The sequence below is a fragment of the Pongo pygmaeus genome, chromosome 10, assembly GCF_028885625.2.
Source record: "Pongo pygmaeus isolate AG05252 chromosome 10, NHGRI_mPonPyg2-v2.0_pri, whole genome shotgun sequence".
Classification (NCBI taxonomy): domain Eukaryota; kingdom Metazoa; phylum Chordata; class Mammalia; order Primates; family Hominidae; genus Pongo; species Pongo pygmaeus.
In genome coordinates this window covers 108,407,161-108,519,392 of record NC_072383.2, presented here as the reverse complement: position 1 = coordinate 108,519,392, position 112,232 = coordinate 108,407,161, and the positions used below count along the sequence as shown (strand labels likewise).

General features: G+C 50.4%; 2 protein-coding genes and 1 long non-coding RNA gene across 5 annotated transcripts; all 3 read left to right on the top strand.

Moving 5' to 3' along the window:
• The first annotated feature begins 3,433 nt into the window (after positions 1-3,433).
• GLTP (glycolipid transfer protein) lies at positions 3,434-33,035 on the top strand. The gene is made up of 5 exons (XM_054443385.2): positions 3,434-3,697; positions 25,269-25,327; positions 26,350-26,483; positions 28,235-28,385; positions 31,244-33,035. Exons 1-5 carry the CDS (start codon positions 3,595-3,597, stop codon positions 31,424-31,426), a joined length of 630 nt encoding a protein of 209 aa, XP_054299360.1. The 5' UTR covers positions 3,434-3,594; the 3' UTR covers positions 31,427-33,035.
• A 17,483-nt stretch (positions 33,036-50,518) lies between these two features.
• Positions 50,519-101,551, top strand: TRPV4 (transient receptor potential cation channel subfamily V member 4). 3 transcript variants are annotated; one of them, XM_054444942.2, is made up of 16 exons: positions 50,519-50,643; positions 69,604-70,020; positions 75,595-75,767; positions 80,958-81,110; positions 83,336-83,476; positions 85,205-85,503; positions 87,309-87,488; positions 89,562-89,720; positions 90,028-90,120; positions 91,018-91,091; positions 91,796-91,961; positions 92,182-92,248; positions 95,900-96,216; positions 97,770-97,897; positions 100,193-100,314; positions 100,852-101,551. In XM_054444942.2, the coding sequence occupies exons 2-16, from the start codon at positions 69,635-69,637 to the stop codon at positions 101,007-101,009; spliced, it is 2,616 nt and encodes an 871-aa protein (XP_054300917.1). In that variant the 5' UTR covers positions 50,519-50,643; positions 69,604-69,634; the 3' UTR covers positions 101,010-101,551. The 3 variants fall into 3 exon arrangements, with proteins under 3 accessions (XP_054300917.1, XP_054300918.1, XP_063502787.1); XM_063646717.1 differs by lacking the exon at positions 50,519-50,643 and adding an exon at positions 51,374-51,653; XM_054444943.2 differs by lacking the exon at positions 83,336-83,476.
• A 3,536-nt stretch (positions 101,552-105,087) lies between these two features.
• LOC134737621 (uncharacterized) lies at positions 105,088-108,700 on the top strand. The gene is made up of 2 exons (XR_010122701.1): positions 105,088-105,408; positions 107,174-108,700. It is a non-coding gene; the product is annotated as an uncharacterized LOC134737621 (long non-coding RNA).
• Positions 108,701-112,232: the final 3,532 nt, after the last annotated feature.

The following is a 112,232-nucleotide window of genomic DNA, read 5'->3' as shown; positions in this document are numbered from 1 at the left end:
CTCAGCCCACAGCACCCAGTTATGCTACCAGCCTGGCCCCTGTCACAAGCTATGGGAAAGCAAATATCCATCCTAGGCCAGGCACTGATCATATTTGTTGGATTGATGAAGGGGTAGATGAATGGATGGATGAACTTTCAAGATGCTCCATTATCTCAGAGCAATGATCTATCTCAGTGTATCAAGCCTGTGTTCTATGGCAAGGTGCTTCTTGAATCAGCTATAGTGTCTGAATGGTTTGTCTGGAATAGAAAGTGTTGAGAAATCAGGGTGTTGTCTGATGCCAGAGGTCCCCATGTAGGGTGCGATCTCTGTGTGGAATTGATGGAGGCGTCTGACAGGTGGGTGTGGTTCTGGCCCTAGGACAGGGTGCGAGGCGGGCCAGTGAGGCTTCAAGGAGATGGTATCATAGGATGCTCGAGGTAGTGAGGTTGGGTGGGGTGGGAACAAGCCTAGTTGATGGCTGGGGATCCTATCAGTGGAAGATCTGACTTGATGGGGCATGTCAGGGTCTGGGTATGAGCAAGAGTTGATGTTAGCTTTGTCTCCCCCAGCCCCTCTCACTTCCTGATTCTACCTGGGTCATGGTTTGAAAGAACCTCTTCTCTCACCTGCCCCCTGAAAGATTAAAACATTCAGCCTGGGCACAGTGGTTCACACCTATAATCCTATCACTTTGGGAAGCCAAGGTGGGAGGATCGCTTGAGCCCAGGGGTTCAAAACCAGGCTGGGAAACATAGCAAGACTCCATCTTTACAAAAAAAAAAAAAAAAAAAAAAAAAAGCCTAGCATGTTGGCATGTTCCTGTAGTCCCAGCTACTTGAGAGACTGAGGCGGGAGAATCACTTGAGCCCAGAAGGTTGAGGCTGCAGGGAGCTGTGATCACACCACTCTGGCCTTGGCTATAGAGTGAGATCCTGTCTCTCAAAAAAAAAAAGAAAAAAAAAAAGAAAAAAGAAAACATTCAATAAGATTCAGCAGAAATACACTAGTGATTTCTTATTGCCTTTAACATAAAATCCAAACTCTTGGCCGGGCGCGGTGGCTCCCGCCTGTAATCCCAGCACTTTGGGAGGCTGAGGCGGGCGGATCACAAGGTCAGGAGTTTGAGACCAGCCTGGCCATCATGGTGAAACCCCATCTCTACTAAAAATACAAAAAAATTAGTCAGGTGTGGTGGTGAATGCCTGTAATCCCAGCTCCTTGGGAGGCTGAGGCAGAGAATTGCCTGAACCCGGGAGGCGGAGGTTGCAGTGAGCCGAGATTGTACCACTGCACTCCAGCCTGGGCGACAGGCAGAGACTCCATCTCAAAAAAAAAAAAAAAAAAATCCAAACTCTTCACCACTCCCTTCCTGCCCCAACATACTCTGGCCTCTGCTCACCTCCCTGACCTCAACTCCTATCACCCTACTCACTCTTGCCTTCACTTACCCATTCCCATTTCCTCCCCTGGCCCCCCGATTCCTTGCACCACACTAAGCCCTTTGTTACCTTAAGGCTTTTGCTCATGTGCCTCACACCCCAAGTCTTTTTTTTTTTTTTTTAGATGGAGTCTCGCTCACTCTGGCAGGAGTGCAATGGCACGATCTTGGCTCACTGCAAACTCCACCTCCCTGGTTCAAGCAATTCTTCCTGCCTCCGCCTCCTGAGTAGCTGGGATTACAGGCGCCTGCCACCACACCCAGCTAACTTTTGTATTTGCTAATAGAGACGGGGTTTCACCATGTTGGCCAGACTCACACCCCAAGTCTTTGACCTGGCTCTATCCTACTTCTCCTCTAGGTCTCAGCTCAAATATCACCTCTTCAGAGGTACTGCTCCCAAACCCCCACATCTGATCTCAGCCAACAGGCTTCAGTCATCCTCCGTCACTAAACTGTTTTATTTTCTTCACATACTCATCAGTGTCTGAAGTTGTCTTACCAATTTGTGTATTGCATTGTGTTGTGTTCCCAACCAGATTGTCAGCTCCACAAGGGTAGGGATTTTGCTGTATCATTCACTTTATCCTCAGTGCCCAGTGCAGTGCATGACACATAGTGGCGGAGGGTGGCGGGTGTGTGGGAAGGACGGCAAATGTTTATTCTGGAATGAATAAGAGGCTCTCGACAATGGTGTGTTAGACTTTTGCATAAGCTGGGCATTGGGTTTAGGACATAAGCATCTAGGTGGGTTGTGGCTGAGATGACTTGTGATTCAAGGTGTGAGAAGCTGGACCCTGGGCTGTTGGAGAGACGTTAGGTTTTGGAAACAAGTGTCCAGGTTGTGGTTGAATTGGTATAAACTGGCTGGCTCCAACTGTCACCAGCAGAAGGTGCCCAGGTACTTGGCGTCTTGGACAAAACACACAAACGAAGCAAGGAAAGCAAAAGCAAGGATTTATTGAGAACGAAAAGTCCACCCCACAGTGTGGGAGCAGGCCTGAGCGTAGAGGCTCAAGAGCCCCGCTTATAGAATTTTCTGGGGTCTCAAAACTCTAGAGGTTTCCCATTGGTTACTTGGTGAATATTCTATGTAAATGAAGAGAATGAAGTCACAGAGTCATTTACTCAGAATGTGCCCTATTGCAAATAGAGAGGATGTTACTTGGTGTGTGATCTATGTAAAGGGAGAGGATGAATGTGAAGTTACAAAGTATAAATGGAGAGGATGTTTCTTGGAGTGTGTGGTCTGTGTAAATGGAGAGGATGAATGTGAAGTTACAAAGCGTAAAGGGCGTGAATGGAGAAGATGAAGTGAAGTTGCAAAGCCGTTTACATTCCTGTCATTGCTGAGGTGCTTTCATTTGATTTAGGTCTACGAAGTCAGCCTTATGCTCCCTGCCTCCAGGCCCTTTTCTTCTGCCTCACAACAGGTAACATCAGACCGTTGAGGGCAGACTGGACCCCAGATTTCGGGAAGCAGGAGTCGTCCAGAAGGGCAGCGGCTGAGTTAGATTGACTTCAGCAGTGTTCAACAGGTATAAGGTCATTGAAGACGAAGAATCAAGCAATCGAGCGTCCCCGTCGGTTGCAGCGAAAGAGAACCGTGACCAACAGGAGAGCAGTGTCCACCCAGGTCACTTGGGGTTATTGGGGGACAATTTTGGAGGAAACGGAGGTCCTGGGGAGCGTTGGCTGGGTGGGGCTGTAACCCGAGCTGGTGGGCGGGTTGTGAGTTGTGACCTGGCCCGAGCCGGTCCGCCCGGATTGGGGGGCCAAACCGGGGGCGGCGGGAGGCACACCTGGGGAAGACTCACCTGTGAGCGGCTCACTTGGGCCCTCCGGGACCCACGAACCGGCGCGCCTCCTCTGCGTCCCGCCCCCGGCCGGCCCCCCGGCCAATGGGGGCGCGGAGACCTCAGCGGCGGGCGCGGATTGGGAGCCGGCGAGCGGGGGCGGGGCGGCGCGCCCGGCAGCTTAGGCGCTCGGCCGGCGGGCGGCGCTGAGCGCTCGACTACGAGGGCGCCGTGCGGGCGGAAGTGGCGACGCTGGCGTCCCCGGAGCCTGCGGCGGGCGGCTGTGACTGCCCCGGCGCTGACGGCGGCGGCCGGGGGGGCAGTGTCGACGCCCGCGGCGCCGGCTGGGGCATCACCGCGGGCCTCGACCCCGAAATGGCGCTGCTGGCCGAACACCTGCTGAAGCCGCTGCCCGCGGACAAGCAGATCGAGACCGGGCCCTTCCTCGAGGCGGTGTCCCACCTGCCGCCCTTCTTCGGTGAGCCGGAATGGAGGGGGGAGGCGGCCCGCAGCCCCACACTCACCCGAATCCTCCTTCCCCCGAGCATCCCCTAACCATCTCTGCCCTAGACACCCCCAAGTACTGTTTCCCCAGGCACCCAAGATCCTCTTTCCCTCCACTCACCCTAAATTCTCCCTTTCCCGGACCACTCCCAAGTCTTCTCCGCTCTAAACATGTCACATCCTGCCTGTCCTCCCCAAATCCTCCCTCACAATCCTCCATATCCCCCAAATGCCCCCTGATCATCCGTGCCCCCAACACGCCTTACCCTTCCATCTCCCTTAGGCATTCTGTAATCCACCATCTCCCCCAAAGCCTCCTGCCCCTTCTTCCCCAAAGTCCTTCATCCCTGGCGCTTTCTGATGGCTCTCAACTCGCTCCCCTTACAATGAATCCCCCCATTTTATAAGCCTTCTCTTTAAGCTTCCAGCCTCTCCCTCATGGGACCTACGAACCCTTCCTTCTTCCCTCGGAATTCCCCCATTCCAGATCAAAGAATCCCGTCTCCCCCTCCAAGGGTAGGAAGCCTGGTGAGGCGGGGACAGGGAGAGGGTTTTGAAGACGGAGTTGCAAAACTCCAGGGCCTCTTTCTAGGGGAAACCACCTAAAGTTTTTCCTCCTTTTAGGACAGGGGTGAGGGTTGTCGGGGGAGCTGTTTTGTGAGGTGACATCAGACATGCAGAGCTTGGCACCAATTCGTCCCTCAGTTTGGGCTCTACGAGAGGAAGCCCCTCCCCTGTATGTCGTGCGGAAGTTCCTGGGCGCATTGGGAAGGCGGTCCTCTTTCAGACCCCCACTCCCTCAGCCTAGCCCAGTCCAGCCAAGGCCCCGGATGCAAAATGGGAACTAGAAGCCAGCACCACTGCCCTGCCCTTTGCCTTTTGGGTCCCGGGTAAAGGGTGCAACCTGAGCCTCTATTCTCCTCCTCCATGTGAGCTCTGTCCTGCCCTGCTGGTTCACTTGGTGGCCTTGCAGGAAGATACCAGCCCCCAGGGCAGAGTCCAGCTGAAACCCAAAGACAGGAGACCTTAAGACAGTCCGACTTAGTAGGCAATGAAGGCTTGTTAGGGATAGTAGTTCCCACAGTGTCCTGAGCTCTGGGATGGTTGTGGTTACCTGGAGTCTATAGCTCCCCTCCTTCACCTCTTGAGCCTCAGTGTCCCCAGCTGTGAAATGGGGATGCTGATCTCCTAGGCCAGCTATGAGGAGTAGATGAGGTGGAGTGTGTAAAGTACCGAGGCCATAAGTGCCAAATAGGTCTTCGCTGTAGGGGGTGTGGCTATAAGTTCCTGAATCCAGTTTTGGTTCCTGCTAGAGTGATTAATCGGTGTTGGAGGGAGTGCAATTGTCTGGTGTGTGTGATTCCCAGACCTCGGTAAGCAATCTGAGAGCAACGGCTTGGTTTTTTACATCCACTCTGTGTCCCCAGTGCCCCGAACAGTGCCTGGCACATAGCAGATGCTCAGTCAATACTGCTGAATGCACAAAACTTTCTTATTATCAGTGTCACAGTCTTGAGATAGTACTGACTCTCCAGGCAGGGGCTTGGGAGCGAACCAGCCCTAGCATTGAAAAGTTGTTTAATTTTGTGACGTTGTTGGTTGTTGTTGTTGTTGTTGTTTTTTTTGCTTGCTTGTTTTCTCTTTGGTTCCAGGAATAGTTCCAAGTCAGAGCCAGCTTGCCCTGGACAGGGATTCAGAATCCATTTAAACAAGTGGTTCTCAACTGAGGGCAGTTTTGCCCCTTAGGGGACATCTGACAATGCCTGGAGGCATTTTTGTGGCAACTGAGTTGGGGGATGGGGCACGGGTGTCTTGTGGGTAGAGGCCAGAGAGCTGCTCAACATCCTACAGTGCACAGAACAGTCCTGCCACAACAAAGAATGATCCAGCCCCAAACATGAGCAGTGTCAAAGGTGGAGAAATCCCAGGTTAAACGCTGTGGCTTTTTCTTTCCTTATTTTCAGCGAGGTTGCACATCCGTTCTGTATTTGGGGGTATCATCGTTTGATGCAATTATCTGGCTGGTTTTGGAGGAAAGAGGGAGGTGGCAAGCCAGAGCCAGCAGTCATCTGGTGCCAGGGCTAAAGAGCATCTCCTCCTCCCTTTCCTTGGTCTCAAAGGACCCTTGTCTTTGTTGCAATCCCTGTGCTGTGGGGTGTCACATCTGTTGACAGAAGTACCATTTATACAGAAGCCTCAGTGGGGTTGGTCCACAATGGGTTAACCACCACAGGGCCCTCTGCCCACCAGAGCTGTTTACTGTTCACCAAAGAGGCTAATTCTTAGGACTCTAAAGAAAAAAAGTGATAATTCATTTGAACCATTATTCTCTTCTGTGGGGGGAGAAGAATTGCTCCTGAAGGTTGAAGACTTAAGCTTTAGGAGGATTCTTCCATGAGTGGCTTTTCTCTGGGACGTCTGATCAAGATCATTTGTCGGCTGTGATGCAGGGGCTTTTTCTAGATCTTGGAGTGTCTGGTCACTGGGATGATCCGGGTGGTGTGTGTGTCTCTTGAATGGAGCTGCTCTGGGGTGAGGGACACCAGGAGTGTGAAACGCCTTGCAGCGACAGTTTCCTCCAAGTCGGATTTTCCACCATGGCACTTGCCAACATTTGGGAACGGATCGTTCTTTGTGGTGATGGGGCTGTTCTGTGCATTGTAAGATGTTTAGCAGCATCCCTGGCCTCTACCTACCAGATGCCAGTAGCATCCCCCTCCCCAAATTGTGACAACCTAAACTATCTCCAGGGAGGCAAAATCACCTCTGAGAACCATAGCTCTAAATATAAATATGACTAAGAGCCAAAAGCTGTGTTTTTAAAAAGTATTTAATTCTGCAAGGAAGATCTGTCGATTGGAGGAAAACTGAGCAAATACAAACGATATATAAAAATCTCCCTGTCACTGAGCCCTTACTATGTGCTAAGTACTCTAGGTAGATTAGTTCACTTAATTGTCTGACAACATTTGAGGTAGAGTTTTAAAGAAAGAATCTCTGCTGGGATTTCAGAATATTTTTCTTCCAAACTCATTTACATCTATCTTTTTGGGGAAAAAAAAGTATGGGCTGGTGCGGTGGCTCACGCCTGTAATCCCAGTACTTTGGGAGGCCAAGGTGGGTGGATCTCTTGAGGTCAGGAGTTTGAGACCAGCCTGGGCAACATGGCGAAACCCTGTCTCTACCAAAAGTACAGAAAATTAGCTGGGTGTTGAGGTGCACACCTGTAGTTCCAGCTACGCAGGAGGCTGAGGTGGGAAGATCACTTGAGCTTGGGACGCCTAAGTTGCAGTGAGCTGAGATTGTGCCACTGTACTCCAGCTTGGGTGACAGAGCAAGACCCTGTCTCAAAAAAAAAAAAAAAAAAAAAAGAAAGAAAATCTACATAAAGCCTAATTCTCGCTCATTACTGATTGACAGAGTGAGACCCTGTCTCAAATAAATAAATAAACAAATAAGTATAACCTGCTTTTTTCTACCCAACAATATAGTGTAACCATCTTTTCATGTCAGTCCTCTTCTGTCTTTTCTTTTCTTTTCTTTCTTCCTTTTCCTTCCTTCCTTCCTTCTTCCTTCCTTCCTTCCTCTTTCTTTCCTTCCTTTCCTTCTCTTTTCTCCCTTCCTTTCTTTCTTCCCTCCCTCCCCCTTCCTTCCTCCCTTCTTCCCTTCCTCTCTTCCTCCCTTCCTTCCTCTTTCTCTTTCCTTCCTTCCTTTCCTTTCTTTTCTTCCTTCCTTTCTTTCTTCCCTCCCTCCCTCTTTCTTTCTTTTCTGTTTTTCTTTCTTTCTGTCTTGCTATGTCACCCAGGCTGGAGTGGTGCAGTGATGTGAACTCCTGAGCTCAAGCAATCTTCCCACTTCAGCTTCCTGAGCAGCTAGAACTACAGGCATGTGCCACCATGCTTAGCTAATTTTTTAATTTTAATTTTTGTAGAGATGGGGATCTTGTTATATTGCCCAGGCTGGAGTGCAGTGGCATGATCTTGGCTCACAGCAACCTCCACCTCCTGGGTTCAAGTGATCCTCGTGCCTCGGCCTCCCAAGTAGCTGGGATTACAGGTGCATGACTCTATGCCCAGCTAACTTCTGTATTTTTAGTAGAGATGGGGTTTTACCATTTTGGCCAGGCTGTTCTTGAACTCCTGACCTCAAGTGATCTGTCCGCCTCAGCCTCCCAAAGTGCTGGGATTACAGGTGTGAGCCACCACACCTGGCCGATTGTATCACTTCAATGTGGTATAATTTATTAAACCAATCCCCTACTGTTGGACATACACATCGCTTCTTATGTTGGGCTCTGGTAGACAGTGCTGCAGTGAACATCCTTGTATTCAATTCTTTGTGCACTCCTTTGGTTATTTCTCGTTTTTAGAAGTGAAACTGCTGAGTTGAAGAGTGCTTTAACCTGTTAGAGCAGCCACATTTCTTAAACCTTTGTTAGGTGTGGTTTGTGACAGCATTAGTTGGGCTTGCTTCAGTGGGTGCTGGCTGCGGGCCAGCCTCCTGCCTGCCTGATTTAGAGCATCCATATCTTGGGCCTGCCCTTCCTCCTTATCTCCAATTGGAATCTCCCAGTTGTACAGGTTTTACTACATCCACTTAGAGGCCAGCCCTTTGTTTATCTTCTCTCTCTACCTTGACCCGGTAATCAGATCTTTCCTGACCCATCAGTTTGCAAGACTGACTTCTGGGAGGTCTCCTTTCTCATGTTGAAGGTCAATTTTGTGGCTGTTCTAAAGCATTAACAATGGGAGGGCAGGGGCATGGAGACTTAAGTATCATCTAGTTCTTGACACTCCCTGTCTAGAAGCCTCTGTGGTTCCCTTTCATCCCAGCTTGAAACCTGTACTTTAGCCTTTGTGAATGGTTTGTAGCCCCACACATGGCAGTATCGTCATACTCTTGCCTCCAGAGCTTCCCCACATCAGCCCCTCTGCCTGGTGGACTACTCTACTCTTCAGCCCACCTCCCTCCTTTTGCCTGTCTGGGTTCTACTTATCCTTAAGGAGTTACCTTATCCAGAACGTCTCTCCTAACTCTCTTAGACTCCCATGGACCCTATCATATTCTGTGACTCTGAGTTATTTCAGTGTGTAGCACTCGGTACTAGTACTGTTTGCTGAATGACTGCTTTTCATTCCATTCTCATTCTTCAGGGTTCTTGTTGAAGATGCTGGGCCCTTCTCTCTCTTTCCAAATTAAAATACATGAATAGGCCAGGCATGGTGGCTCACGCCTGTAATCCCAGCACTTTGGGAGGCTGAGGCGGGCAGATCACCTGAGGTCAGGAGTTGGAATCCAGCCTGACCAACATGGAGAAACTCCATTTCTACTAAAAATACAAAAAAAAAAAAAAAAAAAAATTGGCCGGGCATGTTAGCATACTCCTGTAATCCTAACTACTCGGGAGGCTGAGGCAGAAGAATCCCTTGAACCTGGGAGGTGGAGGTTGCAGTGAGCTGAGATTGCACCACTGTACTTCAGCCTGGGCAGCAGAGTGAGACTCTGTCTCAAAATAAATAAACTAAACTAAACTAAAATAAGATACATGACTAAATTAAAATATATAACCCCCTCATAGCCTGTACTTGTGGCAGACATCATTAATCAATCATGATGCTGTTTTCCCCTTTGAGCCTAAACACAGCCTTGGCATCTTTATTAACACTGCCACTCCAGGTCAGTTAGAGTGCTGCATGAGATGATACCTATTTGCTCTCACTGTTTAGGGAGAGACTAGAGATGGAAGAGCTGAAGGTAATGATTCTTCATTACCTCTCGGTTCTTGAGATCCAAATTCTGGGGTTGATTTTTCTTCATACCTCTTACCTTAATTAAACGGATGTCTGTGGAATCTGGCCTTCTAGGTATCTGGCACTCATTAAATAGTCCTAGAGTGAACCCAGAAAGAGTGGTTTTCCATCACTTTTGGTTCAGCGCTTGTTCCACTTTGGGGGAGGGTGGCAGTGGCAGCCTAGAATCAGAGATTTATCTTGTTCTATAGCCAAAGAAACCTAGGCCAGAGAGGTTAGGTGACTTGCTCAGGGTCACACAGCCAGTGAGTGACCAGTAAAGCCAGACTAGAACTTGGGCCTCCGGACTCCTTATGTGCCAGACTAGAACTCAGTCCTCTGGACTCCTTATGTAGTGTTCTTGCTGTCATGCCTGCTGTCCTGGCTTTCTCTCTGGTAAAGGAGAAGACCCCCAGTGGAGCCAGCGTGGTTGGGTACTTGAGGAAATCCAGTGGTTCTGCTGGCACCATGGTGACTTGTCCACATGACAAGTGGCATGGGTGCCACAGACCAGACATGCAGGTTTGCTCTGAGGTGTGTAACTCATAAACAGCCCGCCAAGCTGATCCATAACTCCTGTTTATTTGAATATAAATTAGAAAATGACTGGGGTGTTGAAATCGTCTGGTGGGAAAAGCCCCAACAAGTTGGCTGGTTGTGTGTGTGTGTGTGTGTGTGTGTGTGTGTGTTTTGTTTAAGAGACAAGGTCTTGCTCTATTGCCCAGACTGGCATGCAGTGGGGTGATCACAGCTCACTGCAGCCTCCAGCTCCTGGGCTCAAGTGATCCTCCTGCCTCAGCCTCGTGAGTAGTTGGGATTATAGGCGTGTGCCACGGTGCTCAACTCTTGCTTTTTTTTTTTTTTTTTTTTTTTGAGACAGAGTCTTGCTCTATTGCCCAGGCTGGAGTGCAGTGGCACGATCTCGGCTCACTGCAACCTCTGCCTCCTGGGTTCAAGTGATTCTCCCGGCTCAGCCTCCCCAGTAGCTGGGATTACAGACTTGCACCGCCATGCCCGGCTAATTTTTTGTATTTTCACTAGAGACGGGGTTTCACCATGCTGGCCAGGCTGGTCTTGAACTCCTGACCTCATGATCCACCCACGTCAGCCTCCCAAAGTGCTGGGATTAGAGGCGTGAGCTACTGCGCCCAGCCTCAGCTCTGGCTTTTCCTTCATCTGGGACATCAGGCTAACTGGGAACCAGCCCCACCTGTACCCTTTGATCTGTGAGTTAGAAGCTCCCCCACTGCAACAAGCATCCTCTGAGATTTGGGACCACCTACCACAGCCTTGCAATATTTTCTGCTTTTTTAAAAAAAATTTAAAGTTAATGCTAATACCTGTTTATTTTTGGTTTTGTATAGAACAGGGGTGTACAATTTTTTGGATTCCCAGGGCCACACTGGAAGAATTGTCTTGGGCCACACATAAAATACACTAACGCTAACGATAGCTGATGAGCTAAAAAACAAAACAAAACAAAACTCAAATCTCATAATGTTTTAAGAAAGTTTATGAATTTGTATTGGGCCACATTCAAAGCGGTTCTGGGCCACATGAGGCCTGTGGTCTGCGGGTTGGACAAGCTTGGTGAAGAATATCCCAAGAAAGACAAGAAACTGTATTAACCCTCCTAATATAGCAGGTGAGTTATCATTTTGATTGACTGTTGAGAGCTGGATTCTAGAGGAATGGGATTTAGATTGTGTGCCTGGGAGGAACCCTGAGAAGATGAAACAAATAATGTCTTGTTGGAGGAAGAAGCCAGAGAGACACTTTCTGCAATGGCTGTACAATTTTGAAACTGCTGGCAGACTTCGGAGATGCATTGCAAGTAGTAAGTGAGGCTTTCTTAGCCTTCAGGAGCACCTGCTGTGTGCTGGTGCCGTGCTGGTAGGTCCCACTCTTGATCCCACCTGGCCAGAGAACAATCTGCAAGGAAGGCTGTGGAGGGCCCTGTTGTGTTTTTCTGTCCATGTGTGTAACAGCCCATGAGTCAGCTGTTTTTGAGGCTCAGAGGGGAGAAGTCACTTTGAGTCTGATTCTCTTCCTCTGACATCTGTGCCCTGAACACTGTGGACAGATGAGTGGAAGAAACATGGAGATTGGCATCCAGCTGAGCCAGCCTGAGCTTGAGAGGCCCCAAGGTGGCTTTTTTTTGGCAGCTCCGTTTCCCAACAGCTGTGTGGCAAAAGGCCCAGTTCCTAAAGGTCTAGGGCCGTCCGTCCTACCTGTGTGGAAAGATGTGGTGACTGCGGGCAGGAGCACCAAAATCAATGCCTGACTTGGTGAATGACTGCCAGGGCACAGAGCCAGCTGCATGGCTGCTTAAGTCTGACAATTGCTCCAGCAGCCTCCTTTATAATGTCCAAAGGCCAGAGTACATACAGACCAGTGGCACCCGCCCACCCTGTCCTGGGATGGTGGTGATTAGATCTTTGTGTTCAGAAAAATCTGGCCCTTGAGGTCAGAGACTGAGGTCTGGCCTCTCTGCTGCCAGAAGGAAGAGGATTGAGTAGGAGGGGAGAGACTACAGTTGCTTGCGAACTCATCTTGCCCCTCGTCTGCTGCACAGGGGTGCTTGGAGGGACAGCCCTCCACTGTGAATCCCTTGGGGCAGAAGTCAGGCCCTCCCAGGACCCACCAATGGGCTTCTGCAGCATGGGCGCCCAGCCTATATCCACGTGAAAAGGAATGGGAGGAATTCATGACAAAGGGCTTTATAAAATATAACGTATGACCGTGATCATAACTAGCGTCATCTCTATTTTGAGTGGCTTCCAGGATATGCCATTGAATTAGGCAGTAGCTCATTTCTAATCCTCATGATGAACTTAGGAGGAATTTGGCACCATTTTCCAGAAGAGGAAACCAATGTGCAGGGAGGTGAAGCGATTTGATCAGGTCATAAAGCTAGGAAGTGGTCCACAGGACTTTGCAGCAGGTCTAGCCCTGTAACGGGAGACCAACACCACATCAAGAGACAGGAAGATGTTGGAAGTCGTCTCTAGGGCAGAAATGTCCCTTGTAGGGGAGGAGGGGAAATGAGAGGAAGTTCCCGGCTGGCATGACAATGTGATTATTTCAATGAGCTTCTTAGAATGGAAATATTGGGGCTGGGGGCAGTGGCTCATGCCTGTAATCCCAACACTTTGGGAGGCCGAGGCGGGCAGATCACGAGGTCAGGAGTTTGAGACCAGCCTGGCCAACATGGTAAAACCCTGTCTCTACTAAAAATACAAAAAAAAATTAGCCGGGTGTGGTGGCGCAATCCTGTAATCCCAGCTACTCCGAAGGCTGAGGCAGGAGAATCGCTTGACCCAGGAGGCGGAGGTTACTGTGAGCTGAGATCACGCCACTGTACTCCAGCCTGGGACAGAGCGAGACTCCGTCTCAGAAAAAAAGAAAAAAAAAAAAAGAATGGAAATGTTGGGTCCTAGTCTTAGGTTTCATTGTTTCAGTAAAAACCTGCCAGAGTGAATGTTAACTCCTTTTATTACATACTTACAGTGGTACTTGTATGGAGGCCTTTTTTGTGGTTCTTGCTAGAGTGTTAACTGTATCTGAGCTTTTCAAAGTCATTGCAGTGGATCAGCCCTCTCCAGGGTCTTCTAGAAGCCTCTGCTTTCCACCCTGGCAGTTAGGCAGTCGACTCACACTTCCCTGTGTTCAGAAATGATTCATTTTCTGCCTTGCTGTTCCTCCAAGTTCCTTACTTCACTCCCTTCTGAGATCTCTGTCTTAATGGTCTGGAATACATTTGAAGTCATTATTTTATGATGGAGAGATTTCTGCTAATTTTACCCCTAACAATCAATCAATTAGTCAATAATTCTTTTTCTCCCTCCTCCCTTCCTTCCTCTCCTTCTGCTTTGATTTCTTAATCATTGGAATAATTGTTTTCTGGATTTCCTCTCTAAAGAAAAGCTTTGTCTGTTGGGAAAGGTGATGATGATATAATTTATAATAATAAGCATAAATGATAATACCTTCTTTTTCTTTTCTTTTCTTTTTTTTTTTTTTTTTTGAGACGGAGTCTTGCTCTGTCACCAAGGCTGGAGTGCAGTGGCGTGATCTCAGCTCACTGCAACCTCCACCCTCCCACCGGGTTCAAGCAATTATCTTACCTCAGTCTCCCAAGTAGCTGGAATTAATTATAGGCGCACACCACCACACCCAGTTAATTTTTGTATTTTTAGTAGAGATGGGGTTTCACCATGTTGGTCAGGCTGGTCTTGAACTCTGACCTCAGGTGATTTGTCCGCCACAGCCTCCCAAAGTGCTGGGATTACAGGCGTGAGCCACGGTGCCCAGCCTAATACCTTCTTTTTCACTGAGCACTTACTAGGTACCAGAAACTGTGCTTAGGCCTTTATTTATACAACTTTATTTAAGCCTCACAGCAAACCTTTGAAGAGGGGTCCATTATGAGCCTCATTTTAAAAATGAGGAAACTTGCCGAGTGCGGTGGCTCATGCCTGTAACCCCAGCACTTTGGGAGGCCCAGGCAGGCAGATCTCTTGAGGTCAGGAGTTCGAGATCAACCTGGCCAACATGGCGAAACCTTGTCTCTTTTAAAAATACAAAAATTAGCCAGGCATGGTGGCACGCGCTACTCGGGAGGCTGAGGCAGGAGAATGGCGTGAACCTGGGAGGTGGAGGTTGCAGTGAGCCAAGATCGCGCCACTGCACTCCAGCCTGGGCAACAGAGCGAGAGTCTCAAAATAATAATAATAATAATAATTTTCCCAGTTGAGTGCGGTGGCTCACACCTGTAATCCCAGTACTTTGGGAGGCTGAGGCAGGCGGATCACGAGGTCAGGAGATCGAGACCATCCTGGCCAACATGGTGAAATCCCGTCTCTACTGAAATACAAAAAAAAAAAAAAAATTAGCTGGGCGTGGTGGTGCTTGCCTATAGTCTCAGATACTCAGGAGGCTGAGTCCTGGGAATCGCTTGAACCCGGAAGGCAGAGACTGCAGTGAGCCGAGATCAGGCCACTGCACTCCAGCCTGGCGACAGAGCGATACTCCATCTCAAAAAGAAAAAAAAAAAAAAAAAAGAATTTTCCCAACTGCATCATTCTTAGTTCAAGACTGGTTTTTCCTGAACAGGGAGCAATTATAGGACAAATAGTTGGCATGTCATGAGGGTGAAGTTTTTCTTTTTTCTTTTTCTTTCTTTCTTTTTTTTTTTTTTTTTTTTTGAGGTAGAGTCTTGCTCTGTCGCCCAGGCTGGAGTGTAGTGGCACAATCAATCTTGGCTCACTGCAACCTCCGCCTCCTGGGTTCAAGTGATTCTCCTGCCTCAGCCTCCTGAGAAGCTTGGATTACAGACGCGCACCACCATGCCCGACTCATTTTTGTATTTTTAGTAGAAATGGGTTCACACTATGTTGGCCGGGCTAATTTTGAACTCCTGGCCTCAAGTGATCCACCTGCCTTGGCCTACCAAAGTGCTGGGATTACAGGCGTAAGCCACTGCGCCTGGCCTGGGGGTGAAGTTTTTAAAGAAGTATTTTGAATTGTTTTGTAAACATTCTTTCCTCTTTAGATAGTAGACTCAGAGCAGGAACCTGTTTTAGAAATGTAGGTAATCTCAAGGCTTGTATCCTTAAAATTAGGCCTTATTGTAAACTGAGCCATGACAACCCGCACCCCCAGATTAATAAATGATTCATCTCCATCAGCTGTAATTTGAGTGTCTTCCATTATGATCCTTGTAACCCAAGACCTATAAAGTTAATCTGCCTCATGTGTTTAACAACTGAACTTTATTATCCAGCTATGAAAAAAACCATTGAATTTGCAATAGAACCTCCCCACACCAGGCTTGTAGCATCACGACACGGGCATCCTGTTCTTCCTTTCTGGAAATGACTGTTTATGAATTGGGTTAGGTATGTTCTGTCCTGAATCACACAGGCTGAAAGTGAAGCAACCTGTGCATCTTAAAGAGTGCTTTTTGGTTCCTGAACATTGTTCTTGAGATGAAACGAGAGGGTGGGCCAGGGCAGGGCAATTTGGTCACCTTGTTACTCAATGTCAGGAACATCCCATGTTGTAAGAGATGGCTGTTTGAAGAGTCAGGCATGGAGAGGCAGCTTGGATGGCAACTTCCAGGTATATGCTGTGGTCTTGCTAAGAGCATAACGACCAGTACTGTCCAACTCTCTTGAGGCCAGAAAAAGAGGAAATGAGGTCGGGTGCAGTGGCTCCCGCCTGTAATTCCAGTGCTTTGGGAGGCCAAGGCGGGAGGATCACTTGTGGCCAGGAGTTCAAGACCACCCTGGGCAACAAAGTAAGACCCCATCTCTACAAAAAATTAAAAACAAAAAATTAGCTGGTCATAGTGACATGTGTCTGTAGTCTCAGCTACTCCAGAGACTGAGGCTGGAGGATCACTTGAGCCTGGGAGGTCAAAGCTGCAGTGAGGCCAGGCGTGGTGGCTCACGCCTGTAATCTCAGCACTTTGGGAGGCCAAAGCGGGTGGATCACGAGGAGGTTAGGAGATCGAGACCATCCTGGCTAACACGGTGAAACCCTGTCTCTACTAAAAATACAAAAAATTAGCCAGGCGTGGTGGCGGGCACCTGTAGTCCCAGCTACTCGGGAGGCTGAGGCAGAGGAATGGCGTGAACCCAGAAGGCGGAGCTTGCAGTGAGCTGAGATCGCGTCACTGCACTCCAGCCTGGGCTACAGAGCGAGACTCCGTCTCAAAAAAAAAAAAAGAAAAAGAAAAAGAAAAAGCTGCAGTGAGCTGTGATTGTGCCACTGTACTCCAGCCTGGGTGATACAATGAGACCCCATCTCTAAACAAAAAAAAGAAATTAGTGTGATTCTGTGTAGCATATGGTCACTGCTGGCTTACAGGGAATTCTGCTTTCTGGGCAGTGTCACCCATCTGAACTGTGGCAGAGATCCAGGCAGGAGGCCCTAGATAGCCCTTGTCTAGTCAGAATTGTCCCAGAGGCCATGCACGAAACCCCTCATTGGTGCATACCTTCTCTTTGCAGGAGATTCTGATTCTGGTGGCTATTTGGTATTTAAGTATCTATAAGAATTTGGCTGGGCACGGTGGCTCACGCCTGTAATTCCAGCACTTTGGGAAGCTGAGGTGGGTGGATTGCTTGAGCTCAGGAGTTTGAGACCACCCTGGGCAACATGGTGAAACCCTGTCTCTACTAAAATACAAAAAATTAGCCTGGCATGGTGGCGTGCGCCTGTAGTGCCAGCTACTCGGGAGGCTGAGGCATGAGAATTGCTTACGCTCGGGAGGCAGAGGTTGCAGTGAGCCGAGATTGCTCCACTGCACTCCAGCTTGGGCTATAGAGTGAGACTCTGTCTCAAAAAAAAAGAATAATAAATAATTAAAGCACTGCAGGAAGAAGTAGCTGTCAACCATTAACAGGAGTTTTAAAAAAATACACAAAGTTGGCCAGGTACAGTGGCTCATGCCTGTAATCCTAGCACTTTGGGAGGCCGAGGCTAGAGGATTGCTTGAGCCTAGGAGTTCAAGACCAGCTTGGGCAATGGTATAGCGAGTCCCAGTCTCTACAAAAAGTAAAAAAAAAAAAATTAGCCCAGCATGGTGGTGCATACCTGTAGTCCCAACTACTCTGGAGGCTGAGGTGGGAGGATTGCTTGAGACCAGGAGTTCCAGGCTACAATGAGCCATGATTGTGCCACTGCATTCCAGCCTGGGCAACACAGTGATACCCTGTCTCAAAAAAAAAAAAAAAAAAAAAGATACACAAAGCTGTCCAGTTGTCCTAAAAGCCTGAAGGCACACCATCTAGAGTCATTTAGTGACGGTTTGAGGGGACTAGTGACATTTCTGGGCTACATCTTTATCATAACTCGTATTTTTGATGATGGCCCTGTTTAGAAAGCTACGAATGGCTTCCACTATGAAAGCAGTGACATATGTGTTACATTTTGTTGAGTTCCATTCAAGATGGCTGAACTAGAATGCTGATGGTATATTCGTATTTGAGAGCCAGGCACAGTGGTGCACACCTGTTGTCCCAGGTACTCAGGAAGCTGAGGCAGGAAGATCACTTGAGCCCAGGAGTTCTTGGCTGTAGTGTGCTACACTGATTGGGTGTCTGCACTAAGTTTGGCATCAATATGGTGACCTCCTGGCAAAGAGGACCACCAGGTTGCTTAAAGAGGTATGAACTGGCCCAGGTCAGAAACAGCAGGTCAAAATTCCCATGCTGATCAGTAGAGGGATTGCACCTGTGAATGGCCACTGCACTCCAGCCTGGGCAATATAGCAAGACTCTTTTTTAAAAAAATGGTAGATGGAAAATATTTCACTGTTTTTATTTTTTTATTATTGAGATTAAGCATCTTTTCATTTCTATTGTGAATTGCCCATTGTTCTATAGGGCTGTTGTTTTATTCTTACTGATTTGTAAGAGCTCTTTACATATTAGGGATAGTAGCCTTTTTTCTGTTATGCTTGTTACACAGACTCTCTACTCTCTGCTCCCCAAGTTGTTTGGCTTTGGTTGGTGGTGGGATTTCTCCTCTCCCCCATATAGGAGGTTTCTGTTTTTTATAATTAGATTTATTGGTTTCCTTCCTTGTGCCTTCTGAGTTGAGTAGCATGCATTGGAAAAAGCCTTCTCCATTAAACAGAAGGGGTCGTTTGCCAGCTGTTCCGGATCTTTACTGTATTTGGAATCTGCTCATTCTAGTTGGGTCTGTGAAAGAAGATGGTGGGACCACATCTGATTTTTCTTTTTTTAAAGACAGCTTCAGGCCAGGCATGGCGGCTCATGCCTGTAATCCCAGCACTTTGAGGAGGCCAAGGCGGGCAGATCACTTCAGCCCAGGAGTTTGAGACTGGCCTGGGCAAAATGGTAAGACCCCGTCTCTATTTTTTTTTTTTTTCAGACAGAGTCTCACGTGCAATCTCAACTCACTGCAACCTCCGCCTCCCAGATTCAAGTGATTCTCTTGCCTCACCCTCCCAAGTAGCTGGGATTACAGATGTGCACCACTACGCCCAGCTAATTTTTGTATTTTTAGTACAGATGGGGTTTCACCATGTTGGTCAGGCTGGTCTTGAACTCCGGATCTCAGGTGATCCTCCCGCCTCGGCATCCTAAAGTGTTGGTATTACAGGCATGAGCCACCATGCTTGGCCTGACCCTGTCTCTATTGAAAAATAATAATAAGAAGAATAAATAAAAAATGTTTAAAAAGACAGCTTTCTTTCTCCCTGGAGGTCATGAACTAGAGAACCCTCCAAGTCCCCTCCCTCCCTCCAGGCAGACAGGTTGTGGGTGGCATTTCAAAGAGGCTGTTTGCTGACAACAATAAAAAAAAACAAGTTTGGGGTAACTGCAAAACTGGTCAAACAAGAAGGGTAATTTGGGGTTAAGGCTGCATTCTGTAGGAAAGGGAAGGCTTGAGAGCCTGGTAGAAACATGTCATGCTGTATTCAGAGCAGGTGCAGGCTTGAATTTAAACTCTTAGAGGCTGGGTGTGGTGGCACACGCCTGTAATCCCAGCTTCTGGGGAGCTGAGGCAGGAGAATCACTTGAACCCGGGAGGCGGAGGTTGCAGTGAGCCTAGATTGCGCCACAGCACTCCAGCCTGGGCAACGGAGTGAGAGACTCTGCCTCAAAAAAATAAATAAATAAATAAAATAAACTGTTAGAAAAGCCACCACATGCTTGGGAATTAAAATCGTCTTCTGGTTTCCTATTTTCTCTGAGTTCACAGGACCTCAAAGAAACATTCTTTGAGTTCAAAGAATGGTAACATTCTAGACAGAAAGGTTAAGGGTGTAGTGGAAGCAGCTTTGGCTCTGGAATTGTGTCTGAGTTCCTGGCACTCCCTGGAGTGTAACTTGGGCAAGTCATTTGGCTTTTCTGTGACTTGATGTCCTTGGACTGCACCAAAGGCAAACATAAGCCCAGAGCCTTGGGTGGGTGATGTTGAAACAGGCTTCAGCCCAACCATATACAGAGCACTTCCTGTTTGCACAACACCTCTGGGCTGTAGAAACCGAAGGGCCTGAACCTGGAGTGGTTAAGTCACTTGGCCAAACTCACACCAGAGCTGCGATTCAAACCCAGGACTGTGGATGCCACTGCTTCAGTGCCACTGCCCATGTTGACGCCACTGCTAATTGCAGGCAGCCCACCTCCAGATGCTTCCAAACCCACTTCAGCGTGCTTGTTTACATAACACAGAGATGCATGCAGAGCTGCCTTTCCTGCCGGTGGCTCCCTGTGGGTAGAGCATGGAAGTGAAGTCTGGGGTCTTGTTCCCAGCCCCTGCCTCGCCTCCCCTCTCTTCTGCTAGGCTCCCAGCCCCAGAAATGCATTTGAGGCACCACATTCCTCCCCTACTGTTGAGCGGGAGCTCTGGCCCTGTGCGGTGGCCCCACACACAATAACAGCTGCTGTTGGGGCCCAGCTTCTGCTGACCATGGCGGCCTCGTGACCCTCGTAGCGCATGGTCAGGAGAACACAAAACAAAAAGCCTTTCTCCCTGCCACCAGGGAAGGGCCGCTCGGAACTGCACAAGGATGCTGCATAACATCTTTCTGCGTCTCTGAAATGCATGTTGAATGACCCGAGTCATTGAGAAAAGCTAATAAGCCACCCATGGTCGATGGTGATCTGTCATCAAGCCCTGCCGTCATCTCTTCTTCACTGGAAGGCTTTGGTTGAAAACCAGCCAGTGGCAGTAAAAACAATCGTGGTCAGTGCTTTGAGCCCTCACTTTGCATGTGTGACACCTCTCTCTCACAGCAGCCCTGCAGAGGAACATCCTAGAAGGATTTCCGTTTTATAAACAGGGGAACTGAGGCCCAAGTCCCTTCACATATCCTCTGTCATCTGGGTTGGACAGGTGTTTAAAACCAGTGTGTTGGGTCAGTCTGAACCATAGGAGGGTGCAGAGATGGAGAGCCTGGAAGGGAAATACACTGACGGATTCCATGTTTCCCACAGTCCATTCATTCACTCATTCATTCATTCCACAGATGTCATACAAGTACCAACTAGGGTCAGGCATCTGCTGGGTGCTGGGGGCATAGCAGGGAACCTGGTCCCTGCCCTCTTCAGAGCTCAAGTCTGGTGGCAAGATTGTTGGTTTAAAAAACAAAGGTGTAACACATGTGACTATGATCACTATAACAGTGAAACAGATTTGGAAGAAAAAGTAGAAAAAGAAATAGAATTTTATGAGCAGAAAAAAAAACCTGACATTACTTTTTTCAGTATTTTCTATGAGAAAATTCAAACATGTGGCAAAGTTGAAAGAATTTTACAGCAAATAGTACTCGTACACCTATCACCTAGATGTTACCATTAATATTTTACTGTGCCTATCTATCCATATCTCTGTCCATCCATCCATCAGTCTAATGTAAGCCTTTGGACATTATGCATTTTTATATTTTATTTATTTATTTTTTTGAGATGGAATTTCACTCTTGTTGCCCAGGCTGGAGTGCAGTGGCTGTCTCGGCTCACTGCAACCTCTGCCTCCTGGGTTCAAGTGATTCTCCTGGCTCAGCCTCCCCAGTAGCTGGGATTACAGACGTGCACCACCACACCTGGCTAATTTTTGTATTTTTATTAGAGATGGGGTTTCACCAAGTTGGTCAGGCTGGTCTTGAACTCCTGACCTCAGGTGATCCACCCACCTCGGCCTTCCAAAGTGCTGGGATTATAGGCATGAGCCACTGCGCCTGGCCCACATTTTAATTTTTTTTAGAGATGGAGTCTCACTCTGTTGTGCAGGCTGGAGTGCAGTGACACAATCATAGCTCACTGCAGCCTTGAACTCCTGGGCTTGAGCGATCCTCCCACCTCTGGCTCCCGAGTAGCTGGGACTACAGGTGCATGCCACCACGTCCGGCTCATTATACATTTTGGGAAGATGAGGATGTAAAGCCGTCAGCTGGAGCTGAGGAACAGCCATACGTCCAGATGGGTTTTGCCAGTCCCCATGTAGCCCATCCATGGCACCTGCCTGGCCCCCTGTGAGGGTCGGAATTTGCACCCTCTGGCAGCACTGTAGTCACTGGCAGAGGAAAGAGGATCTTGGCTCTGGCGTTATTATGTAAGTTCAGAATGCATGGTCCTTTCAGAGAGGCAGCGGTAGCGGTGCTGGAAGAGAACACCTTCCAGGGCTAACAAGTGGCACGACCTCTCCAGGCTGGCCTCTACACACAGCGGAGGTCAGTGATCTGTCAGGTGAGGTTAAAGGGTGGCATGGAGTTGTCACCCCATTGATGCTTGGCAGGCCTGTCTGGGAGACCAGAGCACCCTGGATTCATTGCCTACACCCCTGGCGCAGCACCTCTGAGCAGCCTCTGACGTGACCACCCTAGGGAAGGCTCCAGCATGGCCCCTTGCTGGGAGATTTGCCTCTGCAGACAATGGAAAGAGGCTCAGTTGCTGAGAGGAGACTGCTCGTGGCACAGCGTGAGGACAGCATGCCCGGAGCTTGCAGCAGGTCAAGGTGGCAGCCCTGGCCCTAGTGGGGCCTCACAGGGGAGCACAGAGAAAGCAGCAGGGGCACAGGTCAAGGATGAGTCCCACTCGATGGAGGTTCTGGGGAATCCTCTGTCTTCCACGATGATGTCATTTGCTGGGTCACAGCACATGACCCTAATAATGATATGAGGTCATAAAAATGATTGAAGTTCAGGTACTGAGTGTTCACCACTCACCGGGCACTCTGCTACATGTGTTTGGTGCCTTATTTTATTTTTTTTGAGGTGGAGTCTTACTCTGTCGCCAGGCTGGAGTGCAGTGGCACAATCTCGGCTCACTGCAACCTCTGCCTCCCAGGTTCAGGCGATTTTCCTGTCTCAGCCTCCTGGGTAGCTGGGACTACAGGCGCCTGCTACCACGCCCGGCTAATTTTTGTATTTTTAGTAGAGATAAGGTTTCACCATGTTGGCCAGGCTGGTCTCAAACTCCTGACCTTGTGATCCGCCTGCCTTGGCCTTCCAAAGTGCTGGGATTACAGGCGTGAGCTACTGCGCCTGGCCTCGGTGCCTTATTTTTAATTTCTTAAAGAAGCATATGAAATAAGTACTATTATTGCCCCATTTGACACAAGAGGAAACTGAGGCACACAGCGGCGAGGAGACTTGCTTGGCTGGGGAGTGGTCGTGCAGGATTCTCACCCTGTCTGGCTGAATCCCTAGCCCACCTTCTTTCCATTGGGCTATGGGCTGTTTCCTTAAATGTTTAATGCTGTTTCTCTCATGCACCTCTTTTCATAGCTGCAATTAGAATGTTCCAGATGGCTGGCCAGGTGTGCAGGGTCACCCTGGGTGGAATTTGGCTTAAGGAAGTTCCACCCCTAGCCCTCTGCCCTCATGCGGTCACTTGGCGCCCACACTGAGGTCCCTGTCTGGGCTCCTGGGTATCGGCCTTTCACTCCCGTGGGATTGGCACCCACCTCTAGCCTGCTCTGGGGTCTTTGTCCCCTGGGCTCTGTAGCAGGCTTAGCAAGCTCACTTTTCTGGACCGCAACAAGGACAATGAAAAGGTGTCACAGAAGCCTGGTAATCTGTCTTCAGGCTCGAAGGTAAAGTCCACATCGAGCCTGCTCAGTAAAGAACCTGCATACTTCCTGCATGTAAGGAGCAAGATGTCCTGTGACAGCCTGCCATGGGGGTGACAAAAGAGGGAGAGGAGGAGAGGCAGGCAGCAGGCTGCTCACATTTCAGCAGATCCCAGCAGTTCTAGGCACTGCCAGGCAGTTTCCAGGTCTACATTTTATCAACTCCAAGGTGTTACCTATTATATGATCCGATATATTATAACCCACCAAGAAAGGAAAACGCCTCCATTTAAGAACATTCTACTGGGTGTGATGGTGTATCCCTCTAATCCCAGCACTTTGGGAGGCTGAGGCGGGAGGATCGCTTGAGTCCAGGAGTTGAAGCCTGCAGTGAGCTGTGATCTTGCCACTGTACTCCAGCCTGAGTGCCAGAACAAGACCCTGTCTTTATTTTATGCATTTATTTATTTTTATTTATCTTTCTTCAGTTGCCAAAGGACCCTGTCTTTAAAAACACACATAGGTGCATGCTACTATTGAAGACAATGGCGAGAACAAATTAAGAGGGCAGAAGTCCAGGAGTGTATTTCACATAGCCAGCCGAAAACACTTTAAGGCTACCAACAAAGAAAAACCAGTTACCACTAATCTTAAGAAGATAAACGAGGCTGGGCACAGTGGCTCACGCCTGTAATCCCAACACTTTGGGAGGCTGAAGCGGGTGGATCACCTGAGGTTGGGAGTTCGAGACCAGGCTGACCAACATGGTGAAACCCCATCTCTACTAAAAATACAAAATTAGCTGGGCATGGTGGCGTGTGCCTGTAATCTCAGCTACTTGGGAGGCTGAGGCAGGAGAATCGCTTGAACCCGGGAGGCGGAGGTTGCGGTGAGCTGAGATTGCACCACTGCACTCCAGCTTGGGCAACGGGAGCAAAACTCCGTCTCAGGGGGAAAAAAAAGTTAAACGTTATGAACGATGAAAAAGTCAACAGAGTAGATAAAGCTTTTGTATTCAAAAACTGCAATTACTTTTGCACCAATCTAATAAATATATGAGATTTGCACACTTCTTAAAAGGACTTTCTCTTGAACCTCTGTAGAAAGAACTGATTCCTCAGCAGCATCATGAAAATAAAGTAGTTAATATCGATGAAGCTACAAAATTAATGGCTCAGTTCTAATATAGTGGTGATGCATCAAATTCCCCCAAAGACCAATAAATTAAATGTTTTATACAATTAAAAAAAACACATTGTACAGCTCTAGAAAAAAATTATTTATATCCTTATTCTATGAGCTTTTTTCTATTATAAAAGTTAAGTACTTTTTTTAAAAAAATCTTTTTTGTTAAAAACAGACACATTAGCTTAGGTCTACACAAGATCCTGATCATCAAGATCTGTGCAAAAAAAAAAAATTTTTTTTGAGACAGAGTCTCGCTCTGTTGCCCAGGCTGGAGTGTAGTGGCGTGATCTCCCCTCACTACAGCGTCCACCTCCCGGGTTCAAGCAATTTTCCTGCCTCAGCCTCCTGAGTAGCTGGGATTACAGGCGCAAGCCACTACGCCCAGCTAATTTTTGTATATTAGTAGAGACAAGGTTTCACCATGTTGACCAGGCTGGTCTTGAACTCCTGACTTCAAGTGATCCACCCGCCTCAGCCCCTCAAAGTGCTGGGATTACAGGCGTGAGCCACTGCACCAGGCCAAAAATTTTTTTTAATTAGCCGGGTATGGTGGTGCGTGCCTGTATTCCCAGCTACTCCAGAGGCTGAGGTGGGAGGATGGCTTGAACCCAGGAGGTCGAGGCTGTGGTCAGCTATTATCACACCACTGCACTTCAGCCTGAGTGACAGAGCGAGACCCTGTCTCAAGATAAACCTCAGAGAACAAACAAATACCATTCTGATTCTAGAGATGAATCAAATGTGTGTCTTAGGATTGGATTGTTTATTTCAAGCCATCTTCATCATGCCTCTGTGGTTGGTGCTGTAGCCTCATTTGCCAGATAGGAAACAGGAAGCTCAGAGAACAGAGCTGGGGGCTGCACCCAAGCCCATGCTGCTGTAGTAACATCCAGAACAACTCAGCTCTCCCCAGGACACACCATGTAATCCACCCCCCCAATGTCCCCACGGCCTGCGGTGGCCCTGAAAAATCACTCTTGCTGCGAATCTCAATCTGTCTTCTCATTTTGTCCCCAGATTGCCTTGGGTCCCCAGTGTTTACTCCCATCAAGGCAGACATAAGCGGCAACATCATGGTATGTACCTGGCCGGGCAGCCACAGCCCAAGACTTGCATCAGGAATCTAAGCCCACCTGGGTTACCAGCATCATGGTCCCAGCTGCAAGCTTCCCACCCCAAGGAAGGGAATGGAGACACGGAAGATGGGCCCCAAGCTTGTCCAATCAGGGCTCAATGTTCTCTGCCCTCCTCCACAGTCTTGCCATCTGGTCACCAGTCTAGGCTGACTGGAACCAAAGTCTAATTAAAGGGTTGACCCTAAGAAGGAACCTGCTGGTTCTTTCATCTATCCCCACCAAGTAAGTAAGCTCCAAAGTCTACAGTCAGCACTGGTCTGGCCCTCCCCTTCTCCAATCCTGGTAGTTCCTGATGCTGCCTCCCCAGCCATAGACTGCCCGTGAGAATCCACGTAGGGCCCAGCCAAGGGCTTGGGACACACTGCATGATCTCATTTCTTCATCCCAGCAGCCCTTTGAGGCTGGTCCTGTGTTATCCCCTTTTTACAGATGAGGAAGCTGAGACTCAGAGGGGTTGAAGGACTCACTTAAGGTCACAAGCAAGTAAGTGGACAGCTGGGATTCAGACCCAGGCCTACCTGGCTCCATCTCAGAGGCCTTCATTCCTGGACTTCTTGGAATCCTCGGAACCTATTTCCACTTGTCCACCAAAGCGAAACTTCAGATACTTGGTGTCTGAGGCAGTGTCAGTAGTGGCTGGAGAACATGAACTCTGTACCAACTGTGTGACCTTGGGCAAGTCCGTGCTCCTCTGTGAGCCTCAGTGTCTCTGCCTGTAAAATGGGATAATGACAGCAACATCAGGGTTGCCACCAGGATCATATAAGGCAGTGCCTGTAAAGCATTTTGCAAATCCTGGCTCATGTGAACAGTCATAGTTATTGTTACAAGTCTTATCCCAGCTGTTCCTGCAGGGCAGGAAGGAGCGGGAGATGCCGGTAGGGTGCTCTTCACCCAGCGTGCGGGCCAGATGTCTATGGGGGCAGCTTACCCAAGGGGAAATCCTGTGTGCTCCATTTCAGAAAATCAAAACTGTGTACGATACCAACCCAGCCAAGTTCCGGACCCTGCAGAACATCCTGGAGGTGGAGAAAGAAATGTATGGAGCAGAGTGGCCCAAAGTAGGGGCCACACTGGCGCTGATGTGGCTGAAAAGGTGACGGGCTCAGGTGGCAGGGCCTGGGCTCTGTGCTGCAGAGGAGGGAAAGCAAACCTGTCACTGTTTAGCAGTGTCAGCTTAGGCTGGGAAGGTCACTTCCAAGCCCTTCCAGTGTGATGCTAGTTAATGGCTGGGAAAAGGCCTCCCAATGGCCGGGGCTTGCCTGACAGTGATGCTTCCTGGTTCCAGTCCCATCAGTATATGAGCATACCCTGATCTGGGCATTGTGCTAAGCTCTTTATATGCCTGATTGGGTTTCATATTCTGTGAGTTAAGTGTGGTAGCTATTCGCATCTCACAGAGGAGGCAGCTGGCGCTTCTGGAGGCCAAATCACGTGCCCATGTCATCCAGCACAGTTGTGCAGGTTGTGTACTGCGCAAAGGTGTCCTGTTTAGGGCTGGTCACGTGTACAAAGTGGATTTGTATGTTATGACAGTTTCTTGGTAGAAGTACACCATCTTGAGGAGAAGGGATTCTTTTATTTATTTATTTTTTTAGAATCCCGTTCTGTTACCCAGGCTGGAGTGCAGTGGCGCAATCTCGGCTCACTGCAGCCTCCTCCTCCTAGGTTCAAGCAATTCTCCTGCCTCAGCCTCCTGAATAGCTGGGATTACAGGTGTGCACCACCATGCCTGGCTAATTTTTGTATTTTTAGTAGAGACAAGCCCGCCATGTTAGCCAGGCTGGTCTCGAACTCCTGGCCTCAAGTGATCCGTGTGAGGCACAGTGCCCGGCCATGAGGAGGAGTTCTAATTTGCACAAATACATCCTATGGGCTGGTTTGAACTCATGCTGTTCTCTACCAGCTACAGACTCTTCAGCCCTTAAACTCAGTGCTCCTGCCCCTTAGAGCAGCCCACCCTGACTTGATCCCCACCCCACTGCAGGGAGGGAGGAGAGCAGCTCATCGGGGGACCCCAGTGGGACAGTGAGGGCCAGCAAAGGAAAGAGCCTGCTGGGGGGACAGTGAGGCAGGCAGGGTTCACATCCTGGCCTGTGACTAATCCTTTCTAGGGGACCCTCAGTGCTTTCCTCTGTGAAATGGGCTGATTGTGCCAAGCTCAGCCTCACAGGCCCCAGGGAAGCAAGAGATGAGATGATGTGTGCTAAGGGGCTGGCCCTGGTGAGATTTTCGATGTGGACTCCTTGTTGTACCCCATCCGCTTCTCCTGGCTCTCAAAACATCACCCTGCCCCTTGAGGAAAAGCTCGAGTGGCCATTGGAGGATGCTCAGGGAGGTCTCAGGCAGAGGAGCACCATAGCAGACTTAGAAAGATACTGAGGGCTGGGGAGTGGAGGCGGGAAGCCTGGTACACGCGGGGCCAGTCTCGCCAGTGTGCCTGGTATATCCACAGTCCGTGGTCCGCGAACCCTTTGAGGGCCAGCGCTGTGGCTTCATTCCTCAAGCCTGATGGTTGCCTACCATGTTCCAGCCTGTGGGGGTCATGTGGACACAGAAATGGACAAGGCAGGCCCAGACCCACCCCTCGTGGATCTTACAGCCAGTGTGACTGTTGTCATGGGCCAGCACCAGGCCTGGAGGAGAGAAGGTGCTCGGGAGATAGTGAATGGAGCCAAGTGGTCACGTTACTTGTAAGCAGAAGGGAAAGATGATTAGGGAATAACCACTCCCTCTGGGGTGTGCATGTTCCTGGCTCACAGTAGGTGGCAAATTCAGAGTCCATCAGGGTCTTTCACGACAGGGCTGTGCAGGGTCCTAACGAACCTTCTCCTCCCTGGGCCACAGAGGCCTCCGCTTCATCCAGGTCTTCCTCCAGAGCATCTGCGACGGGGAGCGGGACGAGAACCACCCCAACCTCATTCGTGTCAACGCCACCAAGGCCTACGAGATGGCCCTCAAGAAGTACCATGGCTGGATCGTGCAGAAGATCTTCCAGGTGAGCCACCCCCACGGGCCCCAAAGGACCACCAGCTTGCAGATTCTGCTCCCCACTCTGCCCCTGCTTGGCCAAGGCTTCCTGGCCTGTGAGGCTGTGTTTACCCCCTCGGGCTCAGGAAGGGCTCCCTCATCTATTTGGGTGAGGCTAGTGTACTGAGAGGTCCCCCTCCCGTGCCCTTGGCCAGCCCCATTCACAGCCGCAGCGGGTGTCACTGTAGCTACTCCACGGTGTTTCTCTTCAGGGGCCTTGGCCTGCGAGGCCTGATGGCGGGGCGACGAGAAACCACAGGGAAAGCCCTGGAGGACACCAGGTCAAAGGTGGCCCAGCCTGATGGCCCCTCAAATTCACCCCTCAAATTTGGCCCCTCAAATTCAGCTCCCATCCCCCTGGGAGCATTTGCTGAAAGGATACCGGCCCTCTGGGTTCTTGGTGGCTTGTGTTGGGGTGACATTGCCCAGGGCTCCTGGAGGTGGGGCTTCAGCACCTGCCTGGTTAGGTGAGGGCCCTACAGTTGATCACCAAGCTGAGAGCCTGCTCAGGAGACGTGTGAAGGTCCTCTGGCTGCCCTGCGCCATGCCCTTCACCTGCTGCTTGCTGCCCTCATCTCACCCATGTGTTCCTGCCCAGCCTGTTCTGGCCACCCTTTCTGCTGCAGCTCCCTCTGCCTGCGCACCCTGGCGATCATGAGAACGAGGGGCTGATGGGCCCTGTTCAGTGTTCCTGTGGGGTGCAGTCTGCAAGCAGGCTGGGGCAGAAGCCAGTATGGTTACGGACAGGAAGAGCTGGTCATAGGGTGAGATGCGTGGCAGCCCCTGGGCCATCCACCCTGGAAGAGCTGCAGACAGGGCCCATTCCCATGGGCCCCTCGAGAGCTCCACAGTGCATTGCCCCTACAAATCCTCAAACCACCACGTCATTAGTAATAGTGTGTCCTGTGTACCTGGCCCAGGGCAGCTGCCCATGAATTGTAATCTTCACAAATGCACCACAAAGTGGGCACTGTTCTCACCTCCATTTCCCAGATGAGGACAGTGACGCTCAGACAAGGTCACACAACACAAAAATGGGGGGCTGTGATCCTACCTCCCTGAGCCTCAATATCATCTTTCAAATGGGTATAGAATAGGCACTACTCAAAGAGTCACTGTGACAATTAAATGAATTAATCAGTACATGGTTCACGTGGTTTACACTCAGTACATCAAAGCTATTACTTTTTTTTTTTTTTTTTTGAGACAGGGTCTCACTCTGTTGCTGTTGCCCAGGCTGGAGTGCAGTGGCACAGTCTTAGCTTACCGCAACCTCCACTTCCCAGGCTTAAGTGATTCTCCAGCTTCAGTGTCTTGAGTAGCTGGGACTACAGGTGCGAGCCACCAACACCTAGCTAATTTTTGTATTTTTTGTAGAGACGAGGTTTCACCATGTTGCCCAGGCTGGTCTCGAACTCCTGAGCTCAAAGCAATCCTCCCACCTCGGCCTCCCAAAGTGCTGGGATTACAGGCGTAAGCCACCACCCTAGCTATTACTGCTTTGATTATGAAGGAATAATATTTGGCCAGGTGCAGTGGCTCATGCCTGTAATCCCAGCACTTTGGGAGGCCAAGGCAGGTGGATCACCTGAGGTCAGGTTGGAGATCAGCCTGGCCAACATAGTAAAACACCATCTCTACTAAAAATACAAAAAATTAGCTGGGCATGGTGGCGGGCACCTGTAGTCCCAGCTACTCGGGAGGTTGAGGCAGGAGAATCACTTGAACCCAGTAAGCGGAGGTTGCAGTGAACCAAGATCACGCCACTGACTCCAGCCTGGAGGACAGAGTGAGACTACGTCTAAAAAAATTTTTTAAATAATATTTATACTTTCCTCATCCTATCAAACTCATGGCCTAAACTTTTTTTTTTTTTTGAAACGGAGTCTCACTCTGTCACCCAGGCTGTAGTGCAGTGGTGTGATCTCAGCTCACTGCAACCTCCGCCTCCCGGGTTCAAGCAATTCTCCTGCCTCAGCCTCTCGAGTAGCTGGGACTACAGATGCCGGCCACCACACCTGGCTAATTTTTGTATTTTTAGTAGAGATGGAGTTTTATCATACTGGCCAGGCTGGTCTCGAACTCCTGATCTTGTGATCTGCCCACCTCGGCCTCCCAAAGTGCTGGGATTACAGGCATGAGCCACAGCACTTGGCTAGCCTAAGCTTTTTATCTAGTTGTACCTTTTTTCTTCTGGCTCTGAAATTCTGTGAATTTTGAATTCTCTGTACTTTTCAAGTATGAGAGCAGCTCTGAAATTTAGGGATGTATCGCCCCCCTAAGGACAAAAGAGACCACAGCATATTTAGCAGTCGTCTTCCCAACTCAGAAAGTGAGTTTTCCGAAGGAGCAGTTCACCTTTTCTGGAGCACGGAACCCAGAGGGAAGAGACTCACCCATGCTGAACACCTACTGTGTGCCTGGTGTTGTGCTGAGTGCCTACTGTATGCCTGGTGCTGTGCTGAGCACTTTGTACAAGCCCCCTAATCCTTATAAAAGCAACCCGATTAGGTGACAGCCATTATCCCCATTTTGCAGGTGAGGAAACTGAAGCTCAGAGAGGCTAACTGACTTGTTCAAGGCTCACAGCTAATTGATGGCCCAGACTGGCATTTGCATCTAGGCTTGTCTGTCCCGAAAGCTGATGTCCTTCCTGCTGTCGCTCAAAGTACACCTCCCTTTTCCTTTCCCTTCCAACACCTCAAATAGCACAGCCCCCTGTCCAGCACAGACCCAGGGAAGACCCCTCCCAGAACCCTGGCCTGCTGGCCTGGCTCCTCAGCCCCCGCTAACGCTGTGCCTACCTCCCTTCTTGCCTGTCTCAAGGCAGCACTGTACGCAGCACCCTATAAGTCCGACTTCCTGAAAGCGCTCTCCAAGGGGCAGAATGTGACAGAGGAGGAGTGCCTGGAGAAGATCCGCCTCTTCCTAGTCAACTACACGGCGACCATCGATGTCATCTACGAGATGTACACCCAGATGAACGCTGAGCTTAATTACAAGGTGTAGGCATGCCCACTGCTGGACACGCCCCCGACTCGTGGCCACATGGAGAAACAGGCAAACCAGAATCACTGTGAATCAAGTCGGTGAGCTGCCCCTGGCCTGCGTCCCCCAGAGCGGCCCAGGGTCCTGCCAGAGTCTGCAGGGGACAGCCCTCGTTTTTTAAGTCTTTTTTTTTTTTTTTTTTGGTCTATTCTAAAGGACCAATAAATAATGATCTTACTTCCAAATCTCCTTGGAATTTCACGACAGCACAGACTGACTTTATACCTTCATTTCAGCGTGGTAAAAATCGATTAACACTTCTAATGAGTCAAGTCCTAGGGTTTTTTGGTTTTGTTTTGTTGCCAACGAGGAACACAGCTCTGGGGGAATGGTGTCATCCACCTCACTTTAAAAATAAGCACATGATGGCTGGGATCCGTGGCTCACGCCTGTAATCCCAGCACTTTGGGAGGCCGAGGTGGGTGGATCACCTGAGGTCGGGAGTTTGAGACCAGCCTGGCCAACATGGTGAAACCCCATCGCTACTAAAAATATAAAAAATTAGCTGGGCATGGTGGTGCACGCCTGTAGTTCCAGCTACTCAGGAGGCTGAGGCAGGAGAATCGCTTGAACCCGGGAGGTGGAGGTTGCAGTGAGCTGAGATTGCACCATTGCACTCCAGCCTGGGCAACAAGAGCGAAACTCTGTCTCAAAAAATAAAAGAGGCGGGTGGATCACTTGAGATCAGGGTTTGAGATCAGCCTGACCAACATGGTGAAACCCTATCTCTACTAAAAATATAAAATTAGCCAGGCATGGTAGCGCATGCCTGTAATCCCATCTTCTTGGGAGGCTGAGGCAGGAGAATCGCTAGAACCCGGGAGGTGGAGGTTACAGTAGCCGAGATCGCGCCACTGCATTCCAGCCTGGGCAACAAAAGCGAAACTCTGTCTCAAAAAAAAAAAAAAAAAAAAAAAAAAAAAAAAAGCACGTGACCTTATGAGGCTCTCGCTGTATTATTATTTTAAGGACTATAAAGAGTTTGATTTAAAATTATGCAGGGCCCCATGTGGGATTTTTTAAAAAGCAAACTGGTGTGTATTCTCATGTGGTTTGCACAGCCCAGCCTCACAGCACTATTATAAACTCTGCTCTTTCTGTCTCGCTAGACAGGTTTTTTTGTTTGTTTTCTTTTTTCTGGTTTTTTTTTGTTGTTGTTGTTTTACAGCTGAAACCAACCAGCAAGCCCTTGATGACCAAGAGGCGTTTCTTTCAAAGCTATAGGGCACAAACAACTGACCATAGATGACTCTGTTTGCATTCTTCTGCAGAATTATTTCCTTCAGGGACAGATTTTCCAACCTAAGAAACTACCTACTGTGTGTATTCTCTTGACGGGGAGAGATGAACCCTTCAGCTGCTAAGATCCAAGAAAACGCCTCACTGCCTTAACCTTAACTGTTCTTCCTGGCGCTAAAAAGAGCTGTATTTTTTAAAGTGCTGGGGCAAACAAAGCAACCCCAAAAGACTTGATGTGTGTTTTAAAAGAAAAAACCCAATGAGGAACAATTGGAGATTTTTATGCAGAAACTAAATAATCCTTAATAAATAAATATCTATTTTGGAATCACATCTGTGTACTGTATTGGTTCTTGATTTTTTTTTTTTCTTTCCTGCATCAGAAATTACAACTGGGGACCCTTACAAATCCTACCAAGAATGTATTTTCTGGCCTTCATGGTTTTAAAATTTTATTTATTTATTATTTTTAAATGTTTTTGTAGAGATTGGGGTCTTGCTATGTTGCCCAGGCTGGTCCAATCTCCTGGCCTCAAGCAATCCTCTTGCCTCATCCTCCCAAAGGGTTGGGATTACAGGCATGAGCCACTGCACCAGGCCTGGCCTCCATGGTCTTAAAAAACAGAACTGGTTGCTGCATGGAGAAATGGGAGTTTCACATAAGAATCTTGGGTTTTGGCAGGGTGCAGTGGCTCACTTCTGTAATCCCAGCATTTTGGGAGGCCGAGGCGGGTGGATCACTTGATGTCAGGAGTTCGAGACCAGCCTGGCCAACATGGTAAAACCCCATCTCTACTAAAAATACAAAAATTAGCCAGGCGTGGTGGCGGGCGCCTGTAATCCCAGCTACTTCAGAGGCTGAGGCAGGAGAATTGCTTGAACCCGGGAGGCAGAGGTTGCAGTGAGCCGAGATCGCACCATTGCACTCCAGCCTGGCTGATAAGAGCGAGACTCCATCTCAAAAAAAAAAAAAAAAAAAAAAAAATCTTGGGTTTCTGTAGCCATAAAAAAGAATGAGTTCATGTCCTTTGCGGGACATGGATAAAGCTGGAAGCCATCATTCTCAGCAAACTAACACAGGAACAGAAAACCAAACACTGCATGTTGTCACTCATAAGTGGGAGTTGAACAATGAGAACACATGGACACAGGGAGGGGAACAACACACACTGGGGCCTGTCAGGGGTGGTGGGTAAGGGGAAGGAGAGCATTAGGACAAATACCTAATGCATACAGGGCTTAAAACCTAGATGACGGGTTGATAGGTGCAGCAAACCACCATGGCACCTATGTAACTTATAATTAAAAAAAGAAAAGAACTTTGGGTTTCTAGCTTCTTTTGAAAAACCAGGCTGCCTGGTAGGAGCTGAGAGATGACTGCCCCCTTGGCTGGGCAGGGCAAGGGAAAGGGGAATCAGTTCTCCACTTTGCCTTAGTCTCCACCCATCCCTGTTGCTTCCCCACCCCGGACCAGTTTGCACTTTTTCATGGGCTGTTTTTTCTTATTCTAGGGTTAAATGTAGAGGGAAATATTTAATTTATTTTGTTCCTGCTCCTATCGAGCTTATAATCTAGTGGGCAAGATGGACCGGTAAATCAATAATGATGAAATAGAGTGGTCAGTTCCCAGAGGGTACCTGGAGCCTCAGAGGAGAGGCAGCGTCCTGGGATGTATCTTAGGGAACTGGGGCATGCACCGAGCCTCTGTGGAAGTTCGGGGGTGGGGGAAGCCTAGTAGAAGAGGAGGGGCAGGGGACACTTCAAGGCACAGGCAAAGACCTGGTGGCTTGACCCAGAGCAGGCTGTGTATGTGTGTGTCACATCGCAACATTAAGAGATTTGAACTTGACCCTGAAAATTATGGACACCTTCAAGACTCTTGTGTGCAATTGCATATACCCAGGTATATGCAGATACCCAGTTTGGAAAGCTCCCTCTAACGTGGTCAAGAGATGGAAGCCTGAAATAAGTTTCTTCCTGTCTGTGATTTTATTATATTTTCTCTTTCTCTTCCTTCCTGCCTGACTTCCTTCCTTTCTTTTTTTTTTTTTTTTTGAAGGAGTCTCGCTCTGTTGCCCAGGCTAGAGTGCAGTGGCGCCATCTCGGCTCACTGCAACCTCCACTTCCCGGGTTCAAGCAATTCTTTGCCTCAGCCTCCCAAGTAGCTGGGATTACAGGTGCCCACTACCATGCCCAGCTAATTTTCGTATTTTTAGTAAAGACAGGGTTTCACCATGTTGGCCAGGCTGGTCTTGAACTCCTAACTTTGTGATCCACCCACCTCGGCCTCCCAAAGTGCTGGGATTACAGGTGTGAGCCACCGTGCCCGGCCAATTTTATTATATATTTTAATAATCCTCAGATTAGGGATGCTACTGTTCATTCTAAGCTCTAAATGCTTTTTAGGGTTTTTTCCCTTTGGATTTCTTAGAAATACAGAATTCTGTCTGTCCTTTTTAAAGTTATTTTTTATTTTTTATTTTTTTTTTTGAGACAGAGTCTAGCTCTGTCACCCAGGCTGGAGTGCATTGGCGCAGTCTCGGCTCACTGCAGCCTCCACCTCCTGTGTTCAAGCAATTCTCCTGCCTCAGCTTCCTGAGTAGCTGGGATTACAGGCGCCTGCCACCACATCTGGCTAATTTTTTAAATTTTTAAAAAAATGGTTGTTGTTTTTGGAGACGGAATCTCGCTCTGTCTCCCAGGCTGGAGTGCAGTGGCACAATCTTGGCTCACTGCAACCTCTGCCTCCCGAGTTCCAGTGATTCTCCTACCTCAGCAGGAGAGTAGCTGGGATTACAGGTGCGCACCACCACCCCAGCTAGTATTTTTGTATTTTTAGTAGAGACGGGGTTTCACCATGTTAGCCAGGCTGGTCTCAAACTCCTGACCTCAAGTGATCCATCCGCCTCGGCCTCCCCAAGTGCGAGGATTACAGGCATGAGCCGCTGTGTTCGGCCTTAAAATGATGTTTTCTTGGCCAGGCGCAGTGGCTCACGCCTGTAATCCCAGCACTTTGGGAGGCCGAGGCGGGCGGATCACGAGGTCAGGAGATCGAGATCATCCTGGCTAACACGGTGAAACCCCGTCTCTACTAAAAATACAAAAAATTAGCCAGATGTGGTGGCAGGCGCCTGTAGTCCCAGCTACTCAGGAGGCTGAGGCAGGAGAATGGCATTAACCCGGGAGGCGGAGCTGGCAGTCAGCCGAGATAGCGCCACTGCACTCTAGCCTGGGTGACAGAGCAAGACTCTGTCTCAAAAAGATCTTTTCTTTATGCCTCTAACATAATATGATGAGACCGGGAGGGCAATTTTTTTGTGGAAGGCAGGGATTTTCCCAGCCCAGCCCCCGTTCCTAGTACCTGCGGGGACCCTGGGAACATTTTGGGTTTTCTACCGCAGAGACAAAAGCCAGAAAGGCATCTATCCCCTTCCCATTTCATCCTTGTCAAAGTGGGACTGAGTTCCATCTAGGGCAGGGAGGAAACAACACACATTGATCACTATATAACAGGCCCTGCAAAAGTGCTCTACAGAAATCATTTCACAACCACCTGAGACATGGACCTCAGTAGCCCCGTTTATCAGAGAAGGAAATTGAACCCCAACGGTGTGGCAAAGAGACTTGCCCAGGGTAACCCGGCCAGATATGGGGCCACAGAAGTTTCATGTCCAACTCCAAATCTCCCCTCAGCTGTGTTCACTTGTGTGCCAGCTGACAGTGAGCCTATTTTCAGCACACCTCCTGCCAGAGCGTTCCCACTGATGGGGTGCTGCCTTATCTGACCCAGGTTAACTGTACAGAAACCCAAATTAGCTCAAATGTTTGACAAGGGTTGACATTGACTTGTTGATTCATTCAATTAAAACTCACTGAGCCCATTACAATGCAACATGTCAAACCCATTGTAATACATCACTGTTATAGACAAGGAACTGAAATTCACTTTGTAACAATTAAACAGCAGAAGAACTTTTGTCTTTTTAAAGACAGGGTCTTGCTTTGTCACCTAGGCTGGAACGCAGTGGTGCAATCATAGCTCACTGCAGCTTCAAACTCCTGGGCTCAAGGGATCTTTCTGCCTCAGCCTCCCGAGCAGCTGGTACTACAGGCATGCACCACCAAGCCTGGCTAATTTTTTTTTTGAAAAGGAGTCTTGCTCTGTTGCCCAGGCTAGAGTGCAGTGGTGTGATCTCGGCTCACTGCAGCCTCCACCTCCTGGGTTCAAGGAATTCTACTACCTCAACCTCCCGAGTAGCTGGGATTACAGGTGCCTGCCACCACACCCAGCTACTTTTTGTATTTTTAGTAAAGACAGGGTTTCACCATGTTGCAGGCTGGTCTTGAACTCCTGACCTCAGGTGATCCACCCGCTTCGGCCTCCCAAAGTGTTAGGATTACAGGTGTGAGCCACAGCATCCGGCCCCAGCTAATCTTTAAAAAAATTTTTTTGTGTTGACTATGTTGTCCAGACTGGTCCATTTTTGTTTAAAGGCCTTTATCCATTCCTGTATGAAGGCTAGGATAATTTTAGAGCAACTGAGATAAAATGCAGAAATAGCAATCACATAGTTTTCAAAACTAACTTTGGGATTAAAGAGGAAGTATGCAGACAACTATACTTTGTTAAAGATTTATAGGAACAAGGAGATTTGGCTATTGTCACATGAGAGACCATTACCCAAGGACAAAGAAGTTTCACAAACTTCCCCCTGACCCTTGCTGGCACCCAGATGTCTGCCTCTTTCTTTCCCCCCTTACCTAACATATAAGACAAAGCCAAGCCCATATATACATATATTTTTTTGAGACGGAGTCTCACTCTGTTGCCCAGGCCGGAGTGCAGTGGCGCTGTCTCGGCTCACTGCAACCTCTGCCTCCCAGGTTCACGCGATTCTCCTGCCTCAGCCTCCTGAGTAGCTGGTACTACAGGCGTGCACCACCACGCCCAGCTAATTTTTGTATTTTTAGTAGAGACGGGGTTTCACCACGTTGGCCAGGATGGTCTCGATCTCTTGACCTTGTGATCCGCCCGCCTCGGCCTCCCAAAGTGCTGGGATTACAGGCATAAGCCACCACGCCTGGCCCAAGACCATATAGTTCTAAGAGGGCTCTTGAGAACATTTAGGCCATCTAGGTTTGCTGGCTCTCCAAAATAAAGTCGCTTTCCTTGCTCCAACTCCTGGCCTCTCGACTGAGTGGCTGTCATGCAGGGAGCAGGAGTTTGGACTCGGTTACAACTTCACCTTTCAGAGGTTCAGTTTCCTTATCTGTAACACACAGGTCTTGTTGTGAGGCTTCAATTAAATGTTACCATTTGTAAGGTAATTAGAACAATGTTTGGAGCATAATAAGCTGCCTTAGTAGGTGTTCAGGTGTTCAATAAAACTGCAAGGATATATTTACGTGATGTGGGGCGTACGCTGATGAGATCAAATACTGGAGTCCTGTGTCGGCTGTCTACTAGGGAAGTAGATTTGGACAGCTCACTTCACCCCTCTGAGCCTCAGTTTCCTCATCCATACAATGGGAATACCAACAGTTTCTAGCTCACCGAGTCAATGAAGCTGCCCGGGCAGGGGCTTATCTGCATAATCTTTCAATGTTGACCCAATTACCGTCGTTTGCAGGAGGTTATATGGGGACACCACCCTTCAGTTTTGCTGGTTGGTGGATGGGTTCCCGGGTTCACGCCGGTCCCACAGCCCTGCGCCTGCGCATTGAGCGCTCGCGCCTGAGCCCCTGCTGTTCCCACGGGCCCGGTAGGTGGCGCTGTCCCCACTATGCCGCAGAGGCAGAGCTGGGAGGCCCCGCCAGGCCCTGCGCCTGCCCACATCCCACCAGGCTCCCTCCCGCTCCCAAAGTGGGTGGAACGGAGGGAGGGCAGGAGGGGCAGGAGAACTTGTCTTCCTACCGTGCTTGGGCTGTTTCCTAAGGGCTAAATGAGAAGGCTCACTTGCACACTGTTAGGAAAGTTTGCAGCTCCTCCAGCAGGTGCCTCGGGGCCCTGAGTTCACACCTGCCTCAGTATGGAGGGTCATTAGGTGTGTCCTGTTATTTTCACTGCTACTACTGCCACCAGCACCACCACCACCTAACAGTTCTTGGGTTCACGTCCAGATTCTGTAGTAGCTTCTTTGTAGTTGTGTGCCCAGGACAAGTCAGTTCCCCTCTCTGAGCCTCAGTTTCTGCATCTGTGAAATGGGACAGAAACATCTCAAAGGATTACATGAAATAAGGCGTGTAAAATACCTGACACATAGAAGATATTCAATAACTGGATTGTGTTAATATTTTTATTAATTATGATGCTACAGCCTGCCAAACGCTCCTGAAAGGACAACTGGTTCTTAATGCAGTTAGTTAAACCGGATCATTTTCACCTACTCCCTGTTCTTGTTTGTTTGTTTTGAGATGGAGTCTTGCTCTCTCCCCCAGGCTGGAGTGCAGTGGCATGATCTCGGCTCACTGCACCCTCTGCCTCCTGGGTTCAAGTGATTCTCCTGTCTCAGCCTCCAGAGTAGCCAGGACTACAGGCATATGCCACCACGCCCAGCTAATTTTTGTATTTTTGTATTATTATTATTATTTTTAGTAGAGACAGGGTTTTACCATGTTGGCCAGGCTGGTCTTGAACTCCTGACTTCACGTGATCCGCCCACCTCAGCCTCCCAAAGTGTTGGGATTACAGGCTTGAGCTACCACTCCTGGCCTACTCTTTGTACTTGAAGATACAGTAGGGCCCTTCTCAACACATCAACAAGGAACACTCCAGAAAATGTTGTGCATTCTCAACTCTCACTCTGCCCTGATCTGCTGTGTGACTCTGGGCAAGCCTCTTCTGTCCTCTGGGTCTCAGTTTCATCTTTAAAATTGGGATTAGCAACCTAAATGTCCACTGATGGACAGTGGAGAAAGAAAATGTGGTATATACACACAATGGAATACTATTTGGCCTTATGAAAGAATGAAATCATGTCATTAGTAGCCAACATGGCTGAGAGTGGAGGTCATAATGTTAAGTGAAATAAGGCAGGCACGGAAAGACAAATATTGCATGTTCTCACTCGTTTGTGGGGGCTTAAAAAAAAAGATCTCATGGAGATAGAGAATAGAATGATAGGCCAGGCGTGGTGGCTCACGTGTGTAATCCCAGCACTTTGGGAGGCCGAGGTAGGCGGATTACTTGAGGTCAGGAGTTCGAGACCAGCCTGGCTAACATGGTGAAACCCTGTCTCTACTAAAAATATAAAAATTAGCTGGGCATGGTGGTGCACGCCTGCAATCCCAGCTACTTGAGAGGCTGAGGCAGGAGAATCACATGAACCCAAGAGGTGGAGGTTTCAGTGAGCTGAGATCACGCCACTGAACTCCAGCCTGGGGGACAGAGCTAGACTCCGTCTAAAAAAAACAAAAGTTTTTTTCGAGACTCGAATGGTAGATACCAGAGGCTGGGAAGGATGTGATAGAGGGAGGGCGGGATAAAGAGGTTGGTTAATGGGTACAAACATATAGTTAGGTGGGAGAAATAAGCCCCAATATTCCATAGCAGAGTAGAGTGACTACTATAGTTAGTAACAATGTATTGTATATTTCTTTCTCTTTCTTTTTTTTTTTTGAAACAATGTCTGTCTCCATCGCCCAGGTTGGAGTGCAGTGGCCCAATCTTAGCTCACTGCAACCTTCACCTCCCAGGCTCAAGCCATTCTCCTGCCTCAGTCTCCCAAGTAGCTGGGATTACAGGCATGCACCACCATGTCCAGCTAATTTTTGTTGTTGTTGTTGTAGTTGTTGGAGATGGAGTCTCGCTCTGTCTCCCAGGCTGGAGTGCAGTGGCACGATCTTGGCTCATTACAACCTCCGCCTCCTGAGTTCCAGTGATTCTCCTGCCTCAGCCTCCTGAGTAGCTGGGACTACAGGCATGCGCCACCACGCCCAGCTAATATTTTTGTATTTTTAGTAGAGACAGAGTTTCCCCATGTTAGCCAGGCTGGTCTCGAACTCCTGACCTCAAGTGATCTGTCCTCCTTGGCCTCCCAAAGTGCTGGGATTACAGGCGTAAGCCACTGTGCCCGTACCTAATTTTTGTATTTTTTGTAGAGATGGAGGTTTCATCAGGTTGGCCAGGCTGGTCTCGAACTCCTGATCTCAAATGATCTGCCTACCCTAGCCCCAGAAAGTGCTGGGGTTATAGGTAGGAGCCACAGCGCCCAGCTTGTGTATTTCAAAGTAGCTGGCAGGGAGGACTTGAAATGTTACCTACTCATAGAAATGATAAATACGAGTGAAGGATACCCCAAATACCCTGACCTGATCATAACACATTCTGGACACGTAACACTCACTTGTACCTCATAAATATGTAAAATATTTTCTGTCAATAAAAAAATAAGTAAAAACAATATACACTACTCTGGTAACAGGAACACGAAAATCTCAGACTTCACTGCCATGCAATTCATCCATGTAGCCAAAAACCACTTGTTCCCCAAAAGCTATTGAAAAAAATACATATACATAAATTTAAACTTAAATAAAAATAAAGTAAAATTGGGATTAGATAGTTCAAAGTTCCTGCCCAGCTCTGACAATCTACAATGGATACCTTTTTTTTTTTTGAGATGGAGTTTCTCCCTTGTTGCCCAGGCTGGAGTAGTGCAATGGCGTGATCTCGGCTCACTGCAACCTCTGCCTCCCAGGTTCAAGCGATTCTCCTGCCTCAGCCTCCCGAGTAGCTGGGATTACAGGAGTGCGCCACCACGCCCAGCTAATTTTGTATTTTTAGTAGAGACAGGGTTTCTCCATGTTGGTCAGGCTGGTCTGCACCTCCCGACCTCAGGTGATCCACCTGCCTTGGCCTCCCAAAGTGCTGAGATTATAGGCATGAGCCACTGCGCCTGGCCAATGGATACCTTTTACCACTGTATCCAGCTCCTGGTTTGTATTTATAAGTTCAGTAAAATCTACACTCTGCTTCTGACAAGGAATAGGGCCACACGTGCAAATACACTTAGCACAGCGCCTCCTGCCAGGGGGTGCTGGATAAAGGGCAGCTGTGAAGATGATGAACCCTTAATCAGTCCTTGATCTGACCCAGAGAAGATTGTTTGGAAGGGATAGTCATTCAACCTGTTTGCTGAGCACTTACTATGTTCAAGGCTCTGAACTCGGCTCAGGGGATCTTGCAAGAAGACAGATAAGGTCTCTCTTTCTCTGTCTTTTTTTTTTTTTTTTTTTTTTCAGACAGAGTCTCGCTCTGTTGCCCAGGCAGGAGTGCAGTGGCATGATCTCGGCTCACCGTAACTTCCGTCTCCCAGGTTAAAGCAAATCTCCTATCTCAGCCTCCTGAGTAGCTGGGATTACAGGCGCGCGCCAGCATGCCCGGCTAATTTTTGTATTTTTAGTAGAGACGGGGTTTCACCATGTTGGTCAGGCTGGTCTTGAACTCCTGACCTCGTGTGATCCACCTGCCTCGTCTTCCCAAGGTGCTGGGATTACAGGCGTGAGCCACCACGCCCGGCCGACAGATAAGGTCTCTATTCCCCAGGGATACAACAAGGTCCAGTGCGCAATGAATCCAGAGAGGGAAATGAGCAGTGGAGGACAGCGAAAGGGGTCATGTGATGGAAATGACTACAGACCCCTGATTTAGATTGGAGTCCAGGTAGGCAGAGCTCTCTGAGGAGGTGACGCTTGAGCTGGGATCTGAAGGGGCATAGCTAGTACAAAGGCCCCGGGGCAGGAGAGAAAGCAACATGCACCAAGGACAGAGAGAGGCCAAGGTGGCCAGAGCCTGGAGAACAAGAGAGGGTGGCAGTGGGGGATGAAACCTACAGGTGCTGAGGCCAGCGTGAGTGTGTTTTCTGGTCTAAGAACAGGAGAAGTCATCGCTCCTGTGAGTAGGGGGCGACAGAGCCAGTTTACAGGTTGCAAGCTGTTAGCCAGGATCTATTTCTAGGGGTCCCTTTGGGGGACTCGGAAGAGAGGCTGTCCCCTCCCCTGCCCCAATCCAACCTTTGCTCTTTCCTGGCTGGGTAAAGTGAGACTTCCTCACACAAAGTGTGCTTTACTTTATTGGCGGCATGGAGTAGGTAGGGTGTCCCACGCCTCTGAAAGTCATGATCCTCTCTCTAGAAGGTGCTCCCCTCTCTAGAAGGTGCTCCCTCACCCCCTCACAATTTCACTCCCTGTTCTAGGACCTCCATGGACTCCCAGTTGCCTACCCAGGGGCCCTAGATGGGAAGTCCTGAATCAGCCTGCCTTCCCTGGGACCAAGGCCTAGACACTCCCATCCCTGCCTGTGCCATCGCCTTCAGATGGAGGCTATCTTTGAAGTGCCCATGGCCAGCTGTGACTGGCCCTACCCACAGGCCGCCACACCTGGCTGCCCAGAGGAATGGAATCACAGCCAGTGGCTGGGCAGCTGAGAGTAGCTGTGCCCATGGCAACGGTCATCTGAGATGAGCTTCCTCCCCACCTGGCCTCAGGTTTCTGGCCCAGAGAGAATTCCAGAAGAGCCTCATTGAAGGTCCCTGGCAGGGTGGGGCCCCGGTGTCTGGGACAAAAGCTTGCTATTCTCGGGACCAGGGTGGACAGAGCCACTGATTGTCTGCAGCCTCTTTGTGTCCAGTCTCTGTGGCTTCTTGGTAAATGGGGGGAGATGTGATTTCATGGGGAATCTGGGAGACCATCAGACCCTGCCTCCTCCCTGCTGTGTGACTGTGGGGAGGTTCCTTCACCTCTCTGGGCGTGCTTCCTCTCGTGCAGCTGGATGGAGCTCATGAGGGCAGAGCCCTACACAGTGCCTCTGGCACACAGCAAGCAGTGCATAAATGCCTACATGTTAGCCCTGGTGCTTCCCCTGCCCTTTCCTCCCTAGTTTCCTGTGTTTTTCCTTCTTTTCGTCATGATTTGAGCCCATGTGTGGCATTCACTGGGGAAACAGCAAAGGCGGCAGACCAGAATGTCTCTCCGTATCTCCCACCCCACCCCTACTCCCTGATCTCATCCTAGGGGGTGTGAACAGGGACCCCCCCCTTGGTGGTGAGGGTCCTGAGGCATACAGGACAGTGGAAAGCGGTTGCTTAGTGGCTGAAAGGTGCAGTTGGAATTCAGACTATCCTGGATTTGAATCCTGATGGCACCATTGGCAGGTATCTATCTCCTTGGGCAAACGGCTTTCACTGTGTGTGGAGCCTCAGTTTGTCGGTCTGCAAAAGGTAGGGGAGAAGACTCACCCACGGGAGGGGTGGATGAGATGAAGATGATGGGGAGGACGGAAGAGGGGCTGAGAGGCTGGGATTTGCAGGGGTCCAACCCCACATGGTGGCCTTGGCTACATCCATACCTCAGAGACCAACTCCAGGCCCCCAGGGACCCAGACATTAACTCTTGGACTAAACCAACCCCTAGCTGGGCTAAGGGGAGGGGGCAGGGTTGGGGAGGGGACATGGAATGAAGGAAGGGAGAGAGCAGGGGCAGGACAGCAGGGAGTGTGGGGAAGGAGAGGAAAGAAGTTTCTGCCTGGGGAGTGAGGAGGAGAGCTATGCTTGCTGTCTTTTGGACTCAGTAGTTCCCATTTGTAAAATGGGCACAATCAGATGGGGAAACTGATGCCCACTTCGCAGGGTTGCTGGGAAGGGAGATGTGAAGGAACATACGGGAGAGCACTGGGTGAAGCTGGAAGCGCTTGGGTGGGAGGGCACGTGAAGTTAGTCTTGGAGGAGGCGGGGCCCCATTGTGGGACTATTTATTGAACAGTTACTGTGTTCCCATACTGCCCAGCCCTCACAAGCCCTATTGTGTTTAATCCCTACAACCTGAAGAGGCAGGGGAGATTACTGCTCTCATTTTACAGATGAGAGAAGCAAGGCTCAGAGAGGCAAAGTCACCTGCCCTAGGTCACAGCTTAGAAGTATGATAGAGCCACACCCAATCGTTTTGATCCTAGAGATCATGTCTTCTTCTTCCTCCTCCTCCTCCTCCTCTTCTTCTTCTTTTTTTTTTTTTTTTTTTTTTTGTAAAAGTGGGTTCTCACTATGTTGCCCAGGCTGCTCTTGAACTCTTGGCCTCAAGCGTTTCTCTTGCCTCAGCCTCCCAAAGTGCTGGGATGACAGGCATGAGCCACTGTACCTGGCTGTCTTCTTTTTTTAAAAAGAAAATTTCACAACAGCTTTATTAAGATAGTCATATACCATACAATTCACCCACTTAAAGTATACTCTTCAATGGTTTTTATTTTATTTATTTATTTAATTTTTAAATTTTTTTGAGTCTCACTCTGTTGCCCAGGCTGGAGTGCAACAATACGATCTTGGCTCACTGCAACCTCTGCCTCCCAGGTTCAAGCGATTCTCCTGCTTCAGCCTCCTGAGTAGCTGGGATTACAGGTGTGCATTACCACGCCCGACTAATTTTTGTATTTTTAGTAGAGATGGGGTTTCACCATGTTGGCCAGGCTGGTCTGGAACTCCTGACTTCGTGATCCTCCCACCTTGGCCTCCCAAAGTGCTGGGATTACAGGCATGAGCCACTGTGCCTGGCCGTCAGTGGTTTTTAGTATAGTCATACATATGAGCAACCATCACCAGTCAATTTTAGAATATTTGCATCATTCTCTTTGGTTGGGTGTGGTAGTATGCTCCTATAGTCCCAGCTACTTGGGAGGCTGAGGTGAGAGAATGGTTTGAACCCGGAAGTTAGAGGGTGCAGTGAGCTGTGGTTGCACTGCTGCACTCCAGCCTGTGCGACAGAAAAAGAAAAAGAAAACCCAAACCCTTTAGCTATTACCCTTGGCCCCCCAAATCCTCCCTTCCCCCCAGCCCCTGACAACCACTCATCTCTTTTCTGTTTCTATAGATTTGCCTCTTCTGGCCATTTCATATAAATGGAATTATGTAATATGTGGCCTTTTGTGTCTGGCCACTTAGCATCCTGCCTCCAAGGTTCATCCATGTTGTTGCATGACTCAGTAACCATTCATTTTATTGCCAAATAGTATTCCATTGTGTGGATATACTGTGTTTGTTTATCCATTGAGAATTTGAGTCGTTTTCTTTTTCTGGCTATTATGAATAATGCTGCTGTGAACATTCAAGTTTTTCTATGGACGTAAGTTCTTATTTCTCTTGGCTGTTTCTGGGGTGGAATTGCTGGGTCATATGGGAACTCTAGATTTTTTTTTTTTTTTTTGAGACAGGATCTCACTCTGTTGCCCAGGCTGGAGTGCAGTGGCACAATCTCAACTCACTGCAGCCTCCACCTCCTAGGCTTAAGCAATTCTTGTGCCTCAACCTCCTGAGTAGCTGGGATTGCAGGTGCCCACCATCACGCCCGGCTAATTTTTGTATTTTTTTTTTATTAGAGTTGGGGTTTCACCATGTTGGCCAGGCTGGTCTCGAACTCCTGGCCTCAAGTGATCCGCCCTCCTTGACCTCCCAAAGTGTTGGGATTACAGGCGGGAGCCACCGTGCCTGGCAGTAACTCTAGATTTAATATTTGGAGGAACTGCCAGAGTGTTTTCCATAGCAGCCACTCCATTACACATTCCCACCAGCAGTGCGTGAAGATTCCAGCTTCTCCACTTCCTCATCCATACTTATGGTCTGTCTTTTTGAGATCATATTCTTTTTTTTTTTTTTTTTCCTAGACAGGGTCTCACTTTGTTGTCCAGGCTGGAGTGTAGCTGCCCGAACACAGCTCACTGCAGCCTTGACCTCCGGGGCTCAAGTGATTCTTCTGCCTCAGCCTCCCCAAATGCTATGATTACAGGTGTGTGCCACCGCACCTGGCCAAGAAAATATTCCGGCTGGTCATGGTACACTGTAGAGTCTGCTGGGCTTGGGTTCAAATCTTACCAGTTGTGGGATGATCTCAGACAAGTGGCCTCTTTGTGTCATTATCTATAAAATGGTGGAAGAATTCCTCCTTTCCAGGCTGTCAAAAGATGAACTGAGTTAGTGGCAGGATCAGGACTATGCCAACTGTAAAGTATGTAAAGTGAGGTGCACGTGTCTTGTTTTCATAACTGGGTACCCTGGGTATAAAGTCCCTGAGATCCTGACCTGTCTGGCTCACCAATCTCTCCCCAGCATCTGGCACTGGACCTGGCATACAGTAAGCACTTGGTAAATGCAAACCCTTGGCTGCTGCCCAGGAATCTTTCTTAGGGGAGGTAGCTGAGTCCACCTGGGGCAGTCCAGGAGCTGCGTGGAGAGCAAGGCTGCGCCCCACTTGTGGCTGCCACATGACTCACAGCCAATGCTGAGGGCCTTGAAAGTTTTTCCTTCCCTAAGAGGAAACGTTATTTCTGGCTAGGCACAGTGGATCATGTCTGTAATCCCAACGTTTTGAGAGGCCAGGTTATGAGGATCACTTGAGCACGGGAGTTTGAGACCAGCTTGGGCAGCATAGCGAGACTCCACCTGTACAAAAAATAAAATTTAAAAAGCCAGGCTTGGTGACACACACCTATAGTCCCAGCTATTCAGGAGGCTGAGGCGGGAGGATCGCTTGAACCTAGGAATTTGAGGCTGCAGTGAGCTATGATCAGGCAACTGCACTACAGCCTGTGCTACAGAGCAATACCCTGTCTCTCTCTAAAAATAAAAAAAAGATTAAAAATTAAACTTAAAAAATACATTCATATTGTTGTGTGACCATCGTTCATCTCCAGAACTCTTTGCATCTTGCAAAACTGAAACCCTATGCCCAACAAACAGCAACCTCCCATTCTCCTCTCCCCCAGCTCCATCAACGAGGACTTTTTTTTTTTTTTGAGATGGAGTCGCTCTCTGTTGCCCAGGCTGGAGTGCAATGGCGCGATCTTGGCTCACTGCAACCTCCCTCTCCCAGGTTCAAGCAATTCTCCTGTCTCAGCCTCCCAAGTAGCTGGGATTACAGGTGCCCGCCACCATGCCCAACTAATTTTTGTATTTTTAGTGGAGACGGGATTTCACCATGTTGGCCAGGCTGGTCTCAAACTCCTGACCTCAGGTGATCCACCCACCTCGGCCTCCCAAAGTGCTGGGATTACAGGCATGAGCCACTTTGCCTGACCCATCAACCAGTATTTTTAAAGCACCTACTAAGTGCCAGGTGCTAGACCTGTGGTCATGAACATATTCCCTTGCTTCATGGACACTGGTACCCATTTTTTAGGTGAGGAAACTGAGGCATAGAGAGAGAGGGAGGCTCTTGCCCACAGCTCCCACCACAGCTCCTTCTCCCATCAGCGGCAGGGCAGGATTTGAACCCCGGTGTCTGGTGTAGAGGCCAAGCTCCAGCTGCTTAGCCCAAGATGAGTCACTTCCCTGCATGGGGGCCTCAGTTGCCCCATCTGTGAAATGGGGATCAGGAAAGAGTTGGGTTAGCGATGCTGATGCTGAGGGCTCAGGCCCCTTCCCTCTGAGCTTAGAGACGAGGAGGTCACCATCCCTGGCCCCATCTCCTCTAGTTCCAGTCCCCAACATCAGCCTCCTTATGGCTGGGATCACTCTTGCCATTTTCTTTAAATTAAGACAGGCCTTTCTGCAGAAATGGGTCCCAGACTCACTCCTCCACCCTCAACCTGGCCCAGCCCCAGCCCCAGCCCTGAGGGCCCCCAGCAGGTAGCTGTCTGTCAGGGAGGTGTGAGGGGCCCCGTGTTTACCTTCCTCTCCACTGCCAGACATCTGCCTGTTTACTCCGGACCCTCAGAGGGTTCTCTTTCCCACCCTAACCCCCACCATGGAGGAAGCAGCTTTTGGAGAGGCCACACTCCTCTCTAAGCCTCAGTTTCCCATTTGCAAAATGGGTACAGCAAAACCTACCTCACAGCCTGTTCTCCCTCTCACCCTCTACGCTTCTGTGCTCAGTGAGTTAATTATTAGGGTTTGTTTCTTTGTAAATGTTTCACGCTGGAGGTGAACACATCACTCCTATTCAGGGGTACACACACTCTCTCTCTCTCTCTCCCCACCCCCGCACCCAGCAATTCTAAAATTTCACTTTCCAGCTGTTGAACCTCAGGGGAGATGCTGCTATTTTCAAGCTGAGGAGGAAGGAGCTACCCCACAATCCCTGAGTCAGCTCAATTTAGTGAAAACACTAAAGATGAAAATGGCATGGCTCTGGGCTGGGCATGGTGGCTCACACCTGTAATCCCAGCACTTTGGGAGGCCAAAGGGGGAGGATCATCTGAGGTCAGGGGTTCGAGACCAGCCTGGCCAACATGGTGAAACCCTGTCTCTACTAAAGATACAAAAACTTAGCCTGGCATGGTGGCACACGCCTGTAATCCCAGCCCCCAGGAGGCTGAGGCAGGAGAATCGCTTGAACTCAGGAGGCAGAGGTTGCAGTGAGCTGAGATCATACCCCTGCACTCCAGCCTGGTCAACAGAGTGAGACTCTGTCTCAGAAAAAAAAAAAAAAAAAAAAAAGGCTCTGCACAGCCTGGATGCTCCCAGCATCTTCACTGTGACTGTGAGGTGAGGACTTTTGTATGCCCCACTCTACAGGGGGACGTAGAGGCACTGAGGCACAAAGGTGAAGGGACTTGCATAGGGCTGCTGGGTTAGGGAGTCACAGAGCCAAGCTGTGGGCCTGCTAGGCTTTCCAACCACCCTGGAGGAAGTGAGCTGCCCATCCTGTGGAGGTATTCAAGTGGACTCAGCGCTGGGTAGAGGGTATGGCTATGTGTTGGGGCCCACTTTTGTTATCTGATTAAAAAAAATACATGGGTGGGTGTGGTGGCTCATGCCTATAGTCTCAGTGCTTTGGGAAATTGAAGTGGGAGGGTCACTTGAGGCCAGGAGTTGGAGATCGGCTGCCCTCCCCCACCCCCCCTTCTACAAAAAAATAAAAATTAGTGGGGTGTGGTGGCACATGCCTGTACTCCCAGCTGCTCAGGAGGCTGAGGTGGGAGGATCACTTGAGGCCAGGAGTTTGAGGCTGTAGTGAGCCGTGATCGTGCCACTGCACTTCAACCTGGGTGACAAAGGGAGAACATGTATCAAAAATAATAATAATAATAAAAAATAAACAAAAATGCATTGAGCCAGCCACGGTGACTCACACCTCTAATCCCAGCACTTTGGGAGGCCGAGGTGGGTAGATCGCTTGAGCCCTGGAGTTTGAGACCAGCCTAGGCAACATAGTGAGATCCTATCTCTGCAAAAAATTTAAATAAAATTAGCCAAGCGTGGTGGTAGGCGTCTGTGGTCCCAGTTACTAGGGAGGCTGATACGGGAGGATTGCTCCAACGCTGGTGGTTGAGGCTGCAGTGATTCGTGATCACGCCACCGCACTCCAGCCTGGGCAAGAGTGAGACCCTGTCTCAAAAACAACAGCAACCAAACATTGATGGCCTACTCCGAGGCAGGCTTCGCAGTAAGCACTGGGTGAAGACCAAGGAGAGCAGCTCACATTTATTTACCCCTGAACCATCTCTATGGGCCATACCCGAGGCTAGGGACCTCCTTCAACGCCTCAGAGGGAATTGTCTGCTGAATGAATGAATGAATGAGCAAACACCTGGAGGACTGGGCCGGGACGCCCATGAACAGACTAGGACACAGTCCCAGGGCGGCCCGAAATCACGGAGCAAGATCGAATCGGAGCCGATTCCAACCAGAGCCCTCTCCAAAGACAGTCTGCCGCTCTATCCAGGGATCGCGACACCCATTTTCCAGGTGAGGAAACTGAGGCCCTGGCCCAGCACCTCCCCCGCAGGGGAGGCCTTCGCTGGGCGGGCGGGGTGCGAGCAGGGGCCGCCCCTTCTAGGGCCTGCGCTCGGCGGGGTCCGCGGGCCGGCGGGTGGGCGGGGAGCAGGCCGGGGGCGGCGCGCGGCTGGAATCTGAGCCGGCGGAGGAGGGACCCGCGGGCGGACGGGCGCCGGGCGGGCCGGCCGGGATTCAGGAAGCGAGGAGCTCCCCGGCCGCCGGCGCCCAGCCGTCCCGGAGGTGAGTGGGGCCCGGGCCCGGGAGGGGCGGCCCAGCCGAGGTCCCCTCGCGCCCCTGGGGACATCTCCGTGGCCTGTCCGGCTCCGGGAGGTCCCAAGGCTCCAAAGTGCGGGCCGGGGGCGCGGGAGACGGAAGGCGCGAGGTTCCGCAGGCGCCAGCCTCTCCGCTAAGTGCCCTTGGGCCGGACACCGGCTCTCTGGGCCTCGGTTTTACCACCTGTGAAATGGGCACCAAAGTGGGGCCTGGGGTGGCAGGTCTGGGGGGAGGGCGGTTCGGTTCCCTGAGACCCCAAGCCAGGGAACCAAAGGCCCGGAGCCTTGCAGCCCACCTTAGGAGATTTGGAAGGGGGATTTCGGGGGACCTAAGGTTTGCCCTTGGCCTCTGAGCATGTCGGAGGGAATTTGGAGTCTGGAGCTTCCAAAGGCTTCTTCTTGGTTACTGAGTCCCGGAGAGACGGCTGTTTCCTCCAAGAGGCATGAAAATCTTTAACCTCTAGTTCTGCCCTGGACTCTCAGGACGTCCCGGGGGCGGGTGGCGGGGGTGGGGGTGGGGGAGAGAGAGACTCCCACACTCCCCGCTTGCCTGGAAACACCAACCACGGACCATTCATCCAGCCACCCACTGCTCCAGCCTGCCCCAGCTGTTCCCTCTGTCTGTCCTGTTTTGCAGATGGGGAAACTGAGGCTTAGGTCGGGGATCTAGACAATTGGGATTTAAACCCAGGGGCTGTCCAGCCCCAAAGCCTTTCCCACCACACCAGGTGGCCTGTCATGGGGCCAGCTCTGCACACACGGCCTGGCGCCGCCGGGGTGCTTGGGAAGTGGCAGGGCAGAGGTGGGCCCTGTGGCTGTTCTGGCTCAGCTTCTAAAACAAGGGCCTCTGCTGGGGGCAGGGGGGCCGTGAACCCCTGAAATGCTAGGCAGATACCCTGTGGGAACTTTGTTCTGGGATGCTAAGAACCGCTTGAGGATTTAAGCTTTGCCACTCTGGCTCCAGAGCAAGGGCAGAGGGTAAGTCGGGACTCCCCGGGCTCCTGAGGAGGGTGACGAGGTGGGCTTTTGGGGGAACATGGGTAGAAAGGTCAGGCCTGGGTCATCTGCAGGGCTAAGAGTGGGCCTGTGTGGGGCCCGGGGTGTGCTCTGTAGTCCCCTGCTGTGTGACCTTGGCCTGGTCCCTTAGCTGTCTGAGCCGTTGTGTTCTCTCCTCTGTAATACTGAGGTACCTGAGGGCAAGCCCCCAGGGCTGTTGTGAGGACCGATGACCTTCCAGGAACCTGGCACAGCCACTGTTGGTTGCCATCATTGTTTCACCAGTTGTTGTTGCCCCAAACATTTTCTTAAAAAAGAGGGTGAAAAAAGTCAATTGGCCATTTCCACATTTCTCTAGTTCATTCTGTTTGAAGAACCATGGGAACCAGAAAGGCTGGACACCCACCTTGATTGGTGAATTGCAGGGGGAAGGGGTCCCAGACACAAATGGCAAATGGCAGTCATAGTTCAGGGCGGTTCACTTTGTAAGATCAAGGTGGGGCTGTTTTGAAATGGAGGTAACCAGGGAATGGTTGCCTGAACAAAAAGGATGTGATGCCCCCAGGAGGGATGTTTCACATGAGCTCCTGTGAGGATGGCTGGGATTCCCCAGGTGAAACCCAGACACCTTATATCTGGGGAAGGGGCTGTGGAGGTTCTTCCTGCCTCATCCGGTGCCACCTGGGCCTCTGCCACTTACTCCCTTCTCCAGCAAATGCTCTCTGCAAGCTCACCCGTGCCAGCTCTGGGCTGGGCACTGGAGCACTGAGATGCTTCCAATCCCAGCTTTGCTGTAGCCTGAGGGGTGTGAAGGCAAGAAGGATTTTCCCTTGTGGCCCCCCGGGGAGAAGCTCCCACACCTGACTTGTGGGCATCTAGCAAGGTGTGCGTGGATGGCCAACGCTTTGTAAATGTATGCTGTGGAATGGATGGGGTCGGGGAGAATGCCGTAGGGTAGGAGGACTGGCCCAGGAAGGACCCACGAGGGCTTGGTCAAGGTGGTGTTTGAGCCGCACCTTAAAGAATAAACGCAGAAGTAGAGGAAAGAGTATTCAGGCAAAGAGAATGGCACTAGCAGAGATATGACTTTTACCTGTTACCAGGTGGCTACACCTGGGGTTTATAGAGCAGAGAAATAGTTCTGTTTGTCTGGAGTTTGTGACGTGACTGGAAAGGGTGAGGGATCAGACAGGCAGGGGCTAAATCAGATCCAGAGGCCCAGAAGTCCTGCCTGGGAGTGACACGGTTGTTTGTGTGTTCTAGAAAGGTCCCCCTGGCTGCAGAGTGGGAAAGATTGGAGGAGCTGAGACAGAGGCCGGCCTCAAGGCTGGGGAAGTCATCCAAGCTCTGAGTGGAGAGGGGCAGCTGGAAGGAGATGTAGGAGGGAAGGAAACACACAAGACTGAGCCTCATGTGCCTGGCACATAGTAGGTGCTCAGTCAGTATCTATGGCATGGTTGTCTGAACAAATACTTTTGAGATGGTCAAAGTCCTTTGAGTTCCTTCCTCTGTTCCTAGGGGGATGGGGTCCACATGAAGTGGGCGTCTCTACTCCAGGCAGGCCCTTGACCCTGCTGTCTGCCTCACGTTCCCCCATTTGACTTTGGGAAAGACACTCCAGTCTGTTCTCCAAATTATAGGGACCCAGGTAACAGCTCCTCTTGTCACAGATAGGGTCTGAGGAGCCAAGATAACATTTATTTCATGCCAGTGGGCCCTCTGGAATGCTCCACATCGCCAATTTGGAGCAGAATTCACCTGTTAAAGATTAATTCCGATCTCTTGAGATAAGTGGCTGCTGTTCTGAACTCTGGGTACAAGGTTCTGTCTGGCTTTAGCCAACCCTGGGTTGCATTAACAATTATTATGATGGTGGCAGGCCTTTATTGAGCGCTTACTGTATGCCAAGCACTGAGTCAAGAACCCTCAGCACATTTGGATACAAAACTATTTTTGTCTCTATTTTTCAGAGGGCAGAATGAGGTCTAGAGGGTGAAATCGCTTGCCTGGGTTCTCTCAGCTGAGAAGGGGCAGAGCTGGGACCTGAATCCCATTTGTGTGATTGCAAATCCATCCCTTCACCTGTAAGGTGGCCCGTCCCCATTTGTCTGGACCCTCATTGGGGTGCCTGGGGTCATGGGGGAGCTACTCTGCAGTCAAGAGATAGGAACCTGAATTGGCCGGGTGCAGTGGCCCACACCTGTAATCCCAACACTTTGGGAGGCCGAGGCGGGTGGATCGGTCGAGCCCGTGAATTTGAGACCAGCCTGGGCAACATGGTAAAACTCCATCTCTAGAAAAAATACAAAAATTAGCCGAACATGGTAGCACACACCTGTAGTGCCAGTTACTTGAGAGGCTGAGGTGGGAGGATCACTTAAGCCCAGGAATCAGAGGTTGCAGTGAACTGCGATTATGCCACTGCACTCCAGAGCGAGAGATCCTGTCTCAAAACAAACAAAGAACCTGAATTACAGACAGGCCTGGGCTTAAACTGCATCTGCATGTTTAAGACAGGCCTGCTATTCCCCCCTGGAGGAGCTCAGGGAAGCCACCTGGCCTCTCTGGGCTTCCATTTCCTCCTCTGTCAAAGGGACTCTCATCCCACTTTGCAGGGATGATCCAAGGCACGTGGATGGGGCTCTGAAGCACAGAAGCACAGCTCTTCTGCCTCAGCCTGTGTCAGCTCCCCTTGTCCCCAAGCCCATTCCAGGGCATGTTTTCTTCCAGCTTATCCCCCAGACATCCTCAGAGAGCCCCTCCATGCCAGGTGGGTGGGTGGAAGGTATTGAGGGCAAAGCTAGACTTGTATTTAGGCAAATAATGATATGTTTTCAGCAATGAAATATTTATGAGCATTGACTGAGTGCCAGGAGCCGTCAACTTTTTTTACTTTCCTGATTTAATGCTTAAAAACTAGGGCTGGAGCCCAGCTGCCCCGGTTCAAATCCTAGCTTCTAATAAGTTCCATTATTCCTTTGGCCTCAGTTTCCTCATCTGGACAACGTGGATAAGGTAATGCCTGCCTTGCTGGGAGGTTGTGGACAGTCTTCAGCACAACCTTGAGTGTTTAGTTTAAAACCAGCATCTATTGCCTGATGTTCACTTTTTATTTTTATTTATTATTTTTAGAGACAGGGTCTCAGTCTGTCGCTCAGGCTGGAATGCAGTGGTGTGATCATAGCTCACAGCAGCCTCGAACTCCTGGGCTCAAGTGATCCTCCTACTTCAGCCTCCCAAGTAGTTGGGACACACTCAGCTAATTAAAAAAAGGTTTCTTTCAGAGACGGGGTCTCACTATGTTGCCCAGGTTGGTCTGGAATTCCAGAGCTCAAGTAATCCTCCTGCCTTGGCCTCCCAAAGTGCTCAGATTACAGGCGTGAGGGCTGATGTTCATTTTGATGGTGTCATAGCTTCCCAACTGCCGGGGGTGGGCAGGGGCAGGAATGCTGAGCCCCATTTTTCAGCTGAGGAAATCGAGACTCAGAGAGGAAGCAATTTACCCAGGGATGCCCAGCTGGCTCATGGCAGAGCTGGAGCTGGAAGCCAGATCTGAGTGACACTGGTGTCCTTGGGTCCATGAAAAGCCCAGTGGCCAGCTTAGCTTCTTACATGGAAAGCCACGGTAGGCTCACCCACCTTGGCGTCTGAGCCACCTTAGCTTACCTCCCAGCTCCGCCAGTTGCTGCTCTGTGACCTCAGGAAGTGGCTTAACCTCTCTGTTCCTGGGCTTTGCTGAGGTCAGAGCTCTGCCAACTTGAGGAGGGATTTGGGTTATTCTGGCTGCTGCTCTTGTCCTGGCCTGGGCTCCTTTGGCCTTGGGTGCACTTGCATCCCATGAGCTGGCACCCCAGTGGCTGGACAGGAATGAGGAAGGGACAGGGCGTCACTTTCGATGCGACTCTTCCCACCCCTAGCCCCTTCCTGACCATTGGTTTCCCCTTTCTGCCCCGAGCCCTGGCCACTGCTGGCTGTGTGACCCCAAGGAGGTCACATCACTTCTCTGAGCACGTTTCCTCATCGGTGAGGGAGGATCATACGAGACCACGCCAGGCGCACAGGAAGCCCTTGCCGGTCTCCAGATGAGGTCAGGGCATTGGAAAGGCCACAGAAGGAGGCGGGGTCTCAGGGGACAGACAGGCGGGCAATTGACCAAACGGGAATATCCTTCTATTTCTTTGGTTAGTGAGTAACAGCTGCCTCTCCTGTCCACCCACCCTACTCCTTGCACAAAGAGCTCCTCAGTCTCACCGGGCACCTGCTTTCCCCTGAGGGTGGAGTGGCCTGGGTTCCACCCGGGTGACCAAGCGGGCTGGCCATCTTCTGGGACCATTCCCTGTGTGTTTGTGTATGTGTGTATGTGTGTGTATATTGATGTGCATGTGTATGTGTGTATGTGTGTGTATGTGTATGTGTGTATATGTATGTCTATATGTGTATGTGTATGTATGTGTATATATGTGTATGTGTGTATATGTATGACTATATGTTTATGTATGTGTGTATATATGTGTGTATGTGTGTATATGTATGTCTGTGTGTATGTGTGTGCATATGTGTATGTATATACGTGTGTATGTGTGTATGTGAATGTCTACGTGTGCATGTGTGTATGTGTGTGTATGTTTGTGTGTATATATATGTATGTGTTTTTATTGTGTGTACGTATGTGTATATGCGTGTAATGTATATATGTATTTGTGTGTATTTTGTGTGTGTGTGTTTATGGAGGGTGGGTTCCATGGGCTTTGGGCTGAGACCCCAGCAGGTGAGGGTGGGACAGGGGGCATGGGGTTGACTGACCCATGGGTCTGGCTCACTCCTGTCCCTGCTTGGCACACAGGAGGGGCTCAGGAATACCTGTAGATAGAGTGAAGGGATGAATAAAGGAAGGAATGAGTGACTGGACAAGCCAGCCAGGCAGGGCATCAGAAGGAAGCACCTGCTCAGATACAGGCTCTGGCTCTGAGACCAAGTGTGCTTGGGTGAGTGTCCTGGTCTTGTTGAGCCTCAATTTCTTCATCTATAAAATGGGCTCATGATAGTTGTCCTCATGAGAGGTGTTGGTCTTATAGGCCAGAAAACCCCACACATAGTAGGTGCTCAGTAAGCTGTCTGTTAAAAGATGGATGGGAGGAAGCTAATTAGTTAGTTGGGCAGAGGTTCACTTTGGAGACCTGTCTGCCCTGGAGAGAATGACTAAGCCCGTCTTTCACTCCTTTCCCCTGTTCATTCATTCATTCATTCATTCATCCAGCAAATACATCTTGAGCAGCTGCTATGTGCCAGGACCTGTTCCAGGCATCTGGGCCTCAGCAGTTACCAGAAGGGAGTCCCTCCGCCCTAGAGCTTTTGTCTGAGTGACATCATTCCACACGTAGTGCTTTGAGGCCACTTTGTGAGACTCTGATACCCACAATGACAAGTAATCCAGCAGTGGGAACTGTGATGAGCTCCCTTTTACAGGCGAGGAAACTGAAGCTCGGAGAGGTCAAGTGATCCATCTGGGGCCACACAGTTACTAAATGGCAAAGTCAAGATTCAGACTCCAAGCCTGTCACCACTGTGCCATCCTGTCCTGCTGAGTTCCAAGGGACATGGCGTTGAGAAGGGGGGTCCTAGGGAGAGGGCATGGTAGCCCCCAAAGGGATGAATGAACTCAAATGGATTTAAAAGCAGATGGTTGGAAGTCTAGCCACATTCACTTCCTGTAGCGTTGTGGCCTCAGTTAAATCTCGTTCTTTCTGATCTTCAGTTTGTTCATCTGTGAAAAGGTGACAATAACACCTACCTCAAATGAGAGAGAAATGTGAAAGTGCTTAGCATATGATAGATATTGGATAAACGTCAGCCCTTACCTCCTTTCTCCCGGGACTGACTTTATACATCTGGGAATGGAGACAATAATATTTAATCTCTATAGTTATTATTTGGATTAAAATAGAAGGGGCCAGGCATGGTGTTTCACACCTGTAATCACAACACTTTGGGAGGCCAAGGTGGGTGGATCACGTGAGCCCAGGCATTGGAGACTAGCCTGGGCAGTATAGTGAGACCCCATCTCTACAAAAAATAAATTTTAAAAGTAGGCATGATGGGCTGGGTGCGGTGGCTCACGCTTGTAATCCCAGCACTTTGGGAGGCCGACGTGGGCGGATCACGAGGTCAGGAGATCGAGACCGCGGTGAAACCCTATCTGTACTGAAAATATAAAAAATTAGCCGGGCGTGGTGGTGGGCACCTGTAATCCCAGCTACTCGGAGAGGCTGAGCCAGGAGAATGGCGTGAACCCGGGAGGCGGAGCTTGCAGTGAGCCGAGATCGCGCCACTGCACTCCAGCACTCCAGCCTGGGTGACAGAGCGAGACTCTGTCTCAAAAAAAAAAAAAAAAAAAAAAAAAAAAAAAAAAATATATATATATATATATATATATATATATATATATATATATATATATAGTAGGCATGGTGGTACATGCCTGTGGTCCCAGCTTCTGGGGAGGCTGAGGTGGGAGGATTGCTTGAGCCTGGGAGGTCGAGGCTGCAGTGAGCTATGATTGTGCCACTGCACTCCAGCCTGGGTGACAAAGCCATACCCTGTCTCAAAACAAAAAACAACCAAATGGGAGGTGCTGTGTGAAGTATGCCATGGAGGGTAGGCATTACTGATGGTAATTTGCAGGCATTAGCCTCAGTCATAATTTCAAGCAGTTAACCCCTGAGGCAGCAGCCTACTGTTGGCACAGACTGGTGTTGAGGTGGGCTGGGACAGAGGAAGGATCTCAAACTGGTTTTCTGCTGCCTCGGGCTCCCTTCCCCGACTCCTGCCCCATCCGCTCATAACGGGCGCCTGCCCTCTTCCCCCTCCTCTGATTTGGCAAACTCGGGACTTTTGCTCCTAGAAGTGGGGTAGAGGAGTGTGTGCATGGACGAGTGTCCTGTCCCTTCTGGTCCTGAGTCTCCCAGCTGGGAGGCAGCCCTTGTCCTGACAGCCTTACAAAGGTGACAGAAGATGGAAATGAGGTGGCGAGGAAACCCTTTCCAAAGGTGAGGTCTCTGCAGTCATGAGCCCTGGTTTTGGAGCCGGGAAGTCTGGGTTCCAGTGCCTGCCCAGTTCTGACCTCCCTGGACCTCAATGTCATCATCCCCCACCCCCCACTGCAAACTGAGGGAATGTTAGCAAGAATGGCAAAGCAGCCATTGAACATCCTTATCTGTAAAATGGGGGTAATAATTACTATGACGTGGGTGGAGTTAAGCCGTATTTGCTCCGTAGTTATTTGGTGTACAGTACATTCATGCTTTAAACTAAAAAATAAGTTCAAGTTCATTGAACACTTGGTGTTTGTCAGGCACTGCGCTGAAGGCTTGAATTATCACATTTAATTCTCACAATAGCTCTTTGGGGTAGGAGCTGTTATTTTATAATATTTTTAAAAATAAATAAATTTATTTATTTTTTGTAGAGATGGGATCTCACCATGTTGCCCAGGCTGGTCTCGAACTCCTGGGCTCAAGCGATCCTCCCACCTTGGCCTCCCAAAGTGTTGGGATTACAGGTGTGAGCCACTGCACCCAGCCTTATTTTTTAGTTTAAAGCATGAATGTACTGTACACCAAATAACTATGGAGCAAACATGGCTTAACCCCACCCAGGTCGTAGTAATTATTACTCCCATTTTACAGTAAGGAAACCAAGGCCCAGAGATGAGATGTGACTTGTTCAAGACCATATGGCCAGTGAGTGGCAGATGAGATGTAGAGCATTGATCAGGCAACTTTCTGAGACTATAGAATCCTCTCTGGAGTTCTCTGTGGCTGTGACTGTCCTCTAGGAGAGGGGCTAGGACAGAGAGAAGGTGGGCCTAAGGTTTTGTTTTGTTTTGTTGAGATGGAGTCTTGCTCTTGTCACCCACGCTGGAGTGCAGTGGTGCTATCTCCACTCACTGCAATCTCTGCCTCCTGGGTTCAAGCGATTCTCATGCCTCAGCCTCCTGAATAGCTGGGATTACAGGCGCCCGCCACCACACCTGGCTCATTTTTGTATTTTTAGTAGAGATGGGGTTTCACCACATTGGCCAGTCTGGTCTTGAACTTCTGACCTCAAGTGATCCACCCACCTTGGCCTCCCAAAGTGCTGGGATTACAGGCGTGAGCCACTGCATCCGGCCGGACTAAGATTTTGACACCTCCCTTCTCCCGGGCTGGAGCTGAGTAGCATGTTCTCAAGCAGGGCTGGCTGAGAGGGTGGAATCCTGGGCTATGCTCTGATGGGAAGGAAGTGAGATAAGGGAAGAAGGACCTGGAGCCTCCTGGGGTAGTGACTTTGTATCCTCGAGCACCTACTACGTGCCAGACCCTGTTTGAAACTCTTTATGTGGCTGGGCGCGGTGGCTGACGCCTGTAATCCCAGCATTTTGAGAGGCCGAGGCGGTCGGATCACCTGAGGTCAGGAGTTCGAGACCAGCCTGGCCAACATGGTGAAACCCTGTCTCTACTAAAAATACAAAAATTAGCTGGCACAGTGGCGGGCGCCTGTAATCCCAGCTACTAGGGAGGCTGAGGCAGGAGGATTGCTTGAACCTGGGAGATGGAGGTTGCAGTGAGCCAAGATTGTGCCACTTATACTCTAGCCTGGGTGACAGAGCAAGATCCTGTCTCTCTCTCACACACACACACGTGCACACACACACACAAGAAAGAAAAAAAAGAAACCCTTTATGTGTGCTTAATCTCCATGACATTCCCATGTTGCAACAAGGAAACTGAGGTTCTGGGAGGGAAGTGACCTGCCCGAGGTCACCAAGCCTGGAAGGGTCATTTAGATGTAATTCACATACTCATAACTCAGTCTTTTAAAACGTACAATTCAGTTGGTTTCTTAGTGTATTCAGAGTTGTACAGACATCAGCACTATCTCATTCCAGAACATTTTCATCACCCCAAAAAAGGACTCTGTACCCATTAGCAGTCACCACTCCCCCTCCCAGCCCCTGGCAACAACTAATCTGCTTTCTGTCTCTATGGATTTGCCTGTTCTGGGCATTTCATATAAATGGAATCCTACAATATGTGGTCTTTTGTGTCTGCAAGGTGCATGCTCTTAACCATTAAGCCACACCACTTCTTGGTGGCTCCTACCCAGGGGATGGGACCCTTGGAAATGACTTGGTCCCTGTGAAAGCTCAGAGGGGCATCTGTGTGTGCCGTCAGCCAGCCTCCCTCCAGCCAAGGGCTTGCAGAATGACCAAATGACTGCCGTGGCCACGCTGGCCTTGCCCTCTGTGGGGCCCGGTGAGTCACCCCAGACCTGCCCTGCCTGGGTGGTGTGAGTGCATGGGGTGGGGGCCCAGCAGGACACTGGGGCTCTGTCTGTCCTGGACAGGCGGCCACTGTGCAGCAAACAGGAAGCGGGCTGGGCCGAGACCTGCTAGGTAAATACAGGCTGGCCAGGGAAGGTGCTGGGCATGGCATGATGCCCCCCTACTGCTGCCGCCTGCCAAGGGCCTGGGAGCCGTGGGTAGCCTGGCAGGCAGTAGGTTTCGCCTGGCCAAGGAGCTGAGCTCCCAGCCAGCTGTTCCCAGCAGCCGCCACTTCGAGGTGGCTGCCAGAGTCTACCTCCAAGCCTCTGGATCTGGCCGCTCTGCCTTCTCTAGGAGTCATTGCCTTCCTTGGTCCTCAGTCCTTTTGTTCGTCTGTTCCCCTAATGATACTAATAAATAGTACACTGATACTGATGATTCCAACAGCAGCCATTCTTGACTGAATGCATGCTCTGTACCAGGCACTGGGCTCAGTGTTTTGCATGCTTTATCTCATTTAACCCTCATGACAGTTCCCTTGGGGTAGGTGCTAGGATCATTGCCATTTTACAGGCGAGGAAACCGAGGCATGGGAAGGCCAGGTGACTTGCCCAGAGCTGGTGAACTGGTGGTTCACCAGGGACTGTGATCCACCCCCCACTCCATTCTTTCTCCAGCTCCTCCCTCCCAGAGTTCCCTTGTCTTTGTAAAGTGTCCATCAAAGGTGCAGGTCCCGGGGATGCATGGGTTCTAATCCTGCCTCCCCCTTTCTGGAGCAAGGCAATGCCAGACAAGTGACTTCACCTCTCTGAGCCTCAGTTTTCTTACCTGGAAGGTGGAGAGGGGGCGGACAGGTCTGGAACTTTCTCTCTAGTAACAGCAAAGCTCAGAGTCCTTGTCTTCCTAGTACCTTCCTATCTACATGTGCCCTGCAAGACTGCTCTGGAATGGCAGGCACTCACAGTTGTGTGTATTTGAGGGTACCACAGGAAGTGGGTGCCCCCAAATTGGCCAAGGAGCCCCAGGATGGAGGGAGGTAGAAGCACACTGGGTCTGTCTGGGAGCCTGAGCACCTTTTCTGTGGGCTCCTTCCTACCCATGGATTCCAACCCCCACCCATCTCCCTGCTGCCCACCCACTCACCCATCTCTTCTCCTGCTTTCCTTCTCCCTGTGCCCCAGGCCACACCATTCCTCTGTGCACCCTGCACTTTCCCCTCCACACCTTTGTCCTTGACACCTCCTCTGCCCTTTATCTTCCTCCTCCTCCTCCTCACAGCCTCTCCCCCTCCCCATCAGAATTCCGGCTGCCCTTGCTCTGCAACCCTGCCTAGAACTTCAGGTCCCTGGTCTTACCAAATATTCATTGACACCTCATTTTGCTTCAGCACCATGCTGAATGCTGGCGACACAGGGGACACGAAATAATCCCTACCACATGGAACTAAAACTCTGGAGGCGAAGAGAGAAGATGAATCAAAGAATAATATATAGGCCGGGCACGGTGGCTCACGCCCATAATCCCAACATTTTGGGAGGCTGAGGCGGGCGGATGACCTGAGGTCAGGGGTTCAAGACCAGACTGACCAACATGGCAAAACCCTGCCTCTACTAAAAATACGAAAAATTAGCCGGGTGTGGTGGCGCATGTCTGTAATCCCAGTTACTCGAGGAGGCTGAGGCATGAAAATTGCTTGAACCCGGGAGGCGGAGGTTGCAGTGAGCTGAGATCATGCCACTGCACTCCAACCTGGGCGACAGAGCGAGACTCTCTTGAAAAAAAAAATACATATATAGAAAAGTTTAATCGTGGGAAGTGCTGTAAAGGAAGGCACATGTTACTCTAAGAGTAAAGAGCAGGGGAAACAGGAGGGCTTTTCAGAGGAAGTGCCCTTTAAGATGAGGCTTGAGGAGTAAGTGGGAGCCAGCCGCTGAAGGGAAAGGCATTCCAGGCAGAGGGAACAGCCTAGGCAAAGGCCTGGAGGCAGAAAGAGCCATCTGCCTTCCCTCCTGGACTGCGAGTTCTCTGAGGTTCCACACTTTTATGTCTCCCCTGTGCCCTGCAAACAGGTGCCACTGCATTGATGCCTGGTGGAATGAATTGATTCCAGAAGGGAGGGAATTGGGAGAAACCAGCTCCGTGGAATCCTGCCTGCTGGGGCGGAGCAGGCTTGCACGCCCAAACTTGCCCCCAGATTTAAGCAGCTTTCCTTGGTCACGTAATCAGGAGGATGGGATTTGACAAATGTGTGCCAGGGTTTCCATGAGATCAGGCAAAGCCGCGGGTAACCCCGAGGATGGGCCCCTTTTTCCACCCTCCGCAAGTTGGGGCATGGGGACGGAGCCAGAGACCTCCACTGCCTTTGAATCCGGGATTCTCAGAGAGAAGGCATCTGTTGTGCAATCTGCTGTTTATTGAGGCTTTCTTTATGCCAGGCACTTGACACAACGTATATACCTCTCACAAGACCCTATTACGATCCCTTAATAGGGCAGCTGAGGGCCGGGCGCGGTGGCTCACGCCTGTAATCCCAGCACTTTGGGAGGCGGAGGCGGGCGGATCACGAGGTCAGGAGATCGAGACCATCCTGGCTAACACTGTGAAACCCTGTCTGTACTAAAAAAATACAAAAAATTAGGCAGGAGTGGTGGTGGGCGTCTGTAGTCCCAGCAACGCGGGAGGCTGAGGCAGGAGAATGGCGTGAACCCGGGAGGCAGAGCTTGCAGTGAGTGGAGATGCGCCACTGCACTCCAGCCTGGGCGACAGAGCGAGACACCGTCTCAAAAAAAAAAAAAAGAAAAAAAAAGAAAAAATAGGGCAGCTGAAGAAAGTGACGATCAGAGAGGTTGGGTAACTTGCTCAAGCTCACCCAGCAAATGAGCTGTGGGTCTGGGATCTGACCCTCTGGTCTGCCTGACGTCAAAACGCTCTCTCCCTCTGTGCCCCACTGGCTCAGGGGACCATGAGAGCAGAAAGCCAGGTTCCCGGAAAGCCTGGGGTCTCTGTCTAGGGCAGAAAGGAAGGCTTGGGGACCCTGGCTCAGCCCTGTATCTCGTCACCCTACTCAGGACTCCTGGACCCCTTAACTTGCCCACTCCTGAGCCCTTCCGGTCTATGCAGTTCTTAACACCACCCGATGTGACTCTGCTGCTTGGTTTGTCTAGTTTATTGTTTCCCCACCGGAAGGTCTGCCCCCAAAGGGATTGTTATCTGTTTTGTTCACATCTGTGTCCCTAGTACGTAGCATAGTGCCTGGCACATAGTAGGTGCTCAGTAAACGTGTGGAATAAATAAATAGGTAAATAAATAAATAAATAAATAAATAAATAGCTTCTACTCCTGCCCATTGGGCCCTTTCCAGAGGAAGATGCAGATTCTTTCTCTGTCCATCCTACATAACGGCCATCTCTGTGTGGACCATTTCTGGTATATATATTCGAATATATACATATATATATTAGAATATATATACCATTCGGTATATATATTCTAAAGAAGGGTTTGAATATAAACCTTCTTTTGAATATATAGGATTTAAAACCAACATATTCAAAAACCTCTACTTTGGCCGGGCGCAGTGGCTCATGCCTGTAATTCCAGCACTTTGGGAGGCCAAGGCGGGTGGATCATTTGAGGTCAGGAGTTCAAGACCAGCCTGGCCAACATGTGAAACCCCGTCTGTACTAAAAATACAAAAATTAGCCCAGTGGTAGTGGCGTGTTTCTGTAATCCCAGCTACTTGGGAGGCTGAGGCAGGAGAATTGCTTGAGCCTGGGAGGCAGAGGTTGCAGTGAACTGAGATTGTGCCACTGCACTCCAGACTGGGTGACAGAGTGAGATCCTGTCTCAACAAACAAACAAACACCCACTGCTCTGAATGAATGCTGTTGTGAAGATGTCAGTGTGTGGGGATGTTCACAGTCATGCAGGAACGTTCTTGGGTGCCTCCCTGATGCACACCTGGTGCAGCTGGGAGCTTCCCCACTGTGGAGGGGCTCCTGGTAGGAGGCATTGTGAGCCCTTGCGGGAACGAAGGGCCCACCATGCCTGCTCACAGTGGGCACACACACATGCACACACCCATGGAGGAAGGTCGGAAGAAATGTACACGACAGTCACACGCAGAGGAGACACATGTGGACTCACACCCTGGCTCTCAGCCTCTCTCCCTGCCTGCATCCCCCCTTCCCTCCCTCCTAAAGCTGGCATGAGTTTGGAATGTGTAATAACAGCCTTTAGGGCAAATTAGAACAGGGAGTAAACTCTTTCTCTGACCACAGAGAACAGGGCAGTGTTTGGGGAGGGAATTGCCACAGAGCAGCAGAGCCGGGTGTGTGTGTGTGTGTGTGTGTGTGTGTGTGTGTACACATGCCTATGTGTATGTGTACACGTGAGCTGGTGTGTACACACTCCTGAGTGCTGTGATGTGGAAGGAGCCCAGGGCTAGGAGTCTAGAGGTTTTCTCCAAAGCCATTTGCTCCCTAGCTGGCCTCTCAGAGCCTCCATTTCCTTAGCTATAAAGTGGGAGCAATAGCCTAGCTTTGTTCAGGTTCTTCGGGGGAGTGAATGAGAGAGGGGCTTAGTGGATTTTAGCGTGGGCTATAAAATGTCAGGCTGTAGTTCTGGCACGTGTGTGCATGTGTGTTTTGGGGAAGGGGAGTAAGGAGGACAGGTTAATCAGGACCGTATCATAGTGGTGATGATGATGATTAAATGTGACAAGATCCAACATTTATCAAGTATTTCTTAGGTGCCCAAGAAACACTTGACCTGCCTTATCTCCCAGAAGCCCTACAAGGGAGGTGCTATTATTGCAATCCCCATTTTACAACTAGAGAAACTGAGGCTCAGAGAAATGAGAATGGGTGGCAGTAATCATCCCTTCCTCCTGGGGTGGCTGTGAAGCTTGAAGAGACACTGTAAGCGCTCAGGTAGTACCCTGGTACTCCATCACTAACCTGCTGTGTGACCTCAGGTAAGTCGCTTAGCCTCTCTGAGCCACAGCTTCCTCATCTGTAAAATGGGAATGATTGCAATACCTACCTCCAGGGCAGATTTTTTCAACCTCAGTGCTGTTGATGTTGTTGACTGGGTTATTCTGTGTGGTGTATTCTGTGTGGTGTAGGGCTGTCTTTTGTTTTGGAGGATGTTTACTACTATCCAGCATGGTGGATCCCAGCAACGGCCCCTGTGCAGGCCCAGTGAGGTGGCCGAGCTTCCTGGTGGGAAGGCCTTCCCCCTCTCCTCCCTGGTCAATCTGAGGGTGAGGACGGCTCCCCATCACCCTCACCTGGCACCCAGGACATCCCCAGTCCATGGAGGGATTCAACCTGGGCTCTGCAGCCAGCTGCCCGTATTTCAGTGCTGGCTCTGTCACTAACCTGCTGTGTGACCTCAGGCAAGTCGCTTAGCCTCTCTGAGCCTCAGTTTTCTCATCTGTAGAATGGGAACGATCGCAGTACCTACCTTCAGGGCAGGTGTTCTCAGTCTCAGTGCTATTGACATTGTGGACTGGGTCATTCTTTGTGGTGTGGGGCTGTCTTTTGCTTTGGAGGATGTTTAGTGCCATCCCTGGCCTTGATCTACCAGATGCCAGTAGTGCTCCCTGTCCTGTACAGTTGTGACAACAAAACATGTCATCAGATATTACCAAATGTCCTTAGGGGAGGAGCAGAACTGTCCTTGTTTGAGAACCACTGGTCTGGAGTCATGGTGAGGGCTGGATGAGGCCCCGTGCTGGGCACAGCCTGAGCTACGTCATCAGGCGAGGATGGTGATTTAGTTCACAATTATTATTTCATCCTAATTAGAATGCTAATCATGATCACGGCGTGACTTGCCGAAGGCCACACAGCAGCCAGACAGGTTGAGAGTTGCTGGGAGGGGATTTGAACCCGGGATTGGCTGGCACCAGAGCCCCCATTTTGGAGTCCCCAGGAACCTGGGATGCTGTCCAGGCTTAGGGGAGGGCTATCCTCCTGAGGGGAGGAGGGTGCAGGCATGCTGGGGGATGGAAGGACCTTCTTGGCTGCCTTCTCTGGCCTTGGGAGCTCCCTGGGGTGGGTTCCATTAGCTCCTGAGGTGCCATGGTGAGGGGTGCAGTGGATAGAAGGGTATTGACAACACAGAGGGTGTGCCTGATGCCTTGTCTCCCCCTGACCTCAGGGCCCCCAGTGAGGTGGACAGGGCCATGCCCAGGAGAGTCTAATCCGCCTCCCGCCAATGCCTGTGCCCCTGCAGATGCACCTGCTGCCTCAGCAACCCCCCGGCCCCCATTCCTGCAGAGCAAAGCCCAAATGCATGTGGCAGCCACGAGGGACTGGGGATCCAGATCCCCCTCTCCTGCCTGGCCAGTCGAAAGGACTTCATGTCTCCAGAGGTCCTACTAGGTGCTGGAACTGAGTAGGTGCCTCACATGCTGGAGGACCCTAGGAGGGGGCGTGGTCACTCCGGTCTTACAGGTGTGAAAAGCACGGGGCAGAGAGAGGAAGTGATTTGCCCATGGTCAAACAGCTAATGACCAGGGCCAAGACAGGAACTGGGTCTGATTTCAGAAGCTGGCCTCCTAACTTCTCTTTCTTCGTTTGGTTATAATAACTGAGAGCCCCACTCTATTTACAGATGAGGAAACTGAGGCTCAGAGAGGCTAAGCGACTTACCTGAGGTATTTGTTTTTAGATAGAGTCTTGCTCTGTTGCCCAGGCTGGAGTGCAGTGGCGCCATCTTGGCTCACTGCAACCTCTGCCTCCTGAGTTCAAGTGATTCTCCTGCCTCAGCCTCCTAAGTAGCTGGGACTACAGGCACATGCCACCACGCCTGGCTAATTTTTGTATTTTTTATAGAGACGGGGTTTTGCCATGTTAGCCACGCTGGTCTTGAACTCCTGACTTCAAGTGATCCGCCCGCCTCGGCCTCCCAAAGTGCTGGGGTTACAGGCGTGAGCCGCTGCACCCAGCCAAAACCCCACTTTAATCCCAGAAGTGGCACTGGATATATCTGACCTCACTTCCCACTGCCTGCAACCCTATGAAGAAGTGACTACAATTGTACCCATTTTGCAGAGGAGGAAACTGAGGCTTGGGGAGCTCAAGTAACTTACCTAAGATCACACTACATGTAAATAGCAGAGCTGGGATTAGAACCCAGGCCTGAATGACTCCAAAGGCCAGGCTCTCTCTCCCTGTTGGTGTCCAAAGGGAAGCCCGCCCCCTGTGGGAGCTCTGACCCTGTGTCCTGCTGCGTCCACTAAGGGAGGCCTCTTGCTGTGTCCCCACCTCTCTGGTCCAAGCCTTCCCTCCTGGAAGCCACAGAACAAACAAGGTGGGAACTAGTTTATTTGTTTTTCTACGTGCGTATTGGGTGGGAAGAGTAAGATGTACAAGAGAGGGCTTTTCAGACATGCCCCTGCCTCCCGGGTGGGGTGGTAAGAGTTCCAGGAAACTCACCCTCGGTGCCCAGCCCCACCTGGCTGGCACCATGCTACAGAGAGCAGGGCGCCGACAGCCAACCAGTGGGGCCTTGCCCCTCCCTTGCCCTGGCTCCTGGCTAAGCATTGGACCCGGGAGCCAGGGAGACATGGTTCAAGTCCAGCTCTTCTTCCTGCAAGCTGTTTGCTGCCTTTGAAAGCTGCTTCCTCATCTGAGAAATGGGAACAAATGACATCTTTGTCATAAAGTTGTTCATTTGTGTGAGGACTCAGGGATGGACAAGACAGATACATTTCCTGCCTCCTGGCACCCACAGCCTGGGAACGAACCATCCCGTGAACAGCTGGGATAAAGCTTCTGAGGAGAGGAGCATGGATCCTGGGAGCGAGTGTGTGCAGGCCAGGGAGGGCTTTCCAGAGGAGCCCAGTTGAGCGGGGACACCAGTGGGGAGGAGTTGACCAGGCAAAGGTGCAGGGAGGGATCAGCACTTTGCACTGGGGAGCAGAGTTTGTGCACTGGGGAAGTCAACTCAAGTCTTGGAGCCTCAGTTTCCTGTTCTGTAAAATGGGGATGCTCATGACGGTGTTTGATGAGGAAACAGGACTGCCGGCCCACACAGCAAGTCCACATGGATTTTCTGAGCCCCTCCTGTGCCTGAAGCCCACGCTTAATGGTTCTGCCTTAGCAGGTGCTTACCACGTGCGAGGCACTGCACTGCACTGCACCGGCCACTGGACTGCATGTTCTGCCCGTGAGGCTTGGATATCCCCATCTTACAGATCAGGAAACAGAGGCTATGAAATGTCGACTTGCTCAATGTCATGGAATGACTAAGTATGGAGCCTGGATTTGAACTTGGCTCTCTGGGGCTCCAAAGCTGGCTTTCTTGGTCAGCAGTAGGGTCTGGGATCCAAGTATGGGGTCCCAGCTTGACCCTGAAGTCCCCTCTCTTTCAGCTAATGCCCAGGGTAGTTGGACCTGGGGCCAATTTGTGTTTCCAGGTTCCTGAAAGAGGCTCCTGTTGCAGTTCCCGCCTGAGGCTGGCGGCCAACCACATCTGGGAGTGGCCTCCCCGTACCCCTGTCATTACAACGGTGGCTTTGAAGCAGCTGGCAGCACTGCTGCTGGTCCACGTGGGAGGGGGCTTCCTGGAGCCCCCGCCACTGGCCGGGTTCTGCCTGACTCCCCTTTCATTCCCTTGCAGGCTGAGCGGTGCAGACGGGCCTGGGGCAGGCATGGCGGATTCCAGCGAAGGCCCCCGCGCGGGGCCCGGGGAGGTGGCTGAGCTCCCCGGGGATGAGAGTGGCACCCCAGGCGGGGAGGCTTTTCCTCTCTCCTCCCTGGCCAATCTGTTTGAGGGGGAGGATGGCTCCCCTTTGCCCTCACCGGCTGATGCCAGTCGCCCTGCCGGCCCAGGCGATGGGCGACCAAATCTGCGCATGAAGTTCCAGGGCGCCTTCCGCAAGGGGGTGCCCAACCCCATCGATCTGCTGGAGTCCACCCTATATGAGGCCTCGGTGGTGCCTGGGCCCAAGAAAGCACCCATGGACTCACTCTTTGACTACGGCACCTATCGTCACCACCCCAGTGACAACAAGAGGTGGAGGAAGAAGATCATAGAGTGAGTATTGTTAGCTTCCTGGCCTGTGGTCTCCTCCTCTGTATCCATTCACCCATTCATCATCCACCCCTCTATCTATTATCCACCCATCTGTCGATTCATCCATCCATCCATCTATCCATCCAACCATCCATACATCTATCCATCCATCTATTCATCTCCCTATCCATATATCATCCATCCAACCATCCATCCATCCATCCATCCATCCATCCAACCATCCATACATCTATCCATCCATCCATTCATCCATCCATCATCCTTCCATGTGTCCATCTATTCATCTATTCATCATTCCATATGTCCATCTATACATTAATCTATCCATCCATCCATATATCATCTATCTATCCACCCATCATCCATCCATCCATCCATCCATCTACCCATCTATCCATCATCCATCCGTCTATTCGTCATCCATCTATCTATTAATCCATCATCTATTCCTCTACCCATTTACCCCTCTGTCCACCCTTCCATAGGACATTTGTCTGTTCATCCATTCATCCATCCATTCACCCATTTACCCATTCACCCATCCACCCACTCATTTATACAACTATTTACTCATCTAACTCTCCATTCATTCATCTGCTTTTTTTTTTCTTTTTGAGATGGAGTCTTGCTCTGTTGCCCAGGCTGGAGTGCAATGGCGTGATCTCGACTCACTGCAACCTCCAGCTCCTGGGTTCAAGCAATTCTCCAGTCTCAGCCTCCCGAGTAGCCGGGATTACAGGCACCCACCACCACACCCAGCTAGCTTTTTTTGTATTTTTAGTAGAGACAGGTTTTCACTGTCTTGGCCAGGCTGGTCTTGAACTTCTGACCTTGTGATCCACCTGCCTTGGCCTCCCAAAGTGCTGGGATTATAGGCGTGAGCCACCGCGCCCCGCCTCATCTGCTTTTTTATTCACCTACATATCCACATACTCATCTGTCCCCCATTCATCTACTTGTCTGTCCATCTCTTCACCTACACATTCAGCCTTCCATTTGTTTATTATCTTTTTGTTTATACATCTGTTCATCCATCCATCCATTTATCCATCTATCATCTACTCATTCATTTACCCAGATGCCCATCTTTCCACTTTTTTGTCCACCTGTCCAATCTATCCATACATTGTCCACTCATTAAAATATCTATCTACCCATCTACCCATCTGTCAGCCATCTGTCCAGCCATACACCCATATAACCAACCTTCCATTCATCTACCATTTTCTCATCTGAATGTCATTTCATCCTCTCACCTACCCACTGTTTCTATTCATCTAGCCATTCAGCTATCAAACTATTCATCATTCATTCATTCATTCATTCATTCCATTTCTCATGCTTGATTGCTCACCTGCCTGCCGTCCTTCTTTCCTTCCTCTCATTCTCTCTTTAACCACCAATTCATTCACCCAGATCTCTGTCCATCCATTTGTCCATTCACTCCTTTGTTTGCTTAGTCACTGACTCATTTATTCATTTGCTCATCTTTTCTTCCATTTTTGCATCTATTCATCCATCCATCTCCCTACCTTCTCTTCCTGGTACACATCCAGCTTCCCCTCCTGGGTCTTCTTCAATCATCGCCTCCATTCCTGGCCATCCAGTGGCTTTCCTGAGGCTTAGAAAGAGCTGGAAACCCCAAGGCATTCAACCTTTCTTTCCCATAATGACAGCCTTGCTGAAAGAAAAGACAGAGTGGAGAGAAGCCCTGGATGGGGTGACAGCATGTGGCCCCTATGACGCATTCCGTGCCAGGCCTAGCTGGGGACAGGGAGCCTCCAGCCCCCTTGACCACCTTGTCTGGTCCCCATCCTCCCCCAGTGGGTTCTGCTGAGCTGAGTCTTGCAACCCAGACTCTAGACTCAGAGGCATTTGCCTGGCATCTGCATGTGGTTTGTGTGGCACTCTGCAAACTCAGGCATCCCGGGTTCTGTCTTCAGCATGACCCTATTGTCTGTCACCTGTAGACTCCCTGCTTTGCGAAGTTGAGCCCTCCCTCCTGGTCCTTTAGGAAGCCCAGGGACTTCCACAAGCTTTTGGCAGTTTGGGGGAGGGAGCAGGGCTTGCAGTCTCCTAGCCAGCTCCTCCTGAGCCTCAGCAGGCCCTGCTGAACCGTATCCTTTCTAGGTCCTGGCCCTGCTGTCCCTAATGTACCCTGAATTGACCCTTTCCTCAACTGCTCCATGAAATCTCCTCTTGGTGGCCTCTGTGTGTGTCCTGGAGGATGGTCCTGAGGTCTGAAGATGGCCTGGACTTGCCTGGTCCTCCTCTGTCCCCCTTGCTGGCCACAGATTCATTTATCTCTTGGATGGAGCCGATTCCCCTTCTCAGCCCTTGCTTGGTCAATGATTATTTATTCACAATCATTGATTCATTCAGATGTTTCTTTTTCTCTTTTTTTTTTTTTTTTTTTTGAGACAGGGTCTTGCTCTGTCACTCAGGCTGGAGTGCAGTGGCACTATCTTGGCTCACTGCAACCTCCACCTCCCAGGTTCAAGCAATTCTCCAACCTCAGCCTCCCAGGTAGCTGGAACTACAGGTGTGCACCACCACAACTGGCTAATTTTTGTATTTTTAGTAGAGACAGGGTTTTACCATGTTGGCCAGGCTAGTCTCGAACTACTGACCTCAAGTGACCTGCCCACCTCGGCCTCCCAAAATGCTGGGATTACAGGCGTGAGCCACCGCACCCGACCAGTGGATGTTTCTTGAGTGCCCACTATCTGCCAGTCAGTGGGGCTGGCCCTGAGGCTTCAGGCTGAGCCAGACCAGATCCACCTCAGTAGAGGTGATTCAGGCGGCACTTTCTGTTTAGAGGGTGAGACAGGCAAGAAGCAAGTAGCTGAGCACATGGATGTGCCATGTGAGTTGGGGGAGGTGCTGAAGTTAGAGAGCGGGTGCATACAAGAAAGGTAATCCAGGAGGGCTTCTTGGAGGAGTCGACATTTAAGCCCAAAGCTAAAGGTCGCAAAGGGGTGGTCACAGAGAGGGAGGGAAGGGTGTTCTAGGTGGAGAGAAATGTGAGTACAAGAGCCTAAGGCTGGAGAGGCTCTGCAGATGTCTCCAAGGAACAGGGCCTCACAGTTGTCTGTGTGCTGAAAAATCTGTACAACCTCTGCTCAGAGGTGGAAACTAAGGGCCAGAGCAGCAGAGTGCCCAGTGTTCCAATCCTTCTGTCCCCAAGCCCTCCCAGGTCCTGTTGAAAGCTGGTGGGCTCTGTATCTCCCCTTCCCCTCCCTCAGACCCCTCTTGCAAGCCCTCCTCCCCACCCCTATCCCAGGAAGTCCAGGCTGGTGGAGTAAGTGGGGCACGGCTGAGCCCTGAAGGCTGCCTCAGTGAGATCTGGTGGGGGCAGTATTGCTTTTTATTTTTTGGCTCAAAGGTCAAAGTTCAGGAAGAGGTAAAGTGGGGGCTGCCTAAGTGCCCTCATTAGAGGCTGTATCTGTGCCTGTGCCCCTGTCAATAGGAGAGCACCTCTTACCCTACTGTGGATGCTAACGACCCCCTTTGCCAGTAGCTGCCCTGAGATGGAAAATCTCCACCCCTGGCGAAGAGGAAGGGAGGAGAGTGGCTGTCGCCTTCTCATGGCAAGACAGGCTGGGTACAGCCAGCTGCCAGCTTTGTCCACCCTTGCAACCCTGTCCCACCTGCTTCCACTACCTGCCCTGGCCTCAGTTTCCCCAACTGCGTTTCCCCAACTGCATTCCCCCTTCCCCTCTGGCCCTGCTGCCTCTTGTTAGGGTTTTCTCTGTTCCCCTACTCTCCCCTCTTCTCCCTCCCAGACCCTGTGCCTCCATCTTCCTCTTTCTCTTTAGTCTCTTATTCATTAAACGGAGTCTTACTGCATCCCAAGATGTGCCAGGCACTGGGCCAGGTAAGAATGTGACAGAGAGAGCATTCCTGCCTCATGGTGGCCCTGGGCTAGGTCTTTCTCTCTCAGAACCTAGCATATAATAGATGCCGAAATAATGTTTGTTGAATGACTGAATGAGTGTCTCCAAGCCCTCCAGCTCTTAGTGTCTGTTTCCTTCCTTTCTCTCTCTATCTTTTCTCTTCTCAGCCCTCTCTGTGCCACACCCTTCCGCCATCTGCGTCTTTAGCCCCACATCTCTCCCATGCACATACAAGCTCCAGACACACAGTAGGCACTCATTAATAATGGTAATATCAACTAACATTTATTGAATGTTTACCGTGTGGTGGGCCATGGGCAAGTACATATGAGCATGGCCTCATTTGTCTCAAATGTTTGTTGAATGGATAAATTAATGGGTTAGTTATGGAATGAATGGATGAAATGCCTCATCTTTTAGTCTGCTGTTTCTTTATTTTATCTTTGTTTTTGTCTCTTTCAGTCTCTCTGCCTTAGTAAGTACTCAATAAATGACTAATATATGAGTGGGTGGGTGAGTGGATGGGCAGTTGGATGGATGGATGGACGGATGGATGGATGGATGGATGGATGGGTGGATAGGCAGATGGATGGATAGACGAGTGATGGATGGATGGATGGATGGATGGATGGATGGGTGGGTGGATGGATGGGCGGATGGGTGGATGGATGAGTGGGTGGATGGATGGATGAGTAATGGATGGATGGGTGGACGGATGGAGGAGTGAGTGGATGGGTAGATGAATGGATGAGTGATGGATGGATGGATGGATGGGTGGGTGGATGGATGAGTGGGTGGATGGATGGATGGATCAGTGAGTGATGGGTGGATGGATGAGTGATGGATGGATGGATGAGTGGGTAGATGGATGATGGGTGGGTAGGTGGATGGGTGGATGCTGGGTGGGTGGATGTATGGATGAGGGATGGATGGATGGATGGGCGGGTAGGTAGATGGGTGGATGAATGGATGGATGGGTGGGTGGATGGGTAGATGGATGGATGAGTGATGGATGGATGGATAAGTGGATGGATGGGTGGATGGATGGATGAGTGATGGATGGATGAGTGATGAATAGATGGATGGGTGGGTAGGTGGATGGGTGAATGGTAGGTGGGTGGATGGATGGATGGATGGATGAGTGATGGATGGATGGATGAATGGGTGGGTGGATGGGTAGATGGATGGATGGATGAGTGATGGATGGATGGATGGATGGGTGAGTGGATGGGTAGATGGATGGATGGATGGATGAATGATGGATGGATGGGTGGATAGATGGAGGAGTGGGTGGATGGGTAGATGGATGGATGAGTGATGGTTGGATGGATAGGTGGGTGGATGGGTAGATGGATGGATGGATGGAAGAGTGATGGATGGATGGGTGGATAGATGGATGGGTGGGTGAGTGGATGTGTGGATGGATGGGTGGATAGATGTATGGGCAGTCTGTGCATTTCTTTCTGTTTGTCTCCACCCAGCACACAGTAGGTACTAGCTATAGTTTGTTGGATAAAACATTCCTTAGTTTTTACATCTGCCCCACCTACCTCACCCTGTTCCTTGTAGGGCTTCAGCTGCCCGCCCCCCACCACAGTCTCTGGGTCCCTAAGGCCAGGGACAGTGGGGCAGGCAGGGGATGAGCCCTCCCATCAACTTGCCTCCCTACCTCCTCCAGGAAGCAGCCGCAGAGCCCCAAAGCCCCTGCCCCTCAGCCGCCCCCCATCCTCAAAGTCTTCAACCGGCCCATCCTCTTTGACATCGTGTCCCGGGGCTCCACTGCTGACCTGGACGGGCTGCTCCCGTTCTTGCTGACCCACAAGAAACGCCTAACTGATGAGGAGTTTCGAGGTGAGCCACCCAGATGGGCATAGCCAGTGGGACAGCCAGGGGTGTGGGGGAAGCCTGGCATTGGGGGCCCCCTTTCCCCTCAGCTTCTTTCTTTGGGTCGGTGGACTGCATTGGCCTGGAAAGTGCACTGGACAGGGAGTCTGGTCCTGTGTGTCCTTCACCATGTTACTTAACCTCTCTGGGCCTCAGCTACCTCCATTTATTCATTCTTTCATTCATTCAGCCCTTATTTATGAAAAGGTTAGTGTAGTAGGTAAGCAGAGTCCACCTACTTGGGTTCAGATTCTACCTTTACCACTTAAGCGATGTGTGACTTCTCTGAGCCTCCGTTTCCTCATCTGTAAACTGGGGAATAATCACAGCATACTCCTGGCTCTGCAGAGCTGTCCTGGCTCTCATCCCACAAAGAGCCCAGCGCAGGCAGCTGGAGTCCTGGAGCTCCTGTTCCCCTGAGGGAAGGTCTGGAGGGATGGGCAGGGTGTCCGGGCTGGTAGTCCTGATTCTACTTCTTGGGGTCTGCTCCACCCCAGCCCAGCTTTAGGGCTCCACTTCCTAGGCTGAAGCCCCAGCCCAGAGAGCTCACCCTTCAGCCTTGTCCAGATTCAAAACACCCACCTCAGGACACCAGCACCCTCCACAGCCCCAGTCCTTACCTGTGAACACCTGCACCCAAATCAGCCACCTGCGATGTGCTGGGTTCTGGGTAAGCCATTATTAAACTGGCCGTGGTCTCACAAGTCAAGATACCATGTCAAGAAGTGTGACACCAAGGCTGGGCATGGTGGCTCACACCTGTAATCCTAGCACTTTGGGAGGCCAAGGCAGGAGGGTTGCATGAGCCTGGGAGGCTGAGGCTGCAGTGAGCTGTGATCATACCACTGCACTCCAGCCTGGGTGACAGACAGGAAAAAAAAAAAAAACAAAAAAAAAATTGTGTTACCTGCTATGAAGAAGGGCCCATCTTGGGAGGCGGCCCATGGTTGGTCTACAGCCTAAGTCTGAGGAGGCTTCAGGGATGTCAGAAGAGGCTTTTTTCTTTTTTTTTTTTTTGAGATAGAGTTTCGTTCTTGTTGCCCAGGCTGGAGTGCAATGGCATGATCTCTGCCCACTGCAATCTCCGCCTCCTGGGTTCAAGTGATTCTCCTGCCTCAGCCTCCCAAGTAGCTGGGATTACAGGCATGCGCCACCATGCCTGGCTAATTTTGTATTTTTAGTAGAGACGGGGTTGCTCCATGTTGGTCAGGTTGGTCTTGAACTCTCCACCTCAGGTGATCCGCCTGCCTTGGCCTCCCAAAGTGCTGGGATTATAGGCATGAGCCACTGTGCCCAGCCAGAAGACATTTTTTAAGACTTCGGTTACTTTAAGTAAATTAAGTTCCCAAACAGGGTGAACAAGTCTGTGCTACATCATCCACATATACCTTTGTCAACCTGTTTTTTTGTATTTTTTTTTGAGATAGGGTCTCATTCTGTCACTCAGGCTGGAATGCTGTGGTGTGATCACAGCTCCCTGCAGCCTTGAACTTCTGGCCTCAAGCAATCCTCCTACTTCAGCCTCCACAGTAGTTGGGACTACAGGTGCAAGCTACCATGCCTGGCTAATTTTTTTTTCTTTTTTTTTAAGAGACAGGTCTCACTATGTTGCCCAGGCTGGTATCAAATTCCTGGCTTCAAGTGATCCTCCTGCCTCAACCTCCCGAAGTGTTGGGATTACAGGCGTGAGCCATTGAGGCTGGCCTCAACCTCATTCTTACCCTGAAACAATACAATGCAGTATCATTGTGTCCATCAGGAGACAATTGCTGGGGCTTGGGGCAGTGGCTCATGCCTATAATCCCAGCACTTTGGGAGGCCGAGGCGGGTGGATCACCTAAGGTCAGGAGTTTGAGACCAGCCTTGCCAACATGGTAAAACCCTGTCTCTACTAAAAATACAAAAAAAAAAAAAAAAAAAAAAAAAAAAGAGCCAGGCTTAGTGGCACACACCTGTAATTTCTGCTACTTAGGAAGCTGAGCCAGGAGAATCACTTGAACCTGGGAGGTGGAGGTTGCAGTGAGCCGAGATTGCACCACTGCACTCCAGCCTGGGTGAAAGAGTGAGACTCTGTCTCCAAAAAAAAAAAAAAAAAGACAATTGCTGGATTTATGAAAAATATTGATTTGTGGTTCCTGGCCAGGCGATGTGGCCTCATTTGGAGGCACAAGTTTAGAGCTGTGGGACGATGGGGCTTCTCTCTCTGCTCTTGGAGTAGCTCAGTGATGGCATGAATAATCTCATTCGGAGATAACCCATGTTTAAGCCCTGGCCAAATGGCCTCTTCTGGTGCACCAAGTACGTGAGGCAAAGGTGCGGAATCTTGGGGTAGAGCGAATCCTGGGAGATGGATGCTGGCACCTGTGCCTTCAGCACCAGGCTGGCTTGTCAAGGCCTCTGGCTTCTCCTGAATTCAGGCTTGTCAAGGCCTCTGGCTTCTCCTGAATTCAGGACTGAGTCGGGGGCTCTTAGCATAGTCCAGGAACCCCCAGATGCATGTGTGTCTGTGCATGAGTGTGGGTGGGGGACTCTAAGATAGGCTTGGGAGGTGGGTCTCTGAAATTGCAGAGGCTAGCGTATGTGCATAGAAGGAGACTTACTGTGAGGTCCATGATACTAATTAAGTGCCAGGGCCCCTGGCTAAGGCCCTTTCTGAGGTCCTCGACCTAGTCCACGTCCCAGAAAACCTGGATCCGTCCCTGCATGGCTAAAGGGTCATGAGCTCATCTGATTATCAGGAAAGTCTGGGACGCCCTCCTGTGCCCCCACCTCCCCTCCGCAGGGTTTTACAACCTCCAATTTGGCAATTGTCAATTTAGAGCCCCTGGCTACAGCAGCCCACCCTGGGCAGAGCCACTTCGCCACCTGGTGGCTGGTTCCTGGAACTGCATGTTCCACCTCATCTCTGGGAAGATCCTGCTCCTGACATCTCCTCCCGGGACCCAGGCGTCCCCTCCCTGGGTCTGTAACCTGTGTCTGAAAGCCCGAATCCAGGGTCTCTAGTTCCACTTTGGGTCACCTATGGTTTGGAATTACCTGGGGTGCCCAGCTCTCCCCTTCATTCAATGTGTGTTAACTCAGCAAATGGTTGTTGGGCACCTACCACATACCAGGCACTGTGCTTGGCAGAGGCCGAACGATAGTGAGCAAAGCAGACATCACCCTGCCCTCAAGGTGCTCACAGGCTCCTGGACAGGACCAGCATTGACCAAGCAACCACAGAAATAAGCACACAGTTACGAACTGTAACAGGTGTCAACAAAAGGCTGTACTGGAGGATTTGACCTAGTCAGGGAAAATCGAGGAGAGCTTCCTGGAGGAGGTGACACTTGAGCAGAGTCTGAGTGAGTTGCAGTTAACCAGGTGAAAAGAGGAGGGAGGAATGTTTCAGTTTGGGGTGGGGGTTCAGAGACAGCAGGTGCAAAGACCCTGCAGTTCACCGTGGTCAATTGCAGTCTGAAATGACCATTCCAGCTGCTATATGGAAAGTGGATGAAGGAAGGCCAGAGAGGCTGGGGGAAATGAGGGAAATGAGGGAGGTGTCTTAGGCATGTGAGAGGGACGGTGGCTGGGCCACATTATTCCATGAGAGGTTTGGTGTTGCCTCGGAGCTGAGCTCCAGGTGGACAGCGGGAAAGCAACTGGGAATGAGGCTTGTCCCAAACAACCCTGCTCCTGGAAGGGCTGAGACTAGAATTCAGGTCTCTTGAGTCTGCCCCACTGATTCCTGGCATTTAGGGAGACGGTTCCTAAATCCCTTCTCATGGATTGATAACAGGAACAGTAATATTTATCAAAGACTGCTATCTGCCTGGTACTGGGCTAATCAACAAATACTGATTAGCTCTTTGATTTCCCTTCATAGCTTTAATTTAGCCAGAAAGGACCCTAAGCAGAGAAATGGTCATACAGCTGTCGGGAGCAAAGCCAGGCCTCGAACCCAAGGTGCCTGGCTTCAGAACGGGCACCTGAACCCACATCTGCGTCTCCCACCCTCTGGCCATTCCTGAGCCCCTGGCTGATTTTGCCCTGTCCTTGATTCACAGGGGAGTTTTCAACTTACTCTTTTGAGATATAAATCAACTCAGGTAGCCATAAAAATAGCTACAATAGAAACTTGCAAAGAGACATCAGCAAGCGTTAGTGAGAGGGGTTAAGGACCTGCTAGTACCAAACGGAGAGTTAACTTCATGAGAAAGATTCGATAGTGGATGAAACCTTCAGGGTTATTATTGTTGCACCCCTAGAACCCCCAAGGTTCTCTCCTGGCTCCCCTAAGCTCAGTTCACGTCCACTGTGGCACACAGTCCCACACTTCAGGGAACACTGCACCCCTCCACTCCCTTCTAGGGGCACCAGTGTAAATGCTTCATGGGAAAAGGATTCGATGCTCTGACAGGTAGGTGAATGCTGCCTAGTGTGTCTTGCTTTTAGAGGTTCACAGTCCCTGTTAGTGTATGAAAGGCTCTGAGAAGTCCTGTAGTAAGGAATTATGATTGGCTTTGTTTAACCCAGCATTCTCACCATTTATTTGTTTATGAAGCACTTTACATAAATCTTTTCAAGGGCCGGGTGTGGTGGCTCACATCTGTAATCCCAGCACTTTGGGAGGCTGAGGTAGGTGGATCACTTGAGGCCAGGTGTTTGAGACCAGCCTGGGTAACAGAGTGAGATCCCTTCTCTACGAAAATAAAAATTAAAAAATTAGTTGAGCATGGAGGTGCACACCTGTAGTCTTAGCTGCTACTTGGGAGGCTGAGGTGGGAGGATCACTTGAGTCCAGGAATCGGAGGCTGCAATGAGCTAGGATTGTACCACTATACTCCAACCTGGATGACAGAGCGAGACCCTCTCTCTCAAAAAAAGGGATATTAATAAATAAAAATAAAAAATCTTCCCAAATAAGATTAATTAAATAAATACCAATCTGTAGGCTGAAGCCTCTCACATTTCAAAGCACCTAATCCCATGAGTTTATTGTACCCTCTCAGCACCACTGGAGGCAGAAAGATAGAGTGGCCCTGGGTCCCCACTGGACAGATGAGGAAACAGGCTCGGAGAGGAGATGCTGACAGCCAGGACGTCTGAACCCCTACCCAGTGCTCTGTACCCCAATGCTTAGAATTTCAAGGTCATCTTGTATGTCTGTCTTGCTAGAGCCATCTACGGGGAAGACCTGCCTGCCCAAGGCCTTGCTGAACCTGAGCAACGGCCGCAACGACACCATCCCCGTGCTGCTGGACATCGCGGAGCGCACCGGCAACATGCGGGAGTTCATTAACTCGCCCTTCCGTGACATCTACTATCGAGGTGGGGCCCCGGGCTGGGCAGGGGTACCACGGGGGCTGATGGAGACACTGTCCTTTGCTTGTCTGACTCCTGAGAGCTTTGATCATCTGGGCCTAAGTGCCAGCACGTACCCAGGACCTGACGAATGGATGGATGGATGGATGGATCGATGGATGGATGGATGGAGGGATGAAGGAACAGTAACTACCCCTTCCAACTTTGTTTCGAGTTTCAGAATAGAAGATTCCACTGGGTGTGGTGGCTCTTACCTGTAATCTCAGCACTTTGGGAGGCTAAGGGGGGCAGATCGCTTGAGCCCAGGAGTTCAAGACCAGCATGGGCAACATGGTGAAATCCTGTCTCGACGAAAGATACAAAAAAAAAAAAAAAGGCCGGGTGCGGTGGCTCACACCTGTAATCCCAGCACTTTGGGAGGCTGAGATGGGCAGATCACTTGAGGTCAGGAGTTCAAGACCAGCCTGGCCAATATGGTGAAACCCTGTCTCTACTAAAAATGCAAAAATTAGCCAGGCGTGGTGGTGCGCACCTATAATCTCAGCTACTTGGGAGGCTGAGGCAGGAGAATCGCTTGAACCTGGGAGGTGGAGGTTGCAGTGAGCCAAGATCGCGCCATTGCACTCCAGCCTGGGCAACAAGAGCAAGACTCATCTCAGAAAAAAAAAAAAAAAAAAAAAAGATACAAAAAAAGCCAGGTTTGTTGGTGCACACCTGTAGTCCCAGCTACTTGGGAGGCTGGGGTGGGAGGATCACTTGAGCTCAGAGGGTCAAGGCTGCAGTGAGCTATGATTGTGCCACTGCACTCCAGCCTGGGTGACAGAGTGAGATCCTGTCTCAAAAAAAAAAAAAAGATTCCAAGATTCTGAGATGCAGCGAGTCTAGTGATCATGAACTCTGGATCTGGCCCTAAGATGCTGCGGTGGCAGATACTGTAAGGCTCTATGATAATGAGTCCTGAGCTCACAAGCTCTAAGAGGCAAAGGCAGCAGGGGGCCAAGATCCGGGCCAATCCCGGGTTTGTAAATCAGATTCTGTAAATCAGAGTTGACCTTCAGATGCCTGGATATTAAGATTCAAAATCCGTGAATATTATATCTTGAATCCAAAATTCTGGGAGGCCAAAGTACTGTTGTTTCCTCTAGGATTTTTCTTTTTTTTGAGACAGGGTCTTGCTCTGTCACCCAAGCTGGAGTGCAGTGGTGTGATCATGGCTCACTGCAGCCTTGACTTCCTGGGCTCAAGTGATTCTCCCACCTCAGCCTCCCAAGTAGCTGGGACCACCGGCATGGAGCAACATGCCAGGCTAGTTTTTAAAATTTCTGTAGAGACAGGGGCTCACTATGTTGTTGTATTAGTCCATTCTCATGCTGCTATAAAGAACTGCCCAAGACTGGATGATTTATAAAGGAAAGAGGATTAATTGACTCACAGTTCCGCAGGGCTGGGGAGGCCTCAGGAAACTTACAATCATGGTGGAAAGGGAAGCAGACATGTCCTTCTTCACGTGGTGGTAGGAAGAAGAAGTGCCACAAGCAAAAGGGGGAAAAGCCCGTTATAGAATCATCAGATCTCTTGAGGACCCACTATCATGAAAACAGCATGAGGGTAACTGCCCCCATGATTAAATTACCTTTCACAGGGTCCCTCCCATGATACATGGGGATTGTGGGAACTACAATTCAAGATGAGATTTAGGTGTGGACACAGAGCCAAACCATATCAGTTGCCCAGGCTGGTACTGAACTGCTAGGCTTCGGCAATCCTCCTGCCTCAGCCTCCCAAGTAGCTGGGACCACAGGTGTTAAGTCACCAGGCCCAGCTAATTTTTAACATTTCTATAGAGATGGGGTCTCACTGTGTTGCCCGGGCTTGCCTCAAACTCCTGGGCTCAGGTGATCTCCCTCCTCGGTCTCCCAAAGCACTGGGATTACAGGCGTGAGCCACAGTGCCTGGCCTCCTCTAGGATTTTTAAAGCATCTTATGAATCTAAAAAGTTCTCACATTCAGGATTCCACAAACTAGCTATCCTTTGGGCTTGAGATTCTGTTTCTGTGTTGGACCCCAGGGAATATCCAAGGACCTATTTGCTGCCCTTGGGTGTCGCTGGGCAGGACTCTTCCTGCATCCCCCACCCCAATTTCTACATCCTGCACCCCACCCCCACCCCCAGCAAGCCTGGCTAGGTCTCTGCCCCGCCAGGACCCTGGATGACCGTCCCCTGCCCCCAGGTCAGACAGCCCTGCACATCGCCATTGAGCGTCGCTGCAAACACTACGTGGAACTTCTCGTGGCCCAGGGAGCTGACGTCCACGCCCAGGCCCGTGGGCGCTTCTTCCAGCCCAAGGATGAGGGGGGCTACTTCTACTTTGGTAAGGAGGGGCCTGGTGGGGGCTGGCAGCACGCTGGAGAAGCATGGCGGGAGATAGCATGATACTGGTTGGTGTCTGCAGCCCTGACCATCCCCCAGACATCCAGGGCCACTCTGGCCATGGGCGCAGGCAGCACTCTGGAGCATAGGCTGCACGTCAGTCTTGGTCACGGGGCCCTTGCCTCTGAGGTGTAAGTGCCATGGGGGAACTTGGCACCATGGACCTGGATTCAGATCCTCACTCCAGCCAGGCACGGTGTCTCACACCTGTCATCCCAGCACTTTGGGAGGTCAAGGCAGGAGGATCGCTTGAGGGCAGGGGTTTGAGACCAGCCTAGGCAACATAGCAAGACCCTGTCTCTTTTAAAAATTTAAAAAATGGCTGGGCACGGTGGCTCATGCCTGTAATCCCAGCACTTTGGGAGGATGAGGCAGGTGGATCACCTGAGGTCAAGAGTTCAAGACCAGCCTGGCCAACAAGATGGTGAAACCCCATCTCTACAAAAATAACAAAAATTAGCCGGGCATGATGGCGGGTGCCTGTAATCCCAGCTACTTGGGAGGCTGAGGCAGGAGAATTGCTTGAACCTGGGGGACAGAGGTTGCAATGAGCCGAGATTTCCCCGTTGCACTCCAGCCTGGGTGACAGAGTGAGACTCCGTCTCAAAAAAATAAAAATAAATAAATAAATAAATAAATAAATAAATAAATAAATAAATAAATTAGGTGGCATGGTGGCATGTGCTTGTAGTCCCAGCTGCTTGGGAGGCCGAGGCTGGAGGATCACTTGAACCTAGGATTTCGAGGCTGCAGTAAGCCGTGATTGCACCACTGCACTCCAGCCTGGAAAATAGAGCAAGACCCTGTCTTTAAAAAGCAAAAATAAAACAACAAAAAAAAGCCAAATCCTCACTCTGCACTTTCCAGGCATGTGACCTCACTTCCCTGAGCCTCACCTTCCCCAGCTGTGCAGTGGGGATCATGAGAGGCCCTTGGGCTGTGATGTCAGCGCCCAGCTCTGTATTGTCTGTGTCCTTTAATCTGGTTTATGCTGGGACCAACAGCCCCATCACCAGGCCCAAAGCCCACCACTGCCGTTGTCATCATTGGACTCATGAAATATTTTGAATTTTACCCCTGCTTAAAGGCATTCATTATGTGCAGCTCAGGGACAAAGTCACACAAAGAATTCCATCATCAGCTGGGCGCGGTGGCTCACGCCTGTAATCCCAGCACTTTGGGAGGCCGAGGTGGGCAGATCACTTGAGGTCAGGAGTTTGAGACCAGCCTGGCCAACATGGCGAAATCCTATCTCTACTAAAAATACAAAAATTAGCCAGGTGTGGTGGTATGCGCCTGTAATCCCAGCTACTCGGCTGAGGCACAAGAATCGCTTGCACCCGGGAGGTGGAGGTTGCAATGAGCCGAGATTGTGCCACTGCTCTCCAGCCTAGGTGACAGAGTGAGACTTTGTCTCAAAAAAAAAAAGAATTCCATCATTGGATGTGTCCAGTCCCTCACAGCCTCCAAATCGCGTGGCTGTGCCCTTAACTAGCCACACCCCATCTCCCTGGCATCACCCAGAGAAACGTGCAGTTCATATTCACTGCTGGTGCTGTCTCCGTCATTATCCTCAGAGTGCCACGGTGTCCGTCCCCCGGGTGTCCGCAGGCAGAGTCCCACCCTGGGCTCCCTTCACTGACCTCCCACCCTCCACCCTGGCCTGTAGGGGAGCTGCCCCTGTCGCTGGCTGCCTGCACCAACCAGCCCCACATTGTCAACTACCTGACGGAGAACCCCCACAAGAAGGCGGACATGCGGCGCCAGGACTCGCGAGGCAACACGGTGCTGCACGCGCTGGTGGCCATCGCCGACAACACCCGTGAGAACACCAAGTTCGTTACCAAGATGTACGACCTGCTGCTGCTCAAATGTGCCCGCCTCTTCCCCGACAGCAACCTGGAGGCCGTGCTCAACAATGACGGCCTCTCGCCCCTCATGATGGCTGCCAAGATGGGCAAGATTGGGGTGAGTGTGCGGCTGGGGGCACAGCTGATCCACCCACTCGTACCCCTCTACACATACACACGAGGGTGTGCTGCTGGTATTCATTATTAATATGTGCATGCACCTCCCAACATGCCAACCCCAGTGTGCAGATGTCCCAGCTCAAGAACCTGCTATGGCTCCCTAGTGTCCAGCCAAGCTCCTTAGCTTCATCCCCGAGCCTCTCGCCTCATGTCACCCTACTAGATGTTCACCACTCCACCCCCACCAGCCAGGATGAGCCATTGATAGGAAACTGAGTCCTAGGGCCCTAGCACAGCAGTGCTCCCAGCCTCAAACCTGTTGAATGGCCCTGCCCCAGTTCCTTCCCTTTTCTGGGCCTCTACCCACCAGATGCCAGGAGCACCTCCCCTTACACTTGTGACCACCAAAAATATCTCCAGAACATTGCTGAATTGTCCTCTGGGGGGCACCATCGCTGTGATTGGGAACCAAGTCTGGAGCACCCTAGAGGCAGGAGCACCTGTCCAAGCCCTGGCGCTACCACTTCCCAGTGTGTGACCTCAGACATCTCATTTCCCTTTTCTGTGCCTCAGTTTCCTTGTCTGTAAAATGGGGATATAAGAGTGTCCTCTGGTGTGGTGTTGTGACAAATGCGGTGATCCACATAAGGCTCTTAGGAAGGAGCTTGGGAGAGGCAGCAAGTGCTCACTTACACGTCTGTAATACCAGCTAGTTGGGAGGCTAAGGTGAGAGGATTGTTTAAGTCCAGCCTGGATTATTTGAGATCTCAAATAAATAAAAACCAAAATAAAAAAATAAATAAAAATGTAGCAAAAATTACTAAAATTGCAATTATACCATGGCCCTGAGGCAGTAGAAAGGCTCCGGTTTAAATCCTGGCTTCGGCCAGGCTCAGTGGCTCATGTCTGTAATCCTAGCACTTTGGGAGGCTGAGGTGGGAGGAGCACTTGAGCCCAAGAGGTTGAGGCTGCAATGAGCTGTGATAGTGCCATTGCACTCCAGCCTGGGCAACAGAGCCAGACCCTGTCTCAAAAAAACCCCTAAATCCTGGCTGTGCACAGTGGCTCACGCCTGTAATCCCAGCACTTTGGGAGGCCGAGGTGGGCGGATCACCTGAGGTCAGGAGTTCAAGACCAGCCTGGCCAACATGGTGAAACCCCGTCTCTACTAAAAATAACGAAAATATTAGCTGGGTGTGGTAGCAGGCACCTGTAATCCCAGCTACTCAGGAGGCTGAGGCAGGAGAATTGCTTGAACCTGGGAGGAGAAGGTTGCAGTGAGCTGAGATCGCGCCACTGAACTCCAGCCTGGGTGACAAAGAGAGACTCTGTCTCAAAACAAAAACAAACCCCAAAATCCTAACATTGCCTGACCTTGGGCAATTCCCACCCCTCTCCGTGCCTCCGCTTCCCTGTGTGTAAGCCAGAGAAGGAGGAGTGGTAACAGGAAGGACCGCATATGATCGTCAGTATTATAATTCACATATCATTAAGATGGATTCATTGCTATTTTAATGGCATGAAGAAGATATTCATTACAATTAAGATGTTGAAGGCTCACCCAGGTTCTGTCTGGCTCCAGCTGACTGGTTAAGTGGCTTCTGGAACACCCTTCATTTTTCCCAGTCTCCACTCTTTATCTATAAACCAAGATAATAAGAGTAAGAATTAAACAAGATGAGGAAAGGGTCCTCCAGCAGCCGGTGCTCAGCTGTTTTCTGGGGAGGCGTCATGTGCTGAGCTGGGCCCAGCCCTGGGGATCTTTCCAGTGTGAGCCCCCTGACCCTCCGGCCCCCTGTGCAGATCTTTCAGCACATCATCCGGCGGGAGGTGACGGATGAGGACACACGGCACCTGTCCCGCAAGTTCAAGGACTGGGCCTATGGGCCAGTGTATTCCTCGCTTTATGACCTCTCCTCCCTGGACACGTGTGGGGAAGAGGCCTCCGTGCTGGAGATCCTGGTGTACAACAGCAAGATTGAGGTGGGCTCCAGGAGGGGGCATGGGGTGCGAGGAAGGAGGGGCAGGGCTGGGAGCAGGGACGGGGCCCTGGGGCTGGGCTGGGGGAGACAGCCCCAGCCTCTAGGACCCAATGTGGTGGATCTGTTGGCTGAATGCAAGAGAAGGTGCCAACTAAGTGCCCAGAACAGTGTCTGCCATGTGAGGAAATGAGCAAGACTTGTGGGAAGATGGACTTTTGGGGCAGGTAGGACTGGGTTGGGATCCTGGCTCTGTAATTTACATGCTGTGTGTCTCAGGACAAGTGGCTCCACCTCTCTGGGTCTCAGCTTCCTCGTTTGTAACCTGGGGATAAGGATCATGGATATCCCATGGGGTTGTTGGGAGGACCAAAGAGGTTAATTTTAGAATGGCCTGGCACAGAGTAAACATTATGTCAGCTGTTACCATTCATGGTTGTTACATGAACTTTTGAAAGCTCTTTTTTTTTGGCCAGGCATGGTGGCTTATGCCTGTAATTCTAGCATTTTGGGGAGCCAAGGTGGGCGGATTGCTTGAAGCCAGGAGTTTGAGACTAGCCTGGGCAATATGGCAAAACCCCGTCTCTACAAAAATAAAAATAAAAATTAGCCAGGCGTGGTGGTGTGAGCCTGTAGTCCCAGCTACTTGGGAGGCTGAGGTGGGAGGATCACCTGAGCCTGGGGAGGTTGAGGCTTCAGTGAGCCGAGATCATGCCACTGTACTCCAGTCTGGGTGACAGAGTGAGACCCTGTCTCAAAACAAACAAACAAACAAACAAAAAACAAGCTTTTTTTTCCCCTACTTAGCAGTATTTTGTGAACATCATTCTGTACTTTTAAATATTCTTTGGTAATATTGTCGCTGCATGTAAATGTACCATATTCAAATGAACCGTTCTCTTATTGCTGGTCGCTTGGGTTTGTTTCTGCCTTTGTCAGGAATAACACTACAAAAGCATCTCTGTGGCTGCATTATTGCACAAATCATGATTATAGAGAAACTCAAGTTAATAAAGGGCTAGGAAGCTATACAAATGGAGCAGAAAATGCTGGGGACTGGGTGTAGGTGGTCTCCCTTCTAGCCCTGCCCTGTGGCTTACTGGTCTGTGAGCTTGGCTTTCTTGCAAGACCTCATTTCCCTCATTTTTTGAATTAGTGACCATCTTGATTTAAATTAGTGGTGGCAGGAGGTTTAGCATCTCAGGTGCAAACTGATTGATTAGTAGCGTCTACCCAGTGAACTGTATGAATACAATTGTGCAGGGCTCAATTATTGATGTCTGCCCTGGGTTCAGAATTGGAGAACTGTGGTGAGTCAATCATTTATCATCTTTGGGCAAAATTTCTCAATCTTTCTCTCTAAATCAGAATTTCTGAGAGTGGAGGCCAGGATTTATACTTGCAGCAAGCTACACAGATGATTTTGCCGCCAGCAGCTTGGTACTATCCACAGATTGGAGTTTGGGAACCATGAGAATAAATGTCTTTTTTTCTTTTTTGAGACGGAGTCTTGCTCTTGTCGCCCAGGCTGGAGTGCAGTGGCACGATCTAGGCTCACTGCAATCTCCGCCTCCCAGGTTCAAGTGATTCTCCTGCCTCAGCCTCAGGAGTAGCTGGGATTACAGGTGTGCACCACCATGCCTGGCTAATTGTTGTGTTTTTAGTAGAGATGGGGTTTCACCACGTTGGCCAGGCTGATCTTGAATTCCTCACCTCAGGTGATCTGCCTGTCTTGGCCTCCCAAAGTGCTGGGATTACAGGCGTGAGCCACCATGCCTGGCCTGAAAATAAATGTCTTTTAAGGACTTTCCAGTTCCGAGTTCTGTGATGCTAGAATAGGATGGAAAGGTACATTGAGGCAGAATTGGGCAGAATCTCAAATGGTGAGCGCAGGAGCTTGGGGCTGATTTTCAGTATCTGTCCAGTTCCCCATGAATCCTTGAATGCAGCTGAGGAATGGATGGAAAGAGAAAGCGCTGTCGGGGTGGAGGGTGGGGGGAAGGCACACCTGAGGCAGCCTGCCTGGACTGGCCCCCCATCTCGGGAAGGCAGCCCCCGACCACCCTGCCTCTCATAGAACCGCCACGAGATGCTGGCTGTGGAGCCCATCAATGAACTGCTGCGGGACAAGTGGCGCAAGTTCGGGGCCGTCTCCTTCTACATCAACGTGGTCTCCTACTTGTGCGCCATGGTCATCTTCACCCTCACCGCCTACTACCAGCCGCTGGAGGGCACAGTGAGTGCCCGGGGACCCGGCAGGGGCTGGGGCAGGCACTGGGCTGAGCCACGAAGGACTGGGGCCCAACCTCATCCTTCTGGGTCCCCTGTAGGATGGAACTGGAGAAGGTTTAGGAACAGGTTGGGGAGGCACCCTCCAGCATCCACAGGTGGCCCTGAGCTGGGAGGAGGGAGACTCAGGAGGAAGAAAGTGAAGGAGGAGGCTCCATGGGATGCAGATGTTTTGGGTCCGGGGGAACATCTGCATTGGGGGCCAGATGTTGGAGGGGCTGGGTGACGACCTGTGTGCCCTTGCTGCTCCCCAGCCGCCGTACCCTTACCGCACCACGGTGGACTACCTGCGGCTGGCTGGCGAGGTCATTACGCTCTTCACTGGGGTCTTGTTCTTCTTCACCAACGTAAGTGCCTGGCCCCCGTGCCCCCCACCCTGCCTGCCCTCCTCTTCTTTTCCTGCACCTCTTTTCTCTCCCTCTTTTTCTCTTCTCTCTCCTCCAAATGGTCCTTCTCCTTTCCTTCCTCCTTTTATTTTCTCATTTCTCTTCTACCTCCTCCAATCCCACGTTCTCCATCTCTGCTTTTTTCTCCTTTTCTAACAGGAAAGCGTCCTTTGTCTTTTCTGTGTACCAGCCTCTGCCTCCCTCTCTTCTATTTTTTTTTTTTTTTTTGTAATTTTTGACTTTTTAATAATAACCATTCTGACTGGTGTGAGAACAGACAAAAAAGGAAAAGGTGCCCAGCCCATTTTATGAGGCTAGTGAAATCTTGATACCAAAACCAGATAAACTTGTTAGAAAGATGAAAAATTATACACCAATATCATTCTTCATAAAAAGTCTTAAAAAGTCCTAATTAAAATATTACTGAATTGAACTCAGCAAATCTACAAAAAAAATACAGTGTGACCAAACGAGCTTGATTCCAGGAATTAAAGGATAGTCTAACATTAGAAAATTTATTACAAGTCACTACTTAAGCTAATTAAAGAGAAAGCAATGCATACTAACCTCAATAGATACAGAAAAAATAAATAAAATTCAACACTTCTGTATTGTAAAAAGGTGTAAACAAATCAAGAATCGAGGGAAGTATTTAATCTGACAAAGGATATATATGAAATACCTACAATTAACATTATAATTAACGTAGAAACTTAAAAAGCATTCTTATTAGAGTCATGAGACCAGATATCTACTCTTAAAACTAGTATCTAACATTGTTTCCATGACCGTCTCCTCTCTCCTCCTCTCCTCTCCTCCTGGCCCCACCCCTTTCACGTGCCCCCTTCTGTCTTCCAGATCAAAGACTTGTTCATGAAGAAATGCCCTGGAGTGAACTCTCTCTTCGTCGATGGCTCCTTCCAGCTGCTCTAGTGAGTAGAGGCCCCTGGGCCGGCAGCTGCTGGGTGAGGAAGGTGGGTTTGGGCTGCTAGGTCATCCAGATTCAGGAGAGAGGTGATTCTATTAGAAATGAATGCGCCTAACCTAGGCAGCTCTAACCCAAAGTCAGGACAAAGCCACAAACAATAGGGTCTTCTGGTTAAAGAAAAATTCTGACTGCTAGGGAGTTATCATATACACCATGGATAGAAATAATTTTAACCTCTTATGCTGGTGAATGATTGCTGATGTCTGCCTGAAGTGCCATGTTAAGAATTTTGCACCTGTGTCTGTGTTTAGTGGGAAAGAGTTGGTATTGATTAATGATGTCTGCCTGGGACAGAGAATGAGAGAGTTACTGAGTGTGTGTTTCCTCTTCCACATTTCCCGTAGAGTTGGAGAATGACGAAATTCACTTAGCCACAAAATCTCCACTGAACACCATAAATCTTTCTTTAGCAATTCCAAGAGGCATCACTTCAGGATCTTGTGGGACCTCAGGATTAATTGCCAGCTAACTGAATGTTCTTGTTAACAGAATGCTGGGGAACCCTGCTAATCCACTTTGTTTCTTTTCTGGGGGTCTAGAAGGCATTGGGAAGTCCTGATACCCTGGAGGGCTTGGAGGCATGTCTCCCCCCTCCAGAGCCTCATTGTCCCCTCTCCCCTCTGGCTTCTCTTGTGTTCTGCACTGCAGCTTCATCTACTCTGTCCTGGTGATCGTCTCAGCAGCCCTCTACCTGGCAGGGATTGAGGCCTACCTGGCTGTGATGGTCTTTGCCCTGGTCCTGGGCTGGATGAATGCCCTTTACTTCACCCGTGGGCTGAAGCTGACGGGGACCTATAGCATCATGATCCAGAAGGTACGGGCTGGGAGGACCCTCTGGACTCGTGTGTTCCTGGAGGGAGTCACACGCACCACATGCACACTTATGTGCCTGCAGACCTGAGGATGCCGGGTACCATGGGGGCAGGAGGCATGGTCTGGACATTGGGGTGGGACCAGGGTGGAGATGGAGGAATGGGGAAAGTGAGAAACCATGTGTCTCCTCTTTGCCTCCATAATCCCGCTGGGGTCTTTAGATTCTCTTCAAGGACCTTTTCCGATTCCTGCTCGTCTACTTGCTCTTCATGATCGGCTACGCTTCAGGTGAGCTCCGGGTGCTCAGGTGGGCCTGGCAGGGGTGGTGCAAGGACGGGAACAGTAGCCATGATGTATAGGGGACAATAGCAGCCTTGCTGAGTTCTTTATTTTATTTTTTTTTTTTGAGATGGAGTTTTGCTCCTGTTGCCCAGGCTGGAGTGCAATGGCGCAGTCTCAGCTCACTGCAACCTCCACCTCCCAGGTTCAAGTAATTATCCTGCCTCAGCCTCCCATGTAGTTGGGATTACAGGCTCCTGCCACCACGCCCTGCTATTTTTTAATTTTTTTTTTTTTTGTATTTTTAGTAGAGATGGGGTTTCACCATGTTGGCCAGGCTGGTCTCAAACTCCTGACCTCAGGTGATCCACCCTCCTTGGCCTCCCAAAATGGTGGGATTACAGGTGTGAGCCAACGCGCCCAGCCACTGAGTTCTTATTTGTGTGCCAGGCACCAAACTAAGTACATTTCCATCCTTGCCTCCCAACAAGCCTGTAAGCTAAGTGCCTTTATAATCCCCTCTTATAGAAAAGGAAACTGAGGCTTAAGAGGGTTAAATAACTAGCACAAGTTCAAAAGCCAGTGAATGGTGGCCAGGCACAGTGGCTCACACCTGTAATCCCAGCACTTTGGGAGGCTGAAGCACTTTGGGAGGCTGAAGGTCAGGAGTTTGAGACCAGCCTGGCCAACGTGGCAAAACCCCGTCTCTACCAAAAAATACAAAAATTAGACAGGCATGGTGGCACGCAATTATAGACCTAGTTACTCGGGAGGCTGAGGCACAAGAATCACTTGAACCCAGGAGGTGGAGGTTGCAGTAAGCCGAGATGGCACCACTGCACTCCAGCCTGGGCAGCACAGCGAGACTCTGTCTCAAAAAAAAAAAAAAAAAAGCGATTGAATGGCAAAACTGGAGTATCAGCTATTGCTACAAAGGAAGCCACCTAAAGTGGGGCTTAAAATAGCACCCACTTATTATTATTATTATTACTTTTTGTGGCAAGGTCTCACTCTGTCACCGAGGCTGGAGGGCAGTGGTGCTCTTGGCTCACTGCAACCTCTGCCTCCCAGGTTCAAGCGATTCTCTTGCCTCAGCCTCTCGAATAGCTGGGATTACAGGCGTGTGCCACCACGCATGGCTAAGTTTTATATTTTTGGTAGAGACGGGGTTTCACTATTTTGGCCAGGCTGGTCTCAAACTCCTGACCTCAAGTGATCCACCCACCTTGGCCTCCCAAAGTGCTGGGATTACAGGCGTGAGCCACTGTACTAGGCCCACTTATTATTGCTTATGAGTCAATGGGTCAGCTGGGTGGCTGTGCTGCCCTGGGCCAGGTTTGACTGATCCCTACAGGCTCTTGTGCCTGTGGTCAGCTGGCAGGCTGGCTGCTGGCTGACTGGTCTAGCTAGTATGGACTTGGTTAGAGGGGTTTTGCTATCTATCTTCCGCGTGGTCACTCATCCCTGGCCAGCTAGCTTGGGCTTGTCCAAATGGTGGCCTTAGGGTTCCAAGAACATGAGCAGAAATGTTCAAGGACACCTCCTGGCATGGCATCACTGCTGCCTTACTCTGTTGGCCAAAGCAAGTCACAAGGCCAGCCTCGATTCAAGGGATGGGGAAATAGACGCCACTTCTTTTTTTCCATTTTTTTTTTTTTTGGTGGAGGCAGGGTCTTGCTATGTTGCCCAGGCTGGTCTTGAACTCCTGGGCTCAAGCAGTCCTCCTGCCTCAGCCTCCCAAAGTGCAGGATTACAGGCAGGAGCCACTGCACCTGGCATAGACTCCACTTCTTAGTGGGAGAAGCTGTAAAGCCACATTGAAGGGGCATGGATACATGGAAGGATAAAATTTAATAATTAAGCTACCAGCCCAGGTATTTTCTTAAAGCCCAACATCAGCTCCCTTTGATATACCTTCTCCGTGATGTCACGATGCCACTAAGAAGCATTCTGGGACCTCAGTGGCACGGGTCATGGGAGAAGGACCAGGGACCAGGGCTGGAGAAACTGACCAAGTCCTTGGGCTGATCCCCGAGGGGTGGGTAATCTGACATCAATGCCCAGCATCCAAAGGGGAGTGGCCAACTCAGGTTAGACCTGGACACATTCACATCTGAGCAGGTTCATCTGGGGACGAGCCTGGCACAGGAATCTGATGAGGGTGATATTTTAACCCATGATAGTGGCCAAGTCTCTATGTAGATTATTGGTGGGAAGTGGAATTGTAGTTTTCACTGGGGAGATGGGGACAGGGTACAGCTTTCCCTTCCCAGGGGTCACACTGGAAAAACTAGACAGTGTCAAGGGTTCAACAATAGTTTGGGATTCAGGTCAGGGATCTAGCCCTACTGCAGTCCTAGTTATTGAAACTGGGTAGAAACAAGGGTTAGAGTAGCAGCTTAGCAGTCAGCTTGGTTGCAGGGCTTCTCCTTATAGGATGCACTAGATCTCAGTTCTGAGGCTGACATGACATAAACAGGACACACACGCTTCTGTTCCCACACTTTGGTGTCCATAGCAGACATCACTAATGGATCACAGAACAGTTTTTCTGGTGAGTCCAGACAAGGTCTCAGAATTCATCTCAACACAGTGTTTCACCAGGTACTATACAACTGAAGAACATTAGCATATAAGTTGAAATCTGCATACTCTAATCCCTGGTTGCAGGCAATATGACATTCTCTGCCCCACTGACTGATAGGACTGAGCCTTCTTCATGCTCCCCTCCCTGGCTGGTTATGGACAGGTTGTTGCTGCCAAACTGTGTTGAGAAGGAATCTGAAGCTCCACCTGGGCTTAGTAGGAAAGGAGAACCATGATGAGTTTGAGATGTCTAGAGCAGGAGAGGCCCCTTAGAGAACATGGCTTCGGGGACAGTCAGGACTGATGCCTGGTTTCAGCCCCCACTTTTCTTCTCTGGGTTGGGGTGGAGTGGGAAACTGTCAGAGAGAGAGTCTACCCCTGCAAATAGGGGCATTCCAGAGCCCCCAAGACCTCTAAGAATGGTAGGCTGCATTAGGATTTCCCAACACTATTGACATTTGAGACCAGATCATTCTTCGTGGCAGGGACCATCCTGTGCATTGTAGGGTGTCAGGCAGCACCCCTGGCCTCCACCCACCTGATGCCAGTAGCACCCCCACCCCCAGTCTTAACAACCAAATACGTCTTTAGACATTGTCAAATGTCCCCTGGTGGGAAAAACTGAGACCCTCCCTGGACTAGATCCTGAAAACCTCTTCCTTCCCGGTAGCAGGGAACCACCAGGGGTAAGGAGGGGTGAACTGTCCCAGGCTGGAAACAGGGCAGGTCAAAACTCCCACTTATCAGTAGTGGGATTGAGCCTGTGAGTAGCCACTGCACTCCAGCCTGGGCAACATAGCAAGACTCCATCTCAGAAAGAGAGAGAGAGAGAGAGAGAGAGACAACCTCTTCCTTGTCAGCAAGAGTTTATGGAAAGGCTTCAAAGGTTTTGGGGTCAGGAGGACCTGGGTTTGGTGTGGCTTGGCTGACGTGCAGGTGACATGGGTTAGCGTGTAGGCCAGTGTGCTCCCCTCACTAGGCCTCAGCTTTCCCCTCCAGCAAATGAGAATGACACCCTCCACCTCTGTGTGGGTGTCCTCACACTCAGTGAGTGCCACCCCCATCCTCCCACAGCCCTGGTCTCCCTCCTGAACCCGTGTGCCAACATGAAGGTGTGCAATGAGGACCAGACCAACTGCACAGTGCCCACTTACCCCTCGTGCCGTGACAGCGAGACCTTCAGCACCTTCCTCCTGGACCTGTTTAAGCTGACCATCGGCATGGGCGACCTGGAGATGCTGAGCAGCACCAAGTACCCCGTGGTCTTCATCATCCTGCTGGTGACCTACATCATCCTCACCTTTGTGCTGCTCCTCAACATGCTCATTGCCCTCATGGGTGAGACAGTGGGCCAGGTCTCCAAGGAGAGCAAGCACATCTGGAAGCTGCAGGTGAGGCCCCAGGGGCCCCAGCCCCACTCCACCGGCCACCCTCGTCCTTCCAAGGACACTCACCTGACTGGCTTCCTCCCCTTCCACTCTGAGCAAGCCGTGTCTTCTCATTCTGCCTCCACTTTTCTGTCTGTAAAATGGGCATCAGAGGCTGCTGCTGACTTCCCGGAGCTGCCTAGTGAATTTTGAGGTGGCTTCTTGCCTGGCCGCCAGCAGTGGGCTCAGATTCTCCTTGTGGTCCAGCTCACAGGACACAGTCGGCTCCACCTAGCATGACTGAGTGACTTCTGTCGGCTCAGAAAGCTCTCAGTGGGCATCAGCATTTCAGCAGGGGTCCCACGCTGAGCCCAGGGGCAGTTTTTGTGCTCTAGCACTCCAGCACAGGGATGTCAGCATTCTCACTGGGGTTTTTTACTAGCAACCGTGAGCGTGCTTCCTAGAGGAGAAACCAATGGGGACAGGAGCCGCCTTGGCGCCGGGAAGCTGCAGAAAGTTTGTACTTACCAAAAGCTTTCTATGCAATCCTGGGAAGAACAGGCCCTGGGATCACAGCCCTCCCAGGCCAGGTGCAGCCTACAAACCTGGTGTCCTAATAAACAGTGCTGCCCCGCGGCCCAGGAACACAGCACCCATGTTTACCTTGACTGTGCATTTCAGGAAAATGGAGCAGTGAGAAAAAAGGGCCCAAGGTTGTCCTCCCAGAACTGGGTCTGAGGGAAATAGCTCTGGCCTGCTCTTAACCTTTATCTGTATTGCTTACTTCATTGGGCCTCAGTTTCCCCACTGGGCGTTACTCACAGGATGCAAACTGAGCGTCCTGTGGTCTGGAGTGCAATGGTGCGATCTTGGCACACTGCAACCTCTGCCTCCCAGGCTCAAGTGATTCTCCGGCCTCAGCCTCCCAAGTAGCTGGGGCTAAGGTGTGCACCACCTCACCCGGCTAATTTTTATATTTTTTGTAAAGATGGGATTTCACCATGTTGCTCAGGCTGGTCTTGAACTTCTGAGTTCAAGCGATCCACCTGCCTCGGCCTCCCAAAGTGCTGAGATTGCAGGTGTGAGCCACTCCACCCAGCCTCAGACCATTATATTAAAAAAACAAAACAAACTGCAAAATTTAAAAATTAAGAGATTCCCTATGAAAATCCAGATTTCTGGCTTTTCTTGAAAAGTTAGAAGCCCCAGGCAGTGCAAGGTCCGGATTCCTGCCTGGCAGCCCTCAGGTGGGGTGAGTGGCAGCTGCCCTTTACATGTGGGCATTTGCTCCCTGTTCGCCCCAGTCTCCACCCCTCCCTCACTGAGTGGCAACTGCTGTGTAAGTGTGATAGGACTTGGGCTGCAGCCTTTCTGCACCTGATTCTGTTTCACCCATTTGTTTTCCTGCCTGCCACCTGTGGATATTTGAGTTTATAAACCCTGTGTCTAGAGGGGAGCAGGAGTCTAAATGCCTAGTTCTGGGCCCACCCCAGCCCGTTGTCTCATTTCTGCCACCAGAGCGGCAGGTGCGGGCTGTGAGGCTCACCGATGTCCCTCCTGACCCTCCCTCCCCGCAGTGGGCCACCACCATCCTGGACATTGAGCGCTCCTTCCCCGTGTTCTTGAGGAAGGCCTTCCGCTCCGGGGAGATGGTCACTGTGGGCAAGAGCTCAGACGGCACTCCCGACCGCAGGTGGTGCTTCAGGTGAGGCTGGGGCAGTGGGGCCGGGCAGGCAGGGCGGAACCGTCCCCACTGGCTCGGGGCCCCTGCTGCTCCAGCGTCGTCTACCCATTGCAATTTCTGGAGCCACTGAGGCCCCAAGAGGCCCGAGCAGAGTTCATTTCCACCAGGCGATCTTAGGCAAGTTGGCCCACCTCTCTCAGCCTGTTTCTTCATCTGTGGAATGAGACAATGATCTCACGGGCTCCTAGGCTGGCAGTGTGGATTAGACAGGTCAGCACGTGAGAAGTGCTCAGCCAGTGCCCAACGTGCATTGGGACACCACAGGCTCCCCTGTTCTTGCTCAGGGGGAAGCAGAGACTTGGATGGTGGGTTCATTTCAGAGCATCACCCTGTATCTACCAAACAGTGGGGTGAGCTCTAGTGCCTTGGGTGAAATGGGAAGCTGAGGAATGTGCAGTTTCCAGGGCTGGAGACCTCACCCAGCCCATCTGCAGAATGACTCCATGTTCCAGAGGCACAGGGAGTGCCAGCTTCTTAGGGGAACCGCTTCATGAATCTTTTCTTTCCAGTTGATTCATTCTTTGTAAAGTGGTTGTCAGCATAGAGCATAAGCAGAATGTTTGGAGTCAGACAAAGTCAGTTTCTTCATCTGTGAAATGGGAACAATAATAGCACCCACCTCCTAGGCCAGCCGATCAGTTCAATTCCATTTTTTATTTGTTTGTTTTTAGAGGCAGGGTTGCTCAGGCTGGAGTGCAGTGGTGTGATCATAGCTGACTGCAGCCTCCAACTCCTGGTCTCAAGCGATCCTCCTACCTCAGCCTCCTCATGCCACTATGTCCGACCAATTTTTAATTTTTTTGTAGAGATGGGGTTCTTGCTATGTTGTCCAGGCTGGTCTCAAACTCCTGGTCTCAAGTGATCCTCCCACCTCAGCCTCCCAAAATGCTGGGATTATAGGCGTGAGCCACCACACCCAGCCTCTGTTCAGTTTGAATCCAAAGCTCAAATCTTGGCTGGGTGTGGTGGCTCATGCTTGTAATCCCAGCACTTTGGGAGGCCAAGGTAGGCAGATCGCCTGAGGTCAGGAGTTTGAGACCACCCTGGGCAACATGGTGAAACCCCGTCTCCACTAAAAATACAAAAATTAGTCGGGAGTGGTGGCACGCACCTGTAATCCCAGCTACTCGGGAGGCTGAGGCAGGAGAATCGCTTGAACCTGGTAGGTGGAGGTTGCAGTGAGCCAAGATTGCGCTATTGCACTCCAGTCTGGGGGACAGAGCAAGACTCTGCCTTAAAACAAACAAACAAAAATGAATAGATAGGATAAAAAATTAAAGATAATATGTAAAAAAAAAAAAGATAATATATTAAAAAATGAGTAGATAAACAAAATGTGGGCTGTGTGTACAGTGAAATATTATCTGGGCCAGGCGTGGTGACTGTAATACCAACACTTTGGGAAGCGAGGCAAGAGGATTGCTTGAGCCCAGGAGTTCAAGACCAACGTAGTGAAACCCCATCTCTACAAAACATTTTTTAAAAATTAGCCAGGCATGGTGGCATATCCTTCTAATCCCAACTACACGGGGGGCTGAAGTGGGAGGATCACTTGAGCCTGGGAGCTCAAGGTTGCAGTGAGCTGTGATCGTGCCACTGCACCTAGCCTGGGCAATGGAGTGAGACCCTGTCTCAAAAGAAGGATTAAAAAAAAAATTTCTACTTGGGGGAATGGAAGAATTTTGGAAATAGACAGCAGTGATGGTCACACAATGTGGATGTGCTTAATGCCACTGAATTGTATACTCAAAAATGATTAAGATGGCAAATTTTTTTGTGTGTGTACACACACACACACACACACACACACACACACACACACAAGTCTTTTTTTTTTTTTTTTTTTTTTTTTTGAGATAGAGTCTTGCTCTGTCCCCCAGGTTGGAGTGCAGTGGCGTGATCTCGGCTCACTGCAACCGCCTCCCAGGTTCAAGTGATTTTCCTGCCTCAGCCTCCCGGGTCGCTGGGACTACAGGCGCCCGCCACCATGCCCCGCTAATTTTTTTTTTTTTTTTTTTGTATTTTCAGTAGAGGTGGGGTTTCACCATGTTGGCCAGGCTGGTCTCGAACTCCTGACCTCAAATGACCCACCCACCTCGGCCTCCCAAAGTGCTGGGATTGCAGGCATGAGCCACCACGCCCAGCCTTGTTATGTATATGTTACCATAATAAAAAAATAGGAGGATGTGCTGGGGATGGTGGCATGGGGAGCATCTCTGAGGGGCTCCCCATGACCCTCTGCTTGGGCCCCGCCAGGGTGGATGAGGTGAACTGGTCTCACTGGAACCAGAACTTGGGCATCATCAACGAGGACCCGGGCAAGAATGAGACCTACCAGTATTATGGCTTCTCGCATACCATGGGCCGCCTCCGCAGGGGTGAGTGGAGGGGCGGGTGCGGAGGGGAGCCCCAGTCCATTCTCATCACGAATTTGCTTTGAGAAGTCCTGCTTCTTTCTGGGACTCAGTGTCCGTGTCTACAGAATGAGAGAGTGTGCCCCTGAGTGTCCTCTGCTGCTTGTGATTGCCTGGGGCACCTCACCTACATGGCTTCATCTTGGCCCTCCCTACTGTTGGCGTGAGCCGGCCTTGGGAGGGAGGACGAGCTCCTCAGCCATCCCTGTGTGGAGAAAACCTTCCTGTTTGTCCAGTAAGCCATGAGCATGCGAGACGCAGCTGGAGAGGACACGGGCACTCAGGGCATTCGGCTCCAGGCTTGAATCCTGGTTCCTCCATTCTTTCCTGGGGAGGCACCTTGACCTCTCTTGAGCCCCAGTTTCCACCTCTGTAAAATGAGCATAGTCACACCCCCCCTTCAGAGCACTGTGGAGTGCCCAGTACACAGTAGGCACTCAATATATGCATGCTGTCTCTCCACCAACCCCCACCCCTCCCTCTGATGTGCTCGTGGTGCAGATCGCTGGTCCTCGGTGGTACCCCGTGTGGTGGAACTGAACAAGAACTCGAACCCGGACGAGGTGGTGGTGCCTCTGGACAGCATGGGGAACCCCCGCTGCGATGGCCACCAGCAGGGTTACCCCCCCAAGTGGAGGACTGATGACGCCCTGCTCTAGGGACTGCAGCCCAGCTCCAGCCTCTCTGCCCGCCCATTTCTAGTCCAGCCGCATTTCAGCAGTTCCTTCTGGGGTGTTCCCCCCACACTCTGCTTTGGCCTCAGAGGCGAGGGCCCAGTGGAGGTGCCAGGGAGGCCCCAGGACCCTCTAGTCCCCAGGCTCTGCCTCCCCACCCTGGGATGGGGGCTCCCGGCCACCTGTCTTACTCCTATGGAGTCACATAAGCCAACGCCAGAGCCCCTCCAACGACAGGGCTCAGGCCCCAGCTCCTGCCTCTCCATTATTTATTTGCTCTGCTCTCAGGAAGCGACGTGACCCCTGCCCCAGCTGGAACCTGGCAGAGGCCTCAGGACCCCGTTCAAGTGCACTGCCCGGCCAAGCCCCAGCCTCAGCCTGTGCCTGAGCTGCATGCGCCACCATTTTTGGCAGCATGGCAGCTTTGCAAGGGGCTGGGGCCCTTGGCGTGGGGCCATGCCTTCTGTGTGTTCTGTAGTGTCTGGGATTTGCCGGTGCTCAATAAATGTTTATTCATTGACGGTGGAGATGGCAGGACGATGGCGGGGGTGGGAGGGATGGTAACAGGCATGAGACTACAGTGAGGGAGATGGGAGAGCTAGGAAATGCCTGGGGGGAGCCAGGGGCAGGGGTGAGAGTGAGGGCAGAAGTACTGACCGGGAGGCATTTAGAGTGTTGGTGGTTGGGGGCTGGACTGGGTGGTTGTGATGGTGGTGGTGGTGGCCTGAGAGGTGGCTGAGGTTGGCGTGGCTGTGGGGAAGGTGGGGTGGAGGGAGGGGAGAAGAGTGATGCTGGTGGGGGTAATAATGCTGGCCAGGGAGAGTCATGCTGGCAGGGCGAGAGTGATGCTGGTAGGGATGACAGTAGTGCTGGCTGGGGGATAATGATCCCTGTGCAAACAGTACATTTGGGCAGGAGAGAGTAATGCTGGCCGGGGGTTGACGATGCAGGTGTGGGGACTCTGGTGCTCATCAGGGGACAGTCGTGCTGGGAGTGCTGCTGGGAGGGCTGTCCTGCTAGGGCGGAGGACGGTTGCCAGGCAGCACGGAGCAGGCGCGGCAATGGGGGAACCTGGAGTGTCAGCAGGGTGCTGGGTGTGCACGCGGGTCGCTGTGGTGAGGACCGTGCTGGCAGGGGCGATTGGCAGTGCTTGTGGAGCTGGGTCGGGTGGGGGTCTTGGTGCTGCTGGCTGAGTGAGATGGTGCCTCCTTGAGGACTGCCTGCCTGTGTCTGTCCACAGGGCCACATGCCACCTGGAGCTGTGAGCCATGAGCCGGAGGTGAGGCTGACCTTCTTCTCTTCTGTATTAGTCTGTTCTCACACTGCTGATGAAGACATACCCAAGACCGGGTAATTTATAAAGAAAAAGAGGTTTGATGGATTCATAGTTCCATGTGGCTGGGGAGGCCTCACAATCATGGCGGAAGGTGAAAGGCACGTCGTACATGGCAGCAGGCAAGAGAGAAGAGAGCTTGTGCAGGGAAACTCCCCTTTATAAAACCACCAGATCTTGTAACACTATCCCGAGAACAGCACAGGAAAGACCTACCCCCATGATTCAATTACCTCCCACCTGGTCCCTCCCACGACACGTGGGAATTGTGGGAGCTACAATTCAAGAGGAGATTTGGGTGGGGACACAGCCAAACTATATCACCTTACCAGGGCAGCCATTCGCCTGGGGTCATACCCAACACCAATCAAGCTCCGAGGCAGCTCCAGACCTCCTGGCATGAGGAGGGACCCCCACAAACACCCACCCTGCTGCCCCCACCCCAGAGCCAAGGAAGCCACAGCCAGCTAGTTTCCCATGGCCTCCCAGCTCCGGGTCCAGCTTCCAGCTGGGATCTCGTGTCCTTCTGAAGCTTCAGTCGAGAAGAGCTTGGGTCTTGGAGGAGACCAAGGCCAAGGGCAGCTGCAGTGGAAAATAGCGTGGGGCTTGGGTTGAGCAGTTCTGAATTTGCATCGGCAATGGGTTATTTGGTGCAGGGAATGTTGGTTGAGTCACTTTACCTCTCTGGGCCTCCACCTCTTCATCTGTCAGAAGGGGAGAGTCAGTGGCAGGAGGGAAATGAGCCTACCAAGCTCCATGAGCAGGAGGGAGGACTCGGATTACCACCAAGGCTGGCCAGGGGGCTCCAACCCCCCACCTCCTTCTACATTGCCCTCCAGGAGCAGATTGTACCCCTCGTGGTCCAGGAGTAGCCCAGTACTTCCCAGGGCTCCATGCTTTTCTATCTGTTCCCACACCCAGACGGGGTCCTCAGCCAGCGCTCTCAACAGGCATCCCCAGAGCCATTCTGATTAGACAGGTTGTGTCAAAGGCTGTGCCTGAGCCAGTCCTCAGGTCCGGGTGACAGGGTGCTTCCTGGTGAACCTCCCCAGAACCACAGGGAACCCCAGCTAAGAGTGGCAGGTCAGCTCTCTGGAGGCTGCAAACATCTTTCCCTCAGGTCAGGCTCTGGGAAGGAGCAGCCACCTGACTGAGCCCCTGGGGCTCAACTCTGAGAAGGGCAGAAGGTCGGGGCAGAGAGAGAAACACTCTTTTCCTTTTCCTCTACTCTGATTGAAGTGAAAACACTCTTAAGTTGTTGCTGTTGGGCTCTTCCCCGGGTTGGTCAGAAGACAAGATGGCCGCCTGGATCGTCCCTTGAAGCTGGTTGTTTGGGACAAGGAGGGGGCTTATTTTGCCTTGGGTGCCCTTGAAACAAGCAGGGATAGTGAGAGGGGATGTTGACATGTAGGGGAATGTCCTAGAAAGCTCTGGATTTGGGCCAGGTGTGGTGGCTCATGCCTGTAATCCCAGCATTTTGGGAGGCCGAGGCAGGCAGATCACCTGAGGTCAGGAGTTCGAGACCAGCCTGGCCAATTATGGCGAAACACCATCTCTACTAAAAATATAAAAATTAGCCAGGCATGGTGGTTGTGCACCTGTAATCCCAGCTACTTGGGAGGCTGAGGCAGGAGAATCACTTGAACCTGGGAGGTGGAGGTTGCATTGAGCCAAGATCTCACCATTGTACTCCAGCCTGGGTGACAAGAGCAAAACTCTGTCTCAGAAAAAAAAAAAAAAAAAGCTCTGGATTTGGATTCAAGAGAACTGATTTGAGTCTTGCCTCAGGAATTCTTCCCGGTATTTGTGGGTAGATTAGAAATGCTCTGAGCCTCAGTTTCCCTATCTGTAAAATGGGCACAGGCTTTTTGATGATCAAGTGATTCCTGGGACCCATTAAATTCCCCCAGGCAGGCTGGGCACAGTGGCTTACGCCTGTAATCCCAGCACTTTGGGAGTCCGAAGTGGGCAGATCACTTGAGGTCAGGAGTTCCAGACCAGCCTGGCCAACATGGTGAAACCCTGTCTCTACTAAAAATATGAAAATTAGCTGGGCGTGGTGGGGCACCCCTGTAATTCCAGCTACTCAGAGGCTGAGGCGAAAGAATTGCTTGAGCCCCGTCGGGGGTGGTTGAGGGGGCAGTGGCAGAGGTTGCAGAGAGCTGAGATCGTGCCACTGCACTCCAGCCTGGGCAATAAGCGAGACTCTGTCTCAAAAAAAAAAAAAAAAAAAAATCCCCCAGGCAGCAGTTGAATCATAAATAATCAACACTCAAATCAGTGACGAAGAAAAGAGAATTGTGGTTGTAGTATTCATATAGTTATGTGATTTGGGCAGCAAGTAACAGAAAACTTACACTGGCTGAGAAAAAAAGGATATTTATTGTGTCAGCAGGATGTCCCAAGTTAGGGAGGATATTAAGGCTGGTAAATTCAGGGTCTCTGTGATTCATTAAGGACCCAGTTCTGTCCCTCATGTATTCCTTCAGCATTTAAGCATGGATTCCAACCATGCGTCAGGCACTGTGCGAGGCAACGCCTGCCTGGTGTGCTGGCTTTTTCGTCACACCAGCTTTCCTCAAGGACACAAGATGGCGCCCTTGATCCAGACATCACATCCAGATTCAGCCTCATTCAGTAGAAGGGAAGACAGCTCTTCCTGTCTCTTTTTCCCTGAAGTGTCCTAGCTGGCCTCTCCTCTTGTATTATTGACCAGAATTGTGTCATGTGTCCCACGCTTCAGCCAATCAGCAGGCAGGAAACAGCAATTGGCCTAAAGAAGCAGATGGCGATATGGAGGAAGGAAGTGACTCCAGCCAGGTCTGGGTTCTATGAGAAAGAGGATGTGGGAATTGATATTGCCTAGGCAACCGGTAGCATCTACTACAGTCCTTTTTGCAAATGTCCACCCTCCACCCCACATTCTCATCAAGAATGGCTGTGGCTCATTCTGGGTCTGTGAAGAGGTCACTTCTCTAGGGGCGGATGGGATGGGCCTGCCAACAAAATCAAAACACCCTCCCAACTCAAAGAGACTCAGTAACTTCTAAGGTGAGTGTTTAATTCATTTATTTTGTTATTTTATTTTATGAGACAGGGTCTTACTCTGTCACCCAGACTGGAGTGCAGTGGCATGATCTTGGCTCACTGCAACCTCCATCTCCCAGGCTCAAGCAATTCTCTTGCCTCAGCCTCCTGAGTAGCTGAGATTACAGGCGCATGCCACTATCTCCCGGTTAATTATTTTTATTTTTTTATAATGAAATAATTTTGGCTATGAATTTTCCTATGAGTATACTTTTAGCCATGTAGTAAGTTTTTCCAACTGTGATTTTTCTAAATATTTGATGATTTGGATATTGACTATGACTAAATAGCTGTTTGGGGGAACTTAAAAATCTTCAAGTCATTGGGATTTTGTTTGTTGCAGTAAAATCTTAAAGATGACCTTTCCCAATGTTCTCAAAGTGTGCGACATGCGCTGGTGGTATGCCAGAATATTCTCAGGTGATACAATGGACATAGGATCACACTTAAAAACCCCATATTCTCTTTTCAGTTCTCTGTATTCCCTGACTGTATCAAGGTCTCAGTTTGGTGCTTCTGTGTTTAAATGCCTTCCCAACATTCACTAATCTTTGTTTTCAAATAGAGAAAACTCAGAATCTCTGGAAGGACATGGTATCTAGGAAGAACTTAAAAACATTTTAATTTCGTGGCTGGGCATGGTGGCTCGTGCCTGTAATCCTAGCGCTTTGGGAGGCCAAGGCAGGTGGATCACCTTAGGTCAGGAGTTCAAGACCATCCTGGCCAACATGGTGAAATCCCGTCTCTACTAAAACTACAAAAAAAAAAAAAAAAAAAATCAGCTGGGCATAGTGGTGTGCACCTGTAATCCTAGGTACTCGAGAGTCTGAGGCAGGAGAAGCACTTGAACCTGAGAGGTGAAGGTTGCAGTGAGCCGAGATCGTGCCACTGCAGTCCAGCCTGGGCGACAGAGTGAGACTGTGTCTCAAAAATAAATAAATAAAATAAAAAACATTTTAATTTCATTTTATTTTTAGTGTGATAAAGCCTTCTCTTTATGGCAAATGATACAGTTTTCTAGATAAAGTAGTGGTCTCAAGTGTAGTTTACAAGAAAGTCATTTAATAATAAAAATATAGCTTATAAAAAAAGAATACTTAGATGATTTAAGGAACTATATTAAATGAATAAATATTCATGGGGAAAAGTATGACTATGTTATAGAAATGATTGATATTTGGGAATCATTAATTTATCCCAACCCTATATCCACGCTTGATCCCTTTTTACCACCAAGCCTACACCTCTCTGTTTGCATACCTCCTGTGACAGGAGGTTCATCGTCTCTGAAGACTGTAAAAAAGCAGCATCCTTAGTTTAGATGCCCTTCTCCGTTCCCCTGCCCTGTGTGCCCTTTGCAGTCTAACTTTGTGATGTCCTCCCACCGAGGGCAAAGCATAATTTCCCATACCCGGGCTTGACCATGCGACTTGTCTTGACCAATGGGATGTTAGCAGACATGCCAGGGCCAGCCCTCAGGAAGAGGATAAGAGGCACCCAAGTCACCCCAGGCAACCTAGCTGAGATCAGAGGAACCCCACAGCTGCATGAGAAATTAATGTTTTTGGATACCACAGGTTTTTTATGAGTGTGTGTGTGTGTGTGTGTGTGTGTGTGTGTGTTTTAAGTGCAGGCAGCAATAGCTAATGGTTACAGACACTAGAAGAGAGAGTAAATAGAACCCGGGCAGGCCAAAAAAACTAAGTGTCTACTATATTCCATATTATAGATGAGGAAACAGGTTCAGAGAGATGAAGACTCTTGCCCAGGGCACCTGGATGCTAAGCGGTGGAGTTGGGACCTGAACCCAGGCATCCTGTCTTCAGAACCCATGCTGGAGAGAAAGCACTCTGGTCCCTGGGCAGTGAGAGGTAACGAGGCCAGACCACTTCTGCAGCGAAGGCCCTGGCTGTTGCCTGTCACTTTCATGGAGCTCCCAAGCCTGTCAGCATTCACTGAGAGCGCCATACCCCTAACTTTATTCCAACAAGGACTGCTTATTGTGCACATGTATGTGTATTTAATAATGATAAGGCACTTGTATGTCATATTTGACAGGAGGGCTTTTTCTTCCCAAGTTTAAAGCACTACTGGGAAAGAATTAGTGCTACTGGAGGCAAAAACAAAGGGACCCCATCAGAAAAGACAGTCTCTGAAACTCTGGGATCTTAATTGAACAATTACCTCTTATGCCTATGAATGGTTCATTATTACATGCCCTGTTATTATTAGCTGTTATTATTGTTTTAGATGAATGCTGGGAATTTTGTTTTAATCAAAAGCCATATTCAGCCACACCGTTCATCTCCCCGCAAAATGCATGCTTCTGACATTTCCGAATGTGATAATGTCGTAGTCGGCAGTTGGTCCCCGCACCTCGCCCAGATAACAGTGTATTCGGATCATTTCAGTTGTCTGGATGGAGCGGTTAAATACTCCAGGCCTCTGTTCATGCTGTTATTAATTTTTGGCTCCCTGGTGAAAGCATTTATATAAGAATCTAGCACCTCCTATCTTTTATTCTTTAGGAATCCAGTGTCACTGAGGACAAGGAAGTGATCTTTGTTCATCCCAAGCTTTTGAGATAGAAATAAGAGGGAGGGCAGTGATGGAGCCAGAGGTCAGGATGGGAGAGGCACTGAGTGGTGGAGACCCAAGCCCCAGGACTGAGGGGTGGAAGTCTGGCTCAGGAGAGGCCAGGCTGGGAGTCTTGTGTTCTTAGAGGGAATCAGAGAAAGGGGGAAGCAATATGGATAAGGCACCTGCCATGTGTTAGACGCCGTGCTCAGTGTTTGGCATTCATAATCTCAGGAACCGTATGCGGGAGCTCATGAACCAGTGTTTGTACCATCCTAGAAATCATGCCCCCTCTTCCTTACAACACCTGAGCCAATCACCATGACTCCTTCCCTTACTAATTATCGGTGTGGGAATAGCCATGTGACTCAGTTTTGCCCCATGAGACAAGCGGGAAGGTCTGCTGGGGGAGGGGGAATTCTGGGAAAAGTTTCTGGGAAAGTAAGAGAAATCTAGGAAAAGACTATCCTCTCTGTTGCTGGTCACTAATGCATCTGGATGTGATGCCTGGAACTGCAGCAGCCACTTTGTGCCCCTGAGGGGCCTTGACAGAACACAAAGATGAAAAGGACATTGGTCCCTGATGACACCATTGAGCTGCTGCTTTAACCAACTGTGAGGCCACCCTGCCTTAAGGCTTCTCATGATTATTCCAGATAATAAATGTCCTTTCTCATTTAAACCAGTTGAGTCAGGGGGATTTTCTGATATTTGGCCCAAATCATGCAGATACAAGTACAAATTTGTATCCCCATTTTACAGATGAAGAAAGTGAGACCCAATCAAGTAAATGCCCATGACTAAGGACACATAGCCTGGATGTGGTGGAGTTGAACCTTTCTAGGGGGTGGCAGGATTTTTTTTTTATATATATACTTAGTGTTTTTGGCCTTTCCAAAGCAGGCCCACATTCTATTTCTCCATAGCAGCAGGCTGTAATGGCTGCTAACAGGTAAGGGCAGGAGAGGTTGGGGTTTGGAGCAGGGACTCAAACTCAGGTCCGCAGATCTCAGCTTAGGGTCTTCTTAGCAGCTCAAGGTTCTTAGTGACATTAGAGAGTCCCCGTTCTGTTGGCACCCCTTAGTTTTGGGGGTACATCCCCTGGATCCCACAGATCTGCCCTTGGCTAGCACAGGGTGGGGCTGCTGAGGTCCTGGAGATTGGTCACCAGGGACCACTGTCGTCACATCAGGGGCCTCCTCAGAGGGGTTCAGAAGGAAGCTTGGAACCTGGGGATCTGGTCAGGAAGACTCCCTGTGAGCACCCTGTTGGGTGTGCCCTGAGGATTTGAGACAGGAAATATCCCACCCCCACCCTCATACCCTCACCCCAAGAAGGAGAGAAGGTGGCCTCGACTGCCTCTGGAGAGTTCAGGACCAAGTTGCTGTGTGCCTTCAGGCAAGTTGCCTCCCCTCTCTGAACCTCAGTTTCCTCTCTTTCAAAATAAGAGTACTCATCCCTACTTCTCAAATGTGGCTTCTTCCTCTTCCCTGAGGGCCTTCCCCTTCTTTTGTGCCTAATTCAATATGATGGACAGGACCAGTTAGGGTGTACTAGAAATGAGACCCAGCCACCCAGGTCAGGGTTGGGTTCCAGTCCTTGCTCTGCCACAAACTCATTATGAGTCCTTGCAGTGTAATTGGGGAAACTGAGGTCCAGAGAGGAGAAAGGACTTACCCAGTTTCCCCAGTTGCAATACAAGAGGCAGGACTCAGCATTTCCTGAAGTCCTGTTTGTTCCATGGGGTGTAAACAGATGGAAACAAAAACTTAGGTGGTCAAAAAAGTTAGGGAAATGCTGGGTTAAAGCTAAAAGGGGGCTGGGCATGGTGGCTCATGCCTATAATCCCAGCACTTTGGGAGACCTTCAAGGCAGGCGGATCACTTGAGGTCAGGAGTTTGAAAACAGCCTGGTCAACATGGCAAAACCCCATCTCTACTAAAAATACAAAAATTAGCCGGGCATAGTGGTGCATGCCTGTAATTCCAGCTACTCGGGAGGCTGAGGCAGGAGAACCACTTGAACCTGGAAGGCAGAGGTTACAGTGAGCTGAGACTGTGCCACTGCAAAAAAGTTAAAAGGGAATCTTGCCTGCAGGATCTGTTAGCGTCTTTAATATGTTAATGTGATTTGTGTATCCCCAAGAGCCGGGATAGGCATCTGTTTCTCAAACTCTTTTGACTGGGAAACCCACTTTCCAAGGTGACTTAGAAGTCAGCTGCACTAGGCAAGGACGGGAATACTCCACCTTTGTTATATGTCTTTTACCGAATGGCTCTGTGCTACCCAGGGGATTTGACCACCTATCTCCTAAGTTAAACCTCACATGGTACATACATTAAAATATTAGCCTCATATTATTTTATTTTATGAGACGAGGTCTTGTTTTGTTGCCCAGGCTGTAGTGCAGTGGTGTGATCATGGCTCACTGCAGCCTCGACCTCCTGGGCTCAAGTGATCCTCCCACCTCAGCCTTCTGAGTAGCTGGGACTACAGGCACACACTACACCCAGCTAATCTTAAAATTGTTTGTACAGATAGGGGTCTCAAGATACTGCCCAAGCTGGTCTTGAACTCCTGAGCTCAAGTGATCCTCCAGCCTTTGCTTCCCAAAGTGCTGGGGTTACAGGTATGAGCCACAGCTCCCCGTTGGAGCCTCATTTTACAGTTGGGAAATAGGTGACTCAGGAGTGATCACTTGCCTGAGGCCACACACACCTGCACACAGCCTCAGGATGGAACGAGTTCTGTCTGACCCTCAGACAACTACATCCCATAGCACTCAGAGGGGTCCTCTTACAGGACGAATCTGCCCTATCATCCTGACCACACATCACCTGATGCCACCTCACTCCTCCAGGTGCCACCACTTCCTTGATCAGATCTGGAAATTGAGGCTCAGAGAGGCACACAAGTCACCCAGGTTCACACGTGAAGTCAGTGGGATACGAAGTTCAGTTTTCTTGCCTCCTCCCCTCCCCTTGCCACTCACTGGCGAGCTGGTGATGGTGGCAATTTAAACAGAAAACCTTTAGTCCCTTGCTCTCACCTATCGCGCTGGCCGGACCCCACCTTCTCCAGCCAACGTTGGGGGTGGGACGGGGTGTGGGCCCTTTAAGAGCCCCCGGGAGGGATGGGCAGGCGCAGTGGTGCTGGGCACACGTGGAGCTGGGCGTGAAGGAGTCCAGGCTGCAGCCGAGGGAGCCGAGTAGGGCAAAGTTCGGAGTCGCTGTTTGGATGGCAAGTTCAGAAGCTGGAACTTGTCTCAGTTTCCCCGCTCCAGAAATGGGGTTGTGATCTAAAGACAGGGATACGAGTGAAGAAAACAGAGCCACCCTGGAAAGGTGAGTGTCTACTAACACAGCTTCCTCTATCCAAATCTGCGCCTGAGCCCCTGTGGCCTTCTGGGGCAGCTCTGATCTCTCTGTAAGGTCACCTGTCTCTGACATGGGGTGATCTTCTAATGGTCACTATGACAGGAAGTGATAGCTGAGGTTTTCTGCACACCTGGCTACCGTATTGGACAGCTCTGTGGTAAAGGGTGTGAGCCCAGGACAGCTAAATAGAGAGAGAAGGATCCTAGTGTCAGAATAGAGACCTAGAGAAGGACTGCAGCTCCCGCCCAGGGCCTGGATGAGATGGTGGCTTCTCCTCTCTCCCTCACCCACCGGGACATCTGGGCAGTCGGGGCTCTGGGATCCAAGGCTGGGCCTGGGTTCTGGAGCCAAATTGGCCACATTTGGTGGTTGTCAGTTGTTTTCTATTCTCTGCAAAGGGTTGCAGCTGGGAACTCGGACTCAGAATCAGACAGGCCTGTGTTCTATCCCAGCCACTTCTCCATTCTTCATCGTCAATCCTCAGCTGTGTGACTTTGGGCAAAGTGATTGCCCTTCTGTGGGTCTCACTAACCTTGTCTGTAATGTGGGTGCATGCACCTCCGTTGCGCCAAGTGGTTGTGAGGAACAAGTAACGTTTAGCCCCGAGCCTGGTATCCGGTCTGCCTGCAGTAAGTGTGGGATCTCAGTAATTGTAGCAGTGATAGCAATGCTTTCGTCACCTGTCCTCCCCCATCAATGTGGTAATCAAAGGAGATTGATTGTATAAAGAAACCATGCTAGAATGGCCACTGGAGGGCACTTTGAGATCAGCCAGCCCAGTTCCTAGCTGGGGAAACTGAGGCCCAAGGAGGCACAGGGAGTCAGGGCTAGAGC

Excerpts from the sequence above, each read along its gene's own strand:
- GLTP (XM_054443385.2), top strand. The coding sequence starts at position 3,595 with ATGGCGCTGCTGGCCGAACACCTGCTGAAGCCGCTGCCCGCGGACAAG. Across the intron at positions 3,698-25,268 it reads CCACCTGCCGCCCTTCTTCG|ATTGCCTTGGGTCCCCAGTG; the intron begins GTGAGCCGGAAT and ends TTTTGTCCCCAG. Across the intron at positions 25,328-26,349 it reads ACATAAGCGGCAACATCATG|AAAATCAAAACTGTGTACGA; the intron begins GTATGTACCTGG and ends GCTCCATTTCAG.
- TRPV4 (XM_054444942.2), top strand. The coding sequence starts at position 69,635 with ATGGCGGATTCCAGCGAAGGCCCCCGCGCGGGGCCCGGGGAGGTGGCT. Across the intron at positions 89,721-90,027 it reads ACCAGCCGCTGGAGGGCACA|CCGCCGTACCCTTACCGCAC; the intron begins GTGAGTGCCCGG and ends GCTGCTCCCCAG. Across the intron at positions 91,092-91,795 it reads GGCTCCTTCCAGCTGCTCTA|CTTCATCTACTCTGTCCTGG; the intron begins GTGAGTAGAGGC and ends TCTGCACTGCAG.